Source organism: Natrix helvetica (genome assembly GCF_964273705.1).
Source record: "Natrix helvetica genome assembly, chromosome: Z".
NCBI lineage: Eukaryota > Metazoa > Chordata > Lepidosauria > Squamata > Natricidae > Natrix > Natrix helvetica.
In genome coordinates this window covers 48,198,615-48,342,793 of record NC_138554.1, presented here as the reverse complement: position 1 = coordinate 48,342,793, position 144,179 = coordinate 48,198,615, and the positions used below count along the sequence as shown (strand labels likewise).

At 42.5% G+C, this 144,179-nt stretch overlaps 1 protein-coding gene across 2 annotated transcripts; it reads left to right on the top strand.

Moving 5' to 3' along the window:
* The first annotated feature begins 68,783 nt into the window (after nucleotides 1-68,783).
* Nucleotides 68,784-143,881, top strand: RAPGEFL1 (Rap guanine nucleotide exchange factor like 1). Of its 2 annotated transcripts, XM_081971181.1 has the most exons (16): nucleotides 68,784-70,043; nucleotides 111,462-111,540; nucleotides 112,929-113,082; nucleotides 113,306-113,403; nucleotides 114,201-114,313; nucleotides 115,918-116,085; nucleotides 117,413-117,510; nucleotides 117,757-117,879; nucleotides 118,951-119,129; nucleotides 120,600-120,690; nucleotides 127,955-128,005; nucleotides 129,085-129,172; nucleotides 131,428-131,492; nucleotides 137,511-137,565; nucleotides 139,870-139,931; nucleotides 141,133-143,881. In XM_081971181.1, the coding sequence occupies exons 1-16, from the start codon at nucleotides 69,626-69,628 to the stop codon at nucleotides 141,226-141,228; spliced, it is 1,938 nt and encodes a 645-aa protein (XP_081827307.1). In that variant the 5' UTR covers nucleotides 68,784-69,625; the 3' UTR covers nucleotides 141,229-143,881. The 2 variants fall into 2 exon arrangements, with proteins under 2 accessions (XP_081827307.1, XP_081827308.1); XM_081971182.1 differs by having other exon boundaries at nucleotides 139,870-143,881.
* Nucleotides 143,882-144,179: the final 298 nt, after the last annotated feature.

Genomic DNA, 144,179 nt, shown 5'->3' with positions numbered 1-144,179 from the left:
AGCATAAGTCAGACAGGTTTCTATACCCATAGTAGCTCTTCTTTAAAAAAAGCTTCCTGGGATGACAACCATCAGGGATTTTAGGAGATAGTCTTGCTTTTTATTGATTCTAAACTCTGAGTATGGCAGATCTAACAAAATGTTTTTTTAATTAACTTTAGATTTGTTAAACACTAAATAACTGCACTAATCAAATATCAAATCATGTTCCTTTAGCTCCAATCTTCTATTCTTTTAAGACCTTCACTCATACCAAACAATATGCCTCAAAATACAATTTTAAATGGGGCAAACCTATCTTACCTGTTTTGTTCACATCTTTCAATGGTTTATAGTTAATTCCTGGTTTCCTACTTTGCCATATGAATCTGGAAAGGTCTGCTGTTGTTTAAAAAGTACATCAATTGTCAATATAGTATGGCTTGAAATAACAGAAGTAACAGAATAACAGAGTTGGAAGTGACCTTGGAGGCCCTCTAGTCCAACTCCCTATTCAGGCAGGATATCCTACACCTCTTCAGACAAATGGTTGTCCAATCTCTTCTTAAACATTTCCAGTGTTGGAGTATTCACAACTTCTGGAGGCAAGTTGTTCCACTGATTAATTGTTCTGTCAGGAAATTTCTCCTTTGTTCTAGGTTGCTTCTTTTCTTGATCATCTTCCATCCATTGCTTCTTGTCCTGCCTTCAGGTCCATTGGAGAATAAGTTGACTCCCTCTTCTTTGTGGCAGTCCCTTAGATATTGGAACACTGCTATCAAGTCACCCCTAGTCCTTTTTTTCATTGAACTAGACTTATCCAATTCCAGCAACTGTTTTTTATATGTTTTAACCACCAGTCCCCTAATCATCTTTTTTGCTCTTCTCTGCACTCTTTCTAGAGTCTTAATATCTTTTTAACATTGTGGCACTATTCCAAGTGTGGTCTTACCAAGGCATTATAAAGTGGTATTAACACTTCATGTGATCTTGATTCTATCTCTCTGTTAATACAGCCTAGAATTGTGTTGGCTTTTTTGGCAGCTGCAGCATACTGTTGGCTCATATTTAAGTGATTATCCACTAGGACCCCAAGATCCCTCTCACAGTTACTACTATTGAGTCAGGTATCACCTATATTATACCTGTGCATTTGGTTTTTCTTGCCTAAATGTAGAACCTTACTATTTTCACCACTGAATTTCATTTTGTTGGATAGCACCAGTGGTGGGTTCCAGGCGGTACGGGAATACTGGTGCCAGCTGGGAGCATTGGTACTGTACCGAAACGGAGTTTCCATTGGGCCCACCTTCTCGCCCTCATTTCTTACTTCTTTTTAAGCTAGCGAGCCATTTGCACATACGCGTGCAGCATACAGCCCCTGTGCAATGCTCCGCCAAGCAGCTGGAGTGTCGCAGGGTGGTGGGTGTGCATGCATGCGCAGCGCACATGCCCGTGGATGCCCAGCCCCATCGCAGCGTACCGTTTATGATGGGATTCGGAACTCACCACTGGATAGCACCCAATGTTCAAGTCTGTCAAGATCCTTCTGTATCTTAAGCCTATCTTCCAGAGTGTTGACTATTCCTACCAGCTTGGTGTCATCTGCAAATCTGATGAATTCCCCATCTATCTCCTCATCTAAATCATTGATATAGATGTTGAAGAGTACTGGGCTCAAAACAAAACCTTGGGGTACCCCACTGCGTATTTCCCATCTTAAGTTTAGTCACGCTATAGTTTGTTTACATCCTTTCTTAGAATAAATACATTTAATTTGATAACATTATATCTGAAAAAATGTAGGACTGTACAGCCATTGTTTGATTTGAGTGAAATTTCTCTCCCCTCTAATTTGTTCATCTTAAAATAGAAACAGAAATCTTAAAGGCATTCACAGACTTGTGAGGATTGAAAATACTTGTGTTCTTTAAAAATTGCACAAGTATGCATAAATTAAATGTCATAGTAACTGGTTGCATTAATAGTTAATGCCCTTTAATGATTTTCTCATATAATTGATTGTTGATATTTGTGGGAAGTTGTTCTGCATAAAGCAACTTAAAAACTCATTAAAATAAAAGAGGGGCAATTTTAGGATAAGCCAGACCTCCCCTGTATCCAATTTCTAGGTTGTTTAGTTATTTATTTATCTACCATATAGCTACTCATCTTTGTAAAGGTTATGGGTGGCTTAGAAATAACAAGTACAACAACAAAAATGGAATAAGAGCAGCAAGCAAATATAATAAATAAGATGAGTTAAAGAGACAATATAAAATCACAAAACAAAACTTGCAGCAAATGTAAGCATCTCCATAGATAACATGGCTATTGCACATCAATATTGACTGTTTCAGAAAGCATTGTAATTTATCTTCATATATACAATTATTCATATGCAGGCATCATATCTCTTGTGCATCAAATAGTGAAGGGTCTCTCAGTGATTTAATTCCTGCTAGACTTGAGCCATTCTGGGAACTCTTCCATTGTTCCACCTCCCCACCAAGCTGTTACTTGGGACCCAACTGCTTGCAATCTGTAGGCATTAGTACAGAATTTTTGGCAAGCCATACTCTCTTCCCTAGTACCACGATCAAGGATAGATTACTGCCTTTTTTGTCAATGGCTGTCTTTCTTCTGAGAATCAAGGAAAATCACAAAACTTTTTAAATGCTTGCTGTTTTCTGAAACTTCTAAAGTCCAGAAGTATGCACAGATTTTCTTCTACACATTCCACCAAATCTATAGATTCCTACATGGAGGTGCTAAGCATATCTGAGATAGAATCCTTATTCTTTTAAATAATCAGACTGAATGGTTGCAGCTTTAAGCTATGCAAAAACTGATGTGGAAAGATAAATTACTGTCCCTTCTGCTTGCCTATTGATTTTAATTTTTTTTAAAAAAATGATATAACCTTAGTTTTTGGCATGATGATTTCCCCCCATTTCATCTCTTTTTGCAGACGTCTCCTCTTAACACTCCATCTGGAATAATAAAGATACTAAGACATAGTTTAGAATTTGGAGAAACAAAATGGTTCAGAATAGAAAAAGGAGTGAATTTGAAACAGATTGTACTCATATCTGCCTAACTACTATAGTGAATATATTATCAGAATGGCAACACTGGAAGTGGAATAAGAACTGAAAATTGAAACACTCACAATTTAAGATATGTAAATACCACTACTATGTTAACTGAACAGAAAGAAGAGCTCAACAGGAAAGTAAATATGCATAGTGAAAACTCCAAGTTAATGTTGAATATTGGGGACAATAAAATTAATGTCATTCTTCCTATTTAATTTGCAGTTGCTGGTAGATAGTTTTGTGTCTTGAGCTTAAGAATAAATCATGATAACAGTTCAGTGGAGATGGGAAAATTAATTATTTTATATGAAGAAAAGCGATAGGAAACTTAAATAAGATAGTGAAAGATAGTATTATTTCAGTAACAACAAAGATCAGCATAGTTATTACTTTAGCTATGCAAATCTTTGTTGTTACTAAAATGATATCTTTTTTTCCGGTGGGAGTGTATGGTTGTGAAAACTGCTCATTGAGAATTAGCAAGAGAAAGAAGATAAATACTTCAAATTACACATTTATAATGATTATTAGAAGTATCATGGACTTCATAAAAAACTATCAATTGGTCTGGTATGAAACAGAATGACTGGTCCCTTGAACCAATGATCAGCAATTTAAAAAACCTCATGTGTTATCAGGGGATGAGGGCTAGAAAACAACAATTATGCTTCACAATGTTTGGGAAGTAAAAGGAGAAGGACATGAATAAGTTGGATGGATGGATTCAAAGATATTATTAGAATATCCCTCGAAAAGCTGTGGATGACCAGAGAGAAGAAATAAAAGTTAAGGGCATTTCTTCATATAATTATCAGAGGTTGGACTCATTTGACATCACATAATTAATTCACTTATTTATGCTCCTTTCAGAAGTTGATTAATGAGCCAAAAGGCACTAGAATAGATTTTTGTGATACTTAATTAGGGCAGCACAGTGGTGGGATTCAAATAAATTTTCTACTGGTTTTGTGGGCATGGCTTGGTGGGCGTGGCAGGGGAAGGATACTGTAAAATCTCCATTCCCACCCCACTCCAGGGGAAGGTTATTGCAACATCCCCATTTCCTCCCAATTAGCTGGGACTCCGGAGGCAGAAAATAGATGGGAGCAAGGCCAGTCAGAGGTGGTATTTACCGGTTCTCTGAACTAATCAAAATTTCTGCTACCGGTTCTCCAGAACTGATCAGAACCTACTGAATACCACCTCTGGGGCAGCAGTACATATTTGGGTTTTGGGGCCCATGGTGGCTTATTTTCCAAACTGGCCACAACTTCATAGAGAGCAATATACACTGTGGAGTCTGTTTTGTTCCTACATAACATGTTATAATGCAAAAATGTTGAAATATCTCAGAGAAGTTCTACTCTTCCTGAAATACTCATCAAATTTTCTGGGCAATTTCTATATAAGAAACTGTAAAGATTACCCTATTCTATTCTTCTGCTTCACAAGCTTGCAAAGCTTTTTGATATAAATATATATAAAACCTGAAATACATTCTCTTGCATGCACTGTTTCTTATTTTGTATTACAACTGCTGGTCTTTTAAACTAAGTTTCTTCTAATACAACCACACAAAAGGACAAGATGGCCCACAATAACTGAAGCTGAATCCAATCCAACCTTACATACCGCAGTGTGTTAATAAACTCGGATCTGTTCAACCAATCTTCCCAGCCCTGATCCATCTGGCTTTCCAAAGGCCAAGAGAATTTGGCTGTGAAGGCACACTCTGAGAACAAAAGATGGATTGTCTTGAACAAGATGCTGGATCCTCCAGGCGCCCCTCCAGGGTGTTTTCAGTTTCTGTCTAACCATGTGATTTCAAGTTGTCTTATGCCATACCATCTGGACAAGAGAAGATGTCTGATGTCTGTAAGATACCTTCCAACAATCCCTTACATCTCAGAAAGTCCTAAAAGTAGAACAGATCTAGTAACCTAATTTGCCATTACAAATTAGTAATGGCATAATCCGAGTCAGCAGTTACCCCAAAATTTGTTTACAGTGCACAAGCATATAAAGAAATCTGTAATTCTACTCAGGATGAAATGTGCAGTCCTAAAAATTAAAATATTAGGACCCAGTACCTACACAAACATATTAAAAGTACAAATTAAAGACATAACCTTAACTAAAAAACCACAAGCGATAGAAGAATATAATGAGCATAAATCATTCTATCATTATGCAACTTGAATGTCTCTTCTTCCAATTAAAATAACTGCTGACTGACCAAAAGAAATTGCAGAAGAATTGAAAGTAGGATAGAAAAGGCAGGGCAAACCCCAGGCAGATTAGAAGACAATAATACTGTTATCAATATGCTGGATTAATGGTAATCCTAATTTAATGGATATCTCAATATCTATATCCTCCTGCCTAACTTGAAAGATGAGTGAATTAAGCAATTTCAACCACTCTAATTTTCTAAGATTGTTCATTGCTCGTTTTGACTTTTTAGCACTGCCTATTATTATAAGCTTTGTCTATGCCTATGAAGGTTCTTTAGCAACAGTCCTAGAATTAGCTTGTTATTGCCTTTTCTGGGAGCCCTTCCAGTCTGGCTTGTAGCCATGATAGTCTCTCATGAAATACCAATGAGGTCTCATATTGTTTAGCTTTTTCAAGATCAACCAAAATGAGCAAGCTATTGTCATCATCAGAATCTCCCACCTCTTACTCTGCACAAACAAATTTTCAGGACTGACCTGCCAGATAATGTGGTATCCTTTATGGTCTTTGAGCTTGTTTATTTGCTTGCAGACATTTGCTTGCAAATAACCAAGCTTGTAGATGTTTCATTCCCTGACATGGTAACATCACCAATGCTAGTCAATTGACTTTTCTGCTTATTTATATACAATAGTTTTCCCGCGAAGGATATCTTTCATGGATGCACTCTGCTTAGTCTTCTATCTATCTGTCCTATTCAGTGGTTGTTACAATACTTAAGCTATATGTTATAGATGACTCCTATTTTCTTTCTTCCTTGAGCATCTTTTTGTTTAATTAAGGTATTTTAGAGAAATTTAGTTGGTTTGAGAGCGGGGAAAACATGTATATCTGGAAAAAGGTGAGAAGATCCAACAAGTCAACAACAAAAGCCTGGTCTCCTTTGTCCTCATTTAGTAGTCTTTTCTCGCATAATACCCTATCATATTACTGTTAATGTCAATGTCAGTATTAACATTGTTCAAAGAAAAAAAAAAACAACAGATTGAGAACCTGGTGTTTTCCTTTTTATATCTAGTTCCACCCTAAGGGAGTATCCAGATGGAAATCCTGGTAACAGCTGGCTGTACTCCAGTTCATGTTAACCCTTACATGATCTGACAGTACATTTAGACCTGTCTATTCTGCTGAGCATCATCTGCACCAGTTAATTGGGATTGAATGTTAGTGCTATTTTTCAATCTGTGTACTTTTGAGCATGTGCAGAGGGGATCTCACAGATTCTCTCCTAGGAGCCAACAGTAATGCCTAAGAGATGTATTGGTTAACAATTATCTATACTTCTGTAGAGAGAACAGCTACCTAAAGTGAGAACATAGGAAACCAAGTAGAATAATCTGGAAGTATCTGGAAAGGGAATGCAGTATAAATGATTCTCATTTAATGATGGACCAGAATTTCCATAACTAAACAATGAGGCCATAAAGTGTGACATCATGTGACTGCATATTTTAGCAGCAAAAGTTCCAACGTTTTCCAGTTTCAATATTTAAGTGAATCCCTACAATGTTGTTAAGCAAGGACTTCACACAGTCACCATTTGTGACCAATGGGCTTTCCCATTGACTTTGGCTTTCCCATTGATGTTGCTTGTAGGAAGCTAACAAAGAAGATTACAAATAATAGCAATAGCAATAAACTTAGGCTTATATAATGCTCTATAGTGCTTTACAGCACTATGAGCGGTTTACAATGTCAGCACATTTCCTCCAACAATCTGGATTTGCTCATTTTACTGATGTTGTGTACCGGCGGGCCTGGCCAGCAGAGGGCAGACGAGTGGAGAAGCCCTCTGATTGGCTCAGGTGCGCCGGCCAGCCGGCGGGAGAATTCCTTTGTTCCTATTGGTTCGCCGTCTGACAGCTCGTTGTATAAATAGCTGTCAGACGGCTAGTTTTTGGTTCCAGTCAGTTCGTTGTTAATAAATACGTTGCACCATATTCTGACTCCGTCTCTCAGTGACCAACTACAACAACTGACTTCAGAAAAATGGAAAGCTGAGTCAACCTTGATCCAGTTAGGATTGAACACCTAGCTGTGGGCAGAGTTTGTCTGCAGTACTGCATTCTAACCACTGCGCTGTCATGGAAATGGCGACTATGCAATTGTGAGACTCTATGCAATTGTGAGACTCTGCAATGTCATAATTGCAAGCCGCAAACTGAGTGTCTGGATTGCAGTCTTGTTACATGATGTGACAACTGGAACTTTGAGGGCTGGTGGCAGAGGTGGGCTGCTGCCGATTTGGGAGAACTGGTAGTTCCGACCACCAGCTGAAACCGCCCACCTGCCCCAGCGCTATCCTGTCACTCTCTGGCTCACTCGCCCTCCCCATGCAGGCCAGCTGACTACTGCACCTCACCCGCTCTATTCACTGCAGCTGCCCGATAAGGTGTGATGGAAGCCGCAGGCAGGAAATCGCTGTGTGTTTGAAGCCTGGACGTGCACACATTTTCAATTCTGCACTAGGTGAACGGTGCTATATTCCTTTCCTCCCCGACATACGACCGGGGATTCCCTCTGTTGACAGCTAGCAACAGCCATGCCGCGCCTTAGCCAATCAGGCACGGCTTGGCTGAAGGCGGGCTCTTCTGCTTCCCTGATTGGTTTCTCGGCCTGACAGCTCTTCATATAAATAGCTGTCAGGCTGAGGAATGGAGATTCTCTCCTGTATTGCTTGTTGCTGTTACTTTAAATAAAATTGTGTTGGACATTCCTCAGAGCTTCTAGCCTCATCTTTCCCCACACTTCTTCACTGGCGACGAGGATGGGATCTCCCTGAGGCGACGAACCTGACGGAACCGACCTCTTCGCACAGCCGCTTGAGTTTAGCTCCCCGAGCCGCACAACTTCAAGCCGCTATGTCTTCGCTTCCTCCGTTCGCTCCCTTCGGAACCAACGGAGAAGGATGGACTGGATTTTTAGAGCGCTTCGAGTGCTTCCTGTGAGCCAACGGAAAACGGGGTATTCCGATGGAGGAGAAATGCAGTTTCTTCCTCAGTAGCTGCGGAACCCCGATGTTCAACGCCGCCCGGGCGTTGGCAGCCCCTTTACCAGTCCACGATCTCGACTGGGATACGCTAATGGCCAAGCTGAAGGGGCATTACGCCCCGACCCCGTCAAAAATTGCCCGGTGGTACGCATTCCGCCAGTGCGTCCAGAAGCCGCACGAAGACGTCAGCCAGTTCCTCCAGTCCTTGCGGACCACGGCCATACCCTGCGAGTTCCTGGACTTGGAGGACAACCTGGTGGAACAATTTGTCAGCGGAGTCAAGGACCTCCGGCTGAAGAGGCGTCTCCTGGCTCGGCCAGAAATCACCCTGGCCGAGGCGGTCGCTGAGGCACGGGCGGTGGAGTTGTCCAAGCAATCCACCGCTGAAATGGACCGCCACCAGTTACCGTCTCTTCCAGCGTGCACTTGCCTCATAGATCAGCTGGCGCCGTTACCCAGCCCGGCCGAAGAAGAGGAAGAGCTAGTGGCCCGTCTGGCGGAGTTGCAGAGACGCCGCAATCCGCGACCTGCGAGCCGGACTATGACAGCCTGCCTAGGCTGCGGTGGCAGCCACGACCAGGCAGCCTGCCCATTCCGGGCATCCATCTGCCGCCGGTGTTCAAAAAAGGGGCACCTGGCCCAAGTTTGCCGGGCTGTGCTGCCTCCACCACCACCCCAAGGAGCCACGGGCCAGCAGATGACAGCAGGACCGCAGCAGCCCCGCCGCCAGCCACGCACGAGAGCCAGTTGCTACGCCGTGGAGCCAGGCCCAGCAGCCGCCCCTGCTGAGGCGATCTACCAGGCCTCCGCAGGTGCGGACAGAATCAAGGCGTCAGTCCTCATTGAGGGCACGCCTTGCGTGATGGAGGTGGACTCCGGCTCGTCCCGCTCCATAATTGCCTGGGCTGACTTTAACAAACTTTGCCCCGGCGTCCTTAAACGCCAATTGACTGCCAGCCCCGTGGCCCTAAGGGACTATCAGGGGTCACTTATCCCAACCCTGGGCTGCTATACTGTTAGGGTTGAATACGGGTTTTCAGGTTGCCTGCCAGTCCTAGTAGTCGAGAAGCCCCTCCCCGCATTGCTGGGGCTGGATTGGTTCCCCGCCCTTGGTCTCTCAGTGCAGGGGGTGCACTCCATCTCAGACACGCCCCCTGACGTAGCTGCTGTCATCTCTGCCTACGCGGACGTCTTTGATGGCCAGCTGGGGCGGTACAAAGGCACCCCCATCTCTCTTAACTTAGATCCCCAGGTTGCTCCCATTAGGCTGAAGGCCCGCAGGGTGCCTTTTGCCTTAAGGGCCAAAGTTGATGAGGAGATTGACCGTTTGCTGGCGCAGGGCGTGTTGGAGCCTGTTGACTACTCACGTTGGGAGACCCCAATAGTGGTCCCCGTGAAGGCCGACGGCTCCATACGCCTCTGCGCCGATTTTAAATCCACCATCAATTTGGCCCTTCAGGCAAACCCCTATCCAGTCCCTGTCGTACAGCACCTGCTCCACTCCCTGGGGCAGGGCTGTATTTTCGCGAAACTGGATATGGCGCAGGCCTACCAGCAGCTCCCGGTGGATGACGAAGCGGCGGCTGCGCAGACTATCGTCACCCACCGAGGGGCTTCCCGTTGCCGCCGCCTCCAATTCGGCGTTTCCGTGGCCCCGGGGATCTTCCAGAGCCTCATGGAGCGATTGCTCCATGGGCTCCCTGGCGTTGTACCCTATTTCAACGATGTCCTGATCGCTGCATCCAGCCGCTCAGGACTCCTCGAAGTACTGGGAAAGGTCCTCGACCGTTTTAGGGGCGCGGGTCTCAAATTAAAGCGCAGCAAATGCTCATTTGCTGTGCCTAAAGTGGACTTCCTAGGCTTCTCCATAGACGCCCACGGAATCCACCCCACCCCTCCGAAAGTCGCAGCCATTAAGAACGCCCCCACCCCCGCCTCTAAGGCGGAGCTACAGTCGTTCTTAGGGCTTTTAAATTTCTATGCGCCATTTTTGCCGCACAAGGCGTCACTAGCCGAGCCGCTGCATCGGTTGCTCGACCGATCTGCGGCCTGGCGCCGGGGCAGCCGCGAAGCGCATGCGTTCACGGCTGTCAAAGACATGCTGACGTCAGAGGCAGTCCTAGTCCAATATAGTGACAGGATGCCCCTGACTCTAGCGTGTGACGCCTCCCCCGTGGGTTTGGGGGCTGTCCTGAGCCATGTCCTCCCCAACGTCTCGGAAGCCCCCATAGCTTTTTATTCCCGGACACTCTCTCCAGCGGAGAGAAACTACAGCCAGATCGACAAGGAGGCTCTGGCTGCTGTGTCCGGGGTTAAAAAGTTCCACGAGTACCTCTACGGACGGCATTTCACGCTCTTCACTGACCACAAGCCGCTCCTTGGGCTTCTGGCCGGTGACCGTCCGACCCCTCCCATCCTGTCACCCCGGATGACGCGCTGGGTGGAGTTCCTAGCGGCATACTTGTATGCCCTGGTCTACCGCCCTGGCAAGCAGCTGGGGCACGCTGATGCCCTCAGCCGCTGCCCCTTGCCCGTCTCCGACCCGCAGACAGTGCCTTGCCTGTCTGTATTGGCCATTGCAGACCTCGCCTTGCCGCTCTCCGCGGGCGATGTGGCGGCAGCGTCTCTGGCCGACCCCACCCTTTCCCAGGTGATGACCTGGGTTCTGCGGGGATGGCCTGGGGGGCCGGTGTCGGACGACCACCGCCCCTACAAGGCCAGGCAGCTAGAGCTGTCCCTCCACAGTGGGTGCCTCCTGTGGGGAGACAGGGTGATCATTCCACCCACACTGCGCGAACAGGTGCTGTCTCGCCTCCATGAGAGCCACCCTGGCATAGCGCGCATGAAGGCGCTGGCGCGCAGCTATGTTTGGTGGCCCCGTCTGGACGACGAGATAGCTACCTGGGTTGCCAGGTGCTCGACCTGCCAGGTCTCCCGTCCAGCGCCTCCAGCGGCCCCGCTGCGGGAGTGGGAGATTCCTCGCGGCCCATGGTCACGCCTCCACCTAGATTACGCTGGGCCCTTCCGAGGCCAGGTTTTCCTGGTCGTGGTGGACGCTTACTCGCGCTGGGTGGAGCTCATCCTCATGACCTCCACCACAGCCGAGGCCACTGTCCGAGCATTAACGCGCCTGTTTGCCACCCACGGCTTGCCAGACGTCGTTGTGTCAGACAACGGGCCCCAGTTTGCGTCCGCCGTGTTCCAGGAATTCCTGGCCACCCAGGGCATCCGGCACGCCCCAGTCGCTCCCTATCATCCGGCCAGCAATGGCCGGGCGGAACGCGCTGTCCGCTCGGCCAAGGACGCCCTTGGACGAATGGACAAGGGCGACTGGTCCACGAGGGTGGCTGCTTACCTCCTGGTTCAGCATTCCACCCCGTGTCCACTGTCAGGGAAAACCCCTGCTGAGCTGCTGATGGGCCGGCGCCTGCGGACCACCTTAGATAGGTTGCACCCAACCTATTCTGAGGCACAGCCGAGCAACCTGGGACCCCCTCCCCGTTTCTTCCGTGAGGGCGATCCAGTCTGGGCAAGGGCTTTCACAGGGGATCTTAAGTGGGTGCCTGCCACCGTCACTTCTGTAACCGGCCCCTGCTCTTACAGGGTCCGGACCGCCGACGGTGCAGACTGGCGCCGCCACGTGGATCAGTTAAGGCGTCGCCAACCTTCGGATCCACACAACAACCCTGCAGGGTCGGCCTCTGCCATTCCACCGCAGGCCCTGGGGTTGACGCCGCAACCGATCCCTCCACCGTGGCCGTTGCCCAGGCCGCAAGAAGTACCAACAGAGACTGCTCCTGGCGCCTTCCGCCTTCCACAGCCTTCCAGCGTCCCAGCCCCCGTTGGGCTACCAGTTCCGACATTGCACCCCGTTTTGGCCTTCCCTCAATCAGGCCAGCCTTTTCCTAATAGCAATTCAAAATTCCCTGACTCAAGCCCGCCAGCGGCCGCGCCACCCCAGCCCTGCCTACCAGCTCCTGAGTCTCCGCCTCCACCTCCGTCTGAGATAGGCCTTCAAGATGGCGCCCGGAGCTCCACTCCCTTCAGGGAGGAGCTCCCACGGACACCACCTCCTCCTCCGACGATCTGCCCAGTTCTGAGGCGTTCTGGGCGTGTCCGACGTCGCCCTGCCTATCTTAGCGACTACGCATGCTCCGCTGTTGCGCATGCGCCCTCGCTAGGGGGGGAAGGAGTGCTATATTCCTTTCCTCCCCGACATACGACCGGGGATTCCCTCTGTTGACAGCTAGCAACAGCCATGCCGCGCCTTAGCCAATCAGGCGCGGCTTGGCTGAAGGCGGGCTGTTCTGCTTCCCTGATTGGTTTCTCAGCCTGACAGCTCTTCGTATAAATAGCTGTCAGGCTGAGGAACGGAGATTCTCTCCTGTATTGCTTGTTGCTGTTACTTTAAATAAAATTGTGTTGGACGTTCCTCAGAGCTTCTAGCCTCATCTTTCCCCACACTTCTTCAAACGGTTGTTAAATTATGTGAAGCACACCTCTGGCTTGTGATATCATTCATTCAGTACCATAGTAAGTTTGAATGGTCACTGAATGAATGGTCACTAAGTAGGCACAGCTTTATTTTTGGGAAATCCAGGTTTCTGTTTCATGGAAGGGAGGGAGGGAGGGAGGGAGGGAGGGAGGAGCTCTGCCTTGCAGGAGACCTAAAAGTATGTAGAGTTGTGTAAAGAACCAGACCTCTGAGAATGATGTTCTTAACATTAGCAGAGATGGAAGGGACACCTCATTTCAAAATGGTTGTCATTGCTCCCATGCTTCTCCTCTCAGCTACCTCCAACCATTGAGGTGGGGGTGGGGGTGGCACAAAAGGTGCATCCTCTCTGGTTTCTTGCCTGAAATTATTGCCACCCCAAATTTTAACTTGAGAACAGGTTGCCAGGCAACTAGCTCTAACATGGTGATAACACATAAAACATTGCCTGGAGGCTTTTTAGGCCTCATCCTCCATCTCTCCATGTTAATGCTCATTCATCTGGGCTCCCACTTGAGAGGATTTTGGCTACTGCCACTTTCTTCATCCCTTTCACATTTTAAATGGTGTGTTGTGCTAAGTTTAACCTTAGAGTTATAATTCCACGATAGTAGAAATAGGTGCAAATTCATAAGCCCTCGGAAACATGGGGACATGGATTCACACATTATGCAAAGCCATCATATGATTTGTTTGCTCTGGGCCTAGAATGTTACCTAAATCCAACCACTATAATTTATAAAAAATATTTTGCAAGCCATATTTATTACCAGGATCCCAATATAGTTTTTCTAGGCATCACTACCCTTGCAGAAACTTCTTTTAATACCTGCTACGTCCACCTCCATTTAAAAAATTGTTACTATTTCATTTTAAACTTAAATAGTAGAACTTCCTATGTTGTAACTAAAACAATTGTCTCCTGAATTATATTTACTTATAAGGAAGCTCTTGAAGGGCTTATAAAAATTATAGGATGTTGATCAATGTAATAAAGTTCTTATTTCCCAGAAAAGAAGACAGTTAAACTGGGAATGGACTGTGAATATCTTGGGGGACTAAAATGAAGAGTTGAGAGCATCTTCACCATCTTTCCTTTAAATAATTTGCTGTTTTGTGAATAGCTGCACCAGTGGTGGGTTGCAGGCGGTACGCTGCCGGGAGCACTGGGTACTGTTCTGGTACGGTGCTCCAGAGAGCTCCTTACCTGTGCTTTAAGCCTTTGGCGCTTCTGCGCATGCGCATGGCGCATACGGTGCCTGCACAATGTTCCTCCGAGCAGCTGGAGCATTGCGGAGGCTTACGGAAGCATCACAGGCAAGTATGACACATGCTTGCGCTGCGCATGCACCACACACATCCATGTGGGTGATGCCGGGGCCGTTCCAACCGTACCGATTGGAACGGAATCCGGACCCCACCACTGAGCTGTACCTACAGGAGTAGTTATTTCAGGAATGGGAAAATCTGCCATTTGTTTTGGACAAATCTCAAATGTACCTCTTGGCCCCAATTGCTTCAAGCAAAAGTTTTATGAACTAGAGGTTGAATTTAAACAAACTATGGCTTAGTGTATTGCGGTAAACCAAACTATCTCCTTTCTTTCCATTAATGAAAAGTGTTAAGAATTATTGAATCTACAGAATGGGGATGCATATGCACCAGTGCACTTGATTTGTGATTGTAAGCTATCTATGTTTCTGAACCATTTCCCAAAGTTGCTGCATTTTCTGGCATTATTTTATTTTGGGGAGAATGTAGTTATTGTTTTTAAAGAGAAATTACTATAATACCTGGCAAAGGAATGTAGTTGCTTGGCGAACATAATCCTCTATAGATTTTTATCTTCACATGAATTATGATGGAAAATCCTTTTGCTTCTCTTCTTTAATCACTGGGTAACCTTCCTGCAAGCAAATGCTCTAGAGCCTGCAGTTAATGGGAAAACAATAAATAAGGAGAATGGTCTCATCAGCAATTGAATTTCAGTTGCTTACAAAATGCTTCATTAAATATAGGTTTTATTATTACCTAATTATTGCATGTCTCATGGAAATGATTTCCAGACTGTGTCACAGAAAAATCTTCTGACTTCATAAACCAGCCTTTTGCCGCTGTTGCTCTCTAGATGAACTGAATTTTAGTTCCTACCCACAATTAAGGGTATGATATAGCAAAATTAATAATAGTTAACAAAATTATTACGTATTACAATATTGCTATCTCTGTGTTCAGTTGTAGGGACTGCCAGCTCATTCTTAGCAATTTCCAAAACAACATGAGATTTGAAAAATGCTGAACTTGGAAGTTTAATTTAATAATTAAAATCTTTGGGGATGTGGTATTTCATATCTTTTGTGCAATTATATAAAATAAATGTTAAAAAATAAACATTCAATTATCTCACTTCCTTTTTGTATGGATTTTTGAGTATCCAAAGAGGAAAGCTAGTTGGTTTTCGATGGATCAGAAGAGAAGCATGGTAAATTTGGTATGACAGGATATTGGGCAGAATGGAAAATGCATTTAATCCCCAGATTATACTAAAAATGTCACATTGGTGAAAGAAAGTGATTTTTCTTTTCTGGATGGCAGGATTTCCATTTTTCAGTAAAATTCATTAAGTTGCCATATAAATATGCAAAAGATAGAATTTGATGAAAATCAACTAGAATATCAATTTTCCAAAATGTTGAAGGTCCATGTTCTCATTCCATTTCATATCTTAGCTGAAAACAAGTTATGAGAATAATTGTCATTATTATGTACATTATGATTTAAATAACAATAGTGAGTTCTAGCAAGATAGTTTGGAAGGAATATGGGATTTTGTACACATCTGCAAGGGAGAACAAGGGCCAGTGATAAGTCACAATGAAATTTTGTTTTCAGTGTAGTTAAGAAGTGATCTCTCTTACATACATACATACATACATACATACATACATACATACATACATACATACAGTACATACTGTCAGGGGAAAAACACCCTGTTGGAGATCAATGGACCGTGGCTGATTCCCTTCCGCATATCTTTTGAGATATTGAGAAAAATAAGTCTTTAAAGTATTCTAATTAATAAACAAACTTTAATAATAAAATAATAAAAGTAAATGAAACAGAAATAACTAATTGGTTACATTTTGATAATGAAAGCTACGTCTGCCAAAGTTGGCTGCCGAACAAAGAAGAGAAGAATTTGGAATGTGTAACGCGTGCGCAATAAATCACTTTCAGATAAGAACCTTTTTTGTTTTATGACCTGCGCAATAAAGCTTTCTTAGTTTAACTCTTGAATGTCAGTTTAGGCAGTTCAGGCCTAGCAAACTTTTTAACATCGTGACACCCCTTCTTTTGCTAGTCTGGGCTGACATCATCAAATCATCAATTAAGGCACATCTTCTTTCGCAGATATTCGTGTTGATTTGCGGCGAATGGTTTGTTAAGCATGTCTGCAATCTGATCATGTGTAGAAACATATTGCAATTTAACAAAACCTTGCTTAACTAATTGCTTTGTGTTTTGATAACGAATGTCAATGTGTCTGGACCTAGAACCTGTAAAATGTGACTCAGAAATATAAACCACAGATACATTATCTTCCATCACGGTGATTGGTCGAATCGGACGTGTCCAGATATCTGTGATCAAAGCATCAAACCACGTTAGAGAATTACAAGCATCTGAAACACAAGCATATTCAGCTTCAGTAGATGAACATGAAACAAAACTCTGTTTTCTCACTTGCCAGTAAACAGGACAACCATTTAGGAACATCATGTAACCAGAAGTGCTTTTGCGTGACTTCTTGTCGCTCGCCCAGTCGGAATCAACAAAACAAATCAACTTTGGTTGATCAGTGTGTGTTGGTTCTAGCAATAACTTCATGTGTTTAGTGTGTTTCAGGTATTTCAACAACTTCTTAATGCATGACCAATGAAATTGTGTTGCCTTACCTACGTGTCGTGATAAAAGATTAACACTAAGTGCGATGTCAGGTCTGGTCCAACTACTAATGTATAATAGTGAACCAATGACTGAACGATAAAGTGTTTGATCCTCGAACTCAGGACTTGGTTCATGTGTTAAGTTGTGAAAATCTGTTTGCATGGGTGTCTTTGTTGTGCTAGCATCTTTCATGTTGCAATGATGTAGAATGTGGTCAATTTTCTCTTCTTGTGAAAGACTAAACCCCTTCTGTGTCTTTTCAATTTGAACACCTAAATAAGTGCTAATGTGTCCTAAAGATTTTAGTGTGAAGTATCTCTGCAAACTTTTGGCAAAAATCTCACTCATTTTCTTATTTGGACCAATATAAACAATATCATCAACATAAACAAGAATTATCTCATATGCATTGTTAGATCTTTTTGTGAACACGCATTCATCAGTTTCGGACTTAATAAAGCCCATTGAATTTAGTTTGTCAGTAAGACATAAATACCACATTAAACCTGACTGTTTCAGACCATAAAGACTTTTGTTCAGGAACCAGGTATCCCCTTCTTGCTTTCGGAATCCTGGAGGGCTTCTCACGTAGATCTCTTCATCTAGGTCTGCATGTAGATAAGCTGTGTCCACATCAAATTGAAAAACTTCTAAACCAAGAATAGTTGCAGTGGTTAAAGCAATTTTTACACTTTCAGTTCTGACTGTTGGTGAGTAAGTGTTTGTGTAGTCCTCAGGATAACGTTGAGCGAAACCCTGAGCTACCAGTCTGGCTTTGTATAAAGACTCACCATTCGGTTTCTTCTTGATTCTGTAGACCCATCGGGTGCCAATGACTTTCTTGTTTGCTGGAGGTTTTGCAGGTGTGAATACATTAAGTTTCTTCAAACTGTCCATTTCATCCTGCATTGCATCATACCACTTGTCTTGTTCTGAATCAGGAAGCTGTTTGATTTGTGTGAATGTCTCTGGAGGAAGAGTAACGTTGCAAATCAAAGGTAATGGTGATTTTGTCAGTTGCCATGAATAACGTTGTGGAGGGATTCCTTTTGTGGCCCTCTTGGAGCGTCTAGGAACATCAGTCCAGTCTTCTTCTTCTTCATCATCATCATCCTCGTCCTCACGTTCGTCGCTAGCATCAGCATCCGCAGCTTGCGAAGACGGAACATCAGGTTGTGAAGAACTGGTAGAAGGAACATCTGCCTGCGAATTGTCATCAGGCTGCGTGGCATCTGGAACACCATCTCTAGGAAAATAAACTTCAGGATCATTGGAATGAATCCTGGACCAGTCAATGTCTTCCTCAAAATTAGCAGATTGTGAAATGACAATCACATGTTTAGTATCAATGAATTTGTACCATTTTGAATTATCATCAATACCCATAAATCTCAGTCTCTTTGCTACTGTACCTCCCTTTCTTCTTTGACTTAAGGGAGTGTTCACCATAGCATATGAACCAAAAATGTGGAGGTTCTTGAGATCAGGCTTGTAGCCATACAGCATGTAGAAAGGAGTTTGATTGATTACACTGCTCCAAGTACGGTTGACAATGTAATTTGCATATTTGATTGCTTCACCCCAGTATGCGTTACTGAGATTGGCATCTTCTAGAAGACAACGCATCATGGTTTGTAGAACCCCTTGTCTTCTTTCTACGACTCCGTTATGAGCCGGTGTATATGGAGCAGATGTCTGATGAAGAATTCCATTCTTACGCATCCAGTCCTGGAAACGCTGAGACATGAATTCTGCACCACGGTCACTCTGGATTCTGGCGATGCGAACTTGGTATTGTGTAGAAACAAACGCTGCAAAGTCTTTAAAGATCTGAAAGGTCTCAGATTTCTCTCTCATAGGATATACAAATCCATATCTAGAATGATTATCTACAATTGTTAAAAAATACTTTCTGCCACCAAGTGTTGGTGGGAAAGGACCCACTATGTCAGTGTGTACCAAATCAAAAATGCGTGTTGACCGGCGTGTAGCGTGTTTGGGAATTGCAGCCGCCTTGGATTTAGCCTTTTTGCAAACCGCACAATCCAAAAACACCTTACACCCCTTTAGATCCAAACCTTTTGTGAACTCCGGCATCTTTCTAAGAACACGGAAACTGGCATGCCCCAATCTTCTGTGCCACTTGTGAATACACCTGGAATGCAAAGGTTTACCAGTTAGTGAATTCTCAACATTAACAGTTTCATGAGGATTCTCAGGCTTGCTCTGAGCAATCTGTTTCTGTTTTCTTTGTTTGTTGGCTTTAGGAGCCTTTGGCACAATAACGTTTTCTCTCTCTCGGACAACTCTCTCTGGGTTCACGTTGTGCCTTTTTGGAGTTTGCATACTTGCCTGTGCTTGCCCTTTAGGCTTTGGCTTTAAGTAATAAACACCACCAATCAGCATAGTTTCAGCAATAATATCACCATCTTTAACTAAGTAACTTGCTTTTTCGAGGTGGTGAACCTGGAACTTTAAATCTCTAGACAAGTGACTTTGACTAAGCAAATTACTGGTTGCTGAAGGTATGTAATAAACATCAGGGATGTGTGTATCGAGCTCTTCAATGTAAACAGTTCCTTTTCCCATAACCTTGCAAGTGTGGTTGGTGAAGGAATACAGTTCTCGATACTCGGGCTCTGGTTCGCCCATCTCTGTGAAAAGTTCCCTTCTGTGGGTAACGTGCACAGCTGCTCCACTATCTAAAGTCCACAAAAGACGTCTGTCGAACTTTGGATCAGGTTGTGGAACGTTGGTTATGGCCAGTGTTGCAAGTGGAGCTTGTGAATCACGCCTTGGACCACGACGACCTTGTCTTCCGCCTCTACCTCTGCCTCTGGAATCTGTTCCTCTGGGCTGGTACGTGGCAGGAGCTGGAACTCGTTGGGGACAATCCCGGGTGTCATGTCCCACACGGTTGCAGGTGTAGCACTTTGGCATCCTTGGAGCGTAGCCTCTTCCTCGGAAGGGACGTCTGGCTGGAGCCTTTGACGCTGGAGGTCGTTGCAGATGTGGGGTAGCTAACCTGATAGCTTCGTCTTCCACTAAAAGTCTGCAGACGTGGTTAACTGTGCGTTGAGCAATAGGCACGTAGTTAATCTTTGCAACAGCATCTTTCCATTCATAATTCAATGAGTTAATGATGATGCTAATCATTTGGATATCATCGATTACATGGCCATTTTGTCTCAATTCACTTCTCATTCTTTTCAGTTTGGTCAAATGTCCACCAATTCGTTCACCAGGTTTCAACTTCGAACCATGGAACTCAGACATGAGCAAACATGAGGATTCAATTGAAACGGGCCTGTAGCAATCTTCCAAAATAGCCCATATTTCTTGGGCAGTTGCATCAGGTGGAAAGATACCTTGGATCTCAATTTCCATTGACATGAGTAAAGTCGTGATTGCTCTGTTTTCGAGGTCTCTTATTGCAGGCGTCCACGGTGGAGGAGGAGGATTAAAAATCATGGAATGTGTGCCTTCTCTTCGAAGTAAGAGCGCAATTTCACTGACCCAGGCTTTATAATTCTCTCCTGACTCCTTTAATTTGGACTCACCAGTCAAGGGGGTGACTGTGAATACCTGCTGAGGAACAATTTGTTGCTCTGGTTGCAAATCTGGTTGTTGAACCAGGGGATGCTGGGGTTGTATCATTGGCCTTTGCGTGGCAACATCAAATTGGCTTCCTCGAATTCGCCTTTGGCTTTGCCTTTTTCCATCTAGGGAGGATTCAACGCCGCCAGGGGGTGTTGAAGACTTAACCTTTGGGGGCAAAGTTTGGGCTTCTGTAAAACTCATAGACAGATCTCTAAAAATCTGGTCCAATTGCTTCATCTTTTGCTGTAATAATTTTTCTCCGCCAGCAGATGGCAGTGCAGCTTCACTTTTTGGCTGCCTCTCCTTTCTATACGTATGCGGAAGTTCAGTTGACTCAAAGGGACCACGTGACCTCGGTGACGTGTACATGTCTCTTTGTTCTAATTGACCAATGAACTCTGTGGGGTGTGTCTTAGGCTGTTGTTTTGAAGACAAGATGGCGTCCTCAGACATTTTGGGAGTGGGGGAGCTTCTCCTACTTCGCCTTATCTCTTCAAAACACACGCTCGCCTCCCTAGCATATCTTTCGAAACGTTCTATTTGATCAAGATAGCTTTGCATTTCTTGCTCATCATCTGGGGGGATTTCATAAAATCTGCTTTCTGCGTGGGAGGATTTTTTTTGTGCCGGCAGTTGCCATTCATCAATCGTTTGATAATCTGCGAGGGTCTGGGAATGGAGTGGCTCTGGCAGAGTGGGAAGTTTTGGCTTGGCCCCCAAAAATTCATAATCTCCTGGAGATATTTTAGAAGGAGGAACCACTGACCTCGTTTCGTGGATGTCGCGTCCTGTAGCTCCTTCCCCCATATTTGGCTCGGCACTTTGTTGCTCCTGGAATACGTTTGAAGGTTTTTGCTTCTCTGTGTCCGAGGAAGCCTCCTCGTCAGAGGAAGCTGATTCATCTGTGCTCGCCCCATCTTTCCTTTTCTTTTTTTTTCTTTTTCTCCGACATTGCTAATTAGGCTTAGTCGGTTATCTTTAGATAGCATGAAGGGAAAATACAGCCATAAATTGCAACCATCCTCTGCTACCAAGTTGTCAGGGGAAAAACACCCTGTTGGAGATCAATGGACCGTGGCTGATTCCCTTCCGCATATCTTTTGAGATATTGAGAAAAATAAGTCTTTAAAGTATTCTAATTAATAAACAAACTTTAATAATAAAATAATAAAAGTAAATGAAACAGAAATAACTAATTGGTTACATTTTGATAATGAAAGCTACGTCTGCCAAAGTTGGCTGCCGAACAAAGAAGAGAAGAATTTGGAATGTGTAACGCGTGCGCAATAAATCACTTTCAGATAAGAACCTTTTTTGTTTTATGACCTGCGCAATAAAGCTTTCTTAGTTTAACTCTTGAATGTCAGTTTAGGCAGTTGAGGCCTAGCAAACTTTTTAACATCGTGACACATACATAATACATTCATTCATTCATTCATTCATTCATTTCCCTCTCTTTCATACATACATACATACATACATACATACATACATACATACAGTACATACATAATACATTCATTCATTTATTTCCCTCTCTTTCAACCCCTATTGGATTAGATATAGCGCATAAATGTATAACATTAAATAAGTAAGCTTATATGAATAAATATTTGTGTAAAATGTCACTGTGTTCATGCTTTTTAAAAAGGAATGTGCTTAATTTATTTGTTCTACTTTGATACGGAGAAAAAACTGTGGAATGCTGACCTGGAAAATGATCTGAATTCAGTATAGAGTTCAACATCAGCTCCTTAATACTCATTCCATAACTAGTTTTTGCTCCTCTGGAAAGTAGAAAATTCAGGGCGGGTTTCAGAATATAGCAAACAATAAATTTCTGAACGAATGCTCTGAATTTTTTACTTTCCAGAGAAGCAAAAACTAGTTATGGAATGATAATAAGAGAAAGAAGAAACAATCATTTAATAGAGACAGATTTTTTTCATCAATTAACTCTGAAAGTATTTCCTGTATTATTTATTTCTTTATTAATATAGAAATAAAACTTGAAAGCTAAGCCATGGTTTGTTTAATTATGGTTTATTGCTTAACCCACACTTGTTTTTGTTCCCACTTCATAAGATGAAAAAAACTGTGCCCTAAAAACTTCAGTGACTGGATTTGCACAACACAAACTGGTTGGATATAGGCCCTGGGGTCTGTTATTTTTATTTTCTATTTAAATATTACGCCCAAATCCCTTCTTTTATTTGGTTTGCAATGACTTTTCAAGTTATTATTTGTAAACTACCTAAACATAGTTGAAATTGAAATTAAATAAAATAAATAAATAGGATAGCAGAGATGGTATTCAGCAGGTTCTGAACAGTTCTGGAGAATCGGTAGCAAAAATTTTGAGTAGTTTGGAGAAATGGCAAATACCACCTCTGACTGGCCCTACCCTCATCTATTCTCTGCCTCCTGTCTCAGCTGATCAGGAGGAGATGGGGATTTTGCAGTAGCCTTCCCCTGGAGTGGGGTAGGCATGGAGATTTTACAGTATCCTTCCCCTGCCATACCCACCAAGCCACACCCACAGAACCGGTAGTAAAAAAAAATGAATCCCACCACTGTAGGGCAGCATAGCATAGTGCAATGAGTAGTTTTTTCCCATTGCATGCTAAAAGCGAGGGGAGCGCAGAGGGAGTCATGCGTGGGTGTGCCCACACCCATAATACTATGCATGTGACCCCCCTGCATGCATGTGTGACCCCCCCGTGCACATGCGCATGCAACCCTTGCCCTCCCTCCTGCTTTTGGTGCGTTTCTAGGAACCTGGGGAGGGCGAAAACAGTGCCCTGACCACCAGGAGGCCAACTGGAGGTTTCAGGAGGCTTCCCTGAAGGCTCCGCAGGGCGAAAAATGGCCCTACGGGCAAACCAGAAGTTCAGGAAAGTGACTTCCGGTCAGAAGGTCAAAAACAGCCTTATGGGCAAACCAGAAGTCACTTTCCTGAACTTCCAGTTCGTGTGTTGGGTTGTGAGGGTGAAAAATGGCCAAAGACGAAGCTCAAAAAACAGCCAAAAATGAAGGGCAAAGTCAGCTGGCCAGAGCACATGTGCACACACTGGAGCTGATAGGGCAATGCCTCGCGTTGCCATAGGTTCGCCATCACGAGCATAGTGTGTAAAATGAACCTCTGTAATTTAGGGGCATGTCCATTAGCTGTAGTTCTCATTCATTTCTCTTTTCAGTGGCTGAATTCTTTCTCCAAGTATCTCCAGCAGAGAGAAGGAACAGCAACCTTAAAAAGTATAGATTCGATAGTTTCATTCCATTATTGCCACTGAGGAAATACCATATCCAGAGTTTTTTCTGACTAGAAAACAAAGCTTAAAATACATTCACAACAGGCATGTAAACTCCAAAGAGAGTTTATTCAGCATTTTCAGAGATGCAAGTAATTATTTACAAATCATCTTTCTCCCTAATCTGTTCCTTTGTTGGATTCTGGACTGCAGATTGAAACTCAGCTGTTAAAGAAAGGTCACCTGCTGTTGAATGCCGATGAGACAGATGGGGGAAGGGAGCCAGTTGTTTTTTTATTTTGAGCTTTCTAGGACTGAGGAAGAAGCCAATCTTATCCTCATTCAAGATTTGATGCAAAAATATTCAAGATTTGATGCTAAATTATAGTCTAAAGCTAGAATATTAAAAAAAAACACCATAATTTTAAAACCATTTGCTTGAATTTTTAATGGAAGCATATGCAGTCTGTACCTAATGATAGTCTAACAAAAAGAAGGTTTTGTGTTCCTTAGTATATTATTCTATTAAATCTTGAAGAAACTTTTATTTCAAGACAATGCAATGGAAACAGACTTAAGTGATGGGATATGCCAGCTTCAGAAATTAAAATTTCCTTTTTAAGATAAAAAGACTATAGGCATATTCAACTTTTTCTTTATTTCAGATGATCCCCATTTAGTAACTGCCTAGGACAGCAGTTATTTGCAGTTACCATGAAAAAAACTACATTGCGCCAATCTTTGCATTCATAACCTTCACAGAACTGTAAAACAAAGAAAAGCTGACGTAAGATTGTAAGCACAGCCATGGTTTCACTTAGCAACCCTTTCCTTAACTATCAAGTTGCTGGTTCCAATTGTGGACACTGAACAGGGGAATATCTGTATTAAGACTAGATCCATTATATCCAAACTGATTTAGTATGATTTGCCTGGTAGGGGAAGGTTGAGCTGGGTCCAATGGGGAGGAAATTCAGTTTTCTCACCCAGTGGGATAGACAATCTTCATCTCTTTTGTGACCAAATGTTGACCTTGAGTGATGGGTCCAGGGTAGGAGAATTTTATTGTGTGTGTGAAATATTTCCATATCTTGAGGGGTTTGTATTGCAGGCTAATTCTGCATTCCCACTGCCAGGAGTTCGATCCTCATCAGTTCAAGGTTGACTCAGCCTTCCATCCTTCCGAAGTGGATAAAATGAGGAGCCAGATTATTGGGGGCAATAGGCTAACTCTGTAAGCTGCTTAGAGGGGGGCTGTAAAGCACTGTGAAGTGAAATATAAGTCCAAGTGATATTGCTACTGATATTTTCCAATTTCCAAGGAGTGATGCATTTAGTTTCAGTGCAAGTGTCAATATAGGCAGCAAGAATGAAGCAGACTTTTGTTATTTGAGTTCACTAACAAGTCAAAGATGGTCAAGGTTGGTGAATGGAATGTAGGGCAAGTGTGGCAAGAGGGTTTTATAAGGGTTTTTCCTTCTCACCATTGTTTTTTTTCTTATGTTGCCAGTTTCATGGCCATAGTATTCTTGAGGATGAGAGGGAATGACATGACAAAAACATTCTATCCTGGTTTTTTGTTTAAATGCTACAGTTCAGTGCAGGCTCCCTTGGGAATAGGTGCCCAGAAAGCTAGGAGTTTTACCTTCCCCTTTACTTGCTTTGGTGCAGGCCCAGCTGGAGAAATGACTCCCCCCCCCCACTGAGCCCATTTCCAGTCATTTTTCTTTTTCTCCCTGTGATTGAATGATCTGTTTCCCACTGTGCAGTTTCTAAGGGACTATTAACATTTCGCTTGCCTGCATAATTCCCATCAGTTGTTCCTTTGCTCTCCAGAACGCATTTTGCTCAAATTGAATAATGGAGAATGTCACCCAGAACCAGAAAGTGTATCTGCCCAAAGCAAACTCTTGGAAATCCAGAGTTCATCAGTAGAAAGAGAAAAGCAGAGCGGGAGGAAAAGGCATCTTCTAAGTCTTCCCTTCTGGCAATTGTAGCATTGCGTAATATTCCTTCCCCCCCCCCTTTTCCCCATGAGACATCTAGAAGGACCCTTTGCATGACAGGAGAGGGCAGATGGAAAGGCTGCGCGATCTGCTCACTCTTTTGTAGAAGCCTGTCATGCATGCTTAGAATAAAACAGATGATGCTTCTGAGCGCTGAGGTTTCTTTTGATTATCAAAACAGAACCAAGACTGCAGAGTTGGTTACTTCAACTGTCTAATTTAGGGCGGGGAAGGGAAATAGACTGTATTTTATTGTTGTTGAGGCTGAGCAATTGGCATCAGGAAAACCTGCTATCTATTGCTGTAAGAAAACATACAAGGGAGGGGGGTGGAGAAAGACAGCTTAGAAAAAAAGCTGGAGCCTTTGTTTTGCCTTGTCAAAAATCCTTCCAGCCCCTCCCATCCTGTTTGATAGTTTTGTACCTCCTTTCCCTTTTTGTTCTGTAGGATTTGCTACTTCACTAGTGATTTTTAGATGTTACAATGTCACCCTGCCACACTTGTGGCAATGTAAAGCTTGTCAAAAAAAATAATAAGGGGAGGGAAGGGGAAGAGAGGACCAATCACTTACCCTCACTCTTCCAGAATTTAATGTGTGAGAGCAGCTCCAGTTGCCTTCCTTATTGCAGAATAGGATTGTAGAGCTTGTACAAAGTGTGGCCAACTTACATTTTGGTTCTCTCATTGGCTGGTGGAAAGCATTATTGTGGCCTTTGTCTAGAGCCGTGATGGCGAACCATTTGTCAGGGCACGCGAGGCGCTTCCGGGTTGCTCGGAGGGTGGTTTTGAGTGTTCCGAGGGCTTCAGGGAAGCCTCCGGACATTCCCTGAAGCCTCCGGAGGGCCTCCGGGGGCCGGGGGAGGCTCTTTTCGCCCTCCCCAGGCTCCTATAAAGCCTCTGGAGCCTGGGGAGGGTGAAAAAAGCATGCAAAAATGGGCGCGTTGCGCACGCATGCGCACTAGGGGGCGCGTTGCATTATGGGTGTGGCACGCCCACACACGAACCCCCCCCCCGCGCTCCCCCCACTTGTGGCACGCGAGCCAAAAAAGGTTTGCCATCGCTGGTCTAGAGATTAAATTCTATATGATAGCCTGTACAGAATCAGATTCAAGTACACATAACAGGTAGTCCTCCAATTACAATGGCAATCATAAATCTACTTTTTCAGCGTTGTTATAATTTTCAACAGTCACTAAACAGAGCAGTCATTAACCAAAATTACCTATATATACATTATTTGCAATCAATGTTATTTAAATGCCAGCAGAGTTTCATGTAGATACAGTCTCCCTTTGCTGGTAGTATATAGATGCTGTCACGTTTCTTTAGATGTGGAAAAATATTTCATAGGGTTATAAATGGTGTTAAACTGATTAATGGAAATCAATATTATATTCCTTAAAAATCTACTCTTCCTAACTGATAATTTTTGATAGCACTGTTGGAAGAAATGTCCATCTGGGTTCAGTTCCAAGTGGGAAGAACGACACTGGAAACATGGAGACTGTTTGGAAAGATGGTTTTTAATGTTGGACAAGACCACATGGTTTGAGGTCCTGGGGGGAAAAAAGCACAAGGGTGACAGAGGGAGATAGATTTATATCGTTTCTTGGGCCCCACCTTGGAGCTTCCTGTTTCTGTGTAAGAAATTTATTCTGGTTGGTTGTCAGACTCCCATGTGGCCATGTAAAGGTAACTTTGTAGTGCCTTGAGTCCTAAGCTTGGTTGAATCTTGCTGGGTGATACAATCTCCCCAGGTGCCATGTGGTGAGTTCTGTTGTTAGATGAGTAGAGGGCTAATCCTATCATGTTCTGAGGGCCACGTCTTTTGTGTTGTAGATAAGATGGCCCAGCCTTTCTGGGATTATTAGCAAAGGTGGGGGATGCTTTTCAGAGCATCCTTCTCATCTAGGGTGGTATAATATTCTGCCTTTTTAATATTTCCCAGAATATTTCATTATTCTAGGAGAAAGGTGGGTGCTAACTTCCTACAGCACATTGCAGAATCCTTAAGCATCCAGGCCCAGTTACATTAGGAGGAACCAAGAACAATAGAAAACCAGTACACAATGTTTTATTCTCATGCTGTACAGTGGGGAATTTCAGTATCTATTTTCAGTATCAAAGCCCAATCCTGAAATAAGAAATAAACTACCGGAATGTATTTGGGATAACTATAACAAAAACAAAAAAGAAACAGTGGGCTCTTTCTCTACCAAACCAATAACATCTACTGCAAAGGACCCCGTTCTTTTATCACTCAAGCAAGGTTAAGTTAATTGATTCAAATTGGAAACAGTGAAATGGCCTAACAATGAACATATTAAAAAATATTCTGCAGCCTAATTTAATAAGGATTAAAATCCACTTTATATTTAACATAAACTCTGAGTATGAGCCAGCATTGGGAAATATGTTAAATTGAAATCTGTCTCATTTTGTAATATGAATTTGATGCATCAATATGCCCTTTCCTCAAAGGATTAGTCTATACCTGAATATTGTTTATACAATGGCTATTGGCTTCTTTATCAGTGCGATAATCCTCCCTTACAACTAGTATGGTTCATTTCCTTAGTTGCTTCTGATACGCCACACTCCAGTTGTAAAAAAAGAAAGGAACTCCCTTTAACTACTACACCCATGATGGCGAACATATGGCATGCATGCCGGAAGTGGCATGCAGAGCCATCTCCCGTTCCTCTTCTGGGTTCCAGCGTGCCAGCCAGCTGGTCTTCACATGCATGGGGGCACCAGACACTGGAAGAGCAGCCACTTGGTGCACATGTGCCAGTTTCCAACACACACATGTGCACCAGGCAGCTGCTCTTCCGATTTCTGGCATGCGCATGCACACAGGCCAGCTGGTCTTTGTATGTGCATGCATGCCAGAAATCGGAAGACCAGGTGACTGGTACGCATGCGGGCACCAGAAACTGGAAGAACAGCTGCCTGGCACACGCATGTGCGCCGGGTGGCTGCTCCTCCAGTTTCTGGCACACACACATGCAGGGTCACCAACACTGTACTACACTATATTTAGTGATAAGACTTCCTTATTACTTTTATCTGGTCATGTCACCATGCCCATATTTCTTTCTGGAAGTTGACATTCTTTCCAAGTAGTAAAAAATGGGCTCTCTGATCTGGAGAGTCTCACCGGCTAGCTTAAATTTCATCTAAATTTTACAGCCGTATTCACAGAGTTTTGGCAAAAACACAAAGGTGATTTACAATTTTCATCTTGTTCTAGATTTGATATTGGGATCCATTTTCTTAGGTGAGATGCCTTCCTTCAATTTGCAGATCCCCACCTTGTGAATTTTCCCTTTCCCTTTCAAGCTTGCTGGCAAGATGATTCTGCTAGGAACTTCTGCTTTTAGTGTTGTCACTCTCATGGTCATTGGAACTGCATAATGCCTTCCATGCCATTCCTACTGCGATGCATTGGTATTATACTTAAACGCTTAACTTATCTCCAGTGTTGCAGAGGAATTATGAGGGGGAAAAATACTAAAAATAAGTTCAGCTCTGATAGCCTTCCATAAGGTTAGTTTACTTTATTGAATAGCCTTGGGCCATGTCAAAGTGCAGAGTTCCAGACAAAAATTATTACTAAAATCTGGGAAAAACAATTTAAAATGGAATTGGATAAAATACAATTTAAAATGAAATTGGAATAAAATACAATAATTTAAAATATAGATAAATAAAATATGATGAAATTATATTTTGGTATCACCCCTACAATCAGTCTTGCATATGCCAATCTCAACTGAAACATTTTGCTTAAGTACTGTGCTGTGTTAATTGTTATTTTCAGATTCTGGCCACACATAAGCAGTGGTGGGTTGCAGGCAGTACGCCCCAATACGGGCGTACCGGTGCCTGCCTGGAGCACCGGGTACCGTTCCGGTATGGTGCTCTGGAGGGCCCACCCTCCCTCCCGAGCTCCTTACCTGTATTTGAGCTCTTCTGCACTTCTGTGCACACACACGGAGTGCACAGCGCCTGCACAACGCTCCACTGAGCAGCTGGAGTGTCGTGGAGGTGTCAGAAGAAGTAAGGACGCATGCGCGTGCTGCGCGCATTCATGTGGTGGACGCCGGGCCCCGTTGCAACCGTACCAGTTGCAACGGAATCTGGAACTCACGACTTCACATAAGGTAAGTTGTTTTGATATAGGGATCCCAGTGGGTCATTTGTTTAGTATATAGACCAAGGAACCTGTCTCTTACCCTCTTATAAAGGCAACAATCAAATAGGATGTGAGTCAAATCTTCTACCTCTGCCGCTCCGCAAATGCAGAGGTGTTCATTGTAGGGTATAGAATGGAATCTCCCATATATGACCATTTTGTTGAGCTGTTTGAATCTCCTTCCATAAGACTCTGAAGACATGGCTGTTTCCCCAGGCATTTGGGCGATGAGGTTAGGTGACTTCCAATGATGAGGATGGGAGATTTTTATTTTAAGCAGGGTGTTATATGTTATGTGCTGCTCTGGTGACTGTAATCTTTCAATATTATCCAGAGTCATTGCTATGAGATGAGTGGATCTATAAATCATATAAATGAATAAATGTAAATAAATATTCTGGGGTGTTCCTCAGGTGTTAAGAGATGCCAGTAGTTTAAGTGCTGTAAGATGCCTGGAAAATAACAAATTTACTAGTCTTGACTGATTTTCAAATATAGCAAGACAGATAATATTAATCTATAGAGCATTTTCATAAATCTAGCTGTGTTGTTATTACAGGTTGCAGATAGAACACTGGCAAATCTGGCATTGCATTGCAAACCCATCTTGAGGATGCCAGCAGGCAGAAATTAAATATAAGGAAATACCACTGCCCTCAAAGCAAACTGCACACTTTTGAGGCATCCCTAGATTCTTTCCCATACATCCCTGCGACCAATCCGCTCTCACAGGGAGGGACTCCTCCGGGTGCCGTCCACTAAGCAGTGTCAACGGGTGGCACCCAGGAGCAGAGCCTTCTCTGTGATGGGCCCAACCCTCTGGAATGACCTCCCCCCCGATATTAGAACTACCACCGACCTCTGCTCTTTCCGACAGAAGCTTAAGACCCACCTGTTCCAATTAGCTGGCTTAACTGATTTATAGTCCCATTTTAACCTCCTGGCAAACATCTTATTGGGTAGTTTTTAAGGGTATTTTAATGTTTATTTGTATTTTATTTTAAATATTGTACAGTCCACATCCTACCTCCTCTGCGTACCTGTTTGTATATTTAATGTATATCTATATTTTGTATTCATACTGTTTTAATATGACTGTACACCGCCCCGAGTCCTGTTTAGGAAAGGGTGCGGTTTATAAATTAAAGTTTATTATTATTATTTATTATTATTATTTCCCCCATCTTGGTTTTCTAAGGCTGATAATGACCTAGGGCCTACCAGTCTGCTTCCAGTATAATTCATTGTGCCAATTATTATCTATAAAGCATCCCATGATCTAGGACCAGGTTGAAGGAATGTCTATCTCTGCTTGTTTCTACCTGGCATCATTTGCCAGCAGAGTTGGCATGCTCCGCATCTCTTCTATTAAAGATTGTCATCTATGGGGACACAGATTGTGCCTTTTTTTCTTATACCTTTAAAATCAGTAGAGCTCCTACACTTTTAGCGTTCCATTGAGCATTAAAGAACTGGTTGTTGTCCCAGGCCTTGGCTGAGCTGGATGGAGCCTTATGTTCTGTGTGCCTATTATTTTTATTTTTCGCTATATCAGGGTTGTCAAACGATGCATCCAACTGGGTTGGATGCATCATGTGCAAGCCATGCCCACCCCAGCTCCATGAATGGGAAAAATGCCATGAAACATCACGTGATGGCAAGGTGAAACCACGAGTTTGACACCCATGCTCTTTATACTCTGAATCCCATCTTGTTTTGGTTTGTATTGATTTTTATGGTAGTGTATTGTGAGCTGCTGAGGTAGTTGGAATAGGGTGTATGTAAATAAAGAGATAAATTAAAATCTACAAGCTTCTGAAGCATCTTCCATCTAAATGGAAAATGCATTAATCTCATATGGACATAATTCCTAAAACATTTAAAAAATCTTTTTAGATTTGAGTAAACTAAAATCCTTGTTTCTGTTAAAAAAAGATTGAATAATATTATTCATGTTACCCATTTATTGTTTCTTGTCCCAATATTAAAATTTGTTCCATTCTTGAAAATCGCATGTGACACTCTTGTTATCTTCTTTTTAAAGATTACAGTGACTATTGTAGTTTTATTCTTGTATGTGTCTTTCTATATCAATGTGCATATTTAAGTAGCAAAAAATTGATTAATTGACTAAAAATCATCATCAGCATTCTTCTCTCAATATGGCCAGGCATTTATCTCTAATATACAAATACGTTAGTAATAATAATAATAATAATAATAATAATAATAATAATAATAATAATAATAATAATAATAATTATTATTATTATTATTATTATTATTATTATTATTATTATTATTATTATTATTATTATTATTATTATTATTATTATTATTATTATTATTATTAATAATAATAATAATAATAATAATAATAATAATAATAATAATAATAATAATAATAATAATAATAATAATAATAATAATAATAATAATTTTATTTGATTAGCCGCAACCCTCTCCCGAAGGACTCGGGGCGGCGTACAATCAAAACAGATAAAATACAGATAAAGACAAACATATATACATAAAGAACAAAGACATATACATGTGCATGGAGGAGGTAGACTCATAAGTGAAAGACAATTAAAAAACACAATTTAAAATCCCATTAAATAAAATTACTGAATTAAAAAACCCATCAGGAGCGTTATGAAGTTATGATTGAGCCAGGCCGGCTATTTGGAATAGGTGGGTCTTGAGCTTTATACGGAAGGAGTGGAGGTCAGTAGTGGTCCTAATATCCGGGGGGAGGTCATTCCACAGGGCTGGGCCCGCCACAGAGAAGGCTCTGCTCCTAGGCGCCGCCCCATGGCACTGTCTGGTGGACGGCACCTGGAGAAGTCCCTCTCTGTGCGAGCGGATGGGTCGTAGGGATGTATGGGGCAGAATACGATCCCGCAGGTAACTAGGTCCTGAGCCATGGAGCGCTTTAAAGATCGTAATCAAGACCTTGAAACGCACCCAATAGACCACAGGAAGCCAGTGCAGCTCGCGCAGGAGAGGTGTCACATGGGATTGTCCTGTACCTGGTGATACAGAAATGCATACTATCTCTGCACTGGAGATTGTAACTATCAAATCACATAGCAAAAGCCATTTACTTAAATACTTCTGTGGATTGCCTTTCAAGATGAAAGATCCCTCAAGGCAGGTTACATGTGTGTAACTCTTCTAAAATACATATAATGACAGGGCTCAACAAACGTTGTTACTGTAATCTGGGAATATGGAATGCTGCAGATCTGTCCACCAATCTGGCAAGAAATAAAGTCTCTGTTATTTATTACATGTGCTGAATTCAATGCAGAATTGGCAGTGTAAATTCATATAAAGTAATAGTAGTGAGTTTTTGTGTATAAAAAAAAGGACATTAAACAATAAGAGTGATTTCTGTTTTCACATATAGTTTGTGTTAAATTATCAGTCAGTCTATGTGGCCTTTAAAACATTGCTTAGCAAGGAAAAAATATTATTATTCCTGACTAAACCCAAAGAGAATAAATTTTCTCTAGACAAAAGGTCAAGATACACACCTTTGCACACACCCAAGATACACACCTAAACTTTGGCAACTTTAAGACCTGTGGACTTCAAGTCTCAGAATCTCCAAACCAGCATGATTGGTCTGTGAAATTATTGGAGTTGAAGTCCATGGGTCTTAAAGTGCCAAGGTTGGAAAACCTTGAGATAGACTAATCTAGCCTTCTCCAATATATTGTTCACTATGTATGTTAGAATACAACTCCTTTCTCAAAGCTACACTTTTCCATAGAACTAATGCAGATATATGTAATGGAATTTGTCCTATTTCCTGCAAACAATTTCTCACACATGTATTCTGTTTCCCCGAAAGACCTATTCTGAAAATAAGCCCTATCATCTTTTACATGTGCACCCAAAATAAGCCCTTCTCAAGAGCCTGCACAACTGGCTGCCCATCCATTCCATTTGATTGCTTGCAGTGCCACGGCCAAGAGGTCAGGTAGGGTGGTGGTGGAGCTGCCCTGCCCTGGATTATCTCAGTGCCTCTGCAGCCAGGATATCCATGCCCTGACAACTGCCTCGTGGCAGAAGTACCAGCAACCATGTGCAGCAAGGGCCCACATGGCCACCAGCCCACTTCTACTGCTTTCTTGCGGCCACAATGGAGCAGAAGGCCAAGTAGTGTGTTGGTGCCATGGCCACAAGGCAAGACAGGTGTAAGGGTGTAGATGGCCTGGCTGTGGGGGTCCTGAGGAAAGCTGGTGTGGGGTGCAAGGGTCAACTACACACACACACACACACACACACACACACCTACCTTGCAGCAGTGGCACTGGTGCACTATACAGCCTTCTGCCCCACTGTGAGCAAGCAGAAGTGGGCCTCCCGTACCTGGGGGGTGGGGAAATAACACACACCCCCAAATAAGCCCTAGTGCTTATTTTGAGGCCCCAAAGAAAATAAGACTCAGTCTTATTTCCGGGGTATTGTGGGTACATTATGCACAGTAAGCAGCATATTTTTTAAACTGTATTTTTAATATGACAAAATGTGTTATTTCTTTTGTACTATTTCAGAGTTTTTTATTTAGTTTAACTGAACACTTTTGGCTAAACAATACTTTGTTTCTATGGTTGCAGCATCAGAAGAGAGGTTAGCTAGCCGTATGTCACAAAAACACATTGCAGAAATACAAATGGTGAAGACTGTCAAAACACTTTTGTAAAATGTATTCTTATATATTTTAATTTTTTATTTTATAATATTACAACAGATTTTGCAGGGGCGAAAGGAGGAGCTGCAGTAGTAATTCTGAAGTAATTAAGTGGATGCTCTATTAAAAGTATTAGCTTCCCATTTTCCATTCTTGAATTACATTAACATTTTGCCTCCTCCAAGTATTGTATGGTAGAGTTGAAGAAAAAAACCCCATACGAAAGGATAATTCAAACGTGGTTCCAGTATGGACAGCGGCAGGCTAGATGGCAAAAAGATCAGAAAATTGGTATTATTCAAAATGAGGATAACTTGGTAAAGCAAATTAGGGACCAGGGTCCAATGCACATAAAAAGGTTGTATAATGTATTGATAGAAATAGACTCCGAAACAGAGTTAGTCAAAGATTGCATGATAAAGTGGGCACAAAACTTTGAGGAACCAATAATGATGGAAACATGGGAAAAGATCTGGGTAAAAAATGTAAAATTCACACAAGCACAGAATTTGAGAAAAAATTTCTATAAGATGTTTTATAGATGGCACCTTGATCCAAAAAAGCTAGCATGTATGTATCCAAACTTACAATCCAAGTGTTGGAGATGTGATTGTACTGATGCCACGTATTACCATATTTGGTGGACCTGTAAAAAAGTCAAAGCATTCTGGATAAAAATATGGTGGATCATTCAAAATATTTTGAAAAAGAGGATAAAATTCCTGCCCCAGTTGTTCTTGTTAGGTATAGTTCCAGATTCTACTGTTATGGAAACTAACTTGATTTTGAATCTAACGACGGCAGCAAGAATGTTGGTGGCGCAATATTGGAAGAAGGAAGAGTTGCCTACTATACAAGAATGGACACTAAAAGTAGTAAACCTAGCCGAGATGGCCAAAATATCAGCGTATTTAAAGGACCACTCAGATGAGAAATACAAGCTGGACTGGAAAAAAATGGATTGATTATATTCAAAAGAAATACCAGACTAAAAAACTTCAATTAGCTTATGAATGAAGGCATAAGCAATATTACAAATTATTCAAAGTTAGCTGGAGAAAGCGGCAGTTAAAGCACAAGAATGGTTGAATATTAAAATTAGTTAGCTTATGTTAGCATATGTTTGTCAAATGATTATACCCTGAACTTTGCTCTGGGAGGTCGGGGAGAGGGAGGGATGGAGATGGGGTAGAGTTGGGGGGAGAGGGAGGGGAGGGAGAAAACAATTGTAAAACTTATTAAAACTTTAATAATAATAAAAAATGATAAATACCATCAACATAAGATGGAGCTTGCTCAGAAGCTGAAATACACCAAGTAAATGGGAGGAAGAGTGGGAAGTAGAGGAGAGAGGGAAAGGAAGAAGAGAGGGAAAGGAGAGAGGGTGGGGGAAAGAGGAGGAGAGAAAAGAGGAGTGGAAAGGGGAGAGAGGAGAAGGAGAGAGGAAGAGGAAGTTGAGAAGAGAAGGATGACAGAGGGAAGAAAGGAGGTAGGGAGAGGGAGGAGAAAGGGAGAAGAAAGTGATGGATAAGGATAAATATGGTGTATGGAGAGCAGAAGAGCCAACAATTGTTTTTGGGAGTTGATGGTAAGATGAACTGATGTAAACATTTAATAATACAATACAATGTTGACTATGTAATAGTATACATGTGTTATATGTTATGAAAATGAAAAAATGAAAAACTTTTTATATCAAAAAAGAAAGAAAGAAAGAAAAAAACTCCATACTTCAGGCAGGTTAAAAAGTAGTTGAAATAGGAATATCTCTTGCTATGATCTTCTCATATTTCTAATGAAATGTGAGCTAATTGGACATTATTTTAAAGTTGAAACTATTGTTGTCCCAAGGGGGGAAAAGGTAAAATGGATATTGTACATTTTTGCGTAGTACCTTTTATTGTACAAAAATAAATACATGGATGAATAAAAAATCATTTTTTTCCTAACTAAAGAATATGGAGGTACATACAGTATGTAGCTGTGGCCTTCATTCCCAGTTCCAGGAAGTAGAGTCCGCATAGTCCATACATTTTAAAGCATTACTATAATGTGCAGAATGTACTTAAAACAAAACAATACAATTTTCTGTGAAATATTTTTAAATATGCTGAACAGACACAATGAGCTTTATTCAGCATTTCAGAATGCTTTGAGCCTTTGCCTGAACCCCTTCCTCTTGATGAATGACGTGTTTATCTGAGATTTTAGCCATGCAATTGGCTACAGTAACTCTGACTGCCATGGGTTTATTTGCTTTTTATGTTTTAAGCCTACACATTTAGAGAAAATCTCCATTTATAAGAAGTAAGCCCTGGATAAAATACTGATTCTATTGTGCTTCTTTTACAGGCAGATAATTAGAAGTATTAGATGCGGTGGCTCAGTGGCTAAGACGCTGAGCTTGTCGATTAGAAAGGTTGGCAGTTCGGTGGTTCAAATCCCTAGCGCCGCATAACGGAGTGAGCTCCCGTTACTTGTCCCAGTTCCTGCTAACCTAGCAGTTTGAAAGCATGTAAAAATGCAAGTAGAAAAATATGCAAGTAGAAAAAATAAGAACCACCTTTGATAAGAAGGTAACAGTGCTCCATGCGCCTTTGGCATTTAGTCATGCGGGCCACATGACCATGGAGACATCTTCAGACAGCACTGCCTCTTCAGCTTTGAAACGGAGATGCGCCCCAACCCCTAGAGTCGGGAACAACTAGCACATATGTGCGAGGGGAACCTTTACCTTTAATTAGAAGTAAGCTCAGTCTTTTAATGTGCACATTCATATACTATATTGGAGTTAGAATATTTATCTTTTATAAAGGCAGGGGTCTAACAAGCATTCTTTCAGTCTAGATAAATGTAGTTCTATGACAGTATATGATAAGTGTAAGATAAGCACAGATGATAATATGCCTCCCTGAAGAGACAAGCATAGTATAATCCTTAACTAGTACACTAGTCTTACCCTGTTGGCAGCATGGCTTGATTGAGGCAGAATAATAGGAGCGCAGCAAGAGTGATTTGTCACATAGGCAAACTTAGGATGCCAAGTTAAGTAGGACATGAAAATAGTGAAAGTATATAGTTTACCTAGCATGCCAGTTGGAGACATTTAATCTAAAGTTTCCACTTTTTGACAAATATATCTGCATTTTTTAATTTCTTTTATTAAACTTGTTAAGGCCACGTGACTTAACAAATTTATTCTGTCTTCAAAAAGCCTCTGAATGGCTTATAAATATACATTAAAACACAGTTAAAGTCATGACAAGAAAGAACTACCCAGACTAAAAAACACAATACGAATTCGACAAGCACTCTAAACATAGAGAATGTAAGAGACTTGTGCCCTGCTTGCAGAATGAGAGCCATAAATATTTCCAGGAGAGATGTTAATCCAGAGGGCAGGGGCTATGGCAGAGAAGGGTGCTTCCTCGCTCCCATAAGATAACATTTAATTGTGGAATCCCAGAGCATAACCTCTGTGTCTGAAGGTACCACCCAGGAAGAAATAACTGGACAGAGGCTGTCTCTAAGATAACCAGGCCTTATGTCATGAAAGGACTTATAAGTGACAATCAGCACTCTGAATTGCACCTGTAAGCTGATTGGCAACAAATGCAACATCTATAGCAGTGATGACACACATGGGCATAACAGGAAGTACTTGTACCCAAGCTATCACATTTTAAACAAATTGTAGTCGTAGCTTCCCAGTTGAGAAAAGGGCACAACTGGCATGATGAACCTATGCAAAGGTCCTCCTGGGTGCAGTTGCCACCTGTACAGTAGCTGCAAATCTAAGAGGAACAGTCTTGAATGAGGAAATAAAACTGCCCCCAACTTATGAAACAATAAGGTCAGAATTGAGCTGAAATCTGTTCTTCCCCAATTGGACCTAAATAACATCTAAATGCTGGGTCGGTACATTGACAGCTTCGGTAACCCAGGGTTGAGGCATGCAACTTGGTTTCATTGGCATAGTAGAGATACAGGAACATAAAATGATGGATGGCTTCAACCATCAGTTTCATGTAGATGTTGAACAAGAGTATTGAGCCCTAAGGCACTCCACAAGGGAAGGGACCAATGGACTTGAACTTTCCCCTTTGTCAGCAATCATTGAGACTAATCTCTGAGGAAGGAGGTGAACCAGTGCAGCACAATGCTCCCAACTGCAGTTCAGAACTGGAACTGGAACTCAACAGGGTGCATCAGTTGCCTGGGGCAGCCCACTCAAACAAGTCTTGTACTTATACTTTAGCAGCAGTGCTGCCTTATATTACTCCTAGAGCTGTTGTAAGGAGTTTTCTTGTATTTTGTTCAATGCAGGAAAAATATTTTTAAAGTATTAAACTTTTGTAGATGTCCACCATTTAGATCATAGTAATAACATTTAAAAAGTTAGGATTCGGATATACTCACCAATCTACTGTGAATCACCTACTGTAGGCTTCCCTTAACATAGGTATACCCACATGTATCTGAGCTGGGAGTGAGAGTGAGGGGCTTGACAAACTGGCCTAATTTCTCCATGGCAAAGATACTAAATCTCTGTGTTGTATTCAAGCCCAATATTTCACTTGGCTCAGCTTAGTTTTCCTTCCTAACAAATAACTCCATTGTCTACTTGGCATTGCTTCTCTTGCACTATTTGCCCTAGAACATCTCAGTTCTCTTGCTTGCTAGGGCTTGCTGGCCTTCTTTACTTACCCTTCTTGACATTCCAGTTCCCACCCCCATGCCCTGCCCCAAAGGTGGCACGTAACCACCTGTTCTGTTTTGTTCAGTTCCTCTCGTAAGAAAGAAAAGCCCAGAAACCAACAAGGAGTTGCCTAAACTTGCTCTTAGTTGACTAGTTCCTATGTAAAGTCCCAAGTTATAGTAATGGGGTGGAGAGTTGGCACATGGTATCTAAATTTAGAAAGAATATCCAGTTTAGGTGTGTCTCTGTTTATACTATGTGGTACTAGAAATCAAAATATTTCTAATTTCCTTTTGAATAAATATGCTGGGTTTATCCCATTCAGATCTTTGAAAATTTATAAGAAAGGGGGTTGTTGGACAAATTTCTTCAAAATTGCAGTGCTTATTAGAACTTACTCCTGCTCTTACTTTTGCATTTGTGTAAGAATTTGTATTTTATCTTCAACTCTGAATTCTCTCCAAACTGTGTCCTAAAAGTTTTATAAATTTAAAATATACTTATTTTATTATACTTGTAGATAATGAGTCCTTTTAGTTACTGTGTTTCCCCAAGGGTCTTTTGACCCCCGAAATAAGTGCTTGGCCTTATTTTCGGGGAGGTCTTATTATTTATAACGTGCAGGAGGCCCCTTAACCTCAGCCCGCATCCTGTGGATCAGCTGATTCAGAGAGGGCCAGAAGTTCTGTTTCCGGCACACTCTTGCCAGCCCTAGTGTCGTGAGCCTGCCACTCTTTTTGCGGTCACCACTAAGAGAAGGGGGGTGGTAGCTAGGATTTGTGGTAGCAGCCTCTGCGAGGCCTTTCCACGTGGACGGGAGGTTTAACTGTTTTAGGGCAGGCTTATTTTAAGCGCATGCACTCAAAAGTCTGGTTGGACTTATTATCCGGGGAGGTCTTATTTCCGGGAAAACAGGGTAGGACAGTATTGCTTAACTATGTAACAGACAACCATATATTCAGGAATGACAAACACAAAAACAAACAGATGTGAATGTGGTGTAGAATTCCCTTGCCAGCTGTTCATTCATACAGAATATGTGTTTTACTTATGAATTAAAAAAAATATTCCTATATTTTTTATTCTTGGGGGAATCTTGATCGATTGGCAGGAAGGAAAGGAGTTGAATCCAGAACTGACTGAACTAACTGGAGATTATGGGAATTGCTTCTTCAAATGCTCTGGCAGTCTGAAAAAATGCAACATTGATTAAAACAATCAAAATTCATTCCTATTTTCAATAATGGCTACAATGAGGAAGGCAAAAATTACAATAAAATTATGCTGTGGGCGAGTTATTTATGAAAATAATCCACCAGCAGCTTCAAAAAAGTCAAGTATAATAAGTACGAAGTCTGGAAGAAGATATGACAATAATTATGATAATTAGGCATGGAAAGGCACTCATCACTGTATTGTTAATTTTGCAGCAATTTGCAGTTAGCACATTCACTGGCCATTGCTATGGAAGACACTCACTGCTGAAGCCCTGCCTGCTAAAATAGCATGCTTCCTACAGCAGGTATATGAGGGATTTTGTTAATAGTGAAATATCCAAAGACTTTTCTGTAGTGGTCTGAGGCCAGATTGAGTTGCATCTCCATTGCTGTGCAATATTATGATCAATATGGTCATGCAGAAAGGTTTTGCTAATCAGTGTGGTGTCAAATATGAACAAGATGAATTAATCAGAGATATAAGTCTGAATTTTGCAGACAGTGAAATCCTTCGTGACATAAAAATGCTGCTTATTCGTGTAGCTTAACTATCAGTACCAGGATATTCACAACTGATGGCTCTTGGGCTACCTTCCACTTTGAGGAAACTCACCTTGCGCAATCTGAACAATTTGCCTGAATTTGCCTGAATTGTCCAGTAACAGAAATCAGTGGCCAAAGCAAATGTAGTCAAATTGACCAGACTGCTTGAGTCTTCAGGCCATTGACATGGTGTCTCTAGAGAAAAAGCAGCATAAGCATTGTAAATAAAATGTGTATCTATTACTCATTAATACTACTTGAAGTGATATAAGGTGTTGCAATTTGGATCTTGCTTAAAAATGGTTTGAAAAAGGTTAACATTTTCTAAATGCACTGTTTAGCTACTATTAAATATTAGGAATTTGAATTTAGGGCAATAAAAAATCTTACAAAATGTAACAATTAAAAAAATGGTTGTGGTGATTGCTAATGAAATTCAAAGATGTTCCACTCCATGATTGGGCACATATGCTGCACAGTCCTGTGCTGTCCTTATCAATTGCTCTGGAATTCACACTCCATGAGCTGGAAAGTATGGCAACCAACTCTAATAAAACTTGGCTGAAACATGTGTAAGATCTAAAAGTAGACTCAACCAAAAGAAATGAAGCAACTGATTTATTATTTTAAAAAATGAAGGAATGTGCTCCATGATATCAACCGACCCGTAGTAATTACTACAGATATTCTACAGGATAAGTACTTTAAGTTCACAGTCAAGTCCAGTATCTTGGTAAGGTATAAAATATTAATTTTTTCTTAGCTTTGGGTAGGTTCTTTTTTAAATTATTCATATTAAGGCTAATTTAGGGTTTATACTACTTTCTCGTCTACTATTTTTCAGTAACTGTGGTCAGAGTTCAAAACTACATGGTTTCATGTGCCTTCATGTTTCCCATTTTATCTTAAAAGTGGAAAATCAAAAAGTTAATCACAGAAGACTGGTTTTGCCTGTACATAGAATTACTTACAAAGGTAATTGGGGAAAAAATTGAAGTAGAAATTAAAATAACTCCATCTCCTTGGTGATTCCAGTCAATCAGAATCAACAATATTCAAAACTACCTATTGGGTAACAATATATTGGGTAACAATATATTGAGCATAGCTCTCAGGTGGATTGCTATATATGAATAAAAATATGGATTTCTTGCTAATGGCTACAAACTCCGGAGACTACAATTTTCACCTCAATAAGACTTGTTATCTTCCCAAAATGATACACATGACTGAATTAATACAGAGTACCTGGGGAGGAAGCTGGAATTCTGGGGAGAGAATTGCATCTGGATTCTACCTTACGAACAGACTATGGAAAATATCACTAACAAGGAATTCCTCCTGTCCCTTTTGCAAGTGTGGGAATAATTTATTAAGAAATGAAAAGGGATGCCACTTGGTACTTTTCTGCCACTTTTTTACCTATCCTTTTAATTTTGATAGGATTTACATTCTTAATTTCTTTCTTTCTTTATTTATTTATTTCTTCCTTCCTTCCTTCCTTCCTTCCTTCCTTCCTTCCTTCCTTCCTTCCTTCCTTCCTTCCTTCTTTCCTTCCTTCTTCCTTCCTTCCTTCCTTTCTACAGATACTTACCTATTACCTACTCCATAGTTTATCTAGGCAGTTTGCAATCAGAAAAATGATATTCAATAGACAGAAATAACCACAACACATTATGGCCCTTTATGTTGTTATTCATCTAAAATGAGGTCCTCTTTACCATGGGCCTTGCTTTCTTAATGTTATCAGGCCAACAGCCATCCTGATCTGGGTGTATAACATTTTGTAAAACATTTTGTTTAACAAAAGCCTTAAAGAAGCAAAGGCAAGCATTTCAGATGTTATTCTTGAAATTGTGGACACTTTGATCTCTTACATTAATGAACATTGTACTGTACTTATATCATTCTAAGGGCTGTTTGCATACTGCTTGTGAAATTCTTCTTGTGCAATTCCCCACTGGAAGAGGAGAGGGGGGGACATTTGACATTGCATAAAAACAAAATCATGTCCTTGTTTTCTTTCCAGTCAGTTCACGCAGAAAGATATTTTCAGGCAGCTTGTGTGTGTGTGTGTGTGTGTGCGCGCGCACACACACACACACACACATACAAAAACCACACATACATACACATACATACAAGGCATCTCTTTTTACAGGTAGTCCTTGACTTATGACCAATCACTTAGTGGCTGTTCTAAGTTACAAAAGAGCCCTCCTTCCCATGCCAAAAGATATTTATGACACAGTTCTGAAGTTACACTGGATGGAAGTTACACTCCTCCCCTGATCACATGAGTGTATTTTGGGCCATTTGCAGCATCCCGCACTCACATGACTGCGATTTGCAATGTTTTTGCCAAAAACTGGTGTTCCATCAGAAATAGAAAAAAAAAGGTCACAAAAACGAGTGTGGTCACAGGATGACCTGCTTTAAAACAATCAGGATTTAACTTTTAATTGCCAGGCTCGAGGCATACCTGATGCATTTCAAATGTTGCTGGATTGCAATTGAAATTGTGATTGTTATAGTTTGGCATAATAGGAATTATAATCCAGCACTTGGAGAACATCAGGTTGGAGAAAGTGTTTGGGGAAAGTAGTAAAGAAATGGATGAAATCGTCATCATCAGCAGCAGCAGCATCTTGCATGCTGCCTGACTAATATACCTATGTTACTGCTTTCATGTAAAATATTTAATTATTGAATTAACTCATGCTCTTAATCTGCACTGTATAATGAATCATAAATTAATTTAATGAGTTCAGTTTGCACAACACAGCAAGTGAAACAAAACAAAACAAAAAATCCTCTAAACATTGATAGGGTAAGACAAGTGAAATTTAGGTGTGCAAAGGCAGCTGCTAAATCTTTAATCAATCCTGTAATACAAACTCAGCTGATGTCTATTCAATAAAGCAAGAATGGAGGGATTTTAATCCTGAGAATATATCTTGCACTAAACCTCAGACTAAATAGAATATATTGTTTAATAATTATTCATACATTTGGACACTGCTAATTTAGATGCTTTCAAGGTGTGTTCAACCTACCTGTCAGCCTAATTACATTGGCCATACTGAAGTGTCTGATACTATATTGTGGGAGATGTTGCAGCACATCTGGGAAGTTCCATTATCCTGGTAAATAATGTTACTATCATCAATTCCTAATTCCGATGAGAGATAGCAATTGGTGTAATTGTGTGGACTAATAAAATAAAAGTATCTTGTAGATAAAGTTGCCAGTTACTTTTCAAAACACTTCCCATGTGTCACATTTTGTATCTTTGAAATAATCTGACATCTTCTGCTCAGTGTGATTCACTTCTCTTTCAGTATTATATTTGTCTTCCTCAACCTAACATTCTCTAAATATTTTGGACTACTACTCCAATCATAAAAGAGGATATGAAATCATTATTAGTGTGGTGAATCCTAGCTAGCATGAACAATGAACAATAATGATATCTGCAGAACTGAGATTGGGTAAGTTCAAAGTTTGTTCATAAAGTTAAATATTGGCTATTATGCATAACAATTAAATAGAAATTCTATGTTCAGAGGCAGCACTTTTCTGGCAGCTCTATGGTGAACAGTATTATAGAAACATACTTTTTTTAAAAAGAAGTTATACATCTAACTGATGATAAAAACAGAGTGCTACAGCTATCTTTATCTAAAGTCAAACAAATGTTATAATTTCTTCAACTACTGTCAATTTACTTCCTGTTAAAAATTAGGAATACGGAAAGACATTGGTAGTCCTCTATTTTCAACCGCAATTGAGATCAGAATTTCTATTGCTAACAAAGTGAGCACCTAATTTTATGACCTTCTTTGGCACAGTTATTAAGCAAATCACTGCAGCTGTTAAGTCAATCCCATGGTCATTAAGTGAAACCAGCTTCCCCTATTGACTTCGCTTCTTAGAAGCCAATTGGGAAGGTTTTAAATGGCAATCATCTGAACTTGGGATGCTGCAACCTTCATAAATAATTGTTAGTTGCCAAGTGCCCAAATTTTAATCACATGACTGTGGGGATACTTGTCAAGCTGGCCTCCTTCAGTGACCAAGAAAGAAACCACTTAACTCCATTTTGCAGAATTAAGAGTACTTTTACTGGTTATGAAAAGATAGCAGCTAAGTAAAGCAAGGTCTGAAGCAAAAGCGCACAGTGGGTTGCATCTCCAAGAAGCATCATCAGGTTGGTATGCAGGACGGTTGGCCTTGACCAATTCCAAACACCAGCTATCAGCATGCACAGTAGATGGTGAGAACAAAACTCCCTCTTAACAAATCTCTCCTGTACCAAACCTTCCCCTCCCAAATACCAGGCCCCCATCCCTGTTTCAATGGCAGCCGAAAGTGAATAGCGAAACAGAGGCTGACATCCGGCCCTCCTTCAGGAAGAGAAATCATCCCTGCAGGAAAAACAAAAAACAATAGAAAAGAAAACATAAATATGTACATTTCAAATAATATCAAGGCTTATCAGTGTATTGGCACAGAACTTCTGTAAAAGTCTAGGAGCCCTAACATGAGATTTATCAACCCATTTAGTATGGGAGGGAGGGAAATGTTTCCAGGACACCAGATACTGAATTTGACTCCTATATTTCCTGGAGTCCAAGATTTCTTTAACTTCAAAATGCTGCTCTCACTCAATAAGAAGAGGAGCTGGGGGTGCAGATTGAGGCGGACGAAAGGAAGAAGTGTGCTCTGGTTTCAACAGGTTCACATGAAACACAGGATAAATCTGGCTAAGATTCTTTGGCAACTCCAATCGTACAGAAACAGGATTAATGATTTTCACAATAGGGAATGGACCGACATACTTCGGTCCCAGTTTTTTCTATTTTTGGGTGGTTTGCAGAAGCTTGGTGGACAAAAACACTTGACCCCCTTGACAAAACACTTGTACTCTTTTGGCTTCACCCTCTTTTTATCAGCCTGTTTCTTGTGCGCCTGGTGAGTAGCCTCCAACGCCTTGGGCCAAAATTGGCAAAGTTGATCACTCCACTCGGAGAAGGACAAAATTTGTGGTTTCTCTTGAGGTAACTCAGGAATCAGTACAAAGTCCTGGCCAAACACAACTCTAGAAGGGGTCAAGCCGGCACTACTGTGCACAGAGTTCAGCATGTGGTAACAGTTCAGCTCAGTTATCTTGCTGATAATTGATGAAACACTGGAGGTACTGTTCCAAAACAGAATTAGTCCGTTCATAAGCCCCATTAGTCTGAGGATGGTGGGCAAAGTTAGCCCCAGGGTGGAGCCAATTAACTTCAGAAACTCCTTCCAAAAGAGGGAGGTGAATTGGGGACACACACACACCCGCTATCCAAAATTATGCGCTCAGGCACTCCATGTAACCGATACACATGTGAAATAAATAACTTAGCTAATGACTTAGATAAGTGATGGCGAACCTATGGCACGCTGGCCAGCTGGATTCACCTTTTAAAAAGCTATTTTTTGCCTTCCCCAGGCTCCAGAGGCTTTATAGGAGCCTGGGGAGGGCGAAAAGAGCCTCCCGCCCCCCCCCAGAGGCTTCAGGGACCGTCCGGAGGCTTCCCTGAAGCCTTTGGAACGCTTAAAATCACCCTCCGAGCAACCTGGAAGTCACTTCCGGTTTGCTCGGAGGGTGATTTTAAGCATTCTAAAGGCTTCAGGGAAGCCTCTGGATGGTCCCTGAAGCCTCCGGAGGGCCTCCGGGGGGACGGGGGAGGCTCTTTTCGCCCTCTCCAGGGTCCTATAAAGCCTTTGGAGCCTGGGGAGGGCGAAAAAAGCATGTAAAAATGGGGGGGGGGTTGCGCGTTGTGCATGCATGCCCACTGGGGGGGGTGTCGCGTGTTGCATTATGGGTGCGGCACGCCTGCACATGACCCCCCTGCGCTCCCCCCATTTGTGGCACACGAGCCAAAAAAGATTCGCCATCGCTGACTTAGATGATGGGATTTTGGAACAGGGTACAAAATGAACTTGTTTGGAAAACAGGTCGGTGATAACCCAAATCACTGTATTTCCTAGACTCTCTGGCAAGTCAACATGAAGTCCATCAATATCTCCTTCCATGAGGCCTCAGGGCAGGCTACACTTTGGAGAAGGCCCTGGGGCTTCCCCGGTAATTGTTTTGTGGCTGCACAAACAGGATAACTGGCTATGTAGGACTCAATGTCTTTTTTCAATGAAGGCCACCAAAATTGCCTCTTGATCAGATGCAAAGTCTTTATAAATCCAAAATGGCCCATCATTCTCAAACCGTGGGCCCGTTGAAGAACAATAGGTTTCAGGTTAGCAGGAACATACAATTTAGCTCCTACACAAGCCAGTCCATCTTTCATGGTGCATTTGTTTGAATGTTTCTTGAACCAGTCATCAGACTCAAGGCCCTCCTTGAGTTTGCACATTAGATCAATAGTGACCTCTAAATTTGCTGTGCCTTGGTTTCTAGTAACCACCGGGGCAGCCAGACTTTTTGCTGGGATGACTGTGTGAACAACGCTCAGTTTAGAGCAGTTGTACTAGGGAAGCCTAGACAAGGCATTGGCCATGAAGTTCTTCTCCCCCGCCCCGGAATGTACTTGAGGGTAAAGTTGAAATAGTTGAATGTCATGCCCAATGCACCTGTTTAGGAAATAGCTTACACAGGGTCTTCAATGCCTCCAAATTTTTATGATCAGTCCATACTTCAAAAGGGTGTTTTGCCCCTTCTAGGAAATGTTGCCAGGTCATCAAAGCCCATCTGACAGCAAAAGCTTCCTTTTCCCATATAGCCCATCTCCTCACTGTCTCTGTAAGCTTACGTGAGGTGTAAGCGCATGGCTGCAATTTTCCATCAGCGTTCGTTTGAAGTAATACTGCCCCCACCGCCACATCACTGGCATCAGCTTGAACGATAAATGGTGCCTCCATATCTGGGTGTTTCAAAACAGGTTCAGCTGCAAAGAGTCGCTTTAATTTTTCGAAAGCGGCTTGACACTCCATAGTCCAATTCAAAGGCTTACCTGGTCTGGGTTTGGCCTCTTCTTTTGATTTTAGGAGATTTGTAATGGGCAGAGCAATGCTGGTGAATGAGGGAATAAATTGACGATAAAAATTCAAAAATCCCCAAAAATTTTGTAATTGTTTGCAGGTGCGAGGAGGTGCCCACTCAGTGACAGCCTGGACTTTCACCGGGTCCATATTGATGCTATTGTGAGAGATGCAGTAGCAAAAGTAATCGATCTTCTCTTGATGAAATTCACATTTGGACAATTTGGCATAAAGTTCGCTGGCCCGGAGTTTTTTGAGTACTGATCGCACTAAAGTCATGTGTTCATCACGTGTTTCCGTGTAGATAAGGATGTCGTCAAGGTAGACCATCACGCCTTTGTACAGGTGTTCATGCAAAACTTTGTTTATTAATTGCATGAAAACTGCTGGCGCCTCCTGCAGACCAAAAGGGAGTATCCTGAATTGAAAACATCCCAAAGGACAATTGAAAGCAGAATTCCATTCATCTCTCTCTTTGATTCTGACTCTATAGTAGGCCTCCCTTAGGTCCAATTTCGTGAAAATCTTCCCTTTACCCAATTGGGCCAACATGTCCTTCATCAGCGGGAGGGAGCATACATTTTCTACGCAAGCACTGTTGAGGTTTTTGTAGTTGACACATAAATGAAAAGAACCATCTTTCTTTTCTCTAAACAATACAGGAGCAACCACCTGTGGCCTAGCAGGTTCTATAAACCCCTCTCCAAATTTTTGTCAATAAACTTTTACTCCTGGGAGGATCTCAATGCTGCAATCTGTTGCATGGTGGGGGGGGGGGAATTTATCAGAAGATGTTTCACTGAAAACGTCCTTTAGGTCCCAATATTCTTTTGGAGTTTTCTCCTCCCCCTCATTTTTTTTTTTGCACCGCAGCCGCCAGGTTAGGTTCAGCATTAGCTATGTGGGAAACCCTCCCCTTTCCCTCTGGGGGTTTAGCGGATCGGATGCGCAACCACCCTTTCCTCCAGTTGATATGCGGGTTCCATCTCCGTAACCAGGGTAAGCCTGGTACTAGGAAGCAATCCATCCCAAGTGCAACGATGAAACTTAAAGTTTCTTGGTGATCCCCCATCCACATATCTGTTAGTTCAGTCACAAAAATGGGCAGGAGCTCCCCCAACTACTGACCCATCCAACTGGCAAAAGGCAATGGGGACTTTCAAAGTTCTCAATCTTAAGCCCATTTTTTCCACCACTTCTGGGCTAATAATGCAACATGTGCATCCAGAGTCTAAAAGAACCAGCATTTTTGTTTGGGCACCAGTAGAGGGCACTTTAAGTTCTACTGGGATGGTCATGGGGCCCGATCGGGAACTTACCAGGCAGTCATCATCGAAATCAGTTTCCCTTTCCCCTGATGGAGAGGAGGGTCCTTCTTCCCTCAGAATAGGAGGGAATTCTGTGACTGGTTCCACCCTTTTCACAGCGGTGTCCTTCTGTTTCCCAGGTTGTTTGTCTGGCTTCCTCTCCCTGTGGCAGGGGTCTTTGGGCCAATTTTTTGAGCACGAGTTCGCTGCCCAGTGCCCCTCCTTTCCACATTGGAAACAAGCGGTAGACCGTGGCTTGCTTGTAGACCAACCTTTTCCTCTTTTCGGAGTTCCTTTGGGGAGGGAGGGGGATTTTTCTCTTTCTCACTGTCTTCACGGTACTTATCTCTGGCTAGGTCGATCTCCACATCTGCTGCCAATTCGTATCAGTGTTGCAGGTTATGGGGGGGGCTGTTAACACAGTTCTGGTATATATATCTTTGTTCAGGCCATCCATAAAACTGTCCATTAAAGCTTCTTCTGACCAATCCCCGCATATAAACGGATAGTTCATGAAACTCTTGGATGTATTCAGCCACTGGATTATTTCCCTGAGTAAGGGTTTTCATTTTGGTTCTGACCTGTCGCTCAGTGAGCGGGTCATTAAAGCGTTTTCTCAGGGCAGCCATAAACTTATTATAGTCTCTCAGCAGGGGGGAGTCATCGTTATGCAGAGCAACAATTCATTCCACCGCCTTGTTCTCCAACACCATGGTAACAACTCTTACCTTCGCTTCTTCAGTGGTGAGATCCTCTCTGAACTGTTGCATGAAATTCCAGACCTGGACCAGGAAAAATCCTAGCTCCTTTGGGTCACCTCCAAATTTCACACCAAGAGAAGGAATGTTTGCCATCTGGCGTCTGTGGGGGGGGGGGTTTCTCCTCTTGGAAGGACTCTTGCGGCTGCTGCTGCTGCCGCTGCCGAGGCTCTCCCATCCTGATCAGCTCCACTGTCTGCCCCCAGGGCACCCCTTGGGTGAGACTGGTCTTCTGCAGGTCTCTTGTCTAGATCAGGGGAATCAGCTTCACTTTCGAACCTGCTCTCATGAAAATGTCGTCTCTCCCAAGCCTCCTGGAAGAGTTTCATAGCACGGGACATCATGAGATCCTCTTCTTTGGCTTCCTGCCAGGCAGCTGCCGGTCACCGATGTCGCCTTGTTGTAACTCCAACCAGAATTTCCTCAGGGTCATACTTCTGTCCCACTCCCAACGACCACCTGGGGCGGACGGATCTTTCCTCCAAATTCAGTTCCACCATCCGCTCCGTCTCCAAGGGACATGAGGATCTGGCCACCCCCATGTCGTCCTCCTGGTCGCTGCCTGGGTTGGACATTTCTTGGGAAGGTTTTGGTTTTATTACACACCCCTCGGAAGGTGTTAACTCCGGGATGAGTGCAAAAGTGAGACCTTGCTTAACGTCAAGACGGCCTCCTTCAGCAATCAAAAAAGAAACCATTTTGCAGAATTAAGAGTACTTTTACTGGTTATGAAAAGATAGCAGCTAAGTAAAGCAAGGTCTGAGGCAAAAGCGCGTGAAATCATACATATCAATATTTGTCCAACCCCCTTCCCCCGGTAACCCCCATCCCATTGTCCAATCTGCAAATCCCTCAGGTGTCATGTGGGTTGCATCTCCAAGAAGCATCATCAGCATGCCTAGTAGATGGTGAGAACAAAACTCTCTCTTAACAAATCTCTCCTGTACCAAACCTTCCTCTTCCAAATACCAGCCCCCCCTCCCCATTTCAATGGCAGCCAAAAGCGAATAGCAAAACAGAGGCTGACAATACTGCAACGATCTTACGTGTAAGTCACTTCTGTTAGTGCTGTAATAATTTTGCACGGTCACTAAATGAATTGTAAGTCGAGGATTATCTGCAGTGGTGGGATTCAAATTTTTTTACTACCGTTCTGTGGGCGTGGCTTGGTGGGCATGGCTTGGTGAGGGTAGCAGGGGAAGAATACTGTAACATTTCCATTCCCACCCTGCTCCAGGGGAAGGTTACTGCAAAATCCCCATTTCCTCCCAATCATCTGGGGTTCAGGAGATAGAGAATAGATGGTGGACGGTCAAAGGTGGTATTTATCAGTTCTCCAAACTACTCAAAATTTCTGCTACTGGTTCTCCAGAACTGGTCAGAACCTGCTGAATACCACCTCTGATTAACTTTGTCTATGGTTGTAAAAATCGTGGGCAGAAATAACAAAATAGGCAGAGGAAAACAATAACAAAAAGTAAAAGAGACGGGGGCAAAGTTTTGCTGCTGTTTCCCCACCACCATGAAAAGAGAAGCAATCCAGCTTTTGAATGATGCAGTAGAGGACATAAACCTCTAAAGAAAACAATAGACAAATTGGCAAGATGATCCATAGTAATGGAAGAATTTTGATGATTCGACTGGTATTTTGTTCTTATGTTTGCACGATGCCATCAGCATACTTTACAAAGTATTTTTGACAATAACCTCAGATTAGGATCCATGATTTGCATACAATGTTTGATACAACTGAACTGATGACAGCATACAAACTACACATAGATCATGCCCTTGGTGAAGTGGACGACATACAAGTTTGATAAATAAATATACAGAACTGGGCACATATATGTGTGGGTGAGAGAACAGAGAATAGATAGCTTGAATGAATAGATAAAAGCAGAAGAAGGACCTGAAAGAAGAGACTTTAGAGCTCACGCCATGAAAGCAGCATGTAGATTAGATATTTTCTCATGTATATTGTAGCTTCACAGAAAAAGAAATTTGGCTCTCCCATCCTTTCATCAAATTATAGATACTCATTGACTTATAACAATTTGCTTAGTGACCATTCGAAGTTACAATGGCACTGAAGAAAATGATTTATGATTATTTTTCACACTTATGACCGTTGCAATATCCCCATGGTCATGTGATTTACTTAAACAGAAATTCTATTTAAATTCAGATGCTTGACAATTGACTCACATTTTTAATGATTGCAATGTCCTGGGGTCATGTGATCATCACCTCCTGCAACCTTCTGGCAAGCAAAGTCAATGGGAAAACCAGTTTCACTTAACAACCATGTTACTAACAACTGCAGTGATTCACTTAACAACTGTGGCAATAAAAGTTGTAAAATGGGGCAAAACTCATTTAACAAATTTCTCACTTAGCAACATAAATTTTGGTCTCAATTGTATGTTGAGGATCACCTATATATTCGTTCTATGATGCCCTCAATAGTTATTAAAGACCTGAGGAGATTCTCAAATATTCCCACTGCAAAAATGGTGACAAGAGAATGAATCCCTCATCTGTAGTTAAGATGCTTTTTAAGTTGATCTGGCCAGCCTGCTTTATTGCCACCATTGTTAGCAACCTATTTTCTTGTTTATAAGAAATTGTGCACATTCAAAGATCCCACTGTTTGTTTCCATGCCATCCTTTTCCCCCAGCAACCTCTGAAGTTTGACATCTGCATGTATACAACTGTATGCTGTATGCTTTTAAAGAAGAACATGAATGAGTCATGAGAAGAAAAAGAGCCAACATCCAGGTACAATTACACAAAAGCATAAAAAGCTGTTCCTTCTCCTTGATGCCAATGCACCAGGAAGGGCTCTGGAACTGAATGTCTATTTGGCATGCTTAGCAACAGTTCAAGAGTGATTTGTGATTGCCTTCTGGGATTGCGTGCATGTCTGTGGAACTGTATGCCCCTGAGATTTCCTGTCTGTCTATCATACACATGTTATCCAGCTCCATGGTTGCCACGTTTGTCACAATTAGTCAGTTACTTGTGACTAGTCTGGTCTAGTAGTTGAGGCACTGAGTTAGAAAGTGGGAATGTGAGTTCAAGTCCTGCATCAGCCATAAAAGCTGGCTGGGTGACCATGGGTGAGTTACTCTGTCTCAGGACAGTCCACTTCAGAGTGTTGTTGTTGTTGTGGAAGAAATAGGAAGAGGGTGGAGTATTAAGTATGTTTGCCATCTTCAGTCACTTATAAAGTAATAACGGCCAGATAAAAAGATATTTTAAAACTAATTGATTAATTAATTAAGCTTGAGGAAATTGCGTTGTATAGGGTGGTGCGGTGCCTGAGTTATTTGCAAAAATAATAAAGACAGGATCTAAATGTACAATTTCTCAGGCAGCAGATATTGTGAAATAGCAGCAAGGTATTGTTGGAGAAAGCCATGGTGCCTGCAGAGAGTAAGGGATGACTTTGACTGAAATACGCAATATTATTACTTAACAAGAAGGCTGAAACATTAAGTCCTGGGAAGCAAGATAATATTTTGAAGCATCTCGGGCAAAAGCCTCTCTGATTCATTGGGATAAAAAGGAGAGGGAATCAGATTGGCAAGACCCTTTTATTGTAGCCAATCTCAACAGCTTTCCTGTGGAGTTGATTTTGTGGTGTGGCCTATCTAGTGGGGCTGACAGCACCAGGCCTGAAATGCTTTAGTCACTCTTAAGACAGCCTCAGGCTTCAGCCCTGGGGCTTACTATCTAACTTTTAATGGAAGCTTCAATTGCAGATTCAACTAGCTTTTATTGTGCCATGGAAAGTCCACCATTACTTTCTTTGCTTCTGACCCAGAAGAGGGTTTTGGGCAGGCTTGCAAAATGCTGCTGCCAACCAGCAAACTGTCTTGTTTGGTTCATAATTAAGCTTCAGTATATTATCTCTGCTCCTTTAAACCAGACGTCTTCTGCAAGTGCCACTGCAATGTACCTTCTCGTTTTCTACAGTGTCCTGGCCAGCCAGTCCTTTGTCAGGCAACATTTTTCTATTAATGAACTAGGATGCTTGGTTACAATGGCCTTAAGAAATAAATGAAGATTTTTCTAGAATATTTTGAATAAGAGAGGCATCAGATCTTAGAAGGTGATATACTCAGAACCCTTCCACCAAGAGAATGGAGCGTTGGTTCTTACCTGATACGCCCCTTCTCCGGGCAGGTGGAGACAGCGGTCCTGCATGGGTTAACTCAGTCAGTAACCAATAGAACTGAGTCTACCAAAGTGATGTCATTGTCTCTGTGGGGCATGCTCCCGTTTTTCTTGACGAAGGAGATAAGTAGACTGCTATGCTGTGAACAATTGCTTTTCCATTGTGGGAGGGGGAGTGGTCACCTGTGGGTATTCTCTTAGCCTGATTGGTCCAAAAGACTGAGAGCAAACGCTTAAATACTCCTGGCTTTCCTTTCCTTCCCAGTTCCTCTCAGTCTTTTTGATCCAATCACTGAGAATCTGGTATAGGTAGGAAAATTATTAGATATTTACTTGATTTGGTCTGTTTTGGCTAATTGGGCATTTTAAATTGTTTCCCAACAATCTTAAAATTTGCAGCTGTGGCCCAAAGGGACAGCGTCTGCCCCTAAACGTTGGGGGGGGACCTCTTGGGGGCTCCTGCCTCCCCTCTGAGGGCGCGGAGCCTAGCCCGACTCCCGGGGCTGCGGGGGTGCCGGCTCTAGCCAGCTGCAGCCGCGCCGAGGCTTGTAGGTGCCTTAAAAGCAGCCTTCGGCGCCAAAGGAAAAAAAGTCGGTTTTAAAGCGGCTGGGAAAGCCGCGGATCACTAGAAGCGGCGTTTTTCGCCCGGGTGCGATCCTTTCTACTTGCGTGAAGGGCGAGCGAAGGAGGAGTGCGTGCGGGACTGCCGCGAGGCCCCAGGGTGCCGCCAAGCCGCTGCTGCTGCAGCAGGAGGTTGGAGAAGCCGCGCCATGCGGTTTTAGATTATTTTTGCCGCGTTTGTGTTCCGGTGGCCATTTTGAATTGCGCCACGTGCGCGGGGCCTCTGCAAGCCCTGAGCTCGCCCCAGGCCTACTTGCAGGCGATCGGCCTAGCACAGGCCTTGCTTCTAGGAAGGTCCAGGCTCCGAAAGGGCCTACAGCGGCCTTCTCTACGCGTCCCCTGGACTACTGGACACGTGAGTAAGCGATGGAAAGGGACGCGGGCATTTCCCAGGGCCAGGCCGAGGGCCTGGCAGAAGGGGAACAAGCAAAGGGGGCCGGGGATCCCTCAGGTGCTCCAGGGATGGCCCAGCGACCATCCAGGGCCTCCACCAGGGAGGAGGCAAGGAGACATAGGGCATTGGAAAAGACCTTTGCCAGGGCCGAAAGGCAGGCCAGGTCTGCGGGGCGGGCTTCAGCCAGCAGGTCTCGTTCGCCCATCAGACCTAGATCAATCCAATCCTCTCCCAGGGGATTCAGCCCTTCTTCCCCTTCTGTTTCTCCACCCAGGCCCCGCAGGTATTCTAGGCGGAGGGAGTCTCCCTCTCCTTCCCCTTCTATCTCACCTAGATTAGCAAGGGAGGATGAGGAAGATCCCTTGGAGGGTACTTCCAGGGGACCTGTGTCCTCACGCAGGCTGGCCCCTCAAAGGCCTGGCTCTTCTTATGAAGGGGGGGAGGACCTAGAGCATCTCCCTGAGAACATTAAGAGGCTTATTTCGACTGCTATTACTAGGGGCATTGCACAAAGAGATAGGGGTTCCCTTTCTGCTAGATCCCAGTACAGGGCATCGTCTCCATCTATGGTAAGCGAGGCCTCAGCCCTTGGGGGGGAGAATCCCCAAGGTATGGGGTTCTCTGAGGATGAGGAGACTGCTAGGCCTGAGAATCCTCCCCCCAAGGGGCTTTTTCTCCCGGCCATGTTCAAGATTCTTCTGAGCAAGGCTAGGAAGACCACCAAGGTGGGCACAGGTGATCCTACGGTTCCTCCTCCAAGGGACCCGGATATGGCCATGTTTTCAAACACGGCAACTAACAAGGCTGAAATTCTGGCTCCCCCTTTGTTCATGGAGGTTCTGACCAATCAGTGGTCTCGTCCTTCCAATTTCCCTAACCCCGGGAGCAATGACCGTCGCTTCTATAATGTGGAGCAGACCTTTGCAAGTGCCATTCAGCTACCTTCCATTGACGCCCCGGTGGCCGCCCTGGTATCTTCTTCCCCAGTGGTGTCTGGGGACGCGGCTGATAAGTTGAAGCCCGAGGACAAACGGGCTGAACTTACCTTGCGGAAGAACTTTAACGCCACGGCGTGAGCCATTAAGGCGGCGGCTGCGGCGTCTTATTTCAACCGGGCTACGGTCATGTGGTTACATAAGCTCCAGGATCGCATCCCGATCCAGGACGAACGGTTGCACCAAGATCTGTTCAAGATCGTTGCGGCTGCCGAATTTTCCGCAGACGCGACTTTGGACGCAGTAAAATTCGCGTCCAGCGCCCTGGCCACCTCGGTGACCTCTCGCCATCTCCTGTGGTTGCGTAATTGGCAGATGGATAATAAGGCTAAATGGGATCTGGCGGCCGCCCCGTTCAAGGGCCCCACCCTCTTTGGGGAGGCTCTCGACCCAATTCTTGTCGAAAATAAGGACAAGAAGAAGGTCCTCCCATCCTCTACCAAAAAGTCAGAGAATAGGTCTCATCCTTACCGCAGGCAGTCCTATAGAGCTTCTGAGTTTGATCACCAACAACGCTTTTCTTCTTTCAGGTCGGACAGACAGTTTTCGCGACAGCCCTATCAGGACAGGAATAGGTTCCAGCATCAGTCCCGACGGCCCTTTCGGGGGGGCGGCGGTCACCCGTACCATAGGGGGAAGTGACTCGAACCCGAGTCGTCCCATAGGCGGCCGCCTGTCCCTCTACGCGGATCGTTGGGACGACATCACGTCAGACACATGGGTGAGGTCCACAGTTCGCCAAGGTCTCAGGTTAGAATTTCTCTCCACACCCCTGAACTCCTTCAGATCGTTCCCTCCGTCTCGGAGCCTGGAGCGCCGCCGCCTGATGGAGCAGGCAATCAAACATCTCCTAGACATTCAGGCGGTGGAGTTAGTTCCCCGTTTGGAGAGGGGGCTGGGCCACTACTCCAACCTGTTCATGGTGCCGAAGAGTTCGGGGGGTTGGCGAGCAATTCTGGACCTCAAACGTCTGAACCGTTTCCTAGTGTACAGACGATTCAAAATGTCATCACTCAAGTCTATTCTTCAGGGCATCAGGAAGGGGGATTTCCTGGCATCGGTAGACCTCACAGAGGCCTACCTTCACATCCCGATCTTCCCTTCTCACCGCAGGTTCTTACGGTTCTCGTACGGGAACCAACATTATTAGTACAGGGCTCTTCCGTTTGGCCTGGCCTCGGCCCCCCGCACCTTTACGAAGGTGCTGGCAGCTCTGGCAGCGCATCTTCGGGCTGTGCCAGTGAGACTACAATGTTACCTGGACGACGTCTTGGTCCAGGCGGGATCCCTTCCGCGGGCGATCTCAGATCTCCAGCTCACTATCCGGACTCTCCAGTCCCCGGGGTTCTCGGTAAACTTCCCCAAGAGCCATCTGTCTCCCTCCACTTGCATCCTTCATCTGGGGACGGTGATAGACTCGGAGGAGGGGGTGGTGCGTCTGTCTCAGGACCTTCAGGACGGGTTGCGCCAGCTGGCGGAAAAGGTCCGCGTAAGTCGGTCCATTTCTGTCCTCTCGTTATCACAGCTGCTGGGCAAGATGGTGTCGTGCATTGGGATAGTTCCGTGGGCCAGGCTCCATCTCCGTCCTCTGCAGTGGGAGCTCATTCCGCTCCAGAGGGACCGGATGAGCAACTCGCTCCGTACCCTTCGTCTTCCGGCGGGGGTGCGCGCTTCCCTTCGGTGGTGGACGTCTCCGGTCATTCAGAAGGGCTGCTCCTTCTGGGAGCTGGACAGAGTGACAGTCACCACGGACGCGAGCTTGTTCGGGTGGGGAGCTCTGGTGGGTTCCCGCCTGGCTCAGGGCAGGTGGACCCAGACAGACCTCCGCCACAACATAAATTGGTTAGAACTAAAGGCGGCCAGGCTCGCTCTCCAACACTTCCGGTCCTCGGTGGAGGGCCGGCACGTGCTCCTTCTGACGGACAATGTGGCCACCAAGGCCCACATCAACCGGCAGGGGGCGACGCGGTCTCGAGCACTCTGGCTGGAGGCTCTGAGGCTGGGCGCCTGGGGAGAGAAACACCTCTTGTCCTTGGTCTCGGAACACATCTCCGGCCTCTCGAACCATCAGGCGGATTGGCTGAGTCGAGCCACTCTGGACAATGGCGAGTGGCAGATCCATCCGGACCTGTTCCGGAGGATTTGCCAGTGGTTTGGCGCGCCCCTGGTGGATCTCTTCGCGTCTCCGACGAACGCACATCTGCCCCGGTTCTTCACTCGCTTTCAGTCCCGGGGGGCGGAGGGGACGGACGCTCTCAGGAGCAGGTGGCCGGCGGGTCTCCTGTACGCCTTTCCCCCTATTCCGCTCATCCCGGGGGTTATCAGGAAGGTGGTGGCGGAGAAAGCTCTGGTCATAGTGGTGGCCCCCTTTTGGCCCAGGCAGCCTTGGTTTGCGGATCTCACCCAGCTATCGGTGGCTCCTCCATGGAGGATTCCACGAGAGGAGGTGGTCTTGCACCAGGGGGTCCTGATCCATCCGGAGCCCCGGTGGCTTCATCTAACCGCATGGTTGTTGAACGGGGATTGCTGAGGGCGGCTCAGCTGTCCTCGGGGGTCATCCGCACCATTGAGGCTTCTAGGCGTCCGTCCACAAATCGTATCTACAACTCGACTTGGGATGCGTTCGTGAGGTGGTGCTCCCATAATCAGGTCTCCCCGACTAGAGCCACCATTCCTAATGTTTTAGATTTCTTGCAGAAGGGCTTAGAGAGCGGTCTGTCTCACAACACCTTGCGGCGCCAAGTGGCTGCTCTATCGTCAGTTCTGGGGGGAGTGGGTTCCTCCTCGCTAGCTCATCTTCCCCTAATCAAGAGGTTTCTCAAGGGGGGCGGCTAATCTCCAGCCTCCCCCTATCCACAGGTTCCCCACGTGGGACCTGCCCCTGGTCCTCAAAGCCTTAACGGGGCCCCCGTTCGAGCCGCTTAGGTCGGTTCACCTCAGGTTCTTGTCCCTTAAGGTTGTCTTTCTTATGGCGATTACGTCCGCCTGGCGTATCTTGGAGCTGGGCGCTTTATCATCCAAAGATGACCTCTGTCACTTTCATTCGGATAAGGTGGTGCTTCGGCTTGACCCCACCTTTCTTCCGAAAGTTAACACTCTGTTTCACAGGGCCCAGGAGATTGTTCTGCCGGACTTTTGCCCGGGTCCGTCTTCGGATAGGGAACGGCTCTGGCATCGTCTTGATGTTCGTCGAGCCTTGCGCATTTACCTCCGGCGGACGGCTGAGTTCCGCAGGTCAGAGGCCTTATTCGTGTCCTTTCAACCCAGGACCTTGGGCGCTAGGGTGTCTTCTGCCACTATTGGCCGTTGGCTGCGTCAGGCCATCCAAGAGGCCTATGCGGCGGCAGGGCGTCCTGTTCCCTCGGGGATAACGGCCCACTCCACTAGAAGTGCCGCGACTACGGTGGCGTGGGCCACTAGGGCCCCCCTTGAGGACATTTGCTGGGCCGCCACTTGGGCGTCCCCGACTCCGTTTATCAGGCATTATTGTCTGGATTTGTTCGCTTCGGCGGATGCTGCCTTTGGGAGAAGAGTGTTACAGAGGGTGGTAGCAGACACTCCCCTTGGGCCATAGTTGTTGGTTAAGTATCCCTCCCTTGGGACTGGGCTTTGGTATGTCCCACAGGTGACCACTCCCCCTCCCACAATGGAAAAAGAACGTTGGTCTTACCTGAACGTGTCTTTTCATTGTGGTAGGGGGAGTGGTAACGACCCACCTTGTTTGAGGTTGAGACCAAGGGGAGCCCGGGGTCCCCCCGGGGAGGGAGGTTGTGTTGTTTATGTTTATTGTTTCAGTTCGACTATTCGCCTTCGAGGAACTGGGAAGGAAAGGAAAGCCAGGAGTATTTAAGCGTTTGCTCTCAGTCTTTTGGACCAATCAGGCTAAGAGAATACCCACAGGTGACCACTCCCCCTACCACAATGAAAAGACACGTTCAGGTAAGACCAATGTTCTTTTCCTTTTGGTGACTACACAACATGCTCCCAGATCCTCCCTGCGAGGTAAGCCAGGACCCTAAGGGTGGGAATGACCGCTGTCTCCACTTGCCCGGAGAAGGGGCATATCAGGTAAGAACCAATGCCCCATTCTCCCAAGTTGGTGGAGACAGCGGTCATGCATGGGACGTACCAAAGCTGGCGTGTCCCCGGGAGGACATGAAGCTGGCCTAAGAGCTGGAAGAAGGAAGAACCTGTTGGAGGACCCGCCTTCTGAAGGCTGCATCTGCCGTGCATATCTGTCCACCTTGTAATGTCATATAAATGAATTAGGGGTACACCAGGTAGCTGCCTTGCAGATTTCCTCCACCGAGGCCTTCCGCGCCCATGCTGCTGTCATAGCCGCACTTCACGTGGAGTGAGCTGTAATGTTAGGTGGAGGAGTGAGATAGTGCGTTCTGTAAGCTTGAGCAATGGCTGACCTGATCCATCGTCCAATCATGGTTGGAGAAGCTTTCAGCCCCTTGTTGGTAGGGTGGAAGGACACGAAGAGGGCTTCATTGCATCTGAAGACTGCCATCTTGGCAATGTAAATCTTTAACGCCCATCTGACATCTAGTTTGTGCCATTTGTGCTCCAGCCTGTGAGACGGAGCAGGACAAAAGTTTGGAAGAATGAGGTCTAGCGAGCGATGGAATAATGAGTTCACTTTCGGGAGAAAGGTAGGATCGATGTGAAGTACCACCCGGTCTGGCTGAAACACACACAAGTCCGATTGGATAGAAAGGGCCGCCAACTCTGAAACCCTCCATGCTGATGTTATGGCCACCAGAAAGGCCATCTGAGGTGATGTACGGTTGCCGACCTGAGAGGTTCAAAGGGCGGGTCAGTAAGGAAGTCCAGGACTGTGGTCAGCTCCCAGGAGGGAAAATGGTGAATGACAGGAGGGCAGAGATTGGATGCCCCCTTAATGAATCTGTGGACGTGAGGGTGCAGTGAGAGGGGCTCATCATGGTGAAGAGATAGAACCGAAGAGAGAGTCGACACCTGCCACCGTAAGGTGTTCAGTAATAGTCCCTTATCAAGAACTTGTTGCAGAAAGTCCAGAAGCTGGGACACTGAAGCCTTCAGAGGGTCTACCCCTCGGCCCGGCACCAAGCTACGAAGGTCTGCCATGTAGATTTGTAGATCCTATTCGTAGCTGGGTGGCGGGAGGCCTGAATAGTATTGATTACAGTCTCGGAAAGATTATCTGCCCTCAGGACCGCCCACTCAGCGGTGTAGGTGTAGCCAGCGCAGGTCAGGGTGGTGGAGGGAGCCCTGTTGAAGGAGGGATCGAATCATTGGAAGAAACCCTGAGGTTCCACAGACAGATTGATCAGGTCTGCGTACCATGGTCAGTGTGGCCAATTGGGTGCGATTAGGATGAGCTCGGCCTCTTCCTCTATCACCTTCCGAATTACCCTCTGAATCAGAGGGAAGGGAGGGAATGCGTACAGGAGACCGCAAGGTCACCTGCACCTTAGGGCACCCATCCCTTCCTCACCTGGTGTAGTGTATCGAGACAGGTACCTGGGCAGCTGGTGCTTGGATGCAGTTGTGAAGAGATCCTGGATTGGAGTCCTGTACCTGGACGACAGCTGAAGGAATATGTGGCAATTCAGGATCCACTCCGCCAGGTCGATCATTGTGTGGCTCAGCCAGTCTGCTGTGGCGTTGTCTGAGCCTGAGATGTGCTGGGCATGTAGAGAAAGAAGGTTGGCTTCCACCCAAGTCCCTAGATGAAAGGCACACTCCATGAGAGGCACCGCTCTTGTCCCCCCCTGGCGATTGACATGCACCTTGGCCGTAGTGTTGTCCATCCGGATCAGCACGTGGGTGTTGCGAAGGGAGTTCTGGAAATGGAGGACGGCCAGGTGGATGGCCTTTAACTCCAGCCAATTCATACTGTGGAATAAGTCGGAATTGGTCCAAAGACCCTGGGCTACTTGACTCTCCAGGTGAGCTCCCCAACCCATTAGACTCACGTGCGTCGTTACCACGAGACATGGAGGTTCCCTTGAAAAGAGATGCCTGAGCTATGGCTGGGGAGATCCACCAGTCCAGAGAGCGCAGAACCTCTGGAGTCAGGCTGACTTTCACTAGGGAACAGCTGCTGTTGGTCTTCTGAAATGGCAGAAGAAACCACCGGAGGCAGCGGCTGTGAAGACCATCTTCCCCAGCCGTTGAGAAAGCTGAAGAAGAGGGACCTGTTGCCTCCTTCGTAACCTCCCTGGCTAACTCCCTGAGACTGCTCTGGCAGTCGTGAGAAAGGAAGACTTTCCCTTGAGAGGAGTCTATGAGGGCTCCGAGGTGCACCAGGCGAGACGTGGGGATGAAGTGACTTTTCTCCCGATTGATGGAGAACCCCACGTCTTGAAACACCTGAAGGGTGTCCTGGAGATCCCTGAGGGCCTGGGGGCGAGATCTGGACAACAAAAGAATGTCGTCCAGGTGGCAGAATATCCGGATGGGCATAGCCCACAGATGGGCGGCTACGACTGAAAGAACCTTCATGAAAACCCTCGGGGCTGAGGACAGCCTGAAGGGAAGGGCCCGATATTGGAAGTGGTGGCCCGCATGAACAAAGCAGAGAAACCGTCTGTGACGCCTGTGTATGGGCACATGGAGGTAGGCCTCTGTGAGATCCACTGATGTTAGGAGATCGTGTCTGCGAACACTCTCCAGAATTGAGAGGAGAGAGTGCATTTTGAATCTCCTGTACCTGATGAATTGATTTAGAAATTTTAAATCAAGGATGGCCCTCCAGCCCACCGAAGACTTTGGCACGATAAAGAGACGAGAGTAAAAACCTCGCCCCTCCTGGCCTGAAGGCACAGGTTGAATGGCCCAAATGTGGAGCAGATGGTGAACGGCCTGCTCTACCAGGAGCCTTTTTTGAGGGTCCCTGGAGATTGGACACGTGACAAAGTGGTTCGGAGGGCTGGAGCGCAAATCCAGGAGAAGGCCAAATCTGATTGTGGATCTGACCCACAAAGACTGACTGTTGATTGGAGGTGCAGGGTAGGTCATTTAACGAAGAAGCTGAGAGATCACCATCCCTGCGCCTGGAGCTGGAGGAAGAAACAGACTGTGAGAAGCAGAATGATTAGAAGACCTGTGTTTAAGGCCAGCAGCAATACCACATTCAATGGCCTCAGAGATCATATCAGCCATGCCTGGCGAGTAAGAGCGGTGACGGCGGGGGAGGGAGAAATGTCTTCCTGGTAGTGGGGATCCTCATCAGGGGTAATGCTCCTGCCACCATCAGAATCTTCCCCACTATTGGCCAAAGCCTCTGTGCCCCTAGCATCCTCGGGCTGCAGGATTGAGGCAGCAGGGGAGATGTCATCCTCTGAATCAGATGATAAGTCAGGAGGAGGGCTTGAATGGACAGGCCTCTGGGCCTGAAAAATGCGAAGCTCAGTGTGCATAGTCTTGGACTTGGCCTTCTTAGCCGGAGCCTGCGGGGCCCTGTCCTCCTCACAAGGGGGAGGATCCTCCACACACCCCTGGTTAGGTCTTGGATCCTTGGGAGGGACCTCAATGGTCTCCTCTGGAGCAGGCCTGCACCTGCGGCCCCTAGGAGCAGGGGGCTCGATGGTAGGGGCTGGATTCGCGGAGACTGGAGGCAGTTGAGGCCCAGGGATAGGAGAGGAGGCCATAGCCAGTACTCACAGTTTCTTGCTCTTCAAAATGGCCGCCGGACAATTTTCGCGCCCAAACAAAATGGCTGTTGAGGCTAAAGAGCCTATGGGCTGGTGCCATGAGGTAGCCGAGGCAGCGATGCAAGCGTGGGCACTGAAGAATCTGCGGCAAGGCTGTGGGGCCAAGGCCGAAGCCACAGAAGGACAGTGGAGGCCGGTATGGCTGACAAGGTGCGGCAGCAGCGGTGGCATTTTCCAGCAATGCGGCGGCTCCGTGCGGCTTCTAAGGGCTCCGTGCGGCTTTCGGGGGCTTCTGGTGGCAGCGGCTGCAGTTAGCGGAGCAGGCGGCAAGGCAGGGACCTGGATTCCTTTGCTGAGGAGGAAAAGGCAAGCAAAGCCTCCCCAGTCTATTGCTGACAGTGCAGCTGCTCTGAAAAGCCTCGGAAGCCCGAAGGCAATTCAAGGCAAGCCTCGAAGGAACAAGGCAATACTCTCTAGCCTTCAGAAGTATTGAGAGCTCTTTTTTTTTGAACTCCAGCCGAAAGCCCAGTTCAGAAAACCAAATCAGAATAAGTAATTTGTTGTTGTTTTAGAGAAGTCCAATTAAATGCAATTAACACGAAAAACGTAGTCAATATCAAATTTAGTTGAGGAGAAGTGATTAGCACAGCCAGTTCTAATCGAACTGAGCCTAAAAAAGCGGGAGCATGCTCCACAGGGACGATGATATCACTTTGGTAGACTCAGTTCTATTGGTTACTGGCTGACTTAACCCATGCATGACCGCTGTCTCCACCAACTTGGGAGAAAGAGGTGGTGATTCAGTTAAATTATGTGAAAATATGCAAGAACAAAGTAAGCAAGCTTATAAAAAGGTAATCTCAGAAAGTTGACAATAAAATTCTTTGGATACTACATGCTATTGCATCTATTTTATTACCACAGATATTGTAGATTCTCTGGTATTCTCTACATCTGAGAAATCAAAATATTGTGGGTACCGTATAGCAATCTATGAAAGGCAAACCGATACATAAGGCGACAAACAGAAATTCATCTTTAGATTCAAACTGGGATAGAAAAAGAGTCCTGGATCTGAAAAGTCTACTTTCACTGGAATTAAGGGGAACCAGACGTAATTATCGATGCCACGTAAACATTGTACTGCAGTTGCTAAAATGTCTCTTTTAAGTTGCGCAAGCAGGAGTCTACATCATGGGAAGGAATAGTTCCACTCTAGCTTGCTGATCAAACCTTGCATGGAATACTTTGATTGGTTTTGAATACTGCTGATCAAGAAGGATTGTAACAAATAGGAGAAAAAGGACTATCAAGATGGTGATGTCTCCAGACATAGGCTTAGTGAGGATCAGTTAAAGGATGTGAGTATTTTTAATTTACAGAAAAGATGCATGAGGGGAAAGACAATTTTCCAAATAACTGAAGATTTGCTATATAGAAGAATTGGACTGGTTCTATGTTGCTTCGGAAAGCAAGTTCAGAATCAGTGGATCAAAACTATAAGAAAAGAGGTTTGAGCTAAACACTAGGAGCAAATCATCAGCCAAAGAAATAGTGAATACTCCTTTTCTGGAGATCTTTAAACAACGGCTAGAAGGTCATTTCTTTGGTATTCGCTAATGGATCTTGCACTGAGTAGGGTGTTAGATTTAGATTTCCTCTAAGACAGGGGTGTCCAAACTTGGGAACTTTAAGACTTGTGGACTTCAACTCCCAGAATTGCTCAAAATGCTCTAAGATCTTTTCCAACTCCTACACAACTATGAAATGTACTTGTAGCTGGTAGAGAGTTTTGTGCAACAACCGATTTGAGGGTCCTTGGTGCTCTCTGAGCTTGCTTGCTTTTCTTGCAGACTTTTATTATCCAAACTAGGTAACATCATCTGTGCTGATGATGTTACCTCGTTTGGGTAATGAAACATCTTCAAGAAAACAAGCAAGCTCAGAGACCACCAAGGACCCCACATTTCAACCTGAAATGACAAACATTCTCCTTTATTGAAACAATCCATTTACCATCCAACATGTACTATTCCCTTTATCTGAATCTGATCTCCTTTGTAATGGTGTTTCTACAATTTCTCTTGTTCCGAGGTCCCTGCAACTTTTCAGTGAGCTTTGCATTTGTGCATAGAACATGAACGACTATTTCAACTCTGACATAAAAAATATTTTTTACTTATTTATTTTAGGCAACCCATTTCCTAAACTCTGAGTGTTACTATACTAATACTTCCATTAAATATGACCCCTTAATAAAGCTAGTTAATTTCTGATTCCCAATGTTTAACCAATTTGCCTTTTATCTAAGAGAAAATGCAGTAATAAATAAAACATTAGGTGTACATTTGTGTTAATTTTAATATTTGAGGGCAAATGCAGTAATAAATAAAACATTAGGTGTACATTTGTGTTAATTTTAATATTTGAGGGCAAATGCAGTAATAAATAAAACATTAGGTGTACATTTGTGTTAATTTTAATATTTGAGGGCAAAGCGTTCGACTCATTGCAACTAATCAGGAATATTTGATAAGAGAGATAGTATATTGTATGCCTTCTTTATACCTGCGATTACTTTTAAAATAAATCATTATGTTTCATTATTTGCCAAAAAAATAGAAAGGAATAAACCAATGTCACCCATTTTTTAAAGAGGAGGTGTGCTAAGACAATATGGGTCCCTGCTATGGATAAATTTATATCTCGTTGTTCCAACAAATGTGAAGTCTGTTGCAATATAGAGACATAAGATTATTTCAGAAAAAAAAACTTTTATTTGAAGCGCACAATCCTGTCTTCTTGGAACAGCATCTTAGGGCAGTGATGACGAACCTTTTAGACAGTGAGTGCCCAAACTGTGCATGCATGCACACCCAAATTAAAAAATGTACGCATGCATGTGCGGACATGCATGCGCATGTGCAGATATGCGCGCGCACGTGCAGCAGTGATGCAAAGACCAGTTGGCTGGCGGGAGCTGGGACATCTGAACACCGGCAGGGCGGCAAGAGGTAAGATCTTTTTCATTCGTGAGCTTTTGTTTTGTCGTTTGCGTGGAAACAGAAGCTCACAAAAGAAATACCACAGAGATCTGACGACAGCGCACATGACAGCAGAGAAGGCTCTGCATGCCCTGGTACACGTGACATAGGTTCGCCATCACGGTCCTAGGGGTGTAGAATTAGATGCAATCCTATTGAAATATAAAAGGAGATATCCAGTCTTGGAGACAGAACCCAGGCTACGATTTCTTCTCCATCAAGGGTCACTGACTTCCCAGGTTTTCATAGAGTTGTGTCAGCAGAGAAGAACAGGCCAGAATTGAGGATCTGATGGATCCCCAAAACCTTTCATGCCTTGTCTTGTTGTGTATGCCTGAAACATTAAATTCAGCTCAAAAACTAATTCAGAAATATTTCTACATGCAATCTGACATAATTTTGCTTTAAATAAAAACCAAACCAAACCAGAAGGTTTACTATTTTTCCCTTGATAGGAGTACTGCATAAGTTTTATCAGTGTGTTCTTTCTTCAGAATACAGGTAGTCCTTGACTTACAGTCATTCAAAGTTACAACGACAATGAAAAGAGTGACTCACAGCCATCTTCGCTCTTTGTCGCAAAGTTCCCAAAGTCATGTGATCGAAATTCATGCACTTGACAATGAATATGTATTTACAATGGTTGCAACATCCCAGGGTCTTATGATTGCCATTAGTGACTGTCCCAGCAGACTTCCAACAAACAAAGTCAATGGGAGACGCTGGATTCGCTTAATGACTGCATGGTTTGCTTAACAATTTTGGCAAGAAAAGTCATAAAATGGCTGTGATTCACTTAACAATGGCACTGCTTAGCAATGGATGTTCTGTTGCCAACTGTGGTCATTAGTGGAGGACTATGTGTACTCACCTAATTTGGATTATTTTGCAATAATAAAATATGAACATGAGGCAAAATGAATAAGCAAACAATACAAGATAAATAGCCAAGGACAATGATTTAAGATAAAGAATTAACTAGAAAATACTTAAATAAGAACTGTAATTAACACACTGACAAGATCAATATGGCAAAATAAGTTTTTTTTTAAAAAGACACATCTTTCTAGCTCACATGGTATGTGCAGTAAGATGACATAAATGTAACAAGGTGAATAGAACTTAACATAAAATAAATGTTAAGTTCTATTCACCTTGTGAGAATTCTAACACTTCTGGTCACATGAAGATACCTCCCTAAAGCCTGGAGCAGAATGTATACATTTTGGTTCTATGATGGATTAAGCAGGAAAAACAGGTCAGGTTAATTTTTCCTAGGATTAGAAAGTTCAACATACCAGTTTTTAAAATATAAACTGGAAACATATTAAAGGCAGTGTGGTACAATGAAGGCAGAACACTACGTTTGCCAGTTCAATTTTGTGCTGATGCTGATGCAAACTGCAGTGAAGGAAAATGGTGGACCAACTCTATTTATACCAGAAACTTGTGGTGCATAGTTGTTTCAGCCTAGAAACAACCTAAAGGTGAAAGAATTGTTGGCCTAATGCTTTTTTGTTCATCTAATAATTCATGGAACATAAGTGAATTAAAACATACTGACTATTCCACTTCTACCACCTCATGAGCATAACTGTATCAAGATCCATAAACTCTAATGAAGCTGGTAGTTGAACAACCTGATTAAGTCACCTGAACAACTTCAGGTGATGGAGGAAGAGGAGGAGATTTTAATTCCATTCATCGTCCATGATCGAGGTGTGTATTTTGGCCCCACTACTGCACGCAACAAGTGCAGGCATAAAAGAAAAAGAGAGAGAACAAGAAAAGGGGAGGAGGAAGAGAAGAGAGGGGCGGGTTTTAGAGCCGCCTTGTTACTCTCCTAGGGTGAGGGAGATCTGGAGGGAGAGAGAAAGCCGGCTGCCGATTCGCGACTCTTGCTTCATTTTACGCCGGGAAATACGAAGCAGGAGAAAGGGGTAGAGCCGAGAACACCCCCCGCCCGCAAACTCCCCTGCAGAGAGGCAGGCTCCAGCCCACGCTCCTGCTGCTTTCAGTGCCTGCCTCCCCCGCTGTCATGAGCATCCATAAAGGAGGATCCCGCCTGCAGCAGCAACAGCCTGGCGAATAGAGAGCATACGAGACGCCCGGAGTGGGAAAGGCGAGGGAGACGGGGCTGCAGTGTGGCGGCGGCGGGGAGATCCGGCTTGCAAACGGAGCTCCCCTCATCGACTCCGGGAAACCCTACTCGATTGAGGGCGCACGCCTCTCTGCGCTAAGGACAGAAGCGGCGGCGGCGGCGAATCCTGGCAAAGAGATTAGCCAGCTCGGCACTGCTGAGGTGGTCAAGGGAAGAGAAGTCGCCTCCCTACCCTTTCTACTTCTTCGTTTAGTCGGGGTGGGGGGTGTCAGACAGAACAGGTCCCTCGAATTGCCCCCGTTGTGAGAAGGTTTATTCTGCTCCTTAATCCTTTTCCACGTCTAGTAAAATTGTCTAAAGCTGCGCCTCCCCTTTGGTTCCCCGTTCTTGCCCTTTAGCCAACATCGGGTATAGCCATGACTGTTTGACCACGCATCTTCCCATCATCTCCCTCCAGAACGCCAAGTGGGCACCCCTGATCTCCCATTTTGGCCTAGGTTGAGAAGGGCGCATTGGATCAACCCTCGTCCTGGGGCCCTGCTGCGCCCTTGGGTGCCCCCGCAGTGGCCGGTGGGATGAAGCCTTTGGAGAAATTCCTGAAGAAGCAGGGCTCTCACTTGGCCGCCCGGGCTGTTCCTGGTTCCGGGGGGCAGTTATCTCGCAGGCAAAGCGTCTCCAAAATCCTCCTGCCTGGATTTCTTAAGGAGCCCCCTGAAGATCTGACGGAAGGAGGCACGGAAACCACGGGCGATGGCCGCTGGCTGGAGCTGCGGCCCCCCGATTCCTCTCTGCGCTCCCCAACATCCTTCTCGTCGGAGGAGCTTTCCCCAGGAGGTGGCGGAGGAGGCGAAACCCAGCTCAGTCCCGAGTCGGTGCCTACTTGCTGCTGGGTCCCGTTGGCAGAACCGGAAAGCCCCGATCGCTTAGTGGGGAGGGTGCTGGAGAGTCTGGGAGGGGACTCGACAGCCCCTCATGGACATGGCTGTGGAGCCGGTAAGGGATCCACGTGTGGGGTTTGGGGTGAAGATTGTGACTGCCGCCAGGGTGGGAGGGGGGACAATAGTTGCAAGACGGGGAGGAGGGGCTACTGATCGGACAAGAGCAAAGGGTATTAAAAGGTTATGGACAGGGTTGGGGGCTCATGGTGGGAGTCTTAGCTAGATCAGCTTCCTTCAATTGCAAGTAGGAAACAGTTTGGAATGTTAGGGGTTGCTAGTCCCAGTACACATAACATCATAGGGAAGGGAGTGGGAGAGTGTCTCTGTGTATGTGCAAAGTATTTTGTCTTTAATAACAGCAGCATACCCTTCCTAATATCTAAAATTGAATCTAGCCCTTTCAAAGCTTTGATTTCAAGGTCATGTTTTTCTGGATGCTCCTCCCTTTCTTAATTCTATTGGGGAGAATATGTTTGGGGAGAGGAATCAGGAATATAATGGTGTCCTCCCCCCTTTCAAAATGTTCCTTTGGGTTATTTGATTTCCATCTTTTCTCTTTAGTTAGTGGGACTGACTCTCCCCCAGTTAGTGGGAAGCAATGATATGGAGAAATAGGTCTCCCATGATAGTGGAAATTACTTGGGAAGCAGCAGAAGAACAGATTAGGAAAAGAAAGAAGGTGTCTGTCACCTTCACCTTGTTCATACCTAGATAGTGACAAACATAGGAAGCACCATACAGGTAACATTTTTCTAATGCTGGCACTAAGTAGGGAAGATATACTTATGATGGGGTATTGGTCATTGTATTGTTGGAGCTAAAAAGAAGATTGCTTGCTTGCTCTTGGTGTGGCCTGCCTTCGTGTGTGGACTGCCCAGATCTGAGGGTGAGGTCAGATCAACCTTCCAGGGAACTGTGAAGGAAAAAGAAAACCAAACTTTTTAATACCTTTTGCATGTAACAGGATGAATGTGAGCTGTAAGGGTTTTAAAGAGAGAGATCAGTTTGGGGCTGTGGCAGCAATCATTTTCAAATGCTGAATGCATCCTTGCCCAATCTGTGTGCATTGGATATATTGGTATACAAAACCCATCACTTCTCTCAGCACCCTCATCAGAATACATCTCATACATGCCAGGCTGTGCAAAGTCTGGCTTAGTATGAGATATTGGAAGATGTCGAGTATGAGCTCTAAATCAAAGACACCCAATTTGAATCTCAGCTCAGTTGCAAGTGCAAAATATGTTCCTGTCTCAGTTATACTATCGTAGAAGCAAAGATCCTGTGATTTTTCTTGCAGTTTTGTAAGAATAATTGTTGGAAGATGTGGGAAGGACTTTGAACTCCCTAGCAAATGTGCCATATAAATAATCGCTTTTTGTAGGTTGAAAACTATTTTTAGTAGCTCTCTGTGCAATAACTTCTTGCATTATAAAACTTAGTCTTTCATTGTGGGCTTCAAAAAGAGCGACTTGACTGGTTACATGTGATGCCTAGATATTATTTAACCTATTATCAATCAGAAAACTGCATATGGAAGATGAAAGATCCTAAGTTTAGGGATTTTCTCCTCCAGGCTATCAACCTAATGTGAACATGTAAGTGGATGACTAATGCAAACTTAAAATTAGTAAGAGTTTGTACGTTTGCAATATTATTTCAGTTGTGGTTTGATAAATGAGGAGCTGTGGTGTGATACTCACAAAAAAGAGGCAAGTCTTTGGTTGCACAGGTGTGGCTGCCATCTTGACATTATTTTACCCTCTCTGCAGACATAACTAGGATCAATGGAGGTGGGGGAATGGGTAGGAGTCAGTTTTGGAACAGGAATACAAACCAGGCTGGTTCATATCTGCTTATATACTAAGTGATTCCTTTGCCCTTGATAGCTGGCTACTGAATGTGTAAACTGACTGCATTAAAAAAAATCAGAATGATGAAAAGTTCTCTTGAACTATATCTTTAATGGTTCACTCACATACAGTGGTTGGTGCTGGATAGGCAATCATCTAAAGATGCGCAGTTATATGAAAGGCAGGATATAAATCTAATGAATAAATGAAGTGAAATGTGATGATATACTATGGGGTTAAAAAATTACAGATTAAAGTAGTGGCAAAAGGCCTTTTTTGTTTTTCAAATACAGTACCTATCTCTCAATTAGTAGACTCACCCCTTTTATTAATCCACAATTTCCTTCTAGTTTGTTGAATAAAAGATAACTAAGTGGGTTCAGGCATGTTGAATCATAAATTATGCTTTATAAATCGCTTTTTGTAACAAAAATCATATTGTGGAATTAAAACTGGAAAGGATTTCTAACTTAAATGTGCAGGTAGTCCTCGAGTTACAACCACAACGGAGCCCAGATTTTTCATTTTACATTGCTAAATGAAACATTCATTAAGTGAGTTTGCCCCATTTTATGACTTTTCTTGCCACAGTTGTTAAGTGAATCATTGCATTTGTTAAGTTAGCAACATAGCTGTTAAGTGAACCTGGCTTCCCCATTGACTTTGCTTATCAGGTTACAAAAGGGGATCATAATCCCGGGACACAGCAATTGTCATAAATATGAGTCAGTTGCCAAGCGTCTGAATTTTTAACATGTGACCATGGGGATGCTGCAATGGTTGTATGTGAAAAATGGTCATAAGTCCCTTTTTTTCAGTGCCGTTCAAACAGTCACTAAATGAACTGTTTTAACTCGAGGACTCTCTCTGTATTACTAATTTATTTTCAAAAAAGCTTGCAGTCAATCTACTTCCTTGTATATGATTCAATACGTTGTATGGGAAAGTGTTCTTATTTCAAGTCAGCACTTGAAAGTAGCAGGGGTGGAGTCTATTTTTGGGAAGGCCCTGAGTACCCTTGCCAAGTCTCTAGTGCTACCTATACAACCATTAAATATACATAGGTTTTTGAACCTCCCTCCCTGTCTTGCTCTGTGGGCTTGAATACTATTTTGAATGTGTAGGAATGCAGAAAAGGATCTGCAAAGGAAAGTTCATTGATAGTTATGAAAAATGACTATTCATAATTTCATTCATGCTCCTCCATGAGAGAACCCTCTCTCAACCCTCAGGTGTTCAGGGCTTCTCATCTGTATCCTCATGTCAATCCTGTTGATAACTTTCAAACCACAAGTTATCCAGATGTCCAGTGCACAGTTGTCGGTGCTTCAAACGTCTCACCACACATGCTTTACAGCATTTTTCTCCCACCTGATTGTTCCTCAGGTATTTGGGGATATGCAATTGCCAGAATATGCAGTCATTTTGGTGGAATTCTGGAAACTGGAATTCCAATGTATCTGAAGGGACCATATTAAAAATCCTTGAAATGTATCTAGTATTTGTGTAGCAAAATAGTCAAAGTTCAGAATGTTTCTGAGAAATCTGATTATATATTATTTTGTCATTAAACAATGCTAAATTATCATCAGTTGATCAATCCTAAATAATTAGCAATTAATCAACCAATTCAATGAAGGCCATCAGTATCTGTGGCATACATAAGACTGAAATAGGATGAAAGTTAGATATTTAATTCATGAAGTGTCCATACCAGATCTCTTGGATCTATTATAATACTTATAACAATATAATTGTTTTATTTCATTCTAACTTGTTTACATTTCCCCCCAAAGTTTTTAAATGTTATGGAATGGTAATTTCAATGTTATATTTAATTGTTTATTAATGTCTGGGGGTCTAAATCAGGGGTGGGATTCTACCGGTTTGGACTGGTTCAGGTGAACCGGTAGCTCTGATGATCAGCTGGCAATGAACTGGTTCACCCCGACAATCAGATGGGCCCACCTGCCCTCCCACCCGCACTATTTTCCTACTTTTATCTTCTCAGCTGATTTGTGTGGCAGAGCAGATTACTCCTCCGAAGAAACTCAAAAGTGAAGATTTTTTCAAACTGTACAGTACACATCAGGCGCAGGGGGGGCATGAAGCGCAAGCGCGCACAAATCGCATGATCACCGAACTGGTTGTTAAACCAGGAGGATCCCACCACTGCTCTAAATGATATTGAATCATACTACAGGCAGTCCTTGACTTACAATAGTTGACTTAGTGACTTTTCAAAGTTATAATGGCACTGAAAAAAGTGACTTATGACCATTTTTCAGACTTATGAGTGTTGCAGCATTCCCATGGTCACATGATTTACATTCAGATGCTCGACAACGGACTCGCGTTTATGACGGTTGCAGTGACCCAGAGTCACGTGATCCCCTTTGGTGACCTTCTGACAAGCAAAGTCAATGGGGAAACCAGATTCGCTTAACAATCCTGTGACTAATTTAAGAACTAGTGATTCACTTAACAAAAGTGACGAGAAAAGTCATAAAATGGGGTAAAAGTCACAACAAATTTCTCACTTAGCAACATAAATTTTGGGTTCAATTGTGGTGTTAACTTGGGGACCACCTGTAGTCTCTTTGATGCCTCCTAAAATGCATGAGGAGTGGTGCTATCATAAAGTGTTATCTTCTGATGTGAAATTAATTAAGCTAAAACAATACACTAAATACTGGGTTTCCTCATCCTTGTCTGTATGGTAATGAAATATTTAATGTGTTCAGAGGTGGTATTCAGTCGATTCAGACCACTTCGCCCAAACCAATAGCAGAAATCGCGGGTGGGCCTGGCCACCCATCTCAACTTTATGTCCTCCTATGTAGGCACATTTTTGAGGCCAAGGTGTGCGTGCGAGAAAAGTGCATGCCCGGAAGGGCAGGCGTGCGTGGGGCAAACCAGTGGTAACAAAATGTGAAACCCACCGCTGATGTACATGATTTAAAGTCAACTATTGATATGGTCAATTTTATAATTTTTACATGCCGGAGTTATGGACAAAGTCCTTTAGGTAGCCAGCCATTATTTATATATGTTTTAATTCGGAATCTGTTGCGTTTGGAAAAAAAGGGGGAATCTTTTGTAGTATGCCAGTGTTTTTCAAATTTGGCAACTTTCCAGGTTCGCATATCTTTAAATTGCCAAGTTTGAAAAACACTGTACTATGTCATACTTGAAAATTTCAAAACATTTCATGAAATTAAATATGAAAAAAAGAGGCTTCATTCAAGTAATGAGGGTCCACAGATACGGTTAAAAAAAATCTCGAGTGTACAAATCTCTCTCTGCTTTGCCCACCCATCCCTCTTTAAATGCTAATTCTTCTTCAGACTGAGGTCTTGGTCTTCATCCCTAATTTGTACCGATACATCTGAGGTCTGGGTAAAGCACATCTTCTAGGCCAAGCATGTCCAAAGTCTGGCCCGGGGGCCAATTGTGGTCTGTTTTCAAATTTCAAGCTTCCCGCAGCCTCTTCTCCCCACTGGACTTATTTGTTTAGTCTTTCATAAATTAGTTCATTTGCATTTAATGTTAATGGTTCAAAGAATGTCAGGCTGAATGGTCGGCCCCACACATTTTCCCCTCACCAAATCTGGCCTTCCTTGCAAAAAGTTTGGACACCCCTGTTCTAGGCCAAAGATCCACTGAGGAGCTGTTTTCGATGGCTAGACACAATTATAATTATGAATCCTAAAAGTGATATTTTAGCCTGTTTTCATTCATTGCTTTAGTAGCCCCCTGAGTAAAATCAGTGTTATCCATCCCAATTTTACAAGTTCACCTTTTTGCAAAGAGAGTGAATATTCTGATGGAATTTGCAATTCAATATATATATTGAGAACCAGTTTGGTGTTGTGGTGAAGGTGCTGGTCTAGAAAGCATAAACCTGAATTTTAGGACTTCTTAGGCAAGCAAGCTGCTGGATGGCTTTGAGGTAGTCATTCTCTCTCATTTCAGCCCAGCCAACCTCACAAGGTAGTTGTTGTAGCAAAACAAAAAGCAGAAGCATTATGTATGCTTATTGCTTTGAGATAGATAGACAGACAGACAATTATCATAATCACAGGTTGATATATCCTCAGGTTAGGGTTGGCAGGCCTAATAATTACGGCATAGTGTTTTTTTTGGGGGTAAATCAATTTTCTGGGGCGTGAAATCTATTTGGGGGGGGGGGGCTAAAGGACAAACCAGAATAAAGAATAAAGAGGTAAATCTGAAGAGGTTCATACAGATAAAAATATAATAATTGTTTATGTTTATAGTTTTGATTTACAAAGGAAAATTTAAGAACAGAGCAAAGAAAGTAAGTAGTTAAAATTAAATAAATCTGATATGGCAGTTTTTTTTAAAAAAGGAAGAACTGTCCCTTATAATTATGCATGGTCACTAATAATATGCACAATATATACTTACAAAAGAGAATAATATAAACTCTTATCTCTTAGCATGCACAAAATGCCCTCATGTTGTCAGTTGCCTGTCCTAATAAATCATAAACATTTGTGGATAAAAGGAAGGCAAAAGCTAGTCAGCATCTGTGAGATCTAGGATCTTCTTTGATAATATTGAATGTATGTATTGTTTCCAGCATAATTTGAAACTTGTGGTAGATCTTGGTTTAAAAATAGGCCATTGAGGGAATATAAATCAGATTAATGAGGACTTGATTAAAACATTCCTTTCGCTTCTGTTGAGCACAAAAACAGGTAGGTGCAAACTTAATCAAGGTACTTTACAAAAATGGACTTTGGTTTTAAATCTTGCATGATAGCAAAACAGATTGCATAGCCCTGAGTTCCTGGACCTCTTTGTTAATCTATAACGCCAGTCCAGGGCCAATTTTAGGTAGAAAACCAAATATGATCAAGAAAGGCCCAAGCTGCATGGATAGGGGAGGGGGAATTTGACATTATTAATGGATTCATCCATTTCATGTACTGGCTGAATTTTTAGATCTAACTGGGAGTACATCCCCCACCCCAGAGCTTACTGAGCAATTTGGAATTTGTAAAACTTTCTTCTTGAGTTACGAGTGTTTCAGATAGAGTTCCCTTGGAAAAAATATGAGCATGCCATGTCGTGCATTTCAAACCCCATAGACATATTGTTGCAGCAATTGTTGCAGAGACCAGTAAGGTTTTTTGTGGGATACAACACAATTTTCACCTTATTTATTAGTTAGATTTATAGCCTGTCTTTCCTCTCTAGCTGTTCAGAGCAACCTACACGAGAAATCCCATTTATCTTGTTACAACAGCCCTATGATGTAGGTTGGTTGGAGAAAGAGTGACTGGCCCAATTTCACCTAGTAATTTTCGGTGGCTGCCAACCTGAAAGATGATAGTTGTGGCACTAATCCAGCTCACTGCTTTTGTATCTGCATTGATACTGCTCACATGTACAAAAAGGATGGGGCTTGGTCACATGACCACACCTACCATCTTGCAGATTTTGACATGTCCTTCCCCTCTTGTTAAACTATTTTTTAGTCTAACAGTTCTCATTTGTGAATTATGAGTGTTAGCTTAATATAGTGCGAACCCAAATATAGTTAAGCAAGGCATAGTTTAGGATGAAATAGGAAGACAGTCTACAAATGCATGCATTTCTAATCAGCAGCTGGGGTTACATTACAACATGAACTTTTTGTCTTAGCATAATACCAAAACTAGTCAGTTAATGTCAACTAAAGTGTAAAATGTCTGAAAAGGGGGGGGGGGGGAACCTCCTGTATTTAAGGAGTTTAGTTGATACAAAAATTGCTGGTTGATTTGTGCTGCTCATTCACACAAGTGATTTCCATTATTTGAATGACTTTAATTCAATGTGTTTAGTTGACTACAAATGTACTAGCGAGTTGTATTAGCACTGTGGTTGGCTAAGTGGATAGCCCTTCCTCTCTCGCACCCCCCATTTAAATTTGACTGCATGCCATATTTGTTGATGAGAAATAATATGACTGAGCTTGCTTTGTTTACTTACTTAATACTTAATGTTTGCTTTGCAGATACCAGTTTGCATTATATTTACTCTTCATGTATGACATTCTGTGACCGGGATTTCATAATCTAATTTTTAGAAAAATAAAAATTCGTGGAATTAGTTAATCTTTTTATTCTAATTAAGGGAACTCAGAACAGAACATTGTAATAGGCAGAGTTCCTGTTCAGGGACCTGACCAGCCAACCACATTTTCTTGTTCTATTCTATTTTTTATACTTTTCCAATTCTTTATTATCAGATATTTATGATATTTACACAATATACTAAAATTAGGAAGATTGTTCAGTGGGGGAGGCCATTTTACACACACACACACACACACACAAACCCCGCTGCATTTTAAATAAGATTTAAGGATCACTGTGTTGTGCGATCTGTGATAGCACAGTTTGAGGTTTGTAATAACCAGAATTTGTAATATAACTAAACTTGTATAAGTCAAATGATATCAACTTCAGATTGAATTAACCTAGTAAACTTTAAATCTTAGCTAAAGTGCAACTTACGATGGGATAAAAAATATTTGGTTAAGTATATCATGTGAACGTGGTTTGCAAAGACCAGATTTACACAGCATGCTAAATGAAATCTAAATATATAACCAATAACCCAATATATAGCCCAATATATGAACATAGTGAGTTAGTATTTAAAAAATTTGAAAGAGATAATCTCTAATGGTGTTCTTTTTTTTCTCTCCTAAGGAGCGTGGCAGAGCTCATAGACTATATATGTATTTGAGAACTTCTGAATGTTCACAGACACTTTTAAGGCTTGTAAATTGTTATCACAGCTACCCTGAGAAGTAGAAACTTGTTTTTAACATGTTTAAATCAAGCTGAGAACCAAAGAACTACTATTTTGTACTGGAGCAAGTCTTAATCTTTATTTCCTTTGTGGGGCAACTGGCAATTAATTGGGGTGTTAGGACAGAAATGTGTGAAAAATTGTACTTTCCATTTTTGCCCAGGGTTCTCATAATTTCTATTACTGTTGGTATGAGTGAGATGACTCAAATAAGGACATTTGCTAACCCCATAATAGAATCCTAGATAATTCTCTCCATAGTGAAGGAGCTTTTCTCCCCTAGCCCTACTGTCTAGGTCCATGATGGCGAACCTATGGCATACATGCCAGAGATGGCACACAGAGTCCTCTTTGTGGGCATGCGTGCACTCGCCAGCTGTTCTTCTGGTTTCTGGCACACGTATGCGCACCGGCCAGCTGGTCTCCGCATGTGCTGGAGCCCTGGAAATCCAAAGACCAGCTGGCCGGCATACACATGTGCACTGGCCAGCTGGTTTTTGAGTTTCTAGGGCTCTGGCGCATGCGTTCTAGTTTGGGCACTCAGTGCCGAAAAGGTTCACCATCACTGGTCTATGTTCTCTCATTGGATATGCTGCTGTGCTTGGGTTGAAAACATTCTGTGAAACACAGATTCTACATATAGCAAGATGGGGCGGGGGGGAGGGGTGGTGGAAATGGCTCCATGCTGAACAAATCTGTTTGCACTGCTTGTTTAGTAATGCATTAGAATTTGTCTCTACCTTTCTGTGACTGTGGATCAGAGCTTAGAAAAACTGCCAGCACTCTAAATTATTAGTCAACCTTATTGAAGGTTAGTCCAATCTGTAATTCAGCAACCAGCCGTGTGTGAAACACAGGCAATCCTGGACTTACATCCAATTTTTCAACAAATGTTTGAAATTATAATGGTATTGAAAGGTGTAGATACAGCCAGTTGCACTGCATTATTGGGGTGTGATTAAGAAAAGCATTATAATCTTGAGCTGGTACAGATGGCTTTTCTGACCATAATATAACCCCAGCTTACCTTATGCATTTTTTTATTTAAGAAATGACAGGGACTGGCATGTCTGGGGTTCAGGCTTGAACTCCAGCAATTTTCTTTTTAGAAACTAAGCCATGCCTAACAGCATCCTTTCCTGATGAAAATTACCTCTTTCTCATGCCTCTTTGTTCTTCTCCACGATCAGTGCCATTGCCTTTGTAAGAGGCTGTTCCTCCAGAGCTCCCGTAGCATTTGCTATCAGTTCATGCGAATCCAGTGATTCTAGTTTTCAGCTTCCCACTCCAACCGCTGGAGACACAGTCTCTTTTCATGTTGCTCTCTCCCTTAGGATATAATTATATGTGTGTGTTATCCTCCCCGCTCTCCTGAAAAAAAGAAAGAAAGAAAAGAAACGCAGGGCCTGTGTGCTCTTGATGGCTGACTGAAATATTTGCACAGGCCTGCCCTGCCTGGGAAAAAACTGGGAGCCAAAGAGATTTGCTTTCTTTTTCTATTGTTGTGCATCACTAATTGCAGGACCACCCCAGCTGCAGTGTATGGTTTCCCCATTGTACCAAGGATTTTCTTAATCCCCCTCCCTATCACCTCTGTGGCTGCCCCTTGTATAAAATATTCTCCCCACAAAGCACACTAGAATTGCTTTGATCTGAGCTCGACATCCGAACTGGGGGTTTCGGCTAAAGTTAAGGTTTTTCAGGCTCCGTCGCTTTCTCCTCCGCCAGAAATTTACAACTGATGTGATGAAAGAAATGAAAAGTTATTTCCCCTCTTTAATAGAATGGAAAGGTGACAAAGTCTTTGCTGGATCAAGTCAAAGTTCCTTCTGCTAGCAGCATTTTGGCCAGCTAGCAGGGACCAAAATGCTGACCAACTAGTGCAAGGAACTGAAAGTTCTTTGAAGTTTTCTCCAGCGGTTACTCAAGGGATTGATCCCACTTCTAGATCAGTGGTGCTGTCAGAGTTGGGAGGGCTCTAGGCAAGAAGAACCTTTCACACTCTGGAGCACTATATCACTCTATCGCCCTTCACTTCTTCTTTCCAGAATGCTATCAGGCCCCAAAACAAAAATGGCAGAAGATGATTCATTAAAGCTGAGTTATTGTTTTACACCTATAAGCTGCCAGACTGAGCATTACAATATAATAATGCTTCCACAATAGACTCTGTGAACTATTAGGAAGGGCTGTCTTCAGCCTCTTCCTCTCACACATAATATCTGGGCTGAGTTGCCGCTTACTCTGATGGAATGCAGCCCCTCCCTCCAGGGGATCCACTGCCTCACTACATTCCGTGACATGCCCCTCTATCTGTGTGCAACATGCTAAAACTTAAACCAAGAAAAATAACTCTGCATCCAGATGTTTAATTACCCCACTGTCCATAGACTCCCAGATGTGGGCTGCAAAAATATAGCAGAATCAATTTTATATTTCACTTTACTGCCGTATAGTGGTCAACAAGTTTTTTGCAGGCCTGGTTCATATAGTGTATTAAGACAACAGCTGTTAACCTACAAATCATTGAACCAGACATTATCTAACCTATTTTAGTTTATAGTATTGTGTTATGCAAACTTAATCTTCCCTTTTCTTTCTGTTTCTTACCGCTCCTGCTCTCTTTATTCTTTGTCTCCACACAATATGGCAATTCTGCCAATTTAAAAAGAGTGTGGTGAATTTGGAGATCCAGCTCTAAGAACACAGCTGTTGCAGAACTGGATGTTGTATGCCTATCTTTAATAGTACATCTTTTAAAACAGTGGCCCCAACCTTTTGGGCACCAGGGGCTGGTTCCATCAGTGATGGGATTCAATTTTTTTTACTACCAGTTCTGTGGGCGTGGCTTTGTGGGTGTGGCATGGCTTTGTGGGCGTGGCTTTGTGGGCATGGCAGGAGGAAGGATACTACAAAATCCCCATTCCCTCCCCACTCCTGGGGGAAGGTTACTGCAAAATCCCCTTTCCCTCCCCACCCCACTAACCTACTTTCCAGCTCCGTTCTCCTGTTCAGGGCAACAAAAGAAGATCAACTGGGAGGCTGGGAGGTACCAGGGGCGACACCAGCCTATTTGCCGGTTCTCTCAAACTACTCAAAATTTCTGCTACCGGTTCTCCAGAATCTGTTAGTAGTACCCATGGAGAAAGGCTTTTCCGCAAACTAGAGGGAGATGGTTTTGCATGCTGCCTGCACCCCGCAGATGGGACTGCGCTTCTTTGTGCAGCCCGGTTGATGACATGCTTCAGCTCGGTGCGGTTCGTGGACCGGGAGTTGGGGAACCCTGTTTTAAAACTAGCTTGTCAATCTTACTCTACTGTTACCCCTGTAAGGATGTAGTCCTCGTCTTCCAAATTCTTCTGTTGCTGACTTTATCTTATTCCTTACATGCATCTACAATGTTCCTTGCAAGTTAAATCTGCAATGATTACCTATTTTTGATTCTTTAAACAGCATTGCCAACATGCCAACATTGGTATATTTCCCTTCTTATCTCCAAATTACAATTTTCCTCTTGCCATCAGATAAGAGCCTGTTTCTCTGTTACGATACAAACTGAAACTATCAGTTTCCTTATGCCAAATGTCTGGTATGTTTGGGTTCCATAATCCATGATAAAATAAAATGCAGAGTTATTTCTATACAGAGCCAGAATATCTAAGAGTTTGAGCTGTGTGAATTAGGTCTCTTCAGAGAACAAGTAAAATGCCGCTAACTAACTGGAGATGGCAGAAAAATGCACGGCTTAAAGACGTGTTCCCAGTACTTCCAATGCCTTGGCAACGAAGCAGAATAGAAGTCTGTCTATGCCAGAAGCAGGGGAAGGAAAGAGATTGGGTAGGGAACACTTGCTTTGATGCCAGATGCTGGCAGCAGAAGGTCCCCACATCTTTTGCAGTCAGTTCTCCAATTCTATGGAGTGATTATTTCACAAAATCAGAGCATTGGCACCCAAGGAGTCATTTTCTATCACCTTTCTCCCCTTGTTCTCTCCTGCCACTCTCAGTAAGAGAAGAGGAAGAAAAGAAGGTCTCTGCTTCTCTTGAATGAGGGAGAAGTGGGGCAAACAGGTCTCTGATATTATAGACTGACATCTCTGTGGGATTGGAGGACTGTGCAGCAAAGGAACTGTTTTTGTATAGAGGGTAGGCAAAGTGAGGGTAGAGAAAGAAGGGGTCTTTTGGGGGATTGGTTCTCCCAGCTCCAAACAAATTTGCTTCCCACCAAGGAAAAGCAGTGAAATAGCCGCTTCTCCCATTTTCCTTTCCTTCATGGAAAATGTCGAGGCAGAATCCGCAGCTTATCATCCCATGGTAAAGTTGGCTTCACAGCAATACTTCTTCTATTAGTACTTCTGTGTTAAAGTCATAGGTATTTCACAGCAGCTCTGCACTCCTTGGTAAGCTTAGATGCAGCAGCATCTGGGCTGTGGAATATATGTTCTATGCACATGTTCAAAAAACGGCATACATTTATTACCTTTTTTAAAAGAGAGGAATTTTTATTTGTTTGAATTATACTCTTTGCACAGCAGTAGGCTAACGGGCCTAACTTTAATTAGGATTTTGTGTCAATTACTTATAGTTAACATTTGTATCTGATGTAAGTTAAACACAGCATCTCCCCAACTCTTGCCATCCTTTGGGGCAATGGGGAGAATATTGTGTAGCAGGGTCACAGAGTGTCACAGAGTTCTGATTTCAGAGCAGAAAGTCTGCTAAGTAACAAAGAGCTCACATATTTGAAATTCTGATTTTAGTATAATGAGAAAAGTGCATTTGCTCCAGATAAACATGGACACAAAGCAAACCATTAAATCTGTCAGGGCCAAATTGGATGGAACATTATTCTGATGATGCATGAAAAGTATCCCAGTGTTTTAATGCAAGAATTCTGTGGACTAATTCCAAAAGGTATTTCTAATTGGTCCGTTCAGATTTCTAATGCCTTGTTCTTTCCCTAGCACTGTGCAACAAAAGAAAATGGCAGAAAAATGCACCCTGCACTCCTCAGATATATAACTATTTCCTTCATGGTTCAGAGACATAAAGTAAAGTGCTAGAACAGTAATTTTAGTAATCCACACTAACAATTTAAAGCAAGAGTGGATAATACAGTTCTAGAGAAGCAAAAGTAACATTTCCATTCCCTCTCCTCCCATCCCCTCTGCTCTTCTTTCCTGCCTGTGTAGATGAGTGGGAGAACAATGGTGGCAACTCACAAATCAAATTGCATTGCCAATGAAGTAATTTATGCCATTTGCACAACGATATGACATATGAGCCATCACGTAGCTTTATGTCCCTGGAACTTCTCCAACTGAAATTACCTGGGGCCTTTTGCCATCATTTTGAGGTAGTAAAATAGTTTCCCCCAGTTTGGGTTCTCCATATGTATTGGATGTCAGTTTATGGAATTTCAGCCTCCTACAGTGGCTAATAATGTCTAGCACTCGGAGAATACCAAATTCGGGGAGCAGCAATGAATGTGTGTAAAATATAGCGTAAGCCTTAATAATACAGATAGGTCTTGACTTACAACCATTTGCTGTAATGCTTGAAGTTACAGTGGCACTGAAAAAAACTACTTACCACTGGTCCCTCACTTACGACGGTCATATCATTCCCCACAGTCACTTGATGAAAATTCTACCCCTTGGCAACTAGCTTGCATTTTTAATTGTGCAGCATTCCAGGGACATGCTGTCTTTATTTGTGATTTTCCCAGCCAGATTCCAGCAAGCAAAGTCAATGGGGAAAAGCTAGATTCACTTAACAACCATGTGATTCACTTAATGTCCATGACAAAAAAGGTTGTAAAATCAGTGTGACTGACTTAACAGCCGTTTTGCGTAAATCTGGTCTCCATTGCGGTTGTAACCAAGATGACCTAGCTCAGGGGTGTCCAAACTTGAGAACTTTAAGACTTGTGGACTTCAATTCCCAGAATTCCCCAGCCAGCATGGCTGGCTGGGGAATTCTGGGAGTTGAAGTCCACAAGTCTTAAAGTTCTCAAGTTTGGACACCCCTGACCTAGCTAGTATAACTGAAAAAAGTTATCCCAAACATAACTGACGAAAGAAAAGAACCCCATCTTGGAACTCCCCCAATGTCCCTTCTCCTCTTATTTTCCACCATAGCCCTTGAGAGGTCCTTGGTGCTGAGCTTGATTGTTTTCTTGCACACAATTCATTACCCAATCTAAGTAACATCATTAGTGCTAATGAAGATGTTTCCTAGTGTGGGTAATGAAATGTCTGAAGAAAATAACCAAGCCCTCATTTCAACCCTGAGCTACAAATATTCTCCTTTATTTTATTATAGTTCTTTCCCACCCAAGAATCATTCCACAAGCAAGAAGTTGAGCCTGGACAGAGATTGTTGGTTGCTCAGAGAACTGAGTCTCCACTTGATGGGAAGACTATATTAAGTTACTACTTTGATTTCTTTCCTTCTTATCAGGATTTGCAAAAAAATAGTTGAATGCATTGGGCATTTATTTTCAAACAATGGGGAAAGGAAAGGTCTGCTATTGGTGGCCTGGTATTTAGAATACATATGAAACACCCCTAAGTCAAAGGGTGTTTTTTTAAAGGCTGATTGTGCTTCAAGTGCAACATGGGTCTCCTTAACTGGAAAGCTAGATGAAAAAGAGAGCAAAGCTGCACCCTCATTTTATGTGTAAGGACGCCTATAAGTAAGCTATCCTGGTAATTTTCTCCTTTTCAAAGCAACTATCAATTAGTCAAGCAAGGAAAGGATGCTGACATGCTTACAGAAACAGTGTAAAATGTGTAACATGTTTGATATTGTGCAGATATGTGCATTTTAGGTTTGATTTGCTTCCTTTAAGGTTCATGTATGCAGATAAGCCAGTCCAGTTACAAAATAATGTCTCTCTTCTCACAATTATCACAATGAGTGCCAGTAAATCTGAGTTCCTAGTTTCTACACATGCCCTTTCAGGAAGCTTTATCAGTCTGATTCCTGATGCTCCTACCCTACTATTATCACAGATAGAAACCTTTTAAGTATGGCCCATAGGCCTGTATGTTCCTTCACATTTGCCTGCGTTCCAAAGCTTATCCTGCTATAAAAAACTCTTGGCCAACAATATCATACCTTCTTTCTGTGGACTGGCTAACTAGGTAACTACTAGCCAGTTAGTAAATTGACCAAGATGAATTTCCTGCAGAAGATCAGAATAAGAATGTTGGTCAGAGTGAGGGAATTGCTATCAGATTAAACAACTGATTAAGCATTTTCCTGCTGATATGGCATGTGTGTGTGTGTGTGTGTGTGTGTGTGTGTGTGTGTGTGTGTGTGTGTAACAGTAATTTGTACTGTATCTCATATCCAAGATCTGAGATGACATTTTGCAAATGAACAGTAAAAGAAAACCAATATCAAAAATAAATCAAGAAATTTGGAGCTCTTTCTTCAGGATCATTGAATGTCTTTGCAAAATATCCCCCAACTCATCAAGTAGATGATTTAATACTGTGTCACTTAATGGCTGTCAATCCAAGGGCAATCCTGGCTTGCTGGTATTTGCATGTATATGCTGGCATATCAAGTTCAGAGCTGATGTCATGGTTTGTATGCCACACTATGCCACAGTGTAGTTTACTTATTTATGCCTTCATATACCCTTTGGTAAGGTAAAGGGATGCAGTGGCTCAATGGCTAAGACGCTGAGCTTGTTGATCAGAAAGGTTGGCACTTTGGCGGTTTGAATCCCTAGTGGACTGAGTTCCTGTTACTTGTCCCAAATTCTGCCAACTAGCAGTTAGAAAAATAGGAACCACCGTTGGTGGGAAGGTAACAGCATTCCGTGTACCTTCGGCGTTTAGTCATGATGGCCACATGACCACGGAGACATCTTTGGACAGTGCTGGCTCTTCAGCTTTGTAATGGAGATGAGCACCGCCCTCTAGAATCAGGAACAATGAGCAGATATGTGTGAAGGGAACCTTTACCTTTATACCCTTTGGGCTTAATTTCTGGAAATCATGTTTTATGGAATAGTCTCTAGCGCTTGGGCCATGGGTGGCTATGGCTCTCCAGCTCATTCTGTATGACTCTACCTGATTCACAGAAGCAGGGCAATAGCTTGAAAAGCTTTAGATTAGCCAGAGAATTAAGAAAATGTCACTCTATAGCTACTCTGAGAGAAACTGAGTTCTGAAGGTGAAACTATCTAATCACTGAGATTTCTGGAACCTAATCCTTTTTCTCTTCTAATGAATCTCATTACTGTATAGAAGCCTTTGTTGGAATCTTGTTTTCTGTTACCAAGAGCTCAATAATGCTGCTTCTGCTGCTGCCTTCTTAATATAGGCTGTCAGAAAACCTAAATCTCTTCTGAGCCTTTGCAGTTACCTCTGTGGCCACAGCAAAAACCAATCAGCCTGCCTGTTCATCTGCCTTATGCCCAGTCAGTACCTAAGCATTCTCCTTCCTTGGTGTCAAAGTTCACAGATGTGCCACTGCTGATAGAATGATGTAAGGGTGCCCAAGGTCACTGTGACTACTACTCCTAGCCTGGCTCTTGTGGGGCTGATCACGACACCAGATCATTCAATCTCCAAGCTCTTTCCTGTTCACTCACCTGCTCCTTTCCTGACTTCTGCTTTTTATTTAATAACACCATCATCTGTAATTTTTCCTCCTTCTGTTTGCCTTTTTCTATCACAAATCCTTACATCTGCCATATGATTCTGGTTCTGGTAGGCATAGATTTTTCTCCTTCTAAGGAAATGCATTGAGGGGTGGGGAGTCAGATGAAGGCCCCACACAGGGATCTATAAGCTCAGAGCAGGATAGCAGCCTGAAAGCATTAGACACTGGTAGAAATAGGGTTGGGAGGTTTTTCTCTGTTCCTAGATACTCTCCATGCAAGAGCCATCGAGTACTTACCCAACAGCAGCATCAATACAATCCCTTCATCATCTCTGTGCAGTTGTCAACATGTTGCTTCACTGTTGCACACACACTTGGCCCTTGCAGTGATTTCAGTTTGGGACTTGGGTTTATGGCTTAGCATAATAAGCAACCTCTCTCTTTAAAAAGAAAGAAAGAAAGAAAAATATGAACAAAATTATGTCTTCCACCCAGCTTTTGGCTAAGTTAACCATGATTTATTGATCAAAACCACAACTGGATGACAGAGTTAATCTTATAGTTTGCAAACCCCAGAAGACGGTGCCACAGAACTTGAACATGAATCGGCTACATTGTGGTTATGTATAAAGTATAGTCTTTGCATTCAGTAAACATGGTACAAAGCATATAGCTTATATGATGTATGAACCAGGTCACTGTCTCCAAGACAGTGATTAAAGAGATAATGGCCTGTCTTTTTCCTAAAGTGTGTTACAGCAGTTACTAACACATTGTTCAAGAGAATAAAAGGTTCCTGTGAGAACTTAAGAATTTCTTCTTCAGTAGACACTCTTGCATGACTCACTGTTCTGGCCTTGGTTACTTCAATCAGTCTCTGTTCTGAGTGGTAGCTTCTGTTCTCATCTCTGAATCTGCTGGTGTGATCCAATCAATCACCCTTATTGCAGAGGTTGCAGCAGAATAGCTTAGCTTTAGAAAAAGCTCTTCTTAAAACAGTGACTGACATAGGAAATTGTATTGAGGGCTGGGAATTTGTAAGGAAGTGTCCCCCCCTTAAAAAAAAAGTTTGAAAAGCCCCACAGAATATTATCTGTAAGCTGAAAGTTCCCCAGCTCTTGTTCTTTTTTTGCTTGCAAAAAAAGTTTTTGCCCACCAGAGTTTTTGCCCGATAGTGTGCACACTGTAATGGTACATAGGAATGACCTTGGAGGAAAAATGGCAGCCTAAACAGTGGTCTGACTCACATATGGTTACACATATGTACCGATGCCATAATCACAAGGATATCTTCAATGCATTCTGCATGGAATGAGGATGTTACTGAGTTGTTAACTAACAAAAGTTTACAGGAACTGCCTGTGCGAATTTATCTGCCATTGATGTAACAGCCATTAATATATCTTTGAATATATTATTTAAGTCGTGTGGTGAGCAAAGCTTTTTGGCCATGAGGTTTTATCACAGGTGGCAGGCAAAACAGGAACAGGGACCAGTTCTTTTTGCCAGCTTCATACATCACACTAAAGCTTAGCTTGTCTAGTCATATTTTATTGAACAAGCCATATAAGTCTGGTTTGTGCATTACATTCAATCACAACCACAGCTTTCATATCACTGAAATTTCAAATAAGCTCACACTACATCTTATTGTGATTTATAAATCCAGCCAGTATGATTGCTATGCAGGTGCTTATGTGAAACAGATAGAGCCGAAGTGGGTATCGATGAGAATGCATTCTTTCTTCCAGCGCTAATCGGAACCTTCCCAGTTTGGCCTCCATTTTTGCCTTGCATGGTCTTTTCTTTTTTGGGGGGTGCTGCTTGATGCAAGGAGGGATATATTACTCAGTGTTACTCCCTATGGCCCATTTTCCGTTTCCAATTAATTAAGGCTTAGCTCAATTGCAGGCAGGGAGCCAGCTTGGCAAACATGCTATATTGCAGTCTGTGATGAGCACTGTTGGATGAATGGTGTTGAGCTGTGGCCAGCATCTATGCCTGAAGCTTTGTGTAGTTCCTGAGGAAGATCCTGGATCCCTCCCAGAACTATGGAAAAATGAGATTGTTATTCGAGCATATTGGTATGTCTCTAGTCGATCCCTCTGCAAGTGACAGAGGAGCCTCTAGCATACTGCAGTTGGGCCATTATGTTCAAGGCGGCATAGTTTTTATTAATTGGCAGGAAATGTACTCATGACACTTTTTTACTTAATTCTTTGCAGTCACATACAGAGTCTGTGCTTTATAATATACTCCCAGAGGGCTTTCACAAGCTCATTTAGCAAGAATTCATAATATCACACATTTTGTAGCTTATTATTTTTAATTTTCATAGTTGTCAGCATTGCAATTTACAAGCAAAAAAGTGCTTACATATACACAGAGCAAAGAAGAAATGGCTAAAATGTAGCCCATGCTCTGATACTGAAAAACTTTGCTCCACGGAACATTAAACATTTCAGTATTCTAAGAAATTTCAGTTTTTAACATGCCCATCCTCATCATACATCTCTGTGGATGCTGCAGGATGTGGGTCTCTTATCTTTGGGAAATTATTTTGGTTCATCATATGTATGGTGTGTGTGTGTGTGTGTGTGTGTGTGTGTGTGTGTGTGTGTAATGTATCAATCCAGAAGCTTGTGAAGCAGGCTTCTAAATCCGTACGTGATACAGTATACGTAATAATTTTTCTCTCCTAAACTTGCTAGATGCACTTTTTCGTTCTGAATTTATTTGTGGATGTGTAGAGTTGTGCTTTCTGCAATCGGTCCTTCCTGATACAGTTCCCAGAATTAAGATGAAAGAGCTCTGTTTGGTTGGGCTCTGTAGTTTAGAATTTATTTCAGACAGTGGCATTTGAAAGCCTGCACTGGAGGACAATACAGGTAATCCTCGATTTACAACCACAGTTGGATTGGACTACCTCTGCTAAGTGAGGTAGTCGTTAAGTGAGTCATCCTACAACCATTCCCAATTTTATGAACTTTTTGCTGCAGTTGTTAAGCAAATCAATGATTGTTAAGCAAATCTGACATTGCTTTTTGGAACCCTTCCCCCCTGGGGGAAGGTCACAAATGATGATCCCAGTATGCTGCAAATGTCCATTTGCTCCAGTGAAAGAGGCCAACTTCGTATCCGGTCTGCCGAAGAATTTTGGCTGGAAGGGATCCAGGAGAAGAACCTATTTTACTCTGGTCCTTGCCTTCTCAGATATTCTCCGTCTCGAAGTGAAGTTAGGCCCCACATCCTGGAAGAGTGGCTGGTCTGGGGCCTCGATAGTGGCATGCTGGGAGAGACTGACAGAGCAGAGAGAAGATCCCCACCTGTATTTCGCCCGTTCTCTTGGTTTTTACTTTCTTATGTAATCTTCTTAATTGTTTTGCATTATCTTTATTACCTTTTTTATCATTTTTGTAAGCTGCCTAGAACCAGTGAAACAGGGAGATGGGCGGCACATAAATTTAATCAATGAAAAATAATGTGAATCCATGCCAGTCTCCAAGCATCCAAATTGCAAGCGTGTGACCCAGGGGTGGGCTGCTCCAGGCATTATTGCTGGTTTGGTCCACGCAAAATGAAAGGGCTCCATGCACTTGCGCATTTGCACAAAAATAGGTCTGTGCGTGCACAAAATGTTAAAAAAGGGAAAAAAATAAATTTGTGCAATTACAATTGTTCTGCCCATGTACAGAACCGAAAATTAAGATGGCGGCCCCTATAGGAGAACTGACTTGGGGTGTGGCAGGCCTGGGTCACTGCTGGTTCCAGCGACCCAGGCCGCCAAATCACTACCCGTTTGCCTGAAGCGGTTCGAACCAGTAGAAACCCACCTCTGGTGTGACCATGGGAATGCTGCAATGGTCATTAAGCATGAGCATTAGTCATAAGTCACCTATTTTCAACACTATCGTAGTTGCCAGCTGTAGCCTCTAATTGCTTCCATTCCCCTTTTAAATGTCCAAATTGTCAGACATTCCTTGGCGGTGAATTCCACATTTTAAGTATGCACTACAGTTTGTTTAAAAAAAAACCACCCTTATCTTAATGGTCCCAATTCTGTCTGCAATTCCTTTAGCTATGCTGGCTGAGAATTCCACAGATTTTCATGCCATGTGATACTCAAAGGCGCAACATTGGATAAGTCTTCCTGAGTTTGTCCTGTAACTTGCCTTTACCCAGGACGCACGGTCTGAAACCAAATTGGTCTTTTGTGGAGATAAACACCTGCTAAACCCTTGGACATTTTGAAGGAGATTCAAAAAGGGTCAAAAACAGATATGTGCCACAAATAATCAGGGTATATTGGAGTGGGGAATGAGGGTGTAAAGGGGTAGAAAAGTTCTCCAGCACCCTGTTGTGATTTACTTAGCACATTGATTAATCGCCCTGGAGCAGTCTGCTCCTAATGCAGGAACTAGGGTCCTTTTTAATGGTTTATAGAGGAATGTCAGCGTTGGATTATAACCTTGTTGCTTGGAAATGCCTAATACAAAGGTAGCTAATTAACTACGGCTTGTTTTCTCTCTCCTCATGGTCATATAGTTTTGATTGTCTGGGAACCTGGCTGTGAGGATCCCTTTTCTCTTTTGATGTCTGGCTGACGCAAGGGATTAACATTCTGGCCTCTTTTCTCTCCCTGCCCCCAAGACACTGAACTGAATCCAATAGGATTTTCTTGCTGAAAGAGCTGGAGTAAATTTGGCAAGAAGGCAGGGAGTTCACACACTTCTACAGTGTGCTATAATAGTGTAGGGGAGAGGAAGATAGAATGGGGACAAATCCCTGTGTTTTGTTTCTTAATAGGGAGCAGGTTCCAGTTTAACAGGTGTCCTAAAAGTATTGCTGGGAGGATATGTGTTAGATATTAACATATATAGGAGGAAGTCTCCTCTCTGGTCCGCTGCTACAGCGGGAAACAGGTATTACTCTGATTGGTCGAGAGGTGTACCCGAGTACTATAAAAGGGGAACCCTCCGACCACAGAGCAAGCTGGATCACTACTACTACTAATAAAGAGCTGTTAAGTCACTTCGTGTCCGCAGTCTGTTCTCTCGCTGCCCAGATCTAACATTGGCGACGAAGGTGGGATTGAGAGACAGATAGGACGAAGAACGCTACCTCCAGAATCTCCGGTTTTGATCCAGCCCAGGAATTCGGCAGAAATTCCAGCAGCCATCTCAAGCCACCGCAGCGCGGCAAATTCAAACGAGAGAAGATGGCGATGCATGCTCCCCCCGCTCCATTCGACCCAGCGAATAACGAATGGGAAGCCTTCATGATTCGTTTCGAGTGTTTTCTTGAAGCGAATGAATACACGGGAATCACCGACGCCCGGAAGAAAAACATTTTCCTCGGCTACTGCGGAAAAGAAGTATTCAACACGGCCAGAGACCTCACCGCGCCTACTCCAATACAGGCAGTATCATGGGCGGCGTTGCAACAGGCTCTACAGACTCATTACGCGCCAAAACCTTCCCACCATGTTTGCCGCCAAGCGTTCAACACGAGGAACCAGAAGGCGGGAGAATCTATCAACCAGTACGTTGCAGCACTACGAAAAGCAGCCACACATTGTGGATTCAGAGACCTGGATGAGCAGATTATGGATCGACTCGTTAGCGGGCTGAGAGACATTTCCCTACAAAAGCGGCTGTTAGCAAAAACCAATTTAAGCCTACAGATCGTACTCGAGGAGGCAAGAGCTTCAGAAGCAGCAGACAGATCAGCGGAGACAATTCAACGCGGGTTCAACACTGGCCAGCCAGCGCCAAGACACACCAAAGTTCACTACGAGGACACAAGCCCCGACTACGAGGATCCCGAGTTCGAGGACAGTCACCTGATGCGGAGCAGTCACGTGAGGCCTGGGGGGAGACCCGGATTCCGTTTGCCGCCCTGCGCAAGCTGCGGAGGGAATCACCCCAGGTCTACTTGTAGGTTCAGGAACGTTGTTTGTTCGCACTGCAACAAACTTGGGCACATCGCACGAGTGTGCCGGAGCGAAGTCCCTGCCTCACGGCAGCCACCCATGTACCGCCAACAGAAGCCCAACCCAGGGGCTTGGCGAAACCAAAAAGGGCGCCCAGAGAGAAATCCACAAGTGTTTACCCAGAGAGAAAATTCCCAAAGAGCTGAGCGAGCGTATCCCCAGAGAGATTACACACAAGGAGCTGAGCGAGCGTATCCCCAGAGAGATTACTCACAAAGAGCTGAAAGAGCGTTCTATCAAGACGCTCAACGAGAGTATTTTCAGGATACAGATACTGAGATAGAGTTGACCCAGAGAGAGGAGTTGCGAACGTATCTCACCACGATAAGTCAGGTCCGCCCCAAGCGGCCAAAAAGGCTGAGAGTCACAGTCCTCTTGGAGGGCTCACCTTGCGAGCTAGAAGTTGACACAGGATCGACCCTGACGATCATTTCATGGGCATCCATGAAACAGGCTATCCCTAGCCTCAGAAAGAGCCAACTACGCGTTCCAGACGTCCTGCTGCGAGACTACCAGGGGAACCAAGTCCCCATCGTGGGCCAAGGCACATTCCAAATCCGTTTCAAGGACATCGTAGCCCAGCTGCCCGTGACCATCGCCAGCGCGCCATTACAGAACCTTCTGGGGCTTGATTGGTTTGAAGCCCTGGGGTTAGAAGTCACCGGAATCAACGCCGTGGAAAACAGCAGCGCTGAACAGATTTTTAAGGAGTTCGAGGATGTGTTCAGCCCCGGTCTTGGTAAGTATGTGGGTAAACCAATATCATTTAATTTAGACCCCAAAGTGGCGCCAATCCGACTTAAGCCGAGACGAGTGCCTTTTGCACTCCGCCCAAAAATAGACAAGGAAATAGATAAATTAGTAGAGCAAGGAGTCCTTGAGCCGGTGGATCACGCGCGTTGGGAAACTCCCATTGTGACCCCAGTCAAACCAGACGGATCAGTCCGCATCTGCGCGGACTATAAATGCACAATTAATGTCGAGCTACAACAAAGCGCGTATCCTGTGCCTGTAGTACAGCACTTATTGCACTCGTTGGGGCCAGGAAAGGTATTTGCTAAATTAGACATGGCACAAGCTTACCAGCAGCTGCCCGTAGATAGCGCCACAGCGGAGGCCCAAACTATAGTGACGCATAGAGGGTCATTCAAATGCAACCGGCTGCAATTCGGTGTGAGTGTTGCTCCAGGTTTGTTCCAGAGCGTCATGGAACGGCTTTTGCAAGGGATACCGGGAGTTGTCCCCTATTTCGACGACATCTTGGTGTCCGCTGCAAACAAGGAGCAATTAAATAAAAGAGTCAGAACTGTTTTGGCCAGAATCAGAGAGAAGGGTCTCCGCCTTAAAAAGGAAAAATGCCAAATTAACTTGCCTAGCGTAGAATTCCTGGGATATAGAATCGATGGTCAGGGAATACACCCCACTTCAAAGAAAATTAAGGCGATCCAGGACGCCCCCACACCACGTAACCAGACCGAGCTGCAGGCCTTCCTCGGACTACTTAACTTCTATAGCGTTTTTCTGAGACAGAAGGCGACCGTTGCTGAGCCGCTACATCGACTACTCCAGCGAAACGCACCATGGAGATGGGGAAGATCCGAAGCAGCAGCTTTTGCCGGGGTAAAGCGCCTGCTCACCACTGACTCGCTGTTAGTCCAATACAGCCAGACACTACCGCTAGTATTGACCTGCGACGCATCACCTTTTGGAGTCGGCGCAGTCCTTAGCCACAGGATGCCAGACGGAAAAGAAGCACCCATCGCGTTCTACTCTAGAACTCTTTCATCGGCCGAGAGGAACTACAGCCAGATGGACAGGGAAGCGTTAGCTGCGGTAGCTGGAGTAAAACGTTTCCATGAATACCTCTACGGCCGCGATTTTGAACTAATTACTGATCACAAACCGCTGTTGGGACTTTTGGCGGGAAACCGCCCCACCCCGGTCTCCCTTTCTCCACGCATGACCAGGTGGACTGTTTTCCTGGCTGCGTACTCCTACAAGTTAATTCATCGACCGGGCTCCACTCTAGGACACGCAGACACACTCAGCCGTTGCCCACTACCGGACCTTTTGCCAGACCCCACTCCCGAAGTACCGGTGTTGCTCATTGACTGTTTGGACTCAGGACCGGTTTCTTCCTGCGACGTTGCAAGGTTCTCCTCTAAAGACAGTTTAATAAAGCAAGTTCAAACTTGGGTTTGGAGGGGGTGGCCGAAGGGAAACGTGGGCCCAGAATTCAAAGTGTTCTGGTCAAAACGGGACGAACTCTCAGTGTTACAAGGTTGTTTATTGTGGGGGGATCGAGTTGTTATTCCTTATGCTTTACAAAAAAATGTGTTAGATGCATTACATGTCGGGCATCCGGGGATCGTTAGAATGAAGGCTTTAGCGAGAAGTTACGTTTGGTGGCCAAACATGGACAAAGAGATAGAGGAGTGGGTGGCCACTTGCGATCCATGCCAAGAATCGAGACCAGCACCCCCGGAAGCACCCGCCACGGAATGGGAAAAGCCGAAAGCACCCTGGTCGAGAATACACATCGACTTCGCAGGGCCAGTTCAAGGTCAGACTTTCCTTATAGTTGTGGATGCATATTCCAAATGGCTAGAGGTAGTCCTAATGACTTCAACCACGGCAGAGGCAGTCATTAAGGTTCTACGGCGACTTTTCGCCACTCATGGCCTGCCCAACCTCCTAGTCTCCGATAACGGGCCCCAATTCACGGCCATGCATTTCGAAACGTTTTTAGCAGGTCAGGGAATTCAGCATGCCCTCGTCGCGCCATTCCATCCGGCATCAAACGGACAGGCGGAGAGAATGGTGCGATTCGCAAAAGAGGCCCTCGCTAGGATGGGTCCAGGTGATTGGCAAAAACGCATTGACCATTACCTCTTAATTCAGCATATTACCCCAAGCGCAACGACGGGTAGGAGCCCCGCTGAACTACTCATGGGCCGCCGTCTACGGTCTCACCTGGACCGTCTTCACCCAAATTACTCTGCCACAGCTCCCCCAGACTCCACAAGCAAAATTCGGTCTTTCAGCATAGGGGATTCAGTATACGCCCACAACTATGCAGGGGGAACATTGTGGATGCCGGCCAAGGTCATTGGCATCACGGGTCCACGATCGTATCTGCTGGAGCTGGAAGATGGGCGGAACTGGAAAAGGCACATCGATCAACTTCGGGGTCGCCTAGCACATTCAGACCTTTGAACCGAAGACGAGAGTTTCCAGCCAACGGAAAGTCAGCCGCTCAAGAGCCCCGTCATAGAGAACTACGACACCTGCGAACCCAGGTCGGAACAAGAGAGCAAGCACGAAGCAGAGCAAACCCCAGACAACGCAACCGAGCAGACTCCGGAACGCCCTAGCAACGAAGGCACAAAACCTCCCGAACGTGAAACAGGAAAAGCACCCGATCCTGCAACCACTTCTAACCAACCCGAACTACGATGCTCCTCCCGAGCAAGACAAACACCAACGTATCTAAAGGACTATGTTACTAACCGCAACGTTCCGACTAGGAGGGGAGGGGTGTTAGATATTAACATATATAGGAGGAAGTCTCCTCTCTGGTCCGCTGCTACAGCGGGAAACAGGTATTACTCTGATTGGTCGAGAGGCGTACCCGAGTACTATAAAAGGGGAACCCTCCGACCACAGAGCAAGCTGGATCACTACTACTACTAATAAAGAGCTGTTAAGTCACTTCGTGTCCGCAGTCTGTTCTCTCGCTGCCCAGATCTAACAATATGCACTGAATATATCTCTGTGTTCAGAACTTTCCTCTCCCCCCCTCTTTGTTCATGGGAGATATTTAAGAAAAGATTAGTCAGCTTGTGATTGGAGCTGCTGGCTACAAGGGGGGAGTCAGAGAGACAAAGAGGACTAGGTAGTAGCCCTTAACTCCTAAAGGCGCGCGAATCATATATCTATAAACCAAAATAGCAATAATACATTCTGGATTATTGCTCTTGAGATTGTAATTTTATTTTATTTCAAAATGACCGGCTTAGTTCAATGTAATAGCTGTTTTGCACCTGTCTTTCGCAGTACTCTTTTCAAATTTGGATACTGTCCCCTTTGTAAACCAATTACTAGTTTACATAGTCAGATTACCTATCTAGAATCTCTAATCTGTGCTCTCCAAGCAGAAATTAGGTGCCCAATTTGGCCATTCCACACTATGGAGATGCCATGCTATCAGCCCCCTCTACCGCAAAGATCCTGCAGGAGAAGAGCAGTCTGGACAACCGTGGGATCTGGCAGGGTGAGAGCTGTGAACCATAAACACAAAGCTTTTGCTGTGACCCAGCATAACAGATATAGCACCCTTTCTGACCTTAATGGGGACACTAAAGAGACAGGTCAAGGTAGTTGTGGTAATGATGACTCAAATAAGCAGGGTCCAAAATGAAGAACTTTCTTTGGAAAGGCGAAATGGGGACCCAGGTACCACACATCAGTCGCACAAGAAGATCAAGGTATGTAAAAAGAGAAGTCACCTTCTGGTTGGTGATTCAATCGTAAGGGATCTAAATTTAGGAAAGGATATGGAGGTTTTAAAAGAGGTCAGGTGTCTGCCAGGTGCTACTGCCAGCAGAGACAAGAGGTGTATTTTTAAGATAGTCAAGAATGCAAGTAAGGATCGTGACGTTGATGCTATTATACATCTTGGCACAAATGATTTGTCCCCAAAAGATATACTTTCTGTGAAGAACGATTTCCAGAGCTTGGGGTATGAACTTAGAAGTGTAGGTTGTAGGCTTATCTTTTCAGAGGTTTTACCAGTATATAAGGAACAAAAAGGGAAGGGCCAGCATGTAGCAGAGTTTAATGTGTGGCTAAAGGAGTGGTGTAAAAGGGAGGGCTTTGGTTTTATTAGTCTTGATGCCTGCAGCTGGTCCAATGAAAAACTGTACAAAAGAGATGGTTTGCACCCATCCAAGAAAGGGACTGAGTTACTTGGCATTAAATTCACAGATTTTCTGGATAAACATTTAAACTGAACAGCGAGGACAGAGAATTGTTACAGAATATTACTGTCCCCAGCAATCTAAAACTCATAGGGTTATCAGTGCATGTAACATAGATATTTGTGTGGGTAAGATTATCACTCCTACTGTCAAGCAAAACCAAGCATTTAATAGTGAGTGCCATACCATGTTCATGAATCATACAAGTGGCAAGAAAATAGGGGCAGTCAGGCATAACACAGGTTATGTAGACAGTAAACACAGGGTCAATCAAAATGAACTCAAATGTCTGTACACCAATGCAGAGTATGAGGAATAAACAAGGTGAATTAGAAATTCAAGTAAATGAGGGCAGATACGATATTGTTGCCATTACAGAAACTTGGTGGGATGAAACCCACAAATGGAACATACAGCTAGAAGGATTTAAATTATTTAAAAGAAATAGACCAAATAAAAGAGGAAGTGGAGTTGCACTATATATAAGAAATAACTACATCTCTACAGAAATAGAGCACAACAATGATGAGAACTATCTTGAATGCATTTGGGTCAATATTAAAGGTTGAGGGGGGAACAACATTGCCATAGGTCTATACTACAGGCCACCCAACCAAGCAGAGGAAGTGAACCTTTTGTTAGTCAGCTAACTAAGGTATGTAGGAAACACACCACAATAGTAATGGGGGATTTTAGCTACCCTGATCAACTGGGAAACAAACTCTGCACCAAGTGGAAGATCCAACAGGTTCCTAACGAACCTAGCAGACAACTTTGTTTCCCAAAAAGTAGAGAAGGGAACAAGGGGATCAGCCATATTAGACTTAATTCTCACTAACAGAGAGGAAATGATAGAAGGTGTTGAAGCCACAGGAACCCTGGGGGCAAGTGACCATGCAATATTGGAATTCAACATTATGCAAACACAAGTAGTAGAACAAAGTCAGACTATTGTATTGTATTGTATTGTTTGTCTAGAATGGGTTATCCTGCCTTGGGCAGCAGGTTGGAGTAGAAGATCCCTTCCAACTCTGTTATTCTGTCATTCTGTAAAGACAGATAATGGCTTAAAGAGCAGGGTATTTTGCTTGTATTGAATTTCAGTTTCAGATAAAGCCTATAAAAATTACCTGTAGGAGGGTTAGGAACTCTAACCCAACTATTTGTGAATTTTGCAAGTTGAAAAGGATTGGTATATATGATAGTACCTTAAAAAATCAATAGAGCAGGCATTTTTTATTAGGGAAAACCTGATTAAGTGATTTGATATTGTAGTGTATGTTCCTCAAACAACCATATCTGGGTTGCAGAAATCCAAATGCCCAATACATAGGAACATCTATTTCCAGAAATAAAAATGATAGTAATAATAATAATATAAAAATAACAATTAATAAATACAATTAATTGAGAGAAAAGAAAAACAATAAAAACTCAAAGGCAGACTCAATGAATCACCAAGTCTTTTTCTGCCGTCAGTTTTCTATGCTTCAGACACCTCCTGACAGAATGGGTTTTTGAAGCACAGGTATAATAGCTCAGATCTTTCAATTATTATGTATTTTCTCAGAATTTTAAAGAGAAGAGTGGGCAACCTAAGAGCCTAGGGGTCCTTGTGAGACCATCTGGTTGTTTTTGGATGGTCAGCTTTGACCATCATCCCTAGAAATATGTGAGTCCTCTGACCATGCAAAAATTGTATTCCCTGCTTAAAGAGGAGATAATAACAGCTTGCTGCTTCTTTTCGGAACATAAATCTATTAGTTATGAATGATTCTTCATTTTCAAATGAATTTCCTCTCTCTCCCTCTTCTCCTTCAAGAACCAAATCTGCTAGGTGCTGAAAGGAAGTAAGATGCAGAGGCAGAGACTGCTTTTAACTCCTAATCTTGTGGAAGTGAAGTGCTGGATTCATGTTAATTGAAAAATTTAAGGGATGAATGCTTATAAAGCTTTGGGCACTAATGTTATTTGTACACTAAAATAATTTGTTCTTTCTTGGCTGAACATCAAACAAAATGTGATGTAGGAGGCAAGGTGCATTTCTCAATGTTCTTAATTTCTTTTATTTATTTGCAGGCAATTAAGAAGGACTCTGAAATTAAGATGTAGTAGAGGGAAGACATTTTATTCTCCCAGTCTTTTTTCTGTTTCTTTGCCACAATTATTCTCTCCCATTATTCTCCCCAGTTACTTTTTTCCTATAATAGCAGACACTTTCCAACAAGCTGTTTTCCACACCAAAACCCTGCTCCTCCCAGCTGTTTTCCTTTCATCAAAAGGAATAGCGAGGCTTATTTTCCTCTGCTGCTGTTCTGATCAAAGTTGAATTATTATAGAATTGCTTTAAAATAAAGCAGTCACTTCCCCTGCCGAATCTAAATATATATACATATACATACATACATACACACACACACACACACACACACACACACACATATTCGTAGATTTTCACGGGTGTAGGTATGCTGGTCTTACAACAAGACATATATGTATGTATGTATGTATGTATGTATGTATGTATGTATGTTGTATTTGTGCTGATAAATAACATTGTGTGACACAATACATACATACATACATACATACATACATACATACATACATACATACATGTATTTGTGTTACAACCCCTGGTATGCCCAAATATGGGAGGGAGCTCACTCCTCCCTCTTTCTGTCCTTCGGCTTATCACAGAAAACCATCTAGGCAGAAACCCATATTTTTATTTTTAATGTTGCCTTTTTATATTTGTGTTGTATTTGTGCTGATAAATAAATAAAGGGAGACTAGTATGGATCCATTTCAAGCTATTTAGCTCTCATCAGCTAGCCATACCCTTACTGGGATTTGAACCTGGGATGTGTTACATATTAGGCAGATTTGTTAGCTGATAAAGGAGGCTTAGCTGATAAAGGAGGAGAGCCTGTGGTGTAGTGGCTAACAAATCTGCCTAATATGTAACACATCCCAGGTTCAAATCCCCACCCACCCCAACCTGCCCCTCCCAGGAGTCCTCACGCCGCCTGTTTTGGATGCAGGTAAGTGCAGGGCACACGGGGAGGGCAAAAAACAGGCCTACCGGAAGTTCAGAAAGGCTGGAAACGGGCCCATTTCCGGCCTCCAGAGCCTGGGGATGCCATTTTCTACCTCCCAGAAGAAAGCCTCTGTAGCCCAGGGAGGGCAAATACACACACCCCTGCCATGGTGCAGGAGGCTGACTAGGCCACTCCCACCACGGCCACTCCCACCAGCAACCAGGCTGAGAACCCCTTGCTAAAACTTTTGAACCCCACCCCTGCTCCTTCCTGTTCCTATTTTCACCATCACAATAACCCTGTGAGTTAGGTTAGGTCGAAAGAGAGTGACTGGCTGAAAATCACCCAGCTAGCTTTCATGTCTAGTCAGGACTAGAACTCATTGTCTATTGGCACCTTATGGATTACACCAAACTGGCTTTCCTATACAGAACATTTATTAAGGGATCTTCCTCACAACCAGTTCAATGGGCTTTCCTCCCATCCTTAAATCATAAGAAAAATAATTCTACAAAAACTGTGCTGCCACCACAGTTACCGTTAAGACCTTAGCCACAAGGTGGATAGTACTACTGCCCTCCCACTTAGTAACGAAGGGTAGTTTCAGGGCAGTGGTGAATAGATTATCAGTCATTATTTCTTCTCCCATCCATTATCAGCAACCAAAAGAAAAGCCAGCTTCTATTTACTCTCCCTCAATGGACCAGAGTTGGGAATTTGGGCCTTTGTTTTCATTATTTATTTAACCTGAATTTTTTAATGGTGGCACACTCTTTCCAATCAGATGATGATCTGCCAGAACAGGTCCCTGAAAAATGTTAAACTGTCTTCATGCTGCAAAAAGCAGGAAATGCAAATGAGCCCTGAAAATGAATTCATTCTCCAAGTATGAATCCATATCAGAAGTGGTATTCAGCCAGTTCTGACAGGTTCTGGAGAACTGGTAGCGGAAATTTTGAGTAATTCGGAGATTGGGAAAATAGGCTGCCCCTGCCCCCGCCGCTTCCCAGCTGATCTTCTTTTGATGCCCCGAACAGGAGAACGGAGCTGGAAAGCAGGTTAGTGGGATAGGGAGGGAATGGGGATTTTGCAGTAACCTTCCCCTGCCATGCCCACAAAGCCATACCATGCCCACCATGCCATGCCCACAGAACCGGTAGTAAAAAAAATTGAATCCCACCACTGATCCATATGTAACATTAGTAGCGCTACTTGCATGCAAGAGGAAGACCTAGATGGGGAGGAGGGAGGGGCTGAACATACTGTCTTGCAGAAGGACCAAAAATATTTGGTTTGTGGGAAAGACCCAGGAATCCAGACAAAGTCAAAAAAGCAGAAGAGCAAGCTGACTCTTTGGGGAAAGAAAAAAAATGGGAAAAGCACATTGCAAGATTTTGGTATCTGTTGCTAAAATTAATAATATAGAAGTAAATATTAATAGTAGATCTTATGTAATCTAAATCTAAAATTGAGAGGTCATAGAAATATGAGCTACATGCCTTCCTTATATTCTGGCATATATTTTAAGGAAATACTGTGTTCTTCGTATTTTAGAAATGTTTGTTTATCATGCCGGTTAAGTACCTTTGGACTGAGCTGGGTAGAGTGCTGTAGTGTCGTAAGGAAATGTTGCAGGTACATGGATAAATGTTGAAACTCTGGGGTGTATTCAGGGTGTATGAACTTTGATCTTCGAAAATATATTCATTTTGATACGTGCTTCAGGACCATTTCTGATATCAACTTGGTCTATTTGCGGAAAAAAGATAAAGTCATGCCTCTTTGTAATTGTAAATAAGTCCTGTGTAGATTTAGACAGATAACAGAGCAGTAAGAGAAGGAGCCAGGGGAAGGGAATGAATTTTATAAAATTATGAATAACATGGAAGGAGTAGCTAAAGACATTTTAGAAAACATAATAAGCTTACTTCGTTTTAATCTTGATTGCCTCTCTCTGTGTGTGGGTAGATTGTCATATCATGTGAACGCATATATGATTTGGTGCTTCACTATATTAGGCAATCCCATAAAATATATTAATTAAACATCTCAGTAATATGTTTTCTGTGAGATCAATCAGCATATGATGGAATTCAGTCCTATTAAGCTACATTGGGGCTGCAAAATAAACATGGCTGAAATTACAGAAAATAAATATTGATATGATTGTTTTTCTTAAAAGAAATAGAAGCTACTTCAAATTGCAGATGAGAGTGGATTTAACCATTTCCCATCCAACTGGATTCCCCATGCTCACATTCTAAGTGCTCCAGATAGTTGTTAACTTATGACCTAGCAACCATGTTTGATGCAAATAGCATTCTCATGGAGTGTATGCATCAGAATTATACATTTAGTGTCAACAAAAAACTCATTATTTTCCCTTCGTTGTACTTTTCTAAGCCAGATCATCTCATCCCATTCCAAGACTTTTTAATACTTCAAAGAAGCATTATAAGTATTATTTGTACTACTATTATTTCACCATTTAGGCACCAACAAGTTTTTAAAAATGCATCGAAAGGAGAACACAGAATAATACACATTCTGGTTTAGCATCTGTGCCCTTGATCCCAGTAAAAGCAGAAGCAGGTGAGGGAGTGAAGTATTTTCAGAAGAAAGTGGCACAAAAATGTTAACACCATGATGAGACTGATAAAAAAGTGAATTTCTAATTTTTTAGAGGTTTAAAATATAGGTGTCAGTGTTCACCCATGATGCAGAACTCATTAGCTGCTATGTATGCATGTTGTCAAGCAACAAGGAAAAATGTTTTTGAACTGAATTTTTGTTTTGGATGCAGGTAAGTTTAGGGCGCATGTAGAGGCTCGGCACAGCCTTCCTCAACATACAGTGTTTCCCTGAAAATAAGGCAGGGTCTTATTTTCTTTTGACACTCCCAATAAGCACTTGGCCTTGTTTTTGGGGAGGTCTTATTATTTTTGAGGTGCAGGAGATGGCGAGCATGGTCCCATCATGGCTGCTGCTGTGTTGCAATATTTTCAGGGAGGGCTTATTTTAGTGCATGCGCTGAAAAGCCTGATTGGGCTTATTATCCAGGGAGGTCTTATTTTTGGGAAAACAGGGTAGTGAGTAGAAAAATCCAGAATGCCTCAATTTAGATTGTGGTTCTAGACAAAGACCATATGAATTGAAGGACCATGGCTGTATTAGTTTTATTTATTGCTATATTTATTTAGTGTCCATGCCTCAGCATATATACCCCTGGGATGGTCCACAATAGAATAAAAATAATTAAAAGAAACCAAAATTAATCCTGCATAAAATTATTAACAAAACAAAGTAAAAAGCAGAGGAAACACAGCTGAGAGGTGATAAAGGTGATTAATATGCTGGTTACAAAGGTTAAATGCCTGGAAGCTTAAAAGTCCTATTAACATTAAATGCCTCAGGAAGTGTCAGGAAGACACCCCAAAGGTGATGGTAGGTCCAGGAGGATTCCTAAGACTCGGTGCTCAAGTTCAAAGGCATCTTCTTTGCTTGATACCTGCTTCTCCTGAGCCAAGAAATGTTTTTGCATCCCTCTTCTCTACCCTGATGCTCTTCTGATGGATGAGATTTCTATTCCTGTAATGGAATTGAAAGGTGGTTCAGTGGCTAAGACACTGAGCTTGTCGATCAGAAGGTCGGTAGTTCAGTGGTTCGTATTGTATTCTTTCCTCCCCGACTTACGACCGGGGAATTCCCCTGTTGTCAGCCAGCAACAGCCATGCTGCGCCTTAGCCAATCAGGCGCGGCATGGCTGAAGGCGGGCTGATCTGTTCTCCTGATTGGTTCCTCGGCCTGACAGCTCTCCCTTAAATAGCTATCAGGCTAAGGAACGGGTGATTCTCTCCTGTATGACTTCTTGCTGTTATTACAAATAAAATAGAGTTGGACGTTCCTCAGTTCGTCAAGCCTCGTCTTTCCCCACACTTCTTCACTGGCGACGAAGGTGGGATACTCCTGAGGCGACGACCCTGACGGAACCCGACCTCTTTACACAGCCGCTTGAGTAGCTCCCCGAGCCGCACAACTTCAAGCCGCAATGTCTTCGCTTCCCCCGTTCGCTCCCTTCGGAACCGAGGGAGAGGGATGGACGGGATTTTTGGAGCGTTTTGAGTGCTTCCTGCGAGCCAACGGGAAACGGGGCATCCCGATGGAGGAGAAGTGCAGCTTCTTCCTCAGTAGCTGCGGAACCCCGATGTTCAACGCCGCCCGGGCGTTGGCAGCCCCAGTGCCAGTCCACGACCTCGACTGGGACACGCTGATGGCCAAGCTGAAGGGACATTACGCCCCGACCCCGTCGAAAATCACCAGGCGGTACGCTTTCCGTCAGTGCGTTCAGAAGCCGCACGAAGACGTCAGCCAGTTCCTCCAGTCCTTGCGGACCACAGCCATACCCTGCGAGTTCCCAGACTTGGAGGACAACCTGGTGGAACAATTCGTAAGCGGCATCAGGGACCGCCGGCTGAGGAGGCGTCTCCTGGCTCGGCCAGAAATCACCCTGTCAGAGGCGGTCGCTGAGGCACGGGCGGCGGAGTTGTCAGAGCAATCCGTCGCTGAGATGGACCGCCACCCGTTTCAATCTTCCCCAGCGCAGACCTGCCTCATTGATCAGCTGGTGCCCATTCCGAGCCCGGCTGAGGAAGAGGAAGAACTCGTGGCTCGCCTGGCAGAGCTGCAGAGCCGCCGCAATCCGCGACCTCCGCGCCGGACTGTGACAGCCTGCCTTGGCTGCAGAGGCAGCCACGACCGGTCCGCCTGCCCATTCCGGGCATCCATCTGCCGCCGGTGTTCGAAAAAAGGGCACCTGGCCCAAGTTTGCCGAGCTGTGCTACCACCACCACCATCCCAGGGAGCCACAGGCCAGCAGATGACAGCCGGACCGCAGCAGCAGCCCCGTCGCCAGCCGCGCTCGAAAGCCAGCTGTTACACCGTGGAGCCAGGCCCAGCAGCCACCCCTGCTGAGGCGATCTACCAGGCCTCCGCAGGTGCGGACAGAATCAAGGCGTCAGTCCTCATTGAGGGCGCGCCTTGCGTAATGGAGGTGGACTCCGGCTCGTCCCGCTCCTTGATTGCCTGGGCAGACTTTCAGAAACTTTGCCCTGGCGTCCTTAAACGCCATTTGTCTGCTAGCCCCGTGGCTTTAAGGGACTATCAGGGGTCACTTATCCCAACCCTGGGCTGTCACACAGTCAGGATTGAATACGGGGGGTTTTCGGGGTGCCTGCCAATCCTAGTGGTTGAGAAGCCCCTCCCCGCATTACTGGGGCTAGATTGGTTCCCCGCCCTTGGTCTCTCCGTGCAGGGGGTGCACTCCATCTCAGACACGCCCCCTGACGTAGCTGCTGTCATCTCCGCCTACGCGGACGTCTTTGACGGCCAGCTGGGACTATACAAGGGCACCCCCATCTCTCTTAATTTAGATCCCCAGGTTGCTCCCATTAGGCTGAAGGCCCGCAGGGTGCCTTTTGCCTTAAGGGCCAAGGTTGATGTGGAGATTGACCGCTTGCTGGCGCAGGGCGTATTGGAGCCTGTTGACTATTCACGTTGGGAGACCCCTATAGTGGTCCCTGTGAAGGCCGACGGCTCCATACGCCTCTGCGCCGATTTTAAATCCACCATCAATTTGGCCCTTCAGGCAAACCCCTATCCAGTCCCTGTCGTACAGCACCTGCTCCACTCCCTGGGGCAGGGCTGTATTTTCGCGAAACTGGATATGGTGCAGGCCTACCAGCAGCTCCCGGTGGATGACGAAGCGGCGGCTGCGCAGACTATCGTCACCCACCGAGGGGCTTTCCGTTGCCGCCGCCTCCAATTCGGCGTTTCCGTGGCCCCGGGGATCTTCCAGAGCCTCATGGAGCGTTTGCTCCATGGGCTCCCTGGCGTTGTACCCTATTTCGACGATGTCCTGATCGCTGCATCCAGCCGCTCAGGACTCCTCGAAGTACTGGGGAAGGTCCTCGACCGTTTTAGGGGCGCGGGTCTCAAATTGAAGCGCAGCAAATGTTCATTTGCTGTGCCTAAAGTGGACTTCCTCGGCTTCTCCATAGATGCCCATGGAATCCACCCCACCCCTGCCAAAGTCGCAGCCATCAAGAACGCCCCCACCCCCGCCTCTAAGGCGGAGCTGCAATCGTTCTTGGGGCTTTTAAACTTCTACGCGCCATTTCTGCCGCACAAGGCGTCACTAGCCGAGCCGCTGCATCGGTTGCTCGACCGATCGGCGGCCTGGCGCTGGGGCAGCCGCGAAGCGCATGCGTTCGCGGCTGTCAAAGACATGCTGACGTCAGAGGCAGTCCTAGTCCAATATAGTGACAGGATGCCCCTGACTCTAGCGTGTGACGCCTCCCCCGTGGGTTTGGGGGCTGTCCTGAGCCACGTCCTCCCCAACGGCTCGGAAGCCCCCATAGCTTTTTATTCCCGGACACTCTCTCCAGCGGAGAGAAATTACAGCCAGATCGACAAGGAGGCTCTGGCTGCCGTGTCCGGGGTTAAAAAGTTCCACGAATACCTCTACGGACGGCATTTCACGCTCTTCACTGACCACAAGCCGCTCCTTGGGCTTCTGGCCGGTGACCGTCCGACCCCCCCCATTCTGTCACCCCGGATGACGCGCTGGGTGGAGTTCCTAGCGGCATACTCGTATGCCCTGGTCTACCGCCCTGGCAAGCAGCTTGGGCACGCTGATGCCCTCAGCCGCTGCCCCTTGCCCGTCTCCGACCCTCAGACAGTGCCTTGCCTGTCTGTTTTGGCCATTGCAGACCTCGCCTTGCCGCTCTCCGCGGGCGATGTGGCGGCAGCGTCTCTGGCCGACCCCACTCTCTCCCAGGTGATGACCTGGGTTCTGTGGGGGTGGCCTGGGGGACCGGTGTCCGACGGCCACCGCCCCTACAAGGCCAGGCAGTTAGAGCTGTCCCTTCACAGTGGGTGCCTCCTGTGGGGGGACAGGGTGATCATTCCACCCACACTGCGTGACCAGGTGCTGTCTCGCCTCCATGAGGGCCACCCTGGCATAGCGCGCATGAAGGCATTAGCGCGCAGCTATGTCTGGTGGCCCCGTCTGGACGACGAGATAGCTACCTGGGTTGCCAGGTGCTCGACCTGCCAGGTCTCCCGTCCAGCGCCTCCGGCGGCCCCGCCGCGGGAGTGGGAGATTCCCCGCGGCCCGTGGTCACGCCTCCACCTGGATTTCGCCGGGCCTTTCCGAGGTCAGGTTTTCCTGGTTGTGGTGGACGCTTACTCGCGCTGGGTGGAGCTCATCCTCATGACCTCCACCACAGCCGAGGCCACTGTCCGAGCACTAACGCGCCTGTTTGCCACCCACGGCTTGCCGGACGTCGTTGTGTCGGACAATGGTCCTCAGTTTGCGTCCACCGTGTTCCAGGGTTTCCTGGCCACCCAAGGCATCAGGCATGCCCTCGTCGCTCCCTATCATCCGGCCAGCAATGGCCGGGCGGAACGCGCTGTCCGCTCGGCCAAAGACGCCCTTGGACGAATGGACAAGGGCGACTGGCCCACGAGGGTGGCTGCTTACCTCCTGGTTCAGCATTCCACCCCGTGTCCACTGTCCGGAAAAACCCCCGCTGAGCTGCTGATGGGCCGGCGCCTGCGGACCACCTTAGATAGGTTGCACCCAACCTATTCTGAGGCACAGCCAAGCAACCTGGGACCCCCTCCTCGGTCCTTTCGTGAGGGCGATCCAGTATGGGCAAGGGCTTTCTCCGGGGATTTTAAGTGGGTGCCTGCCACCGTCACTTTTGTAACCGGCCCCTGCTCTTACAGGGTCCGGACCGCCGACGGTGCAGACTGGCGCCGCCACGTGGATCAATTAAGGCGTCGCGAACCTTTGGATCCACACAACAACCCCGCAGGGTCGGCCTCGCCAATTCCACCCGAGGCCCTGGGGTTTGCGCCGCACCCGATTCCCCCGCCGTGGCAGTTGCCCAGGCCGCAAGAAGTTTCGGCAGAGACTGTTCCAGGCGCCTTCCGCCTTCCACAGCCCTCCATCGTTTCAGCCCCCGTTGGGCTACCAGCTCCGCCATTGCAACCGACTTTGGCCTTCCCTCAATCAGGCCAGCCTGTCCCTTGCAACAATTCGAACTTCCCTGACTCAAACCCGCCAGCGGCCGCGCCACCCCGGCCCTGCCTACCTGCTCCTGAGTCTCCGCCTCCTCCTCCGGCTGGGGTAGGCCTTCAAGATGGCGCCCGGAGCTCCACTCCCTTCAGGGAGGAGCTCCCACGGACACCACCTCCTTCTCCGACGGTCTGCCCAGTTCTGAGGCGTTCTGGGCGTGTCCGTCGCCGCCCAGCCTATCTTAGCGACTACGCATGCTCCACTGCTACGCATGCGTCCTCGCTAGGGGGGGAAGGAGTATTGTATTCTTTCCTCCCCGACTTACGACCGGGGAATTCCCCTGTTGTCAGCCAGCAACAGCCATGCTGCGCCTTAGCCAATCAGGCGCGGCATGGCTGAAGGCGGGCTGATCTGTTCTCCTGATTGGTTCCTCGGCCTGACAGCTCTCCCTTAAATAGCTGTCAGGCTAAGGAACGGGTGATTCTCTCCTGTATGACTTCTTGCTGTTATTACAAATAAAATAGAGTTGGACGTTCCTCAGTTCGTCAAGCCTCGTCTTTCCCCACACTTCTTCAGTTCGAATCCCTAGTGCCGTGTGAGCTCCTGTTACTTGTTCCAGCTTCTGCCAACCTAGTAGTTCGAAAGCAAGTAAAAAGCATGTAAAAATGAAAGTAGAAAAATAGGGACCACTTTGTTGGGAAGGTAACAGTGTTCCGTGCGCCTTCAGCGTTTAGGCTTTGGACAGCACTGGCTCTTTGGCTTTGAAACGAAGATGAGCACCACCCCCTAGAGTTGGGAACAACTAGCACATATATGCAAGGGGAACCTTTTCCTTAATAGAATTTGGTCTTGCAAGAAGATAGAGGGAGGCTGCTTTGGTTCTGCTACATTGGGGTCACACTTCCCCCTCATTTAACAGATGCAGTGTAATATATCTTCCCAATGTGCTAAGCTTTGATCTGAATTCTGGTTTTGTCTATTTTTCTAAGAAAGGTAAAGTGGGCCATTATTCTTCATTCATTAAATAGTAATGAAGTGAAAGAGCAGCCTCGGTGAGCAAGGAGAATAAGTGCCAAATAAAATTTGAGGGAATTAGAGTTGAATTTGGAGTTTCATCTGTACTTTTGACCTATGACCTTTTATTTTTCATGGGGAATAAGTGGAAGCTAGGGTTTCTTCTTCTTTTTGTGCCCTCAAGTCATATTGACTCTGGGCAACTGCCTGCATTAGTCCCTGCAGATTTTGTTTGGCAAGGTATTTCAGAAGTAGTTTGCCATTGTCTCCTTCCTAGACCTGAGAGAAGGTGAGTGACCCAAGATTAGCCAGCTTTGTGTCTAAAACAGGATTAGAACTCATGATTTCCTGATTTTCTAGCCTATTGCCTTAATCATTACACCAAAGTCTGTCTCTGTCTCTCTCTGTCTCTCTCTCTCTCTCTCTCTGTTAAATTAAAGGTTTTTTATCCAATAACATTGCACAACTATTTTCTATACATGCTCAGAGACACTTCTTTTAAATAATAATAATAATAATAATAATAATAATAATAATAATAATAATAATAATAATAGTAGTAGTAGTAGTAGTAGTAGTAGTAGTAGTAGTAGTAATAGTAATAGTAATAATAATAATAAAAACCACTAGAATATGCCCTAATTATGATGACATGAGGTAGTAACTCCCAATCCAGAGCCTTCTAAATTAGGTGTCCAACATCGGCAATTTTAAGATTTCTGGACTTCAACTCTCAGCTCCAACGCCAATGGTGGATTTCTGGGAGTTGAAGTCCGAAAGTCTTAAAGTTGGAAAGGGTGGACACCGCTGATTTGAATTATGATCTGCAACTCTCAGTAATAGCCATGCTAACTGGGGAATTTTTTAATTTTTAATTTATTTATTTATAGCAAAGATATAATTTCAAAAGATACGTTGCTAAATGAATGTTATATAAGTAATGTGCAATATAATATTAATAAAAGATTAACCATAGTCCAGGTTCCTTACCATTGGTAGTGCCTTGTATCCTGAGCTGGGCTGCATTATAATCTCCTTTTCTCCCCATTTTTTGTCTTTTCTTAGATATCCTCCTAGATGATATTGTTCTTACCCACTCACTGTTTTTGCCCACGGAGCAGTTCCTACATCAGCTGTACCAACAATATCCTTCTTGCAAACTTTTGGAGAAATCCCTTTAAGAGGAGGAGGGTTGTGGAAAAAAATCTATTTCATTTTTCATGTTTTCATATTCTTGGATCTTCTTGTATTTTGTTATTCTACAGCAGGAGTGTCAAACTCATGGCCCAAGAGACGGATGCCTCACGTGCTGGCCCCGCCCCTGCCCGGTTTAGCGAATGTTCTGATGATGCAGTGACAACACAAGTTTGACACCCTGTTGTACAGGGTGTTATTGCATAAGTGGTTAATTTCCTGAGAATTTCAGCTATAATTTTCATTTTGAAAGCATATTTCTAGTCATTATGAATTGAAAATATGTGAGCAGCACCTGGTGAAAATTTTGGAATCATTAAATGTGGCCCATAGCTGTATGATTTTTGTATCCCTTGACCTTGGCAAAATTAGCTAGAAGCTGCCGAAGAAATGATGCTAAATGAGTTACATAAAAGAGTGATTAGCATTTTTAAAAGGCAGTTGATCTCTAGGAAGCTTATTGAAAAATCTTTCAAAAAATGGCCTTTAAAAATGGGAATAATTCTTTATAAGGGACAATTGACCTTTTAAAAGTTTATTCTCCTAGAGAATCACTAAAAAGTTATATCATACAGTATTACTGTCCTCCTTTTTTTAATTGGCTGTTGCTTAAGGAGGACAGGAAAATTCTGATACAATGATGTTGTGCCACCTGTTCTTTTAATTCTGCCTGATTTGTAAAATCTGGCCTGCACATATCCTTTTAGCCCCTATCATAATAAACAATTCAATTGTGCTTGTATTTAGATATAGCTTTCACTCTATTCTTCTTAGGAACCTGGCGAGGGACTGTCACTTTAATCTTTATTAGACAATATTTGTAGCTCTAGGTTGAAACGAGGTGCTCTCTGAGCTTGGCTGTTTACCTACAGACATTTCATTACCAAGCGGGTAACATCTTCCGTATTTGTTATCTTCAGTGTTCGAAATAAATATTCAAGCCTTTCCAGAAGTATTCCAAAACTATTCCACTCACACCATTCCCATTGATCAGAGACATTTCTGGACATGGAAAGCTCACAACACAATTCTGGTAACTTGGAACATTTTAAACTGAAATTGGGAGTTTTAAATTCAAAATGTTCAGAACTTTAAATCTTTTGTATGTCTTTACAAATTTTGTGATTATTTGGAATATATACAGTAAAAACTGACACATTAAATTAAGATCAACAGGCTAGTTATGCAAAATTCCTTTGTTTTTTGTCATTACCATCTGGATTCAGATTAATTCCACTTCATTCCCAGACCTGTCCTTTGGAATACTTTTTCCCTTCTAATTATTTGTTCTTTCTTGAAACTTCATGCTGTGGGTTTACCTTAACCTGCCTTTGCTACCTTCATGACGGCGTCAGCAATCCCATCCCCACCATGCTGGAAAGAAGACGAGGCTGTGCACCGGAAACGAGCAGTTTTGATCATTTTACTGCACTTTCTTGAAACATTCAAGGGGATTCTGCAAGAAGAAGAGAAGGCTGGCAAAGTCATCAAGGTATTACAGAGCTTTTTTTGCCCTGCTTTCATGAGAACGAACTAATTAAGAAATGGATATGGCTGGATTACAAGATCCCAATCGTTGTTTTTCTAAACGTTATTTCATATGTCTAAGGAGGTAAGTTTCATGGTTAGCTAGATGCCGTTGGGCAGTAGTTGCTATTACTTTGTTTAGGCACTTTGATGTTATTTGGCCCAAGCAACATTCTCTTCACTTTCAGGATCTGTATTTGCTGATCATGAAAGATGCATCCCTCTACCACAAACTGGAAGATGAAATCCTGAAGTTACATCAACTTGTGGACACAGTGGAACTCAAGTAAGTTAAACATGGCAACATGGATGGGAAAGTTTTGGTTCCCATTTGGACTGAATCCAGGTAAGTCAGCGTAACGGTGGTCATAGAAGCATTTTTAATATCATTTTTTTTATTCTGAATGTGGTTAAACTATCCTGGGTTAAAGTGATTCATAATAGAGGGGTCTTCCTGGATTCTAAGCTCATATTTGGGGATCAGGTGGAAGCTGTGTCTAGGGAGTCCTTTGCACAGTTATATCTTGTATGCTAGTTACAATCTTATCTTGATCTAAAAGCTCTTATTATCTTTGTATCTTGTCTAGACTATTGCTATGCACATTAGATGAGATTGTCCATGAAAATAACTTGGAAACCAACTGGTCCAAAATGGAATGGCTTGAATGATGAGGGTGCTGCTAGGGATTTACATGTAACACCTCTACTGTAGGAGCTTCACAGACTACCTACTATTTTGGGTGGTTGTCATTTTTAAAGCTCTCCTGATGAGGTAGTTACGTACTTCAGGAGCATCTTACTCCCAGAAAGGAAATTAAACATTGCCATTTCTAACTGGGAATCAATTATTTCTCAGATTGCATGATTTAATTTCAAAAATAATAGATTCAGATCTTGAAGCTGCTGTTGGACCCATTGGGAAATGGGACATAGATGCTTGTCGCATTGGCCAAATTTGCATAACGCACTAACTTATAATGTGATTGGATGCTTTGTAGCTTAGTGAATTGTGTCAGTCATAGCTATTTTGGAGGATGTAGTTACTGTCTCTTCTGGCTTCTAAATCTTGCCATCTGGCTACAGAGTGACTGAAGAAACCCAAGCACCCAGTAAGCAGGTCAAGCCTTTATTCAGACATTTTCGCCGCATAGATTCATGTCTTCAAACCCGAGTTGCTTTCCGTGGATCTGATGAAAGTAAGTAATAAAGAGTATCCTTGGCAGTGGGGTGGAAGGGAGAATAAAATTAAAGTTTTGTTTATAGGAACTGAATAAGGATAGCGATACAATCTCATCCTACCATTGGCAAAAATTTGCAAATGCACACAAACTCTTGAATAAATTAGACAGGATTTGCCATTCAACTTTTCCAGACCAAAACATCCACTTGGAATGTTTAGAATGTGGTTTGGCATTCTCTCAAAATTATTGTTATGGCGGAATTTGTGCATTTCCAATTAGGACTGTTGTCTCCCAAGAAAAATGTCACAATGACATCTGCTTTCTTTTCTGCCTTCTCTATTGCAGCCTTTTCAAAGGTCAGAAAATAAGAGATTAGAGAAAGTAGGGGAAAAGTAAAAGCAGTCAAGTTAGGTTTTTTTTAAAATATTTATTTTATTTTTTTATAAATGTATCAAATCAGTGTGTGAATATTGTGGCATCTGGGTGTCATACATTCTAATACAAATAAAGCTATTAAAGTTAATTATAATTGTTACATTCAGTCAACATTTATTTCTAATAATAATACACATTTATATTAGGTTGCAGTCTATCATTGTTCAACTGTTCCACATTTTTTATTATTATTACTTCCATCTTATTATATAAAAATGTATACACTAATATTCCTCTTCTCTTATTTCTATCACTTATTTTAACTTTTAATCATGTCACCCTTTATTAAAAGACTTTCCCTTTCTTTCCTCTCTAACTTCTAATCATGTCACCTACCTAAAGAGAAAAAAAAACAATAAGCAGAGAGAGAGATATATAAAAGGAGAAGCAAATCATAACTTAGTTTAAAGTACAGTTTGTCAATCTTGCTGATTGAGGAATTCTCAGGGTGGAAGCTGACACACCTCAAAGTTGCCAAGTTTGGAAAACACTGCAATAATGCTCCTTTTCACTGTCTCCAGTTCGTCTGTTTTTGCAGAAAAAAGGTATGCCAAATGAAGCAGAAATAAGTTTTTTTTCATACTACATCCTAAGAATTTGGCATGATAACATAGGAATGAGCTGAGCTAAAAATTAAGTCCGCATGTTCAAAAGATTTTAAAAATTAAAAATATCTCAGTAATCATTCAGCAGCATCAAGTTAGGTTTATAAGACAGTAATGGGGCAGGAACAAACAGGGACACTGATGCTGCATGTTCCAGGGATTCACCTGCATCATAAGTTGGGCTTTTCTATGAGTTGAAATTTCAAAGTGTCACACAAATCAAATTATAGAAGTCTAACTTGCGATGCCATGAGTGATATCTCAAGATCTGTATTTAAGGGGGTAAGAGAGGAAATTAAGCAGCATTCTTGTCATTGTCCTAGATATAGTTTTCCAGATGAGTGATGAAACCAGGAAACTCCTTAATCTATCTAGAAGCAACAAAATTCCACCAGTGTTGACTGTTCCTGCTGTTTCCATATTGGAGGACTAACATTACAGGCTTTTCCCAATGCAACATCTTGGCTTGATCACATCTAACTGTGGCCAGTCTCAGAGACACTGATAGGATTCAAGCCATCATTGAAGTTCCTTGCTATTCCAGGTTTCAGCAGTTTGGTTGTCTCCTCTTTTTTCTAGTCTTCTGCCGAGTCTATATGCCAGACCACTCCTATGTCACCATCCGCAGCCGCCTCTCAGCCTCTGTGCAGGACATCCTCACGTCAGTGACCGAGAAACTTCAATATTCTGATGAACAGCCTACACGGGAGGAAGCTCTCATTCTGGTGGCTGTTGCATCATCAGGAGGTATCTGTCCCTCAGGAAGAATGATAGTGACACCTCTGTGGTTTGGGTTATCCTTCCAATCTTGAAACTCAAAAACTTCAGAAAATAAAAGGTCAAAGAGGGGAAAAGGACAACAAGTTATAGTTACTACTGCATCTTACTGCCATCTTTTTCATTGTCTCAATAGTAGATTCATTTTGCTCCTGGTCAAAATGAAGCACATTTAGGTTTTCTTGTTTGTTGCACCAGAATGAGGCCTAAGAAGAAGGTGGTAGACCTGGTATAGTATGCAGGGAAATGTACATGTACAGCAAGTGAAACAAAGTAGTGAATTCATGAATAATTAATTAATTATTCAATAACGTAAGTTGAAATAGAAGTTAGTTCTTTTTTCCAGCTTAACATTTTATTGAGTTATAAAATATTGTAAAATACAAAAGTAAATAAAAAAGCAGAGGGGAGGAAAAGGGGGAAGAGAAGTGAAGAAGGATAAGGAAAAAAAGAAAAAGCATTGACTTCCGATTCTCTCTGTTGCAGTAAAATAAGGCACTAACATCAAATCACAACTTTTTGCTTTTTCATATGAACAAGCCATTTCTGTAAAGATTTATCAATCTACTTGGTGAAACCCTAAATCAAAGTTTCATTCTTTTCTACTTCAAGCACGAAGTTCAGAATTGGTCTCCATGTGGAAACAAAAGTACTTATGTTCTTTTTTTTAATCAAAGTAGTCAATTTTGCCATTTTGTCCAGCTCCATCAATTTCTGCAACCACTCATCCATAGTAGGAATCGTCTTTCTATTTTTGTGTATATCTTGCTGCTGTCAACATATATACATAATAACAAAGTGAAATAGAAGATAGTTATGTTGTATGTTGTTCCTTTGTCTGCTTTGTGGAAGACTTAATGAGTGAAAGTCCTTCTGCCTAGAGTTTGGTTTTAAAGACTAGGAAAGTCTCAACACTTAAGTCTAAAGCCAAAAATGAAATAATGAAATAATACTTATAAATGGTGTCCCAGGCTGAGCCAATTGTAACTCTCCAGGGTGTTCAGATACACAAGATAGGACAAATTGTTTTTTTTTGGGGGGGGGGAGTTCTTACCTTAGGCATTCCAGATGTGATTGCACTGTGAGAAACTCCACTGGTGCCAGATGTCAAAAAAAGTGGGCCAGCTACATATTGAAGCATAAAATGTGTGTTCATTGAAAGGAGGATTTATAGACTTCATGAGGACATGAACCTACAATCAACTTATTGTTTTAAAAATAAAAATGTTATGGAGGGTATTTATATGCCAATCCAGATAATTCAGTAATGTTCAATCACTTTCATCCCTAATCTCAGATAAAACTGTGCTACAGCCTAATGAAGAGTGTGTTTTCACTACCTTGGGAATAAACAGCCATCTTTTTGCCTGTACTAAGGATACTTTTCCATCCTTGGTAAGTGGATTTCCTTGGATGTTGTTCTCTTTGTCATGTCAGTATGGCTTTCACGTTGTGAGTCTTTGTGGTTGGAGTTGCTGTGTTCATGGTTGCAGTTCATCTTTACTCTCCAGCTTTCCAACATATGTAAATATTTCTCCCTCCATTCCCGTTATGTATGCTTATAGAAAGATACACATTTACACACATACATACCCAGATCTTCTACTGGTAACATACCCATCAGTTTGATCTTTTCTGCAGGTCCCTCTCCCAGAGGAAATCCAAGTATCACCAGGTGACACAGAGATCCACCGAATGGAAGCTGAGGATGTAGCAAATCACCTGACAGCCTTCCACTGGGAACTCTTCTGTTGTGTCCATGAGGTGAGCAAGCCAAACCAAACCAAACATAACCTTCCTAACTTGATCTCTTCCAGATATGTTTGGACACTGATTTCCTAGGAGACCTAAATATACATTCAGAGATGCCTCAGATTCCTACTTCTGTGTAATTCTATACTGTAGTGAGTGTTCCCTTGAAATGCTAGACTACTTTGGGTAGAGGGAGCTTCTCAATAGGCCTATTCAAACTTTGCAAGGAGAACTGTACTTTCTGCCATTCTTAGATTTTTTTAAAATGAATTTTCAGAAATGGAAAAGCTTGGCTGATATTTTGTACCTCAAAATAGCAGGATGTTTTCATAACTGAATGTTTGGAAAAAGATGAGGTTAGGAGCTTGTTCTCTGACACATTGGTTGTTGTTTTTTTTACTAGAGACTTAAAACATCATATATCATCATCCAGTCATCCTTGAAATGCTAACAAATTTGTCCTCATTACAATAATAACAGCACAAGAGTGACTGACCTGATTTTATTACTCCCCCCTTCCCCCAGTGGTGGTTAAACAAATGTGGTCATTAAGCAAATGCCATGGTCATTAATTTAACCAATTGTTTGCTTTGGGCTAGTTTTGCCGAAATCTGGAAGTAAATACCAGTTTTCAGCAAAAACATTGTAAAATGCCGTCAAGTGATCATGGGATAGTGCAAGTGGTCATAAATGTGGCCTGGTTGCTGAGAACCCAAAATGTTGTCATGTGTCTGTGGATTTGAACTTTAGAACTAGGTCATAAGTACTCCTGGGAATTCTGTAATTCTCAATGGTCACTAAGCAATCAGTTGTAAGGCGAGGACAGCAAGTGTCAAAGAATATTCAGTCATTTGGCTTTTACCATTTTGTGGCTTGAACTGATCCAATATGACAACTTGGCTTTACTTAGCCTTATCTTTTCTCCAGTTTGGTTTCTGCCCCCTTTCTCCTTGTTATGTGTGACACAGACTCATCAATGAAAGGAGTTCATGTAAATGAGACGCTTAGCACTAGGGTGAAGCCTTCAATCTGGGTCTCAGAAGGCCCATTGGTTACTCTCTTTCCTTTTCAATTTCTTTATAGCTAGAATTTGTGGACTATGTGTTCCATGGGGAACGTGGCCGACGGGAGACTGCCAATCTGGAATTGCTGCTGCAGCGCTGCAGTGAGGTTCAGCACTGGGTGGCCACTGAAGTATTACTCTGTGACTCTCTAGGAAAGCGGGCTCACTTGCTCAAGAAATTCATCAAGATTGCTGCTGTGTGAGTGCCATATTTTGGCCCTTTTTTCACAATGGGATTACTCTTAATACAGTCATAATGTCACTGATGATGATGGTTCTCCTTCTGTTATTTGACATGAGGTAGTTAATGTTTCCCAAATGTTCAAAGCCCCAAGCCCTTTTTATAAGGGTTGCATGGGTGATGCAAGTAAACAACAGCAGAGTTTAATTGCGCAGTTGTGGCTGCCATCTGGACTTTTTTGACACACAAACACACATGAGGATGCTCTGGTTAGAAGAACATGCTGCATTAAGGGAAATGGTTTAACATTCAAAAGGAGGATAATTGAAAATATTCAACTTCTTTGAATTTCAAGCAGTCCCAAAAAGAGGGTGAATTAAGGCAATCATCTTCCTCTGTAGTTACAGGCAGTTCATATTCTCTTTTGGCCAACTTTCAGTTCTTTAATGAATATATTCCAATATCTTGAAATCTGTAAAATAAGAATATTGGAATTCAGAAAGGTTTGCAGAATATACTGTGAAATCTTAGCTTTCAATTTTTCTCATTTCTTGTCCTGTTCAACCATTATGTTCTTCCCTGCTTCTTCCCTGCATGGTCAGTCCACTTCTGTTGGTTCCTTTAAGGTTAACGGCTAGGAAAGTCAAACTTATTTCACCATCCTGGTTGGCTTTAATATCCAATGACAGTTGAGCCTTTGCTCAAGCTTCCTTCTTAGATTGTTTACTAGATAAGGGGATGTTGCAGTAGAAAGGCCTGGGGCCTTGAGGAGAAGGAAGAGGTTGAGCATAGCTATGAAACACACTGGGTGACAAATTATGGCCTTGGGGAATATTTTTCAGATTAGAGATGTGCTCTAAATACCCGGATTTGCAAAGGCTATGATTTGGTTACAAATAATGTTTATATCCTATGGATTTCATGGAAGACAGTGTTGCCTTTCCTCTTATCATTTATCTAGGTAGCACTTACTTTTAGCATCCTGCTAATCATTTGTATAGGTTGTGTTTTACATCCCTTTAGCTGCATTTTGGCCACAGTGGAGGCAGATATATATATGAATTCGGTAGTTCAGATTTTGCTGACTATAAAGTCACATCCCTTCTCATTTCCCTTTCCACCCCCTGCTTCTCTTTGAGCCTTGGCAGCCTATCTGGGTTCAGAAGTGTGAGAAGACAAGGTGGAGGCATTTATTTGCACCTTTTTCTCTCTCTTTTCATCTCCTCCTCCCCCTCTTACTCAAATGGCACTCGGGAGTGTAACAGGGTAGAAAATTTGACTGCAATTAAGACAACATAGATTTAAGGGTCATTATGTCTTATGCATATAAGTAGTAAGGGGGCTATGATAACAGCCAAGATGGCTTCTCCTATTTTACTGATTGATATCAGACTATTAAGAGCAGGTATGGTACAATCAGTTGAAACTGCTCAGTTTTAATATTTTTCTGGTTTGGTTCTTAGCTATCTTTTTATTTTCTGCCCATAGATGTAAACAGCATCAGGACATGTTAACGTTCTATGCTGTGGTTATAGGACTGAACAATGCACCTGTCAGTCGTTTACGCCTCACCTGGGAGGTAAGATGATGATGAAGAGTAATGGATTTCTATGTATTTTTAATCTCAGTTATCTCTTTTTCTCTCATATACACTATTTGTTCACCAAGATTCGCAGTTAAACTTTTATATTTCAAATGGTTAAGGGTGTGCAATATAATGTTTTAAAATTTTAAAGGCATCCTGAGAAATTCTCATTATACCATCATCTTAAAAACAATTAAAAACTACTGGACATTAGATCCAGATTATCCATAATTCATTATGACTGGAATAGATGCATTTAAGTTGGACAAATCTGAAGTACTTCCTTCATTTCAATTGGTTCATTCTATGCGATCTTTGCTTACTTGCCTCTAATCATGTCGCAAAGATTCTTTAGCAACACTCATTTTATGCTATGTCCTAGGAGATTGCCTTCATCTCATTGGGAATTGTAATTATACAGGTATTACAGTAGAATTTTCCTCATTCCAGCACTGTCGAAGGTCCATTTCATGGTGTGAAATCTATTATGCTTTTTTTTTAAACTCATCACGGTAAAGAGAAATTAAGTAGTTCCAGTGACTTGGAAGCAGGATCAGAGTCAATAATAAAAATAACAGATTTCATGATGCTAGTATAATTTTTTGTAAATTCAAAATCTTTGAATAACACTTCAGCTCACTGAAAGGTCTTTTGAAAGATGAGCAGTAGTTCACTTCTTGTTATGGTTTACTGCAACCATCGTTCTCATTTTTAAAACTATAGTTTATGTTTTAGGGCAGACTGCAGGAGTTGAATCTGCACAACATAGCAAGCCAGAATCAAACCAAATTGTTTTGGACTTGATATGAAATCCAGCTTATCTGGCTCTAATACATGAAAAGCAAAATAAAAATATAACAATTACTCCTAATAACAGGGAACAAGTTTTTCTGATTAGGGAGATCTAGGAGTATCAAAGAAGCAGTTCTTCATCCCTTACTTAGATAATTTTTGAACTCAGAAAGAAGTTTCATGGAGTTTCTAAGAAACTACAAGGAAGTCTATCCCAATGTACTTGCTTCTGAACAAAGCTGTGAGGACAAGGTTGCAAACCAAGATACAAACCCAGACAACACCTGGAATACTGCAACCAATTTTGGTTACCATACTACAAAAAAGATGTTGAGATTTTGGAAAAAGTTCAGAGAAGCGCAAAGATGATCAAAGGTTGGAGACTAAAACATATGAAGAACGGCTGCAGGATTTGGGTTTGACTAGTCTAAAAAAAAGAATAATTAGGAGTGACATGATAACAATATGTCAGTATTTGAGGGGCTGCCACAAAGAAGAGGGAGTCAAATTATTTTCCAAAGCACCAGAAGGCAGGACAAGAAACAATGGATGGAAACTGATCAAAGAGAGAAGCAACCTGGAATTAAAGAGAAACTTCCCAACAGTGAGGACAATTAACCAGTGGAACAGCTTGCCTTCAGAAATCATGGGCACTCCATCACCGGGGGTTTTTAAGAAGTGACTAGTCAGTCACTTATCTGAAATGGTATAGGTCTCCTGCTTGAGCAGGAGACTAGACTAGAAGACCTCCAAGGTCCCTTCCAGCTGATTCTATTCTTTCCTTTCCAATATCTACCTACATATCTATATTGATTTAGGCTAGAAATATCCCAGAGGGTGTGTGTTACAGCATACAAATCAATCAGTCAGTCAATAAATCAGTATATAAGATTTGTTTACCTATACTATTTATATATCACAACTAATATTTTGAGGTATGAATTTTTAAACCATTTGATAAACCAAGATAGCTGGTACCACAGAAAGAAGCAAGGTAACTAGTTGCTTCTACTGCTTTCTTTCCATCTCTGTGAAGTATGAATTTTATCTTTTTATTTCCAACTCAATGGAATGCCAGGCAGAAATTACGTAAAAAGAATCAAAACTATTTATCAAGAAGGTAAGTTTTCCAAGTTCAGGTCGGAAAAATAACCCACAAAAGCAAGACTGAGTTCACAAATAGCCTGATGTGGCATTACAGGAGAAAAAAATATCCTAAAAAAATCCTTCAAAGCATTTCAATGGTCCAGCCGTAGCAATAGCACTTATATACCACTTCACAGTGCTTTACAGCCCTCTCTGAGCCGTTTACAGAGTCAGCCTATTGACCCCAACAATCTGGGTCTTCATTTTACCAACCTTGGAAGGATGGAAGGCTATGTCAACTTTGAGCCAGTGAGTCTCTGCCAAACTGCGTGTAATCAGCAAAAGTAGCCTGCAGTACTACATTCTAACCACTGTACCACCACAAGTCTTTTTGGAATGTTCCTGACTGCTCCATTCTATACTCCTCCTCCTTCCTGGCCATGTGACCCAGGTACTAACCCCTTTTTATAAAGAGATTATAAAACTGATTTGAAAGATTAAGATTAGGTTTGTTTATAATAGTGTTTTTCAAACTTGACAATTTTAAGATCTATGGCCTTTAACCCTCAGGGTTTGTTCCTTCCTTCCTTCCTTCCTTCCTTCCTTCCTTCCTTCCTTCCTTCCTTCCTTCCTTCCTTCCTTCCTTTCTTCCTTCCTTCTTTCTCAGTCATTAACCAACAACACAAAATAATAAAAGGAGGAATGAAGGATAAATACAATCCGGGTTAAATTATATATTGGCAATGATAAAGTACATCAAATATGATATTCTGAACTTTCCTATTACAATATATGTCTTCTAAAAATATGTGACGATACTAAAATATATGTCTTCTAAAAAATTTTTAACAAATAACAAGAAGTTGAAAAAAATAAAACTCTTTACTTCTTTAACTGGTTTTGCCTTATCTTTGCAGTAGTACAAAATTTGGCCACTGTACGTGTAATGGCTGGAATCTTGGATAAGGTGGTTCATATAAAAATAATCTGCCTCCCTAGAAATCTTTCCAATAGAGGGAGGATATATGGCTAATATCTCTGTAAAATTTGTAGTATAGTAAAATATGTGAGATATTTTTAACTTTCTTATTATCACATGTACACGTTAATTCTGCTATAGGGGTTTTATTATATCTGCCTTGCAGGATTGCTGAGTGTAGAATATTAAATCTATCTCTAAAAATGCTATGCTGCTCTTAGGAAAAGTTAGGTCTTTCAGGTAGCCCATTTATTTCATTTAATCCATTTTTGATGTGAAGAGGTATTAACATCTTATTAACATCTAGCTGAACTTCCACATCTCTTATTCTGTTGGTAACCAATTACTTGGTTTGATCATAGCCTAATGAGATTAAGAAAAATCTGAAAAGCCCATATAAGGGCAGCTTGCTTGCTATCAACTGTTTCCAGGGAGAGGAGAAGTTATCTAATCAGGATTGGAAGGGTCAAGCGCACTAGGAAAGATTGAATTTTCAGCCAGTAAACTATCATCATATTCCAGGCCTTAACCAGAATGTAAGGCATTCTTGTCTCAATTTCCAATTGGACATTTGATGTCCCACTAAGTGCATCTAAAATTGATTAGAGTAATTTTGTTTCTACAGTTTCCACTGACTCTTTCTTCCAAAATAATCCTGTTTGTGCCATTCATCTCACAGAATTCTCCAGCCAGCATGGGAAATTCTGGGGTTTGAGGTCCCTACATCTTGCCAAGTTTGAAAAATACTGGTTTATAAAGTTTTCTGTATTCCTGCCTTAGCATGGTTAGATTTTGGTAGACACTGAGTAAAAGGGAGTTAATTCCATCTTGAGGAGCAGCAGTAAAAGACTTTGATTATATGTTTGTCTTGCTTTACTGCGGGATCCAATCTGGATCAGTTGCGGGGACCAGACGTTTTGTCTTCTGAGCTTTCGTACTCATGCTGGTGCCGAGATAGAGAAAAGTTCCCTGATTCGGGCTCCAGCATGAGTCCGAAACCTTGGATGACAAAATCTCTGGTCCCAATTACCGACCCAAATTGGATCCTGCAAGATTATTTTGGGACACGTATATTTGCCTTCATTCTTGCTTTAGTGATCACAGTAATGAGGAATCGGTAAACTATTAGTCAGCAGTGTTGGAAAAGATGGTTGCCACACCTAATTATGAAATTGCTATCCTTTGCACCTTTTTTTAAACTTGGGAGCCAGACAGTGCTGGTGATAAATCATTGCATTAATTTTTTCTATATTTTCAGGCTGTCTTTATTTTCAACATGATTTATGGTAATTTATTCTTTCTTACTTTAAAAAAAGGAAAAATTTAGATGTGCCTTGCTTGAGAAACCATTTAGCAAAAGAAAGCTTGATGCACAAATAGTTGGCACAAGTGAAAATGTTTTTGTTTACTCAGATATTTTAGGTTTATTAGGAATTACTGGTTTTATAATTATTATATTGTACTTTTTAAATATTTATTTGTTGTACGTAGTTTCTGCACTTCTAGAAAGCATTAACATCTTTAACATGCTCATATCTAATCTATGTCTGTCAACAGTCTATTTACATGCAAAGCATTATTGTTAGCATCTAAAATGTGTTTTTATTTCATTGTAGGCTGTCTGCTTACAGCTGAAAGTGTGTTACTTGGCAGACCTGATAAATGCTTCTTAATTGTCCTTGTTTCGCTTGGTAAAGCTTGAAAGAAAATAAAGAATAAAAGCTAAACCCCACTTCATAGTAATAAAAAATGAGGAAAAAGGGATTCAGCAGGAAACAGCAAAAGTAGCTAAAGCTGCAAAGAAAGCTTTTAATAAAAATTGGATGTCTCTTCTGAGGATAATGCTTGTTTCCAAGTAAATATGGTGGAACAATGCTGACTTTAAGAAAGAACTTGCTGCATTAAGTGTTTTTATATTAAGTGCTGCATGGAATCACTGTTTTAATGCTCCTTCCCCTGTGGCTACAGGTAATTGCAAAAAAGAAGGGCTGTAAGGATATCAAAAGACTCTAGTCCAGAATTCATTATTTTTCTTACACTTTTTGAAAATCAGGTTTTAAAAAAACCTTGTTACAGCAATAGAGTGGAAAACTGAGATTCCTTAAGTATCTACTGTAAGCCACTAAATGTTGAAAGATTCACAGTTGCGATATAGTGAGTGTTGAATTCATTTTCCCCAAACTCCTGTTGACACAGAAACATAGAGAGACACTAAGTTGTTCATTATATTCACAATGTTCCTTTTGGCTGTTTTGCAAGAGCCACTTTTCCTGTTTATCAGGAATTGAGGGTACACATAGTTTTTAATAGCTGGGCTCCTCCTATAATTTCAAATAATCTTTGGCATCAAACTGTGTTGGCATCAAGCAGTGATGCAGACAAGAAGCATGTATGATCCAGAAAATTCAGTAGTAGGTTTCTTATTTGAGGACTTTTCCTCATGAAGTTTATATAACAGGGTTTTAGCAAGTAGGATTTCAGCATTAATCGTGAATGTTTCCTTATTTAAGATTTACTTTTATAGTTTTCAGTTCTGAGTAAGTGTTGAATTTATACAGTTTATACAAATCTTAGTATCTTAATCTTTGGGCTATATCTGATTCCATGTTGTATTAAATTATGATTTGCCTAATGCACCACAGTTTACAACTCATAATAGCTAATTCACATAATACATAAAAATGCACAATAGTTTTGATGAAATATTTATCAGGCCTTCAGAGAATCCCTGTTCTTCTTTCTAAGTTAGCATGTGTAAATCCTAAAGGTATACCTTATGAATATACCGTATAATTCTGACATCTTAGGAGAAAATCAAACCTAAATCCTAATCAAGTATAAAACAAAACCAAATGAGTAACATGCGGGCATATGAGCTCACCTTTTATGTACAGAAATATATGCATACATATATAGATTCATAGAATGTAAGTGTGTAAAGTTTTTTATTAATGGATTTAATGGATCTAGCTCAGATCCAAGAACCAGTTCCTGTATCCTGTGTGGTTATTATGCATCACGTGTATCTTTAACAATCAAATTCATTCAAAACTGGATGGAAGGGTATACTCTTATCACTCCTTATGTATTGAAAGAGGCTGGGAGCCATTTTGTAATGTATGTGGCCTTAAATTACCACAGCTTGGGATTTAACACGGTAGTTAGACAATTACAGTCCTAAATGCTGTTTTGCAAATTCCATGTCCATACTACAGTAGAAAGTACTGACTGAACCTGAACTTGTTTGCTGCACCTGAAGAGATCTACTTGTTCTCTTATTATCTTATTATTAAATTTATTTTCCACCCATCTCATTTTAAAGCGACCGAGCAGTTTACAGCATAAAATACATTAAAACCATCAAATATTCTAACCCAATAAAACTACAATATAAACAAAATAAAAGTATTGTCACAAGATGGAGAAGGAAGGAATCAGATGGGGGGGGGGGGAGAGGTGGTATTAGCTCTTAATTAATCAACCATCTCAGGTGTGAAGCCCATTTGAGCCCCAAGCCATCTGGCAGAATCAGGTCTTAAGGCTCTTGTGGAAGGTCAGAAGGATAGGAGCTGGTCTCAACTCAGAGGGTATGATATTCCAAAGGGGAGGAACCACAGCAGAAAAGGCTCTTCTTCTGGACCCTGCCAACCAAAATTCCTTGACTGACAGGATCTGCAGTATGCCCCCTCTGCCACCATTGGTGGGTAAACTAGTCTCTTCAGGGTAAGATGGTTCTTCTAGTTCTCTTATGGTCCTTGCTATACACCTGGCCATGTTAGATGGTTCTACTAGTTGTAAGATGCAGTCTAACTTTCATTGAAAAAGGAGATCTAAGAAAACATTAGAAAACAGCATAAATTCTCAGTTCAAATTTTTAAACAGGTTTGCCCGTTAACTACTTTCCCTTATCTGAAGTCTCAAAGGGTTATCTACCTAATGCCTGAAAATTAGGAGAAGAGAGTTTGTGCTTCACTCTTCATTTTAAAATGAATTCCATTAAACCAGGGATTAATGTAAGCCTCAATGTGGTCACTTGTTTTCCTCCAAAATATCAGCTGCTTCTCAGAAGCTATACATAGCTTCCATACTGGGGCACTTCTGACACTTATTACCTACTCATGGAGAAATCTTTATTTTTTGGCAAAGCAGTTGGAAGGGAAAATGTTGGGAGACACGCCTTCCTCCTCTTTAAATTGTAGCTTGCTCAATTTACTTTCAGTCAACATCTGCAAGTTTTCCACAGTGCCTAGCAGCCTTTTGTCTGGATAGATTAGTCCACATCCATCACTGAAGACAGTCTGAACAGGACAAACTCTGCTCTGAACGGATTGTTTTTAAAACATCTTGTCCATTTAGAACTGTTTATATCTCTGATTATCATTCTGTTTGTTTTTCTTCCAGAAGCTTCCAGGCAAATTTAAAAACTTGTTTCGTAAATTTGAAAATCTCACGGTAAATCATTCATATTTCCTTTATAAAAGAACTGGTAAAAACTGGCGACTAAAAGGAACTAAAAGTGTGCAATTCAAGCAACAAGAGCATCCAGTTCAAATATTTTATTTTAATCCCACTTTATTATAAGCCTTGAATTCTCTCTTTTTTTCTTTTTTCCTAAATCAAAACTAGGAAAAAAATCTAGATTTTAGGCTACTTCACTTCCAGCAATTAAGATAAAGCTTTTCCCACCGATAAAGCTCAATTTAGATGCTGAAAACCCTCTCTTCTAATGTTTTCTAGAAGTCATTCATTTTTTTCTTTTCATAATAGTGGTTAATAAACAGTGTCCTAGGTAGTCTCCTAGGTCATGGGTTACCAACCTTTCGGACCTCAGGTACCACTAAATTCATAATTTTAAATCCTGCGGACCACTAATATGATTTTTTAAAAAGATAAATAATATTTAGTACAATATAACAAAAAGCAAATAATTTTTCTGCAGACCAACAAAATTTTCTCACAGACCACCAGTTGGTGACCTAGGTAGTTTTCTTGGAAGCTTACTGAGGTTCTTCTACAAACAAGTGGTGGACATTTCACATGAACAACAGATCCATATGTTTGTACCCCAATGAGCTACGGCAGAATTTTTAATATTTGTAGATTTTTGCTGTCAGCCACCATGAAATAAATATAGACCAAGAATGTTGCCTGGAATCTCTTTTAACATTGTGATATTAAAAAAAATGGGGGGGAAACTACTGATAGAAATAGTTTTTCATCTTGGAGGTCCACATTCTTTAAAAAGATACTTTTTTCCCTTCCTTTTTTCTTTTTTCCTCTCCTGCTCTTTCAAAGTAATCCTAAATCTGCATAGTTCAAACAGTCTTTGTGATGATTGAAATGATTTTGAGCCTCCTAGCCTCATGGAGGATTCATATTTAACACATTTAATTGGCTATATCCATGGCTTTGTGCTCTGTAGTTTACCGGTAATTAAAAAAAAATGGGGATGAGGGAATGGCTGCCGTTGATTCTGTCTCTGTTTTTATCTCAGAAACTATTGAGTTTTTCATTTCTCTTTTGCATTTCAGGATCCTTGTAGGAATCATAAAAGTTACAGAGAAGTTCTGTCTAGGATGAAACCACCCATTATCCCCTTTGTGCCCCTCATCCTAAAAGGTTAGTGGTACTTGATGGATACGGAGTCCTTGCTTTTCTCAAACTGGAATGTGTGGGAAACGGTCTCAGGAATCTTCTGCAAAACCTACTAACTTGGTCACATTGAAAGGACTGGATGATGTCACCCTCAGCTTGTCTTTCTCCTAGCACAGAAACAATTTACCATTGTGCTTTTCTGCCCTATTTAAAAACTAGTGTTTTTCAATTTGTCCTGGTAGAAGTTTAGCCATGTGGTTTCCCTTTTACTCTTTAATCAGCCAGGGATGTCCAATCTTAGCAACTTGTGGGTTTTAACTCCCAGAATTCCCTAGTCCATCCCTTCTCTAGGCAATGTTTCCTTCTATTAGTTGTTGGCATCTGGTGGCATCCCTTCTGTCCAGTTATTAGCTGTTGCTCTGAATGAATTTTCAGGATCTCTTTATGGATGAAGAGGAGCATACTCATGTAAAGCCTGAATTGCTCTCTGATATTCACTTATGCAACAGGATTACAGCAGCTAGTCAGAGAGGCCAGTTCCTTTTATTCCTCCCTGCCCCTCCTTCCACTGGCAGAGGAGTGAAATTTTGGACTTTTTTTTAACCAACCAAAATTGACAATAATTTTTCAAATTAACAATGGTGGTGTCCCCTCTTTTTGTTCCTGCCCACCAATGGACATACAGGACAGGAAGGTGCCAGGCATAAGGAGGAACTTAAACAATGTATCAATAGAAACATGTCCTGAAGCCAATGCAAGCATAGAAAAAACATTGGTGCTTGTTTTCTAGCAAGACTGGGAGAGGTAAAGAAGCAAGGGAATCCGGCAGTTTGTGGCTGTGATAATACCATCAGACCGAACATCTGGCCAACATTATTGCCAATTTTAGATTGAGTAGAAATCTGGATTACAGGTAGTCCTTTTCTTACAAGGTTTCATTTAGTGACCAATCAAAATTACAATGGTTTGTTTTTACACTTGTGACCATTACAGTATCCCCATGGTCACATGATCAAAATTCAGATGTTTGGCAGCTGGGATGTATTTATGACAGTATATCCGTGGACCATCTGATCACCATTTGTAACCTTTCTAGTCAGCTGTCAACAAGCAAAGTCAATGGGAGAAGCCAAATTTGCTTAATGCCTGCATGATTCACTTAACAACTGTAGTGATTTGCTTAATGCCTCTTGCAAAAAAAGATTATAAAATGGAATAAACTCCCAATAACAACTGCCTTGCTTAGTAACATAAATTTTGGGCTCAATTGTGGACTTAAGTCGAGAACTATTTGTACAGCTCCTTAAGGTCTATCTGTTTCAGCATGGGAGACAAGCATCTTAAGTCTGTTATGCAGGACAGTCCTCAGTAAATCTAGTGTTAGGCTTAATTTTGAAGTCAGGATATTTGTAACAATAATAATACAATGGTCTAAAAAGCCAGGATTGCTTGGTCACCAGCAATTATAGGTAGTCCTCGATTTACAACAGTTCATTTAGTGACTGATCAAAGTTACAGTGGCACTGAAACAGTTATGATTGTTTTTTTCTGTTATGTTCATTGTAGCATCCCCATGGCCATGGGATCAAAATTCAGAGGTCACTTGAACAACTTTTGTGACCTTCTGACAAGTCAATGGGGAAGTCAGATTCATTTACCAATCTATGTTATTAATTTAACAACTGCAGTAATTCACTTAACAACTGTGGCGAGAAAGGTTGCAAAATGGGACAAAGCTCACTCAACAACTGTCTTAGCAACATAATTTTTGGGCTCAGTTGTTGTCATAAGTTGAGGACTTTGTATGGCGTTTAAATTGAACACATCTAGAGAGTACTCCATAACTCCCAAGATGTTCAAGAAGCAGAATCTATTCAGGAAAAAGTTTGGCATTATTTTAGTTATCAACAAAACTATCACTTTTCTCCTATGCATATGAATATTTTCAACCCAGAAAATCTATTTGTGACTTTAAAGACAAAACTTATTTTCACATTCTTCATCATCACTATTCAAATATGCTTTTGATATGTTTTTCTTATGCATGCATGTAATTCTATCAAAGTAGCAGACACTGAGATATTAGCAGAATTAATATATAAATGTGCCTTGGAGCATAAATAGAGGGTTTCCTTCTAACGTGCTACATTCTACTCCAATTGCAGCAGAGAAGGATTATTTGATTACTTAGCTATATCTTTTTAAAAGTTAGAAATGAATTGTTGCTTTTCCTCCTTTTCTCAATTTACTTTTCCTCTTTTTACCTCCTCTCTTCTCAGACTTGACATTTTTGCATGAAGCTAGCAAAACCTTAGTGGATGGATTAATCAATGTAGAGAAACTGGTAAGAATATATATCAAATAATTCTCAGTTTTGTTTACTGTGTACTTCAAAGTGACTTTAATTTCCTAGTTGACAAACCAGGACTAATTATATCATAAAAAGGCAATAGATCTAAAGTTTGTCTAGTCCAATGGCCCCTAACTGTTAGGGCACCAGGGACTGGTGCTGTGGAGAGAGGTTTTTCTGTGGACTGCAGGTGGTTTGGATTTATGGGCTACCTGCATCCCGCGGATGGGGCTTCACTTGTTTGCCTGGTTTCTGGCATGCCAGAGCCTGGTACTGGTCCACAGACTGGGGGTTGGGGATCCCTGGTCTAGTCCATCTTCTCTCAGGGGATCCTTAAAAGAAAAATTAGTTAGCCTCCATAAGGAAATGCGATTTTAAAGCATCAGAAAAATGGTAAAATGATGTACTAACTCAGATGGTTGTAAAATCATGGGGTGAATGCATGCAGGAGACATTTGCTTTCTAAAGTGGGCTAAATGCCTGATGGTAACTCTAGATAATTTGCCATTTGTGAGAATATAAAAACTGTATGCAATGAAACGCCAAAGAAGATGCTGCATGATTTGGCATACTCTCTTGATGAAACTGATTTGCCTCCATGATAAATATGAAAAAAGTACTTGCAAGATTGTTGTTTCTTTCTATTTCTTGCCAAATTTGTGCTAGTTTTCTTTGAGTACAATCACAGTGTTGTTGCCACTGGCAGCTACACTTGATTCCTAAATTATGTGGAACTTGCTTATGCACTAAAGTAGCATGAGGAATGACAAAGGTACATTTTTTATTTCTAAGTGCCTTTTTTCCCCAGGCCAGTCTGTAAAGATTCTGAAGGGAAAGGCTAGGCTTTTCTTACCTACAAAATGCTGCTGGGAAATTTCTGATTCTTGATCTATAAGCTTTTGAATCATTTAAACAGGGGTGTTTCTTTCACCTACGGTACTTCTTTGGAATAAAATTCCTTCAAATTAAAACCTGTTTCAATTTTTTACTGGAACAAAATTATTTCACTTCTTTTAGCATCCAATACAGAAAAATGAAAGACATTTCAGGTTTGTAATCTGATTTATAGTTGGTCTGTTTAGACTAGAATTATCAACATGACTGTCAATGATTTTTCAGGTGAGGATAAGATTTTGAGTCCTATCTGAAACTTGATCTCAAAACATTTTGCATGCAAAACAAATGATTTGTCACCAAGCTGTGTTCTTTCCAAGAGCTCACATTCAAAGCTGTGATGCATTTGCAACTTCATTATTACACTAGACATCACTTGTGTGATTTCTCTCCTTCACAGATACAAGCACACACTCAATTTCACACATAGCTAAAAAAAAACAGGTGCTGCTGTATATTATACTCATTTATTTTGCAATAACCTCTTTACACTATTATAAAAACAAAGAAGTTTTTTGTTCATTTGCTTTTAAGGTATAATTAAAAACATTAACCTACAATGTTGAACAATTCAGAAGGAGAATTTCACAGCTATAACAGGTGACATGGCAGACATAAGGTGGTGACTTAGCATCCATACCTATGCATTTATGTATAGGTTTCCTGTGCCCCTTTTCCTTCAGGAAAAGAATCCTAGGCTTCAGCCTTTGTAATTGGGGAGAGAAAAGAGGTTGTGCTGTGCACAGATGGCCTCTTGAATTAGCTCCATTCAAGCACTCTTCAACATAAAATACTTACCATGTGAGCGTGCTGGTTGAATCCTATCTCCTACTGACATCTCTGAAATGACATCAGCTTCCTATAACCATTGCCTGTTCCCTGCAGCTGCAGGGACGAAGCAGGGGATGGCCGGTAATGCAGGATATTGAAACTCACATGCGTATAGTTGTATGCACAGCTAGGCACAAGTGAGTTTCCTGTTCAGTATAAACATCAAATATATTAAAGTATTTTTTATCCTGCCTCTATTTATTTGTTAAATTTTTGTGCTGTCCGTTTTACTGATGCAGCGCCTCTGGGCAGCTTACCATATGATAAAAAGTGGAAGAGTCCAACAAGATAATTATAATTAGAGGAATTAAAGAAAAAAGCTAAAAGCCAACACAGTGGGCAATCGGGGTAGAATCTTCTCGGCGCATTCAGCCATTTTAACGTGGCAGAACTCTATCGGGGCCCCAGATCAAGTGGCAGAGCCAAGTTTTCAGGCTCTTCTGGGAGGCCAAGAGTGTGGATGTGGATCTAACATTTCTAACAGAAGGATGTTTCAGAGGGTGGGAGCCACAGCTGAAAAGGCCCTTCTTCCCGACCTCCCCAGTCAAAATTCTTTGGGATCCAAAGTAGACCCTTTTCATTGGAACAAGTGAGGCAAAAGTCACATCAGGTGAGATGGCTCCTCGGATATCTTATAAGTAACTCAAGATGGCAAACATACATAATACTCCTTCCTTGTCCTCTTTTTCCCCACCACTACAATAACCCTGTGAGGTCTGGCTGAGGGAGGGTGACAGGCCATTCTCCCAGCTGGCTATTAGGCCTAAAGTGGATCTAAACTCAGTGTACTAATTTCTAGGCATCACCTTAACCACTAGACCAAACTGATTCTCATTTATAAGCTTTCTTCCTGTTATGCTGAAGGAACAATACATGCAGGAAGGTATTGCTCTGAGTGTTCTGGATGTAATAATGCCTGAACAGGGGTATTTTCTGCAGAAATAATGGATTTGAATTTATTTTACCAAAACTTTCCCAACTTGGTAGAGGGCAAATCTCATAATTTGAAATGGCAAATTCTAATTCTCCTATCATTAAAACTGTTTTTATTATTGTAAATGACAGCAGCAGTTTTAAACACAAATTGTATTCTTTGTGTGCTATTTTTTATTCATTGCAAGCTTTAAGACCGTATACTATTCCAGGGGAAGAAGGCGAAGGGAGAAATGGTGGCTAGGGGAAAACTGTGGAGCGTATATGGAAGAAACAGCTTTGTTCTTCTAAAAAGATGGGGCAGCAGGGGGTGGGGGGAACCATATCTCTTGAGAAAGAATAATTTATAGCACTAATGGGAATTTAAGGATTGGAATGATAGCGTCTCACCCTTAAGAACACTGTTCAATAATTCTCCTGAAATTTTCCCCAATTGCAAAATAGAGGGAAGAAAAGCAAGCAGGGGGCTTCAGGGACCATGTGTGACAAAGTAGGAATTGTTTCGTTATGGATTATTTTCTGTGTCAGCATTCTCAAGGTTAATAGTCTGACCTGGAGTAGAAATGCTTTGGCAGAGGGCTTTGCCCTTGATTAAGCCTGGGTAGACGGCCAGTTAGATTTATAGATTGCTGGTTAAATATGGCGACACCCCCCCCCCCCCTATAGTATTTGTTGTCCAAAGTGACATCTGAAGATCTGGGGCTGTTTTTCAAAATATTTTTAAGATGTGCAGAGAAAATGAGGATCTAGTAAATATGACTAAGTTTAGGAAAGGAGGAGGGGTTAGTCCATTCCCCGCATAGTTTACCCAGGGAAAAATCCCTTCCACCCTCCCACCCCATGCCAAAGGCATACAGGTTTATTGTTCGGCTGCGTAGTAAGCCAAAAGCCTTTTTCTCTGCTGCAAAAAGGCATAAGGAGAAACGGGTGCTGGAGGCTAGAGCTGTTTTAATTTTCTGCCTCAGAGCTCATCTTTTTCTGCCTTTCCTTTCCTGCTGAGGCTGCTCACCATGCAAGGATGTAACGAGTTGCAAGAAACACTCAGCACTATTTTGGTCCCTGCTGTAGGACTGGGGAAGAGTAGGAATGGTTTACTTTAGCCTCCAGCAAGGCTGAGCAAATGCAGACTGACAGTGGGAGGATGGGATGGCTCAGGTCCCCTCCTCTCCTGCATCTCCCCCATGCCCCGGGGAGATTATCTAGGGGTGAGTCCTCTGTACAGTGTCTAGCTGAGTGGGACAGTGGAGTTACCATGGCAACAGTTTTGCAGAAGCTCCTGCAGCTCTCCTTGTTAAGAGACGAATGTGCATGTGTGAGGGAGAGTTGGCCCAGATTTTCTAGTCTCTGGGGAAGAGGAGACGGAGGTGGTAGTGGTGGTATATAAACGAAGCTACATCTTGGTCAGTGAAGCCCTGTTTTTCTTATGACCTCAGCCTCTGGCCTAAATGTGCATTGTGTGAAAGGCAGAATTATTTGGAGACTGGGCATTCATCTCTTTCCAATTATAGAAAGAAAAGTTCTGTAATTATCCATATAACGTATTTCCAACAAGTCTATTTATCCAAAAGAACGTGCTCAGCAGAATATGGAGATCTCTCTCTCTCCCTCCCTCCCTCTCTCTCTCTCTCAAGTTGCTTTTGGCCATTTTTAATAGCATCTTAGATGGCATTTCAGGAGTTTTAGGGAAAAAAGAACAAATTATTATGAATGTCTGAAAAAAAACTTGGCTGTTCCAGAAAAAAATAAAAAGGATGTTAATACTCAAGAGTCCTTATGGTTGTGGGCTAAATTGGAAAATCAAATAAACATCTTAGAAGAAAGCGATGGTGCCATACTGTTGCTAAAAATAAGAACACCTCCAACATGGATGGGTCTGTGAAATTAGCAGGAACTAAAATTGGAGAGAAAATTTTGCCTTTAGGATTCATAGGCTTCTGTAAAACAGAAGCACAGTTGAAAAATGATGGAGTTATGCAGAGTTACAGAGCTCTTCTAAAACCCCACGAGGAAGTTACCAATAGATTGGACAAAGAAAAGTACTTTTTGAAAATAAAAAACTGCAGATTTTTAAGAGCTTCAAATGTGTGCTGACCACTTTCTATCAGGCGAAACGTTAAAGTCTGTTTTTTTTCAAAGCACTTTTTGATTTGCAGAAGAATGTCCTGAGTGTTTTAAAAAAGGATTTAACAGTGTAACTGAATGAGAGATTGCTGAAAACTTACATACATCAAAAGATTTCAATCTATCTCAAAATCGCATCAAGCATATATTACAATCATTAATTGATAATCTCTCTCATATTTAACCTGCATAACCAACTTGTCTTCTCCCCTCTCTCACCAAATTAAATCTTACACTTCTGTGCATCTAAGGTAACTCACAAAATCTTATGCCATAACCAACACTTGTTAGTTACTGTATGTGTTAAGGTCTATAATAGGAAAATGCTGTTAATTAACCCTACATAGTGCTTTACTTGAGGTTAGTTATATTTTACCAACAATCGATAGTACTTTTTTTTGTTAGCAGAGAAATAGATTTCCTTTCTCTTTACCTATTTTCCATTTCATCAATCGATACTACAAAAATAGAACTTTAAAAACAGCATTCCAATATGATTCTTGCTGCAGCAGGTCAGCAATCATTTTTAATAAAGTCTTTTCCTTATGTGTAAACTTATGAAGCTCTTTTAAAATTTTTATTACCTCCTTTTTTCATATACAACTCAAGGCAGAAATAATACCAATTCTCCTCTCTCCTCTTATGCTCCTCAAAAAACATATGGTTGACAAAAGATTTATTTCGTAAAGTAATTTTAAGTCCCGCCAAACCTTGCCTGGTTATGGTTCTTAACAAAATCTTCTAGTGAGTCCTGAAAATGAGAGTGATTCAATCTGATAGCAAAGCCAGCTGTATATTAAACAAACAACAGATAAGAGGGTAGCTGCTATTCTGGAGTCAACAGGGCTGCCCTGATTTGTTGGTAGAACTCTCCTCCTGCTGGTGAAAAAGTGTATGCCATTCAGCTCATCTACAAGTGTGATCAGTGTAGTTTCTATACTGTATTAAACACTGGCTCAAACCTTCACTTAAAAGGGCTTAGATAGTTTGTTTTGTTTAGTGCCTTTTGTAAATAAAATCCAACCACCTTCTTCAAACAAATATTTATCAAATGGATGAGGGAGAGATAACCAACAAACAGACAAACTTCCTCTATGAAGTTGGAAAAACAGTACAATTTCAATATACTTTCTGCTTATGAACTTTAGTGGTTTACTAATTAAATATGGTCAATATTCTTTTATACGATCAAAGTTTAGATGTGTTCTTTCCCTTTTGTATTCTCTTTTGCAGCATTCAGTTGCAGAAAAAGTACGTACTATCAGGAAATGCCGAAGTCGACCTCTCTGTAAGTATTTATATCACAAGTGGGGCTATTTACATGTGGTTTTAGTATCGATAGCTATGAGACATTTAGCAGAGCATGTAAGAAACACAATATCTCAATGAGTAAACTAGAATGTTAAACTGATCTATATATCATTGTGATCTGCTGAGTTTTGTTTAAATAATTAGGTGAACTTCTAAATCCCATTGTGGTGGTATGGATTTTTTTTGGTAGCAATTGTACTCAGGCATTAATTTGATTCATCTGCCACTTTGGTCATAGGTAATAACTGGCATGAGAGGAGCCACCTGCTTAGACTGCTACATCCTTCTCTGAGTAGCACAGCTGCAAAACCATGGTTGCTGGATAGTTTAAGGATGAACTGTGGTGTATGACTATTATGTCTTGCTCACTTGGCTAGGGAGAGCAGATAATTTAAAATCTTCCTTCTTCCAAAGTTTCCATCATATGCTGTAGAATATTAATTAGGCTGAACTTTCTGGTTCATCATAGTTTATATAAAGTTGTCTTAACTCTTCTATCAAGAATTTGCCATTTGGCCTAGTCATATAGAAAATTGAAGTCTACTTTGATTTATCCTGACTAAACCTTTTAATAAATGTTTTAGCAATCTTGGAGCACAAGAGGCAATTGCAATATTATACAGTCCTGCATGTGGAAAGACTTGTAATGAGAATTTATCCTATTAAACCAAGGAACCAATTCTCTACATGCAAAAATGAATCTACTAAAAGGAAACATGGGAAAGAAAGAGACAGCAATTAAACATAGAGAATTCCAAATAAAATCAATAGACAGCCTAGCTAAACTAATTAATTATTATCACCTTGAAGAAACTCAGAGAGCGTAATTGGAAAGAGATGGTCTGGCTCTGGGCTCACTGTTTGGATAGGGATATACCTTCTTCCTGGTTTTTTCTTTTGTTTCTTCTTGAACATATCTTTAGAATATGGAGAAATTAAAATGTCTTTTGATAGGATTCCAATATGCAGGTTACAAATTAGGATGGTGGCTGAATATCTGCAAAGAATCTGATGCTATCTATCTACTGTCATTCTGTGGTTATCTGGATTTTTGCAATCCAGATATGGTACTGATTTTCTGGGACTCTTTTGTTGAATCAAGATAAATACTTAATCTCTTGTGTTCTAATTCTCTCCTGTAAATCAGAAGTTGATTTGTGACCAAACTATATTACTAACATTTTTGGTGAAATGATGAGCGCAATCTAATTTTCACCCACTATGCAACTATATAAATAGAAAAAAAAAGTGAGAGGCTCTTTTGGAAATAAAAGCTGAATTCAGTTCATTAAATACTCTGGATGGGTTAGTTTATCAGATATTTTAGGAGACAATATTGTACCATACCAAAGCCTAAGATGTAGTTACAGCTGGATTCATACAGCATATGATGCTATGATTTGCTTAGCTATAGGTTCTACAGAGGAATTATTGAGTCTGTCATCTGTACCTCTATAACTGTCTGGTTTGGTTCTGTAACCCAATAAGACAGACACAGACTTCAGAGGATAATTAGAACTGCAGAAAAAACCATTACTGCCAACCTGCCTTCCATTGAGGACCTGTACATTGCATGAGTCAAAAAGATGCCGTGAAAATATTTACAGCATCCTGGACATAAATTGTTTCAATTCCTACCCTCAAAACGACACTATAGAGCACTGCACACCAAGACAACTAGACACAAGAACAGTTTTCTTTCTCCAATGCTATCACTCCGCTAAACAAATAATTCCCTCACCACTGTCAAACTATTCACTAAGACTTCATTACTATTACTATTAGTCTTCTCATCGTTCCTATCACCCATCTCCTCCCACTTATGACTACATGACTGTAACTTTGTTGCTTGTATCCTTACAATTTATATTGCTATTGATTGTTTCCTGATTGTTTATTTGTACCCTCTGGCTATCATTAAGTATTGTTCCTTATGATTCTTGACGAATGTATCTTGTCTTTTTATGTACACTGAGAGCATATGCACCAAAAACAAATTCCTTGTGTGTCCAATCACACTTGGCCAATAAAGAATTCTATTCCAAGTCCCAGTTGACCGATTTCATATATTATAGTAAGCCATAAATTATAATTTATGAATCAGTTTATGGGTTTGAAAACTAAGCCAAACAAACAACTAAATTATGGCTTACCATATTGTTTGAACTATAGCTTGTTCAACAAACCATTATTTAAAAAGCTATGATTTCATAAAATGTAAAGCCTAGTATGTGTGATGGCAAAGTTCCCTAAATAATATTTTTCTTCCTGTCTTCCACAGGTTTGGAGATGGAGTCATCTCCTCAGCAGCTACAGACAAAGGCTTATGTCCGTCAATTCCAGGTTATTGACAATCAGAATTTGCTCTTTGAACTCTCTCACAAGCTGGAGTCAAACAGCCAGTGAAATCCCTGTCCATATGCAGGCATTGTTTAAAAAGAATGTTTACTCTGTATGATACTTGAGCACTTTTTGGATGTACAGGGGACCCACCTAGGCTTTGCCTTAGTTGTAGAGGCAAGTATGGAGTCATGAGATGGCAAGGATGAAGAGTCTTTGTCATGGCTGACCCAAGGCACGTTGGTGGAAAATTTAATGGCACCTTGTAATCTTACCGATTAGAGTGAGACACAATCTGCTGGGAAGCTCTCCTGCTAGATTCATCCGTCCACTTTGATGTCAGAGCTGAAAAACCCAAATAGCACCTTTTTAGTTTCTTTATAATATAGTGGAGCAATTTAATTGTGTCTTAACTCTTAATCAAGCCTCATGTCAGTTAATAATAATTCATATGCAGGAAATTTTTCCAAAAGGTTTCTTTCAATCCATTGGTCAATCTATCAGGTTTTTTTTTTTAACTCTGCCACCTTTATCGTCAGTCAAAATAATGTATTAACAACTGAAGTGGCCATCTTATACTGCCTCATGGGGAAGCTCCATATGACCTCCCTTTTACAGGATTCTTAAGACAGACAATAGAATGTCCAGAAGAAATGGAAACAGCTTTGTGGAGATCACATTCAGTTGGATTTCTTGACTGAAGTTTTCACTGGAGATTGGAACCCTATTTATCAAGTTTTTTCTTCCCCACCATGAGTAAATGTGGCAAATCCTTAAAAATTACAAATATTTGAATCAGATTAATAAGGTTCCAATCTCAATAATTGGTAAAAGAGCAGTTGCCAGTGACAGCATGTGCATAAATATCCAATAGCATTTATTTTTTATAGTTAATATTAAAATATTTATATAGTGTTAATGTACATTTATATTTCCTTCTGAAAAAGCCTGCTGTGGAAGCATTTTAAGATTACAGGAGATTCTCAGGCCTCCAATTCTCAGATTTCCCCCGACTGTTAATCATAACCATGCATTTCAAAATCTAATTTTAATTGAGGTGAGAAAATCTTGTTAATATCCAGTCACAATAGATATACTGTATTTCTATTCTCTGGGATTTAAAATAATGAAACATTTAAAATTTAAAATGCATACAAAAATAATATTTGCTGTACTTCATTAATAGAGTATGTTTACTCAACAGATTTTAATTAACCTGAACCATTCCCATTCTGCTGAGAATCACTGTTTTATAGTCCTAGGCTGCATCAACAGAGGGGATAGTATCAAGATCACATGAAGTGCTAGTACTTCTTATTACTGCTTTGGTAAGATCACATTCAGAATACTGCATCAAGTTTTGGTCCTCATGATACAAAAGAGACTCTAGAAAGAGTGCAGAGAAGAGCAACAAAGATGATTAGGGGACTGGAGGCTAAAGCATATGAAGAATGGTTGCAGGAACTGAATATATCTAGTCTTATAAAGAGAAGACTAGGAGTGACATGATACCGGTAGCAGTCTTCCAAACCCTAACGAGCTGCCACATAAAAGAGAGTGTCAACCTATTCTGCAAAACATTCGAAGCAGGACAAGAAATAACAGATGGAAACTTATTAAGGAGAAATCCAACCTCTAGAACTAAGGAGAAATTTCCTGACAATGAGAAGAATAATCAGTGGAATGAATTGCCTTCAGAAGCTCTGGGTGCTCCATCACTAGAGGTTTTTAGAAGAGATTGGACAATCATTTGTCTGACATGATAGAGGGTCTCTTGCTTGAGCAGGATGCTGAAGTAGAAGACCTCCTCCAACTTCGTTATTCTGTTCCTCAACTTGATCTTCAGTACTTTGACTAAACTCAATCAACATTTTTCAGGAAGCCATGAAAGATACAATCCATGATTATGGATGCTATCTTGGCATTGAATACATCTGAAGGAACTGAATATGTTTATATTTGAACATTTAGAAGAGAACAAAGTAATTTATCCCTTCCTCTTGGAGTGGCTCTGAAAAGGGTCATTGTAGTTATCAACATCAGCAAGGCTGAAGGTAGCGAGGCTACCATATCTGGTCTGCAAAAACCTGGGTGAACAGTCTTTATGTCACATAAAGTTGTGTGAATGTATGCAGCTCAGATATGGTGCCTGTAGCTTCAGTTACTATGAAGAACCAGGATGGGATATTACCATTTCATCTCAGGAGAGAATGTTGAGGTTTTCCTTTTCTTTCATGAGACAATTTGTAAGAACATTAAAAATGTTTAATTACTCCATACTATGCACACAAATGTAATGGCAAATAAAACAATTTTTGCCTTTGGTCTTGTAAAATAGGTATAATGCAGCAAAGGAGAATACCTGGACTACTGGACCTCCCATGACCTGTGGCCTCCACATCCTCTCTCTCCCCACCATCAAACAATTACACTTGTCTAAGAGGTTTTATTGATTGCACTAGAAGCCTTTCTTAAGCTTAATTGTTGTAACAAAGGAGTTGATTCCTAACCGGGAGGGTATACAGAGAGGAAAATATTTGATTTAATGATCTAAATCTTAACTGTGGATAAAACTGCAATAAATTGTCAAGGTAATACAGGATTAGGCAATATTTCTGCCTATATTTATTGAAATAATATGTTGCAAGGACAATGGTCCACTATTATCCCTTGTCCTGCTTTCCTCTATGAACAAAGTGCACTTAAGGTGTACTAAAACATTGTTAATGTCTACTTCCAAATTATTATGAAAATACATCCTTGTTCAGGGACACTTGTGTGTATGTAGAGCCAAAAAGAATCAAGATGGAGCTTATGACATGATAAAAAGCCCAACCCTTTTTAATGTGATTTCACACTTGTAAAAGGACAAGGGTTCAATTGTATGATCATGCTCAAAAGCACTGTTCAATTACAATGACAACTAACAGAATGGAACTAGGAAGGGAATACATTCTGGATTAACTTATTTGCAATAAAAATAAGAATTTGGAGACCTGTTTTATTTTAAGAGATGCCAATTTTCTGCAAACAGCTTTAGAGTAACCACCTATTGAAAAATCTAATAAGTTGTTTTACGAGATTGACAAGATGTAAGAACTTTTGATATTAATCAGATCTATACTTCTTGCATGATAAGGTTGTGCCTCTAGTTTGGGTTCTTGAATCTGAGTATTAAGTCCTGGGATCTGCTCCATTCCGAAAGGGTGAATTAACCACAGGGATACTCTTCAGCATGCTCAGGGTGCATTTCCCACCCTATTGAGTAACCCAATGTCACGTCTGTACAGAATATAGTTTATGCTTAAAGGGGAATACTTGAACCTCAGTAAATTTCTTTTTAGAACTGAGTACTGCATTTCTCTCTGTTGCATTTCTAACATATTTAACGCTTGGTCATTATTTTAATAGCTATCAAGAAACTAGACGCTGGAAATAAATTTGTTACCTTTAAAATTGTTTTTCTGCTTTGCTGATTTCCTCTTAGATAAAGGTTAATGTATGTGTGGTGTGTAAGGGATAAGGGTTGCCTCTAGTGGCTTTTTTGTTCAGGGATTTTCATTTCAGGATCTCTTGGTCTTGTTTCTTTTTCTCTCTCCTGGTGAGAGCTTCGGGTCCTAGTGTCTGTGTTTATAATGTATATATCTATATATAGGTTGTATATATATATTTTAACAAAGCATTCTTGAATTGTACATGCCTTTTTTTTAAAAAAAGAGTTGTATCAGGCCAATATACGGAGATTTTTCTACTGGGGACAGTTCACTTACATATAGTCCTAAGAAGCTTCTGTAAACTGGAATATAAGATGCATTGCATCATTCCAAGAAAGTGCGGCTTATTTTTGGTCTGGTAGCTATTATTACTATGATGATTGGTTGTTGTTGTTATTATTTTACTACAGAAACGTTGGATAAGAATACAAATGGCGGAAATAAAAACATTGTGAAATATACTGGATTTTATATTGATCTTTTCATTACCTATCTCTCATGAAGCAAAGCCTTCACAAGGATTAAAACATTTTATTTTTCTAGTAAGACGATATACATGCTGGCAAAGATGCAGCAGCAAAATTTATTTTACTGATTAAAAACATAATAGTTACTAAATAGTACTCACAAACGTCTGATAGCTTTTTGTTTTATTCAATTTATAAACTCTTTATCAGAGGACTGCAGGTGACATAAAGAAAAAATGCATCATAAAATACATAACAAAAAATCAACTACAAGGAAACCTTTTAAACCC

Excerpts from the sequence above, each read along its gene's own strand:
- RAPGEFL1 (XM_081971181.1), top strand. The coding sequence starts at position 69,626 with ATGAAGCCTTTGGAGAAATTCCTGAAGAAGCAGGGCTCTCACTTGGCC. Across the intron at positions 70,044-111,461 it reads TGGACATGGCTGTGGAGCCG|ATATCCTCCTAGATGATATT; the intron begins GTAAGGGATCCA and ends GTCTTTTCTTAG. Across the intron at positions 119,130-120,599 it reads TTCATCAAGATTGCTGCTGT|ATGTAAACAGCATCAGGACA; the intron begins GTGAGTGCCATA and ends TTCTGCCCATAG.